Raw genomic sequence first — 143,382 nt, forward strand, 5'->3', positions numbered from 1 at the left:
CAGCACAGAATGGCCTTGATTATTGATTTTCAAAGAAGCTCCCAGTCAGTCTGGCTTGTTTTCAATCAGCTGCTTTCTCTTTCACAATGACAGTGCTCATCTGACTTTTTATGGCACACATCATATCAAGAAAAATAAATAAGTGGCTTACTTCCTTATAAGTGAGCCAGCATAAAAAGCATCATCATCGATAACAGTTTACCACACAGAACTAGAAAACTGCCCCACTGAAGCAGGCTGCAGGAATGCTCTGTGTCCAAGAAGAAAAACACCCACCAACAAGGATGGGGCCCAATGGGCACTTTATTTCTTTGTTATATATACATGACTGATTATCAAACTACATTAGAAGGAGATATAGCATTCACTCTCGGAACGTATGTTGTACAAAGCAACATTCATTGACCTGAGCTGAGGTTATACAGCACACTGAGACCGGATCAGTATTCAGTGCTGGCGGAGGCTGTGACCTCCCAGCAGTCTATGGTGAATGTAGTCATATCATTTTTACCCATAGACATCTCTGTGTTCACCTCTAGTTCAGAATCCATAGGCAGGTGGAAAGCATAGGTTGTTCACCTGCGTAGTAAAAATGAAAAACATCAGTCACTGCTGTTGTATGTTCCATGTGACTGAGACAAACCTTGTCGTGGCAAAAATAAAGATTCTGTAAAGACTCTGAAATGATCACTGAAAAGTTATATTTTATTTCAAGCAATTGCATGGAGAGAAGCACATAAACAGGTTTCACACAGCTCTCAGTGGACAAATGATAAAACCACAACTTCATGCAGGTTTTAGGATTGTTTGCTCTTTTTGTTGTCATACCATCCATTTTCTCCATCCTGTACATATACACTTATGATGACCCTTTTTTCTACCAGGCCATGAAATGTCAAAAAACATCTTTTACATGAAATCGCTATATGATATTTTTTGATTTCTCCATGAGCCTTTGCTTCCACCTTTTGGATGTAGGAGCCACAAACCCTATGAGCTTCAATGTTTGTGCTGGAAGAACAGCGCCCTCTTCCTGTTTGTTTTATATGACTATAACTACTATATTATGCGCTACCCTTTCACCCTCTGCATGACACACTGCTGTCGTATGGAATCACATTCAGTGGTAGACTGAGACTACCTAAGAGCAAAACAGAATGCCACAGGGGGTCCTTCCTGCCATCAGAGTGTATCACTCCTCCCCCATACTGTTTCTGAGAACCGCACTCAATAGTTGACACGATGTGCCATCATCCAGTTTATATCTTTATCATCATCTTGCCTCACAGTCATACAACATAAGATTTTCCGTATACATACTTTGTTAATCTGTTTTAATGTGTCCAGCTACAACAAACATACCAAAATATCATACTAATATTTTGTCAATAGACGACCAGATCAGAAGGATGGATGACCACAGGACCAGCTGGAGAGGAGTGGTGGTCTGTGTATCAGTGGGCTCTGTAAGTAACCCTCTCAATAAGACCAGAGACAAAGTGCTAAAAGCTAAAGCTAGCAGCTCTGACTGTATGCTGATGATGTTTCTACAGCACAGAGCAGTCCACTCACCGTCCTCTCCAGCCTCCAGCCACCAGGTGGATGAGGAGTGTCCCCACCCTGTCCACTCAGAGGAAGCTGTTTCTTTGTCTGCTTCTTCTGTGCTGGTGAAGCTCCTCACACACTTCACCTCAAGACACCAGCGGTCCATGAGGCCACATGTGGTGGGTTATCAGACTCTTCATGCTCCTCACATTCGTACCTTCTGTAACTGTTCAAACTAAATCCCTGTATTTGTGTCCATGCTCCATGGACAGATGCCGTCCAGTGAAAGATGTGTGTTCCTGTGGACAAAGTCAGCAGAAGATGCAGAAACTCTGGTTTTCTCTCACAGTCTCAAACATGTGCATGCTCCTGTGGCTTCCCAGTAAATTTCTTTATGAACAATAATTACATTTTTGAGAAATTCCAGTCAGGCTTCCAGAGCATGCATAGCACGGAGACAGCACTTATAAAAGTCTCAAATGACCCTCTGTTGGCAGCTGACTCTGGTCTGCACTCAATAAATCCTCCTAGACCTCAGCGCCGCATTCAACACTGTGGATCACAATGTTTTAATCAGCTGTTTGAAGTACACTGTTGGAGTCAGTGAAGTGGCACTAGAATGGTTCACCTCATACCTGGTACCATTTTCTGTGAGACTGGGTGACATCCTCAGTGTCCGCCCCCTTGTCCTGTGGTGTGCCCCAGGGGTCCATACTGGGTCCTCTTCTCTTCACTAGCTGCATGCTACCCCTCAGTGATATCCTGCGCAGACACAATATTAACTTCCACTGTTATGCCCATGACATTCAACTCTATATACCACTCACACCCAGCTCTAATGTCTCACATATCCTGTTCTGTTTAACAGAAATTAAGAACTATTTCTTACAGTTAAATGATGCTAAATCAGAAATTATCATCATTACACCTTCCACCCCCAACTCCAGGTAGCTTGCCCACCTCTCCACCTGTCTTGGCACCTGGTCTAACAATATATGCACTGAGGCCCGCAACCTGGGTATCATCTTTGACTCTAAACTTTCCTATGACACTCGAGTAACCAAGGTTGTTCAATCCTGTTTCGCACAGCTAAGGTTATACATGCATTCATTTCCTCCAGGCTAGACTACTGCAATGCCCTATACTCTGGTATCAGTAAACATAACATTCACAGACTACAACTAATACAAAATGCCGCTGCAAGACTTCTAACTCATACCAGGAGAAGTGACCACATAACATCAGTTCTAGCTGCCCTTCACTGGCTCCCTGTGAGGTTTAGAATTGATTTTAAGATTTTACTGATGGTTTTTAAAGCAATAAATGGCTTCGTCCCCTCTTATATGCAGGATCCTTTTAACCCCTCACTCTGCCTGAGATCCTCTGGAAAGTTCCTCCTATCAATTCCTGTCTTATTTTATGATGGTAGTTTAACCACTCACTGTTGTTCCTGTTTTGATTTTATTGTACAGCACTTTGAAACTGTGTGTTTAAAAAAGTGCTACATAAATAAAGTTATTATTATTATTATTAAGATTCCATCTTGAGCTCTGGGAAACAGATGAATAAATTAAAGTGTTTACTAAGCAACATGACTTTTTTTAATCATCTGTTCATGAAAACAGTGACAGCCATGAGTGTCCTCTCTCCACATGCCAAGTCAGATGGGGACAAGCTGTCACCTCCACCTCAGCAGCACCACCCAGCACTGATGCAGCAGCATCAAGCGGACCTTCTGTTGCTCCAGTAGTGGAAAGTGGAGCTGGCAGCCATGTACATTATCTTGGCAAAACAATCCAAAATGAACTGTCACCAGTTCTAAAATAACAGAAGACATTCTGACAGAGATCAAAAAATCCAAATATTTCTCCATCATTTTAGACTGCACCCCTGATCTGAGTCTTAAGGACCAGCTCTCTGAGCATCTCTTGTCAGCATTTCTTGTGGCAGAGCAGTCAACAGGAGAACATGTGTCATCTCTATATGGCATATCTGAGTCAGAAATACTTTATTAATTATTCAGTAAGTATTTTGATGTACAATTGCTTTATTTAAATAAAAGAATGTCTAAGACAAAACTTTTAAGTTTCTTATGAGTATATGTACACTAGCAAAGGAAGTTACTGCGATGCAACGGGGCCCCACCTGAAATCTTGCCTAGGGCGCCAAATTGGTTAGGGCCGGGCCTGTACAAAGGCTTCACATACAAAATGCAGGCTTTATGGTGCTCTACAAGATGTCTCAGACTTGTGACTGCAGTAACATCAGCAGTGCAGTGACTGTGTGAGTGGGGATTTCATTGTACTTTAACAATGGTTTCTTTAGAATAAGCTGAATTAAATGTGCCACCTGATGTGTTACTGTTTGGTATAAAAGCTGGGCTGGACAATCAGACACTTCTGGCTACCTGTCATTTACTGCTGAGTCACTAGCATGCTACTTCAATAGGCCCCTTTGTTACCACAGAGAGGCAAAATGGCTGGAGCCTAAGGTCTCTCTCTCTCTCTATCTCACACACACACACACACAATTCTAAAGCGCTTTGTTGCAATGTTGCAGCCATCCTGTCATTTGTCACAGCAATTTTAATGTGTGGATCTCATTAATCGATACCATTGCAGTGTGTTTTTCACTTTACATTTAAGTTAAGTTACTCTGTGGACTGACCAGACAAACTAGACTTTATAATCCGCATCACACCCACAGTCGTGAGTGTGGAGGAGATAAAACCTGTAGTGATGTGTTGTGATGTGGAGTTTTTCGTTTGCACATGCTCAGCTTCAGCTCAGGTTTGTTGCACACAGGTGTGTAACATCGATGCTTTGGCGCCCTCTAGTGACTGTTGAGGCTCTCTTTCCATTTTCACTCAAAAAACAAAACAAAACAAAAAACACACAAAACACGAACATTATTGACACGACTCGCTGTGATGCGCAGTAATTACGCACCACCATAAAACGACATTATTCAAACGCTGTGTTCGAGGACGCACCTCAAGAAAAACAAATAATTCACTGCTCTTTCAACTTCTACACTATCATAATGCAGTGATGACTGCCTATTGGGCTTAAGTTGCAAACTTAGCCCTCTTAGAAGTGTAGTGTGGGTTGATGACTTGGCAGAGTCTGTGTTTGGGCTGTTGTCCAGTCAGGCAGCGTGATCGTGAGGCGCCTCCTGTAGTGTTGGAACATGGCGAGGCTGCAGTCCCGTGGGTGGGTGGATTTGTGGGTGTCCTCTCCTTTGCAATGGGGCGTGGTCCTTCTCCTGCCTCCAGGATGGATCAGCACCAAGGCCAGAGACAGCTCTGCGCAGCACCTCAGCAACACTTTGCCATTTCAGTCACTGAAATAACTGACTGTTTACTAAATACAGGATAATGAAATATGAGTTTATTTGGTGCACTTATAACTTATAACAACACGACATAATGCTGCTGTACATTAAATTATATCAGTCTATTTGTCTGTATAACCACACACCACTACATTGGAGACAGATATTTCCATATTCCAGGACCATAGATGAGTCTGACGTTGCCTGAGTGTAAGAATCAGGCCACTATCATGAGTCTCATCCCGTATTCTGATATTGCGGAGGTCGGGCGGGATGGATGCAGACTGCAGCACCTAAACTCTGGCGCACAGCTCTTACACATTGATTTACCATTCTGCTGACGACCAAGAAAAAAACTGCAATGACAGTAGACAAAATGAGACAAGGTAACACGAGACAGTCCCCACACTCAATGAGATGTGTTGATTATATTTGCTGTCATTAGGTCTGAACAGGAAAATAAATTATGAGACAGTAACTTGGTGAAAAGTGAAGTTTGACTACGCGCAGTGTAAAGACCCTTAAGAAAACGTGATCCCCCCTTTGGCGTTCTCGTCTTTATAGCAGGGCAGAGAAAGAGGGGCTGCATGAGTGAGTTCGTGTCTCCCCAGAGGCTGCTTTCTGCAAAAGCTTGCAGGTTTCCCTCATCTCCTCTTGTCGCTGCGTCAAATGATGCGCCGGCGCCTTCACTATAAAAGCACCTGTCCTGGCCAGACATCACTCGCATCTCACTTTATCTCTCTCACACACACTCACCCTCACGCACTCCTGAACTCCACACTCACAGTTTCTCTCAGCAGAGGCATCCAGCCGGACTTCAAGTAAAGGAACCATGAGTTACTCCAGTGACATTTACAGCAGCAGCTCCTACCGGAAGATCTTCGGAGATGCCCCCCGGTCCGGTCGTGTGGGTATGGGTAGCAGCAGCCCGTCCCGCATGCATCCTGCGGGATACCGCAGCAGCCACCGCACCTATGGTCCCCCCTCCGTGATCACCTCCACCTCCTACCGCAGGACAGCGGCGCCCGGCCGCGGATTCTCCTCCATGCAGGACTCCGGGATGGACCTGACCCAGTCCACCGCGGTCACCAACGAGCTCAAGATCATCCGCACCAACGAGAAGGAGCAACTGCAGGGCCTCAACGACCGCTTCGTGTCATTCATCGAGAAAGTGCACAACTTGGAGCAGCATAACAAAGTCCTGGAAGCGGAGGTCACGCTGCTGCGGCAGCGCCACAACGAGCCCTCGCGTCTGCACGAGCTGTACGAGCAGGAGATCCGCGAGCTGCGGGCGCGGGTGGAGGAGCTGACGCACGAGAAGAGCCAGGTGCACCTGGATTGCGTGCAGATGAACGACACGCTGGAGCGCGTCAAGGAGAAGCTGGAGGAGGAGAGCAGGCTGCGGGAGGAGGCGGAGAACACCCTGAAGGGCTACCGGAAGGACGTGGACGACGCCACCCTGGCGCGTCTGGAGCTGGAGAAGAAAGTGGAGTCGCTGCTGGACGAGATTGCCTTCCTGAGGAAAGTTCATGAGGAGGAACTGCAGGAGCTGCAGGCGTCACTGCAGGCCACACAGGTACACATCCCACTGGGTGCTGACGACCTGCAGGCCCACGGTCTCACAGGTGGTCCCTGCGCCACTTGTCAGATTCTCAAAGTTAATATGCAGTCCCACGACCTTTAGTATCATGCCATACATAATTTCATATATCAGTCTACATGTCAGTAAGCACAGGGGGTAGAACGCCCCCTAATGGTTTCAATAGAATATGTAATGATCAGATAAGATCATTAGTGTAGTCAGATTACGCACACACACACTGCCCGTGTTTATATGATTTAAAGCAGCTGATTTGATATGATCAAGTTTATTTCACTCGTCCAGTCATTCAATAACCTTCCAAAGATTCAGAGTTACAAGTATAACATCAGTCTGTGGCCGACACTTCTGTGTGGGACTCGCTGCGTCCTCTTCAAACTGAACGTTGCGCACTGGAAAATTGATGGCACTGCAGTTCCGTTTCAGCACCGCGCGCTGTCCCGCCCCTCCTCCCCCTCATAAAAACCGGGGGTCTCGCGCGTACCTGCAGTGTTCCGCGCGTTCCCGCTCGCCCACGTGTAAACTTAAAGGTGTTTGTGTTAATGTTTGTTGTTAGTAGCCTGGTACTGGGAGTTGTTGTGTAGACTGTGTTGCATACGTGCATTTTTAATTATCATGTGAGTATCCTATCACTTCCTTTTAAAAGGCGTGTATGTCAGAGTGAGGAGCTGTGAGCTGCGATTAGGTGCCAATACTTGAGGGTGATGATGTTTTCACTAAAGGACGTAAGGAAGGAGGAGGGAGGGCAGAGGGGGGAGAAAATGCGGAGAAATAGCGCATAATCCAGGGGTGTGGTCGTCCCACGGGGCAGCAGGCAATTCTGAGGGGTGCTTACATTCAAGCTACAGCAAGCACAACACAGAAACTACAGTTTTACACAAACTGTTCTGTGTCTTGCCCTGATATGAACTCATGCATCAACAAAACCATCAATGGTATCGATTAGAAGCTTCTTGAATTACTGTGAGCTTTTATGGATGTGGTATTTATAGAGATCATCGTGTTACAGTTTGTCCCATTCCAAACTTTGAAAAGGATTTATGTAACTTTCATTGCAACTCCGAGCAGAAACTGAATATGGAGGAGTCAGTCATGCAGTGACAGTTGCTGGGTAGATTTCTCCAGGGTTTCTCATCTCCTCTGCAGGGAATATTATTGCCATGTAAGCTATTGACAGCACAGCTTTCTCCAGCAGAGAAGCTGCCTGAGTCAGCAGTCGATTCATCAGTCCTGCAGCAGTCCACCTCACTGGACTGCAACTCAGCTCATCAACACACTGTTCTCCTTATGCATTTATGTATGTGTCACCAGGAGAAATACGGCCTACAGCACAGGAGAGGAGGGTGCTTTGAAAGCAGCTGTGAAAGAAAACGTATCACCTGTGGGCGGCTCATACCTTTACTTACAAAACAATGAATTAAAAAAAATATTGGCAAAAATGATAAAAATCATTAATAGCCACTCAAAACAGAGGAATTCAGGCCTTCAGTTAAAAAAAATCTGGACGTAACATATTCAAAATTGTTTCCATCCAGGTATCAGTGGAGATGGACATGAGCAAACCTGACCTGGCTGCAGCCCTGAAGGACATCCGATCCCAGTATGAGAACCTGTCTGCCAGGAACCAGGCCCAGGCGGAGGATTGGTACCGCTCCAAGATTGTTACGGTGACCGAGGCTGCAGCCCGCAACCAGGACGCCATCAAGCACTCAAAAGAGGAGTTGAGCGAGTACCGTAGGCAGGTGCAGGCCCGCACCTTGGAGATTGAGGCCCTCAGGGGCCACAACGAAGCCCTGGAGAGGCAGATTGCAGAGATGGAGGATCGCCATAACAACGAAATTGGAGAGATGCAGGTATGTAATTTACACGATGGAGTTTAGTTTTCATTAACTAATAAAAGACAACAGTTAATAATAGAAGCTTAAACTGGTCAATATAAGCACATAAGAGAGCATAAAATATATGTGTGTGTGTGTGTGTGTAGGAGACCATTCAGCAGCTGGAGGCTGCCCTGCGCAGCACCAAAGGAGAAATGTCCCGTCACCTGCGTGAATACCAGGACCTGCTGAATGTCAAGATGGCACTGGACATTGAGATCGCTGCCTACAGGTCAGTAACATTACTATCAACACAGCAGTAATATGCTTTTTTATTGTGTTATTTGTTAATAATACTTCTGGATAAATAATAAAGCAGTATGATTCCTGTATGATCCAGGGACCTTTGCTGCATGTCCCACACCCAGTATGTAGTTTGAATGCACTCTTACAGAGAAATCAATCATTATCTGTAACATGATAGATTGAGGGGAGGCGATACACTGTAAACCCTTACAAATGTCTAATTCAGCAACTGTGATTACAAGGATTACTGCACACACACTGAAACAGACAGCAGAGGTGCTGCTGCAGACATCACAGTGATATTAGATCCCTCATGAGAGCTGCATCGAGACTAATCCGGGAGAGGACACTGATGTCCCCTCTGTCTCTCTCTCCTTCTGTACAGGAAGCTACTAGAGGGGGAGGAGTGCCGCCTCAGCTCCGTTGGTGGTGCCATGGTCCAGTCTGGCTATCCTGGCTTCTCCTACATGTCAGCCCGCACCTACACCCTAGGAGCCTACAGAAAGTCCGGAGCCAAGCCTGAGGAGGAAGAAGAGGAGGCAGAAGACGAGGAGAAGGAGGAGGAGGAGGAAGAGGGAGAGGAGGAGGGTGAGGAGGGAGAAGAGGGAGAGGAAGGAGAGGAGGGAGACGAGCAGGAGGAAGGTGAGGGAGAGGGTGAGGGAGAGGAGGAGGAAGAGGAGGAAGAGGAGGAGGAGAAGCCAAAAGAGAAGGAGGAGAAGGAGAAGAAGAAGGAGAGCCCTACTGGGAAGAACAGCAAGAAGTAATCTGCTTGTGTCATTTTCATCATCATCATCACCAATGTCATCATTATCAATAACGCATTCCACTTCCCACCTGGATCTGGTTCCTGTTCCCGTCATCTCTGTGTCACACACACACACACATATCTGCACACTCCAGATGCCTCACACATTCAGTGTTTTTCTGCCTCTGTTTGCTCTGTACTTCAGAAGTGATTGATTGAAACCTTAGCAGAGGGACAGGGAGCTTTAGGACAGAATAGATAGCATTTCCACACTGTGCTGAAGTCGTATTGATTTCACAGAGAGACGTGCAGACAGCTAGCATGATGCCACAAAGTTTCATGAAAAGGGAATGTTTCTTCCTCATACAAGCAACAATAAATGTGCCATCAATGATCAATAGTCACAATTTATGTCCAGCACACAGATAAAACGCACAGATTCTGGAGCATGACAAACAGCCAGTCCAACTTTTACGGTGCTATTTGATTTTTACATATAAAAGTTGGGTATAGTAAGTACAAGGGTTTATCATAGAACGAAGCCGCACCAGCTCGATTCTGAATGTCGGTTTGTTAACGCAGGAACATTTAGATGAAAAAAAACAATACTGCTTCTGCCTGAACTCAACCCCACAGCAGGTGAATGCTTCCACCTCACTCCATTAGTCTCCACTTGGTTCTACATTTCATCACTTAATTTACTGTGTTACAGCACGACAATGTCGGTGGGGCTCAGAAAAAAATCCTGTACATACGAGCACGTTGGGAGGGCGGGTGGAGAGGAGGGGAGGGAGCAGCTCCTCCAATAGGAAGCGCATCTTTGAGAATGAAAACTATAGAGTTTAAATCGCTGCTATATATATTTTGGGAATATAAATAATCCCCCCCTTTGACTGATTCATTTGTCGAGGAATTTATCCCACATGTCAGCGTGCTTTGGTTACTTCATTCCCGTCCTTTCTGTTTTCCTCCTCATGTTTCACGTGGTGGTGCTTTTAGTTTCATTTAGCTGGAAACAACAGGAAGGATGAGTGGAGCTGTCAGGCAGCTGATGGTGACACTGACAGCTCTCAAACTGAGACTGCAAGTGGCAGGTGCGGCAGATGCTGCTGGGTTCATGTTATATGGTACAGAAGCACATATAAGGGCTATTTCCACCGTAACTTCTTTGCCCTGATGTGTTTTTTTAATCACCGTTCTTCATCATTTCACCCCCTTAGCCTTGGTTTTATGACAAATGAATCAACCAACGGGCATGAATGCATGGCCTGATCCTTGGAGCTTGAATATCTGCTGGATGGGATAGATTTCTGCTTGTTGTGTGTTCAATTTAATAAAACTTGCCTTAACCATGAATGAAAGTTAAAATAAATGTTTTCACCTGCATCCCATTTGGAGGCCGAGGAGTGCTGACACTTTCCAGACCGTTCTGCTATACAACTGTGACTGTATGTGCTGCTATCTCATGCAGTGATTTTCCTCTCAAAGCCAAATAAAGACATTTATTAACCAAACATTTGCTACATCTCTTTGTCTTCTTTAGGGAAAAAAACATACATGTGCATGTATTTAAAAGGTTGAAGAGGACTTGTAGGGTTTTATTGGACACATTTATAATTAATTAGTTTTAATTAATTAATTAATTAATTTTATCATTTTAATTTTGAATTAATTTGAATTAAAGTACTGGAGTGTTGTGATGCTATTTGGCTGAAACTTGTATTTAAAAGGATTTATCAACAAAGCTAAAGTATAAAACCCCATGGGGAACCCATGTTTGTATCCAGAGTGTGTAACCGACAAAGATGCAGCTCTGAAAGTGATTAAACATGATGTTCACAGATAAAAGTCACTAACATGATGATTATTTCAAGTAAAGCCTGCATTTTGTTAGAGTATCAATATTATATATAAAATCTTTAATTGATGCTCTACATATTTTATTGTTACACTTTGTCACACACTCACTCACTTTCATTTCCACTGCTTTCAGTTTACTTCAGATGACACTGCAGCTGCTTACAGTGCCTACATTTGAATTATTTCCATACTCCTAAGCTGCCATGTTATTTGGTTAGTCTGCTTTAAGCACCAAATGACACTGCAGCTTGCTGTAGTCTTACATCTGCATGCTTTGCACGAGCTTCAAATACTACTGCAACTGCTTTCAGCTGCTTCCAACTGCTTCATGTCGTTTTCTATGTAATCCTAGTATAATTAGGTTGAACAACATATCAACTAAAATACAAATAAATAATATAAATAGTTTTTTCAGCACTGCAACTATAACAACCTGTCATATTTGTTCTCTGTAATGTGTGGTGTTTGTGTATGTTCGTTCCTCTATCTCTCTTCTTTCCCCAGGTTTCTTCCTGTTAAAAGGGGAAATTGCAACTGTCTGCTTGCTATGGGGTTCAGGCTCTGGGTTTCTGTAAAGCACCTAGAGACAATTTTGATTGTAAACAGTGCTATATAAATGCTTACACTGGTTACAGTTTAAGTTGCACTGCATCTGCTGGATTGATACATCAGTTTTAACCTTCACATCACACTGCATCACACTTTCAGTCATCACATTTGTCTGACTGTAAATGCTGTATTTAACTGAAAGCTCAGCTAATATTTTAACTGCTTACACTTCAGCTCACATGACAGCTGTTTTCATGAGGTGACACACTAACTCCTTTACACGACATCTCATTCAGGACATTTTGTTTATTTAAGCTCTGCATGTAAAACAATCATTTGAGCTGATGGGGTGCAGTTATGGGAAGATGTCCACTCATGTCTTATGCCCTCTATGCTTTTGGACTCACTAAGGGAAAGAGCTGGATAAAGTCTGCTGGGTGTTCCTGTCGACTCATCTCAGCCTCTGCCTGCCTGCTCCCAGAGGTGAAAGATGGGACCTGCAAAGATGGATGGCAGTTGCTAGTGCTGGCCCACCTGCACGGCTGTCAACAGCTACGACTTCATCACAGCCTGAGACTGTGTGTTTCCCCCTGTGTGTGTGTGTGTGGGAGGAAAATCAGCACAGTGGCAAGAACATTATCAGCACTAAGAGAGAGTCAATAAAATGGTTAGAAAAGCAGGATGTGTCTGTGTTGGATGTATAAGAGCTCGTGCTGGATCCAGGAGAAGAAAATGCAAGGTGATGCAGCTGGATTAGCACAGCTGATAGGAAGATAGATTAGGCAGGCTGAGACAGATCGCTATAGATCTACTGTTTGAGGAAAAGGCTGATATCACAGTCAGTGTTAGCTTAGCTGTCTGAAAAGAGAAGGAAACACAAACTGTACACTTTTGGTCATGTTAAGCCTCTACAAGCAAGCACAAAGACAAATCTCTCCTACTACTGATTTCCTTTAACCCATTCAAGTCCCAGAGCTTCATCTATAATTGAAAATCCATTCCCCCCTGCTGACCACCATTTGCTTAAGTTTCTGCATTGACATCCATGTTGGACAGGTGCTAAAGAAGAAGCACACCTCTGACCACACCCACACCAGAGAGAGAGAGAGCAGATACACAACCTTCCTCTCTGAACTCTGTAACGTCTTTGCTCATCTGTTCTCGGTGACAGTGGGAGAGTTATGACTCAGCATGCAGCTCTGTGGTGGAGCGTCAGACAGGGGAGCATGTCAGAGGGCAGATGTATTGAAAATTTAAGAGTCCAATCAATCCTGCAGCGGCTCCGCAGGCCTGCGGCCGGCCGACCCAGACGGTGGAGTTGTCCTTGATATGGCCGTGCCGCTGCTCTGTGCGTGCTGAGCTTCGCTGTCAGCACATTCTCTTGTTGTGGAGCTGCATACATAATTGAACCTCTCTCCTCTTCCTCCTCCTTCACTGCCCTCCTGAGACCATTGGAGATAAAGCAATAAATAACTAAACCTCAGCATTTAACAACTCGTCCCTGCTTAGAGTCCACAATTACATTTCCTCTTTTAAGTGAGTTAAGATACTATCTGTGCCCTTATCGTCACACATTCTGATATCCTGAGTGGACACCTGCTCATTAGAGCAAAATCAGTGCTTCACATGTAAAGTTAGTGAGAAAATAGAAGATTTCTCAACAGGTTTTTGTAAGTTCATTTTCAGTTCACTTGTTCAATTACTTTTATTCATTAATCCCCCCCATGTTATCCTTGGCCCCTTCTATCCGTCTTTATCCCTTTGTGTCTTCAGCTATGTCTCTCTCCCTCTCTCTCTCTCCCTGTAACTCCATTGCTATATATAGACTTCTGCATTGCAGATGTCCCAGAGCCCTGCAGTTCTGGAGGAGCTGCTGAGGAGTCCCAGCCAAAATTTTGGCTGTCTGACACACACACACACACACACGGAGACACACAGAGCCAAAACAACAGAAACTATGCAGCACAGGATGGGACAGTTACAGCATGACAGGACTGAACACAGAACATGTGCAGTCATCGCACTGCAGCAAGGGGAGGGCCACCGACCCACCCCCACTAACAGTCAACAACACTGCAGTCCTCACCTATGGGTGGGTGGATATGTGAGCATGTGGTGTTGTGCTAATTGTCTGAAAGATTAAAAAAAATGTCAAGGTCATGGCTTGATTATATAAAAAAAAATCTAAACCTGCACAGTGAAGTCAAACACTTTTTTATATAAACAATAGCCATGAAATTAGTAATTGCTTGCGTGCCAGTTGAGGGCACAGCTCTGCATTATTCATAAAGAGATCATGCATTTAGCAATGTAACAAAACTCAGCTATAACCTAACCAAAATATTAACATATGGCAACAGATGAAATTATTTGAGAGTGATTTGAAAACATAACATTGGCCAGTTTTTGAAGAACATATTTTAAAACACAAAAAGGAACATTAAGAATTCAAGCCAACCAGACAGTAACTAATAAATAATAAAAATGTTTTGTGTTTGGCAGCAGTCATTTTGGACAGCAGAAACAGAGGTTAGTTAAACTACTGGCAAACCATTTCCTGTGGGTTCATAAAGTTGTATTGTGGAATAAAAATATTGAAATGCAGACTTGAAATGACTTAGTTTGCTTGGTATCTGATTGGTTTGCAGACAAAATAAATTAACTAAGCTTTAACTATCCTTATTATTTGTTCAGTAATCTGTGATTCTGAATGCTTTACATCACTTGCATGTGGCTATTTCATCTTTTACCCCTGCAGTCTTAACACATGATGAGCCATGATCCATTCATAGAGAACAATGTTCAGTGTGAACATAATGTGAGGCTGAGTCTTTGCTAGATTGTTATTTGGATTATGGCACCAACATAAATTACCCCTCCTGTTTCATCCTGAATAATCCCGCTCTGTTCCACAGCCTCATTTGTGCCATTCATCACTGACTGAAGAGAAAGTGAACTCCTTACAGTCTGATGTCAGATCCTATTGAACTGTTGTATTTGGGCTGCAATGCTCCCTGCTTCCATTTCTGCTGCAACAGTGTAGGCCATTAAGTATTTATAAGTGCTGGCTGCTGTCAGGCCTCAGAGCTGACACACACACACACACACACACACACACACACACACTACTGTGAGCGTTTGCTGCCACTTGGTGTTAAAGGTGCAAATTACAGATCATTTTCAAATGCAGGGCTCTACCAAGTGTTCTGGTCTGTATGTGTGCATATTCACTGCAGCAATTAAAGTATTTACGGAGCATGCACAACATGAGAGAGAATATGTGTATTGAGAGCCATTGCAAAATAAAACTTTCAATGGGCCTAATTTATATGCCTGCATATAATGCTCAAGGTAACATCAATACATGACAGTGTGTAGTTCTTACTCATGCTTACTGGTTTAACAACAGCAGAACTCCAAACTCATTGCACAGAATGTTTCTTGAATATAGCCCACACCTCCTATGACGTCAGAGAACGCGGATGTGAAAGTCAAGTTAGTCAGAATACAACTGAAAATGAGGCGTCTGTACTTTAGGAATAAAAGCACAGGTTTGTTACAGAAAACTTGTCTGGTGATAGATTTATAATAACATGTAATAATGTTTCTTTTTACTCAATACAAAACAATAACAAGTTAAGCTAATTAAAAGACATTTAAAACACAGGATCAAGATATACCAAACACTCTTCCTGGCGTGGCACAGCAGGCACTTCCTGTTGTAAAGAACACATTAGGATTTAATGTGCTACTCTATTATGTTCATATTTCAAGCTGCCTAAATGTGTTTTGCGTTAACTGCAGTTGTTATTGTAGTCTGCTCCAGGTCTAATCTTTGTGTAAAACAGTCTAGTCTCCTTTAGACTTCAGTGACACGGACTTTATTTTGAACACCGGAAGTTGCATTTGTCTGTATTTGCCGAAAATTTGTCATCAATTGCGTTCTTCGATTAGAATTGTTGCTTGTAAAATTGTAGGTGGGAGATTAGAAGATTTGTCAATCCCAAAAACGAGTTTGTGTGTCAGAGCCACAGAACCTTCGCTGTTGTCGTTAGGCTACAAACCGCTAAGATGACGGAGCTGAGGCACCGTGGAGCCAAAGACAGCGACCCTACGTTACAGCAGCAACCGTCAGAGGACAAGGTAACGACCCAGCCTGCCATTAGGAGCGATGCTAACGCTAGCGGACTAGCTAGCTTTTGAATCGTCCCAGTGTATTATCTGTTGGCTCGTGTGGCTGGAGATAAAACATGCCAATGAAAAGCTGACTAACGCAGATTTTCTAGAAAGAGTCACAGCTCAGTAACATAAAAAGCTCTTAGAAGCCACCGAAACACAGTATACAAACCATCCGCCAAACTACCCACATTTTAGACATGATTGGCTGAGCCTGCCGAGGGGCTTCCTGTGCGTGCGATGGGTGCAAAACAACACCACTCCAAACAGAAAAGTTACAACTGTGTCGACATTAGCCTTGCATTTTGAACTTGGTGTACGCCGATGGATAGAACGGCTTTTATTGTATAAGAAAAAACAATTGACTTCACTTTGAGCTGGCTTTGTATTTAATCCTAATGAGTGCAACAATGAATTGAAGAATGTAAAATGGATGTTTGGTTCACTGTCTGACAGCATAATAGCTACACACATGTCCAAAGCGTCACGCAGAGCGCCCCACGTCACCTTCTCTAATAACTATTAAAAGCCGTTTCCCTGTTGAATGTTTGTTATTATTGCAGTGTTAGCTAGAGTTAGCTGTTTGCTGTCCGCTAGCCTGCAAGTGTAGCAACATTAGCTCGGCTAGCATGCCTGCTATCATGTAACAACTGCTTCATAACTCTTGTGTGACAAAATATGACAGTTTATCAGACTAAAGAGGAAGAGTACATCCATCGGGTGTTTTTCATACGAAGACGCGTTCTAGTAAATAGAGCAATGAAAGGGGCGTGGCGATGGTGTGATTGATGGGGGGGTCTATTTAGGACAAGATGATTACAGAAAATTGGAGAGCAGCTAGAAGCAGATGGGAGAACAGTGGAGGCAATATCTGCGCCTCTTCTGCAAATCACACAGGGCAAGTCTGTTTACAAGGGAATCCCACACAGTGCAGTGACTTTAATTTCTATCTGGTTGTGATGTGCTTTTGAATGGCCTACTTTAATAATCTGCTTTATGGCACTAATGTGTCAGGTTATGTAATCAGTTAATTACTTTTATGACAACAATTATAAATATTAACAGTGTTATTAAGGCAATATGCTAACAAATGTGCTAGAATAGAACAGAATGGAATAGAATAGAGAAATTACTGTTTTATTTATCTCATTTTTCCCCAACATGATTGTATAGAATAGAATAGAATATACTTTATTAATCCCTTTGGGAAGGTCCCTCGGGGAAATTTGGGATCTGCTGTATCTTGTATCTTTGTATATGCTTTGGTTTGTTAAATGTCTATATCTGCTATACCCAGAGCAGTTTTCTTGTAGTTGGTTGTTGTTTTTGACTGAAGTGGTTAATTTGCATGATCTTTGCATAGACAATATTCAAATTTAAAAGAACAACATGTTAGCCAGACAGACAAAACAAGGATCCATAAGACGAAGTCTGCTGAGGTTTATTACTGCAGGAAAAAATGGATCTTCATTAAGGAACGTAATGACCATAACTGTGTTAAATTCCTTCTGCCTTTGCTGTGACCTCTTCATGTGGATCAGTTTTATAAGAATTGTTCTAAGGTCAGTTAATGGGATGACATAACATATTCAATATGTTTAAAATGTTGTGCTTTCTGTTGTTTGTGTACACTTCTGTCTAAAGACATCATTTAGTCAATGTCCAAATTATTTGAACATGCTTATTTTCTCTGCTAAAGAGCTGCTGTACAACATTCACATGCTTTCCTCTCTGATTTGTCCTTCACTGTATATGTGAAACAATCACTGCCCACTGGGTCCACAAGCTTTAAATCCTCAGTTAAATTTGTTTTTCACAGCTCACAGCTTCTTCTAATGAAATAGGAATAACAATAACACTAAAAGCAGACACTGTTGCCGCTGGTGTGCAAGACAACATGGAAGGGGAGGAGTGTTTATGTGAAAGGAGCACCTATTTTTAACTCGAGCATTCTGAATGACGATATTGTTTCCATAGAAACCAGCAGACAGAGAATGAGTCTGTGTTTGTGTCCTAATAATTTCGTGTCCTGCTAGTGGGTTTTGACAGCTATGTGACACACTATTGCATAACAGTATATCATTTATTTAAAGGAAGGTAAATGAAATTACCCATTTTTGGAAATACCCAAAGGTCTCTTTTTGCTGAGGAATAGCTAATAAGTAAACACTGTTTTGCGGCTGGTAAAGTGTGATCAGGAGCCTCATCATGTAAAGCCTACTGAACCTGTGCAGTAGTTGGTAATTTCTAGTTTAGTCTAGTTTTTTTTTTTACAATAAAACGAGACCTTTAAGTAGAAACATTGTTATGTTAGTATTAATACATTGATTGATTGGTGTATGAGATATTATAGCAAGAAGATACAAGTTGAAAATGAGTCATTAGGTATGCAGTAATACGTCAAAAACAAAAAAAAAACAGACAATGGCACTTTTGTGTATTGCACTTTTAACCTGTTTAAGGGAGGGACAAACAGTCCTTAAAAAGCTGTATGGTAAAGGTTAAGTGACAAGGTGCAGGCAAATATCAACAAGGCTGTAGAAAGTATCCAGCTGCAGTACTGTGGTAGAGTTTGGTCGTCACAGCGTGAGACTGAGTAGGCATCACAAAACAGCAAGTAGACCATCTGCTGTGTGAATGTGAGGTGACAACTCCAAGCCTAATTTGGTCACCCACAGCAGAGAGGTCAGTACAGGGGTCATAGCATAGACAGCATAGAACTGCCACTGTCTGATGACATCCGTCCTCTACACTTCTGTTACCATGGAGTGGCGCAGCTCAGTGTGTTTTAAGCAGTCTCTCACCAGCGAACAGATGGTTTTGAGAAATCAACAATATGGATTGAGAGGATCTGGCACAGTGTTTTCCTCCCACCCACAACACTGCACTGGCAGTCCTGCTCCTATTGGCTTAATACAGTATGACCATGATACACTGGGGCAGCAGTGGCTCAGTGGTAGAGCAGCATGTCCAATGTTTGTTGGTGGTTCGATCCCAACTCCTCCCTAGTCATGTGTCCTGTGTAGCCTGTGTCCTTGGGCAAGGCACTTTACCCGGACTGCCTCCAGTGTACTCACAGGTGTGGCGCTCCTTGCTGGTCATTGTATGACACTGCTTGGCAGCAGCCTTAAGCAATTTATTAAAGTAAAGATTATTAAAATATCTAAAATAAAAAAAACGAGTAAGATGATGCTATATTTGTTCAACAACATCCATCCACTGTACTTTCTACTCCACTACAAATGTGTGCAATGTCTGTAGTTACAAGTAAATTTATGAATACAGTTGTGTTCATACAGCTGTGCTGGACAGACTCTGCATGGAGGTGGTGTCACGCTGCCAGCTGTGTTTCCATAATGAGCCTCAAATGAGTTAGCTAACTAGTTAGCTGCTGTCTGCTAACACAGGTCCATCCATTAATGTCTGATTAACAATTATCATAACATGAATCTAAAGCAGGAATCCTTACACAGTAAAAATGGTGAATGCCTGTTTTTTTTATTAGCAGCCTCTCTGTTCACTTGATGCCCACAGCCTGCCTCATGACACCCAGACCTGTCCATAGCTGCTTCTGGACTGAAAATGTAAATGGACTACACATTGTCCATTTTAATTTTAAGATGATTTCTTTGATTTTTTTAACCTGTTCATGTATCCTTTGCAATGGAAATTAATAATATATATTCAGTGTGTGAGTACTTTTACTTTTAATACTTTAGGTAATTTAAAAGTACTTAAGACTTTTACTTAAGTAGGATTGTTGATGTAGCACTTCTACTTTTACCTAAGTATATATTTTGCTGGTTATTTGTACCAAGCTTCAGTACTTCCTCCACCACTGGTTACAGGTGAATTAAAAAGAACACTTGTCCACATTCACTGTATGTGTGTGTTTATTTGTTAATGAAGGCAGGGTTAAGTAAATGGTAGTGTAATATCTCTATCTGCTGGTCTGTCTGCTACACTTGAATTGCTGTCTTTACACAGTATTAACATACTAAACTGATGGTTACAGGGTGTAGACCAAGTACTTTGTTAAAGGGCTTGTGTAAGCAGCAGTTGTCCATTTTTGGAAATAGGTTTCCTCTCTGCTTTTATAGATTAACTCATATGCTATGATGGAAATACTCCTCAAAGGTTCACATGACAGATTGTTCCAAATTGTATTAGCTAAGCTGACGTAGTGAAGAATCCGTTTACAGTCAATTTCTCAGTCACAGCTGCTGTTTTTTCCAAGAAACGCATTTGTGCAAGAACTGCTGGGGAAATGATGCAAGATGTTGAAGTTGTATGTGAGCTGTAAACGGCAAAAAATACCAAGAGCCCTCTAACCCATATCATGTGATTTAGTTTTGTTGTTCATGCACATACTAGAACTTATGGCTGGATTGATTTAAAATTGATTGTTTACACTTGTTGCATGCATAGTGTGAGACTCTTGAGCTGCTCTAACGAGAAGTAAAAAACTTCTTCATATACAACAACATAGACAAAACTCTGTTGTGTTAGCGTTCCTAATGCTAATGCTCCTCTGTATCCATGTGTCTGTGCCTTACACTGCCTCTCTTTGACAGTGTTCAGACAGCGAGCTGAAGGTGGAGAAAGATGGGCTGTCAGACACTGAGTCCAAGGTGGACTCAGGGGTCCCAGAGGTGCCAGTCCCACCGGATGACACCCCAGTGGTTCTAAACAAGGCCCTGTCTGGACTCTCCTCAAGGTACACTTCATGTAGAAAGAAAAAAAACATACACCAGGTTTAAAGTAGGACTATGAAGTAATAGCATTGCATGCCTAGTAATGTATAAAGATGGTCAACAATATTGATCTAACCAACCACTCTGTTCTACAGTCTGAGATGTTGAGTTACTGAGTTACAGGCTGTCTTTAGACCTTTAAACCACACACAGAGTACTTTGTTGACTACTACACATAAAGGGGTCCATGATTCATACAAAGTAATCTCTCTTCACACACTTCTTTTTTTAAACATCAGATATGAATCACTGAACAGTGGGATCTGTGTTCATGGTTTAATCTTGGTGGTTTGTACATGTGTTGTGTGAGAACACATTACACATCAGCAGAAGTCTTTATTTGATTAACTTGCTTTGTGCAGATGGAAGAACTGGTGGGTACGGGGCATCCTAACGTTAGCCATGATCTCCTTCTTCTTCTTCATCATCTACCTGGGCCCCATGGTGCTTATGATGATTGTGAGTACAAAACAAACTGATGATTTTTGTGTGTAAAATCAATGTATTGGTACATCCTCAATTATCCCAGGGATTTGTTCAGGTTCGCTATTATTCTCTGTGGTTGCATTCAAACAAACAAATGAAAAACCTGATCTGAATGAATGGGGATCCTGGCTCTGTAATGATGAGCAGGACAGCTTAACAGGTCATCTGGGAATTCGCTGAAAGTAGGCCTGTCAGCCATTTTGTGTCAGTGGGGCGCCCGTATTCTAGGACACACACACACTCACCAGAATTGTGTTGTTTCAGTATGTTTGTGCCCCAGTAACACAGTGATTCTCTGTGCAGGTCCTCTGTGTTCAGATCAAGTGCTTCCAAGAAATCATTACAATCGGTTACAGCGTGTACCACTCCTACCACCTGCCCTGGTTCAGGACGTTGAGCTGGTGAGGACGCACACAGAAACACAAGGAATCACATATTTTAAAAAGGTGTCATGAAGTTAGCAAGCATCCATCTTGGCTTCTGTCTGATTTTGTCATTTCATGTTTTATTTTGTTTGCAGACATCCTGAGGTTTGTTTTCTGGCCTCTTTCAGTTTGTGTAGCTTGTAGATCATTTAGTCAATCATCAAAAATGTCAAAAATTCTGTGACCCATCAGTGCTGTTTGATTTTTTTAGCTGTAGTAAAGTAGCAGAGTCCTGATATTCACTATGCCATGAGCCTGAAAAACCTAATAAAAATAGCAGCTGTATTCCATCTGCATTTCATGGAGTGCAGTGAGTCAGCAAGTTTAGTGTATCCACATTGTAGACCCCTCGTCGGTTTTTCTGCAGGCATAATGAATTCAGAACACAATTAGGTGCAGTCACAACACTGTGAGACATTTGCTCCAACTCTTCTGTCCTACAGGTACTTCCTGCTGTGTGTAAACTACTTCTTCTATGGTGAGACCGTGACAGATTACTTCTTTACGCTGGTGCAAAGAGAGGAGCCGCTTCGTATCCTCAGCAAATACCACCGCTTTATCTCCTTCGCTCTCTATCTCATAGGTACGACGCTTCTAAAGGTTCACCTACATACTAGTGTTTTTGAAAAGTAGCTGAGGTTGCACAGTTGGCACATCATCATGCCGGGGAGTGATGAATTATTCATTCAGGTTACTCAGTAGTGGCAAGGGAAACAGAGGGGAGGTGCTGTTACACCAGCAGAGTTAGCCTGCTGCTTATTGATTGAAGTGATTGCATCAAAATGAGCTCTTAGCAGATGACAGGGTTTGAGTACCAGTGTTCTCAAGCTGCATCAGGGTTGGTTATATCCGTCACCATGCAAAGTACGGTAAGTTGGGGAGAGGTCCCACTTCCTGTCAGTTAGTAGCACAGAGCTACTTTAGCTTCTGGCTGATGCCAAACAGGATGTGGGGAGGAAGGAAGCACCCTGACTCTGTCTGCCTTTTGCCTATTCAAGGTGAAACTGAATGAAACTGAATGTCTTTCTCACATGGCCTTAAGCAGGAAGCTTTGAGACTAATGGTATCACACCATGATGGTTTCATAGTGTAATATATAACCTTTAAAAAGACAATTGACAGTGTTCCTTCAGTATGTCTGCTCTAACTCACCCACCTAAAGCACATTCTGAGGTATTTTACATGTCTATTCTCAGCAATTCTCAGCTACTCGCTGCATATTAAACTGGGCTTTGTTTGAAGTAGGTCAGGCTAAATTTAATCAGTTTAATCAAATATGACCGGGATTCTGATTGAATCACCTCTGCCTTCTCACAGGCGCTATAGTTATCTATTTTATAACATTTCCTTCGTTGCAGGTTTCTGTATGTTTGTGCTGAGTTTGGTGAAGAAACACTACCGCCTTCAGTTCTACATGGTGAGTATACCCCCACCCCTTCCCCCTTTCCTGCTTCTCCTCCAGACCCCCTGCCTCAAGCCTAGTGGATTATTGAAAAGACTTGATAAAATACAGGCCATCAAGTAAATGGAGAAGTGGGACAGAGAATGCTCTAATAGAAATGTTAACTAGAAGCCAATCCTGCAGCATCACATCAGTGCACTGCACTTACACCACACAACCAGACGTGTGTCATTATAATGTAATCCCAGTGTAAACATGCATGGCTGATCCTGTCTCCACAGTTTGGTTGGACCCATGTGACTCTGCTGATTGTGGTGACTCAGTCTCACCTTATCATTCACAACCTGTTTGAGGGGATGATCTGGTAAGTTTATTTCCTTTAATTACTTTACAGTTAAAAGTCAGAAACATGGCGTCTTCCCTCCCATCATCTGTAGTCAAGAATCAAATTATGTTGTAATGAAATTATCTTTGTTTTATGACTGGGCCTTTAGCATGTGCAGACAGTCATAATAGAAGCTGTTCTTTGTCTAAATAGGTTCATTGTGCCCATTTCCTGTGTGATCTGTAATGACATTATGGCCTACATGTTTGGTTTCTTCTTTGGTCGAACACCACTAATTAAGGTTGGTCGCTACACACAAAGAATTTGTGTATGTTTCCACTACATCTTGTGATTATCCTCATCATGTGTTTTTGGGCTGTTACAGCTGTCACCTAAGAAGACATGGGAGGGATTTATTGGTGGATTATTTTCCACTATTGTGTTCGGCATCATGGTAGGTGTTTTTATTTTCTTTTTACCTCACACGTGTACATTTGCAGCCACCTGTTGTTATGTCTTTGGCGACATGTGTAAGCTGTCATTTGATTTAGCAATATATAAATGCTCTTTGTGATTATTTTCCAATATGTCCAAACAACATGGAAACGCACAGACGATGAAATATTTTAAAAATAATATTCATGTCGGTATAAATGAGGAGATTGTGACTGGAAACTGACAGAACCTTGCTCCCCTTTCAGCTCTCCTACGTCATGGCTGGCTACCGTTACTTTGTCTGCCCAGTGGAGTTCAACAATGACTCCAACAGCTTCCAGGTGGACTGTGAGCCATCAGAGCTTTTTCAGCTCCAGGACTACTCCCTGCCCGGCATCCTGGAGTCTGTCACTGGATGGGTAAGACTCTCTCTCTCTCTCTCTGTCATGCCAAAAAATATATGGCATGAACAGTGTTAAAACTGCTGCAAGTCTCTGTTGAGTGTGGCTGTGTTGGTGTAGCTCTTCCTCTTGTCTCCACAGACCACAGTGCGTCTATATCCGTTCCAGATTCACAGCATAGCTCTCTCCAGCTTTGCCTCCATTGTGGGACCCTTCGGTGGCTTCTTCGCCAGCGGCTTCAAGAGAGCTTTTAAGATCAAGGTGTGTGTGTGTGCTCATACCCCTCTCTATGGATGTTTTCCTCCTTACCTTACCTTTAATATCCGTAGTTTTTGTTTGGCTGTCATGTCATTTTCAGCTGCACAGTCTGAGCTTGTGTGTTGTTTTTCATTTCAGGATTTTGCCAACACCATCCCCGGTCACGGAGGCATAATGGACAGATTTGACTGCCAGTACCTCATGGCCACATTCGTCAATGTCTACATAGCCAGTTTCATCAGGTAAATATACCAACAGAGAATTTTAGTGTATTTAAACTTGTTTATTGGCAGATTTTGTTCTTTGGAAAACTGTGTTATTTTAAAGAGAGAATGCTTTAGACATAGCACCTGCAAAAACATGAGGCCGTCTTGAATTTTCAGTTTCTGGTGGTTTCATGGCTGTTTCAAGAGAAATCAACCATGTCTGTGCAGTGTAGCTGGGAAGTTAGCCACATGATTGATTCTCTCTCTGCCTTCTCTCAGGGGCCCCAACCCCAGCAAGGTGATCCAGCAGCTCCTGGCCCTCCGCGCCGATCAACAGCTCCACATTTTCAACGCTCTGAAGGCTCACCTGACAGAGAAAGGTCTGCTGCCAGCGTTGGAGGAGGCTGCTGCCTAAAGCCACCCAGCAGCTTGCCCTGAGGGAGGTGGGGGAGGGGAGGAGGACAGAGCACGGGCAGCATCTGGGGTTGCTCCGTGTTGCCCCAGCTCTCTGGGAGACCCACAGTGCTTTGTGAGAGCGGGAACACATTCACAAAAACATAAAGAAAACCACAAAAAAAATGACAACCTTGGGTCATTCCGTTTCGTTTTGGGTATGAGAGTCGTGCGTGTTTGCGTTCATGCAGTCTGTGACTTGTTTCTGACACCAGTGTTTTCAGGTTGAGTTTGTGAATTACTGTACTGTTACACCTCTCCAATATTGTCAGTTCTTCTATCTATTAACACTGAAATGTTGGTCGACTGTACATTTCTTCCTGTATACAGGATATCCACTATATACCTACACAAGTGTGTTAATATTTTATCGTACTTTTTTTAATGCACTGCATTAACCTGTTACTCTCTGTATTCTTACTTTGGCGGCATCCTCCCCTTCACGTTTCTATTTATACATAGATGGTTTTTATATTTGGTATGTTATCTTAATGTTGTATTAGTTTTATTAAGGCTGAATTCACCTCCACTGTGTGCTTTTGTGTTTCCTGTGTTTTTATTTTTTGTTGCCATGCTTCATTTCATTTCACAGCCTCTAAAGCTTAGCCAAATACCAATATTATAATGATCTGCTGAAATGTTCGACTGGACTAAATGACACTGAGATCATCTTAAACTCAATCCCGTCTTGAGTTTTCTGGGCATGTTTAACACACATTTGCCATGTTTGCGGCTTCAGAGCAGAACCCTGCATTGATCCTCTACATCAAACCTATACTGGCTAGATTTTTATGGATTTGTTCAAGTTGGACTTTGCCAATACTGTTTGCCACTGTGTATATACCAGTGTTCATTCCCAGTACGACTCTTTGTTATTTATGCTATTGGCAGACGTACATTTAATTTGGTGGGAAAATATATAAGTTAAAATTTGGCTACTGTTGAGTTTATTTTAGTCTGTCAAGCTTTCCTAAAGATTTACACTCTCTTTACTTGAAAGTATTTAAGGGTAAAACATGTATCTTGTTACACAGCAGTTTAACTGTCACTAAGAATATTATTCAGTATCTTCTTCTGTGGAGGTTTCTCTGTGAAAATGACCCCTGTGATGTCATAGGTATGGACCTTAAAGTGTGCAAATTTAAGTGGGAAAAATCTGGCCATTTATGAGTTGAGTATAATCATGAAGGCATGCATTGTGGGAAATGTAAATACCCACAGTTCCCCTTTCAACCTTCGTTATTGTAGTTTTAAATACATTTTTTATTGAAATATGTTTTTATTTTTCTAACTTCGAGTCATTACTTCTGTGTAAGCTCAAGTTTAATTTCAGTTACACTTAAAGAGTACATGCATCATAGGACAAACAGCAATATGAGCATTTATACAGTGGCTGGTGTAGCAGGGAGGTGGGTGTCTAATTATACACAACGTCATTGTGCTGTAATCTGTGAAGTTTTTTTGAAATTGCCTAGAGACATTCTGCCATCTTAAATGTCCTTTCATCTAAAACTATATATACATACATGTGTATTAGATGAACCACTGTATAAATCAAGCATGGTTCTATATGTGTTCCTAAATTTGAATGTCCCTCCATGCATTTTTTATTCTAATTTTTCCATTCTTTTTTTGTCTCATCCAACCAGTCTTAATTTTATCTTTCTTGAGGTATTTATTTTATTTGCTGTGAGCAAATCAGACCCTTTCAGAGTTGCTATATTGTACATTTATTAAAAAGATGTTAAGTGTTCTTTAGTATTTTTTTGTTTAGAGAAATATTTAAAGTATTATTTCAATTGAGGAAAGAATATTCTCTCTGTGTGACTTTAGTGCAGTTGGCTGTTTTCTAGGCTCCCCCCCCCCCCCCTGCTAGCCTTCATGTGTCGCCTTCTGCGTTGCAGAACGTAGATACCGTTTTCCAAAAATATAAGTAGTGTAAGGGCTGGCAGTGTAGATGTTTCTCAGGCTTTGCTGCCTCTGTGATGGTGTGATGTTTGAGGTTTTAACCCTGCTTAAAAGCTATGTACTGCCACTTCTCTGCCTGCTGTTACAAACGGCCACTAGAGAGAGCTGGAGCTCCTGTGCTCAGCCGGTAACACTGCATGGAGAGGTCTGACCCTTTGTTACTGCGGTTACTGTTACATTCCAGTGCCCCCTAACCTTCAGCTTTGTTTCAATAAGGCACACAGGATGCACCTCTGTGCCATTTATAATCTACACAGTGCCACTTTGCTGCCCAGCCTGGACCCTCAAACAAGAATGTATGGGAGTTGTGTGATTGTCCCACAAACTCTGTCGGCTCCCTTTTGTGGACATCTTATTTTGTGCTTAGAGATTCTCTTACAAAGCTGTATGATTTCAGTATATTAAACTGTGCAATGGTTTGTGTTGACATTGTCTCAAGAAAAGCTGTGCTCTGAGTTGTCCTTCGCCTTGGTTCAGAGAAAATTAAAGTTATTTAAAAGTCATGCGGTTGGTTGTCTGCTGTGTTCTTCCCTCTTCTTCTTCCCCATTTTTAAAGTATTTTCAGCACCCCCTTACACCCATGACATAATACCTTGGTTTCTTTAATACTGGAGAAACACTGCTGTCACCCAAACCGTACATCCCTTTTGATTGTGACTGCCCTGCTTCCCTCACTGCAGGCTGAGCTCTGAGGCAACATGCTCACTGACAAAACCAGGAGGTAAAAACCATTTCCTTTAGGTGAAGACACCAGTGGTTTTTTTCTTGTGACACCCTTAGTCACTTGAAGACTCCCCACTATATGAAGCTCTGGAGTATTATAGTGCATCAGTCCTGGAAGCCATTGATGCCGCATTTTTGGCAGAACAAGTATGAACATGGAAGTAAAAACAACATGAGGCAACATGAATTGAAGGGCTGAAAAAAAGAAGAAGAAAGATTAACACACAGGAAGTAGGAAGTGCGATCAGCGATATCTTCATTTTGTGTGTGTGTTTTAGTGTGTATGTATGTTTATGTGTGTATGTGTGTGTGTGTGCGTGCACTCTGGTGAGGTGCATGTGTGAACTGAAGCCCTGACCTGTGCTATGCCCTAAGGACAATGTCTCTGAGGCTACCTCGCAACTGGGACTTCAGCACCTTGAAGGCTGAGACAGCTCGGATAGGTAGGTGACTGTGCTGCGTTCACTGACAGCCAACGCTTTTACACTTCATCTTTTACAGACCTTTCCAGTTAGGGCATATAGCTGATGATGTCTAAATCTGTCAAAAGGGGATGTTAACTGGCTGACTGAGTTTCTATTAAATCGCTTATTAAACAAAGCTTAAAAGTGCTGGAAGAGGAAAAAACATCACATTTTTGAAATGATTCCTTTTTGTGCTCATGAAAGTGTGGCATAAAAGTACCCATGGTGTTTGTAAGGTGTTACATTTGAGTCTAATTTTGTGTTTCCGTGTGGCTTTTAGGCGGTTGTGTGGTGGTCACCATGGCTGGTTCTTAGACTAACACAAACCACTGTATCTAATATAGAAAAAAATATTTATAAATTCCAACATAGCTTCAAATTCAGTGTTTTTCATGTGTTTGTGTGTGTGTGTTGCATTTACACACACAGTCATGTGTTTTACAGCTAATGTGCTACCATGACTACCACTGTTTGCATAAGCTGGAATCAGTGCCATGTTTCTTCTCACACTTGCATGGCACAACAGCTGCAACACAAACATCATGAGAGATTTTCCTACAGCAGTGATAGGTGAATGCTTTACTGTGCAGTGCTGCTGCTGAACACCTTTTTTGGCTCCTTCTGCCGGGGAAGTGGGTGTTCAGCACCATTGAAGGAAGTGGCTGCCTACAGTGCATTTATTTCATCGTTTTATGTCGAGTGTATCAACCATTCTTATCATCATACTTTACCGCTCCAGTATGACAGAATAACTGCCTCAAAGCCATTGATCTCCCCTGGTCATTGATGTATTTCGTGGACTCAGACAGGTGGCTTTTTCTTTGGAACATGACATGATGCATGGTGTTTGGCAGGAAACTGATGCAAGAGCTCGAATTCTGCAGAGACTGTGGCTGCTGATATGCATAACTTATAAGCCAGTGTGACGAGATGCATGTCTGCAACATCGTATCGTAAAAATGTGAAAGGTCAACCACAAACCTTTCAGAGTGAATGTCATTTTTAAGAAATGAAGCACTTAACACAGATTCTTCCTGAACCTGCTACTTCAGGATCAAAAGAATCCAATGACCTTTTGGAACATGTGCTGTTTCAATCTGTTGAGTCAGATGAGAAGATTAAAATGACTTATGAAGCAGTCAGAAGTTTAGGGTTGGCATAAAGAGTAGAAAGTTCCGTTTGAAGGAAACTAGCAGCGGTAACGCTCTCTTTAATTTGATCTGTGCTATGATCAAATATACCAATGACAAGTTATGAGAGATTACAGGAAATTATGCAACTTTATTCTTACACATACTAATAAGAAAGTCATGATGTCCACTTAGTTTGATGTAACATTAATTGCAGTGACATCCTCTCAAAATATTTCCTTCAGAACATGCTAGGTTTATGGAAGTTCATGTCTGTTCCTCCACATTTCTATAGGTGAGTATTTAACTATTTTTAATCTGGTAAAATTCCACTTTGTTGGTAGTTCTACAACACCAACACAAAACAGGACACAGCACAACAACAGCAAATGGTTAAAGTGACAAATGCATTCCCACACAGGATGTTGAGCTAAGTGCTGATAAGCCAAATAGTCCCTCTCTTAACTCGCTCACTTTCTGAACCCACTTAGTCCTGTAGCTACTACAAGGTCAAGAGAGCTGGAGCATATTCCAGCTGTCAATGGGCGAGAGATGGAGTCTAAATCTAAGGACAGGTCAACAGAGAGACAGACAACCACTCATGTATGTGGGAGAAAAATGGAGCCAAAGCGACGCAGGCACGGGGGGGAGTGTACAAACTCTGTGTTCTTGTGATATGTTCTATTTTGGTTTGGGGTATTAAAAGCACACAGTCTGTAGGAAAACTGGACATCCTCCTCTCCTGCTCTCGACTGAAACGTCTGTTCGATGTTGGTTATTGAACGCGTCTTTGAGGTGCTGATGTGTGGCGGCTGATCACGAATCGAGGCCAGTTGAAAGGAACTATGTGTTTGTCAGCTGAGGGCGTGGTGTGACATCATCAGCCTCTGTGTGTGGGCTCAGGGTTCTTCAACAGCACTTTAACTTTCCACTAATCAAGGGAGGGTGGTGCTATTAAAATTAGATCAAGGGGCTCTTGAGTTTGTAGGTGGAGACCTTCAAAGTGTAGCAGGCCTCTGGGAAGGATGTGGCAGCTTCCTGTTTACCCCAGTCTGACCCTTCTTCTTCTCTTCTCTTCTGTCATCTTGCTTAACAAGGCACGGTGAATTTAAGAAGAACAGAGAAAGTGGACTCAATCAGGATCCAGCTATCTCTGCTGTCCTACCACCCTGCATGTTGCTCAGACCGCCCGCATCCTCCTCTGTCATCTCTGGGCCACGTACATCCCTGCTCTTGTCAAGGGCGTAGTTTTAGTATGGACGGAGGGGACGTGTCCCCACCAATAGTTTGATCCCCTCCTAAAATAAACAGATTCTCATTAGGTGCAGGAAGGGTTAAATTCTGTTGAACTCTTAGGTCCCCACCAATGTCAAAACAAATCTTTAGTGACCTTCTCAAAAGAATACGTTTCTGTGTCTGTTTCAGTTCAGCTAAATCTCAGACCGTATTGTTGCAGGTGTATGTGTTATGTAGTGCAATCTCAGCTGCATTCATGCACCTTCCACAGGAAGCTGGTCAGCTCAGACCGGCAGTTTCCTCTCAGCGTCGAACTAGATGAGGAACAAAAATAGGCTACAATGATCTGCTCTCTTAACTCTGATAGGCTGCTGCATATTCATGTCAAAAGGAGGAAATGCTCTGCTGTAGTTGAGCACGGCTGATGTTTTGGTAGCATGTCAAAGCTTCAACTGTGACACAGCAAGTCGCCTTCACTAACTTCTTTCTTGTGGTTCCTTTGGCAGCCCGATCCAAGAGTGTGATACCTGGAGAGGGAAGCCCCGGCCAGGGCTCGCCTCGCTCCTCCAGGTCCATGGAGAGGCCGCTGAAGGCCGGCTGGCTGAAGAAACAACAGAGGTCTTTAGTCAAAAACTGGCAGCAGCGCTACTTTGTGTTGAGAGGGAGCACACTGACCTACCACAAAGATGACAAAGAGACCACTGTGCAGGTGAGAGGCTGTGGAAGAGGCTTAATGGTGCTGTCTGTTCAATCAAGTTGTATTTTCCTGTTATTTTAACCCTGTGTACACTGCTTTATTGGTTCTAAAATTACTTGTATAATTTCCATGTCTCTGTCACATGAGTAAATAACGATAACTAAAATCATCTAACATTAACAGTTTAATCAAATATCTTGTACATCCACTGATTGACTTATAGCATAGTGTGCATGTGCCTTATCTATTCTAATCAACACCACAAGCACGTCTTCTGTAGCTGTGTGGCTAAATTTGCACACTTCCTGCACACAAAGCAACTGAAGCCTGAGGCCTCACATGAGAAACCTCCTGCCGCTGAGAGGACTTTTGATTTTGCTCTGATGTGATTAGCTCTTCTGCTGTTATGCCATGTCATCGTGTGTAGCTCCATCTGTGTGTGACAGGAAACTCCCAAATGGTTAAGGGGTCAATTATTGCTGACATTTAAGGGAAAGTACGTAGAAAACTACAATACCTGCACAGAGATCATAGTCATATGTTGTATTAACGGTGGTTCTGCTCTTTTTTCCTCATTACATGTGTTCCCTTTTCTCCTTATTTCTTCTTTTGACCTTTGTTTTTAAACAGAGATGAATTAGTTGGACTGTGGGTGGAGAGGATGGAAGATAGAGGAAGTGTAAATACTGCATATGCTGTAATGTAAACAATGCCCATGAGTACATCCTAAACCATGTCATAACAGACATGAATGATGGGAGCGTTTTCATGTATGGTAAAGTGAATCTTAGAGGTTGTTGTTGGTATGGAGGACACTAAATCTCTGTGTGTTTGTACTTTTGACCTACAGGGAGTCATCCAGCTGCGCTTCAGTAAAGTTAATGAACTTCCTCCAAATTCTGACGACCCAGGAAAATATCTCTTTGAGATCATACCATGTGAGTGTGCAGCTTTAGAGACTTTACACAGCACATTCATTTCAAGACATTAAGTTGTTTCGTTATGGTCCAATGAGACCATATTATATTATGTGTCTAATTCTTTTTTCTCATTAGGATGTTTACAAAATTTTATCATGTTTACAGATGTTTAAAATACTATATTAGCACAGGCCGTACAACTCTAGCCTGCTTCTCTTTTCCTCGTGTTTCATATTATGGGTTTTATTTCCTGTTTCAGTATGGGTCTGCCAAGAAATGACACTGTCCATTTGGGAAACATTATGCTGATTTTATGTTTCTCATTTCAGATTTGATGTTTCTCTTATTTGCAATAATCATTACCATCATTTCTCAGACACAACAGGAGACAGAGAAAGATGTCCATATGTGTTCATGGCAAACTCCCAGAGTGACATGGAGGAGTGGGTCCGCACGCTCCGCAGAGTCATCGGAGTGCCAACGAGTGGAGGTGGGGTAAAACCTTCTTATTGTTATAACAGCTGATGTCGTGCATGGCATTGCAACGGTTTGGTGAACACTCTAACATCTGTGGTACCAACCAGCCTCAGGTTAGCTTAGAAGAGGAAGAATGGAATGTTTTTCTAAAACTGGGCAAAGCTAGTATCATGTGGCAGCATCTACGCACCGGCCAGTCAAAGCATTTACTCCCTTAATGGAGTGCAGCAGGGATTTTTGTAGGCCACCACAGAAGTTGGTATCTCATGGGTTCCCATGACAAAAAGCTAACTGTGACATCAACAGCAAGTTCTTTCCTCTTTGACAGTGCAAAGGCCTTGATGACATTTGTAGTCTCATTTAGCTGCTTGTTAGCATCCATGTTGTCGCCTCGTCTTTACAGAAAATATTTAGTTTTGCAAGTGTATTTGTTTATTTTTTTTCTATCCCTGTCCTGTATGATTATGGTTATGATTGTGATTATGATGATATAAGGTTTGACATTTTTACACGGACGTCTATGGTAGTCAACCTCACATGGTCAGAGCTGCAGTTTTTGGCACTTTTGGCTCAACATTGTCCCCTCTGTAGGTTAGGGTTAGCTATTAATATTTTGGGTGTAGGATTCTATTTATAATAGACATGAAGTATTAATCTTCTTTCAAAATCTGTAACATGGACATGGCTCTTTATTCTTTAAAGTAACACCCATGATTACCCATGATACTTACCTTGCAGGGGAGAAACCATGATCAGGTGGTTCACCCAGGGCAAGGCTCAGCCATTGCACTCTAGGTTGGGCAATTCCCTGTGAATTCCCCAAATGTGGGAATCTCGACTGCATAATATCTGGTAGTAGGAGACTGCATTCACGCTGTCCCCCAACTTCCCCCCCACAGTCCTCGTTAGTATAGTGGACAGTATCTCCGCCTGTCACGCGGAAGACCGGGGTTCGATTCCCCGACGGGGAGGTTTGTTTTACTCAATTTCCCCATTGTGGGACTGATAAAGCTATTCTTAATTCTTACTGTGAAGCCAGTGTAAATGTGTTAATAAGGGTGTTAGTTCTAACTGTGGTCCTGTCTTCGCAGTGTTTGGAAAAAGTCTCATGGACATTGTAACATATGAGCAGCGCTTCGGCCCACACATGGTGCCCATCCTGGTGCAGAAGTGTGTGGAGTTCATTAAAGAGCACGGGCTGGATGAGGAGGGCATCTTCCGCCTCCCTGGTCAGGACAACGCCGTCAAACAATTCAGAGACGCCTTTGATGCAGGAGAGAGGCCGTCCTTCCCCAGGTAGGACACTCCTGTGTGTGTCTGCAGTATTAAGTGTGGGTTAAATGACATAGGTTATCAGCTCTTGCTTTTATCACATCACGAACTTGTATGTCATTCAAAGTCCTTTTTATAAACCTGGGTGGAGGCTGTATGAGCTTGAGTAGGCCTTAAAAGGAGATACACATTCTAATTTCAGTCGATAGGCAGCATCTTTTTTTTTTTTTGTTCTGAGAAACCATGAAGAGATGAGAGAGATAACTGAGAGGCTGGTAGACCTCTGTCTTCTCAGAGCTGAAAGCAATACCACATCCTGTTCTGGCAGGCACACAGGAGAACGCCTTCATTACTCAACATCACAAACTCCTCTGACAGAGCACTGTCGATTCAAACACCAGTTTATCCTGATCCTTTTGTTATTTAAAGGTAGCCGGCAAGAGACGGACCTAACACTGATGTAATAACGTCCAGGCCTCTCAGCAGCTTTTTGTATATTCAGCTGAGGGTTTATATACAAGTATGTTATGAAGCGTCTGTCTTAACTAGTGGATATTATAATGCAGAAAAGAACTTGGATGCTGTTTCTATGTTTACACAGATCTCTGTATGCTTGGAGTAAACACTTCTAATGAGTCTTTGCCTAGAATCCATCAAACTTACATACCAGGGTTTAAACATCTTTTGCTCATTGGATGATGAATAATGAGTCATTGCCCACAGTGACACAGATGTCCACACGGTGGCATCGCTGCTCAAACTCTACCTGCGGGAGCTGCCTGAACCTGTGGTGCCCTGGACTCAGTACCAAGACTTCCTTGATTGTACCATCCTGCTGGACTTCAACAACAAGGAGGTAAACTTAAGAAAAAACATATGTGTGTATGTATAATTGTATGTGTGTGTGTGTGTGTGTGTGTGTAATTTCTTGTTCACATGTCCTTACAGGGTTGGGGAAAGTTGGAGAAACAAATTGCTATTCTGCCCAGAGTAAACTACAACCTTCTCAGTTATGTCTGCCGGTAAGTAGACGTTGAAGTGCAAAGCATTATGGGACATTCCAGAGAATAATCCTAGTGCCTTTAGTGGTTAGAGACAGAGCTCAAAGATAATTGTTCACCAACATGTCCTTGAGCAAGACACATTAGTGTACACGTGCTACTCTGCCCTGCAGCTCTGCTCATCATGCTTCTGTCTTCAGCTTTTTGTTCGAGGTGCAGCAGCATTCCACGGTGAATAAGATGAACGTGGAGAACTTGGCCACTGTGATGGGGATCAACCTGCTCAAACCTCAGATCGAGGACCCCATTACAGTGATGAAGGGTGAGGGCAGGGAGACAATGCAATATTAAACCTGTGTTAATATTGCAAAAACACAGTCTGCATGCTGTGTGACTGCTAGCTGTATTAAGCAATGACATGTGCTAATATGACGACACAGCTTGATCCTTCTTTATTTTACATACTAGAATTGTACATCACAAAAAAAACTTGTGTATCTTCTTCACCTCTATAATTAATCTGTACTAGTGCACTAAGAAAAAAAGTAAGCTTGAACAAAAAGCATGTTGATCACAGTGTTTTCACATATGTGTTTGTTTTTCTTCACAGCGACTCCTCAGATCCAAAAGCTGATGACCGTGATGATCCGACAGCATGAGGCTCTGTTTCCTCTCTCCAAGGACGTGCTGCCCCCCTCTCCATCAAACAAGGCTGACAGCCAAAAGAACACTCCCCGAAGCTTTGTGGGCTGGGAGTCTGCAGAGGTATGAGCACATGACCACACATTAAACCTCGGACGAGACATTAAGCTTTTCAATATCCTGTTTTGACAGCATGCAGCTGTGGTGCTGGGGATGGAAAGGGTACACACATTAACACGCATTTTAAATATCTAATTATATTTGTTTTGATTCATCAATTGAGTGGGAATGAAGGAGTTTTGGATAATAAAATGGATGTAATTATTATCTGTATGGGAAATATGTAACTGTTCAATTTTGCATTAGCACAATTACCAAAAACTGCATGAAACAGTTTTTTTTTTTTATTTTACACAAATGTCTAACAGGGTGGCCATATTAAATGATTACAAAAGGTCAGAGATATATTACCTGTAATTAACACTGTGTTTGTGTCAGATGGCCGATGCATCTCTGTCTGAGTCACCAGAGGAGGAGGACATGGACAGTCCTGGTCCTACCAGAGAAACCTTCAGCCCCCAAACCCCGGCGCAGGAACCTTTCTCCCCCTCTCCAGATGAGTGGTCCAACAGCCCCCGGAAGCGCACTCAGACCCTCCCGACCTTCAACTGCCCCCTCACAGGGATGGCGGCCAAGGCCACTGCCCTCAACAGGTGGAGTCGAATCCAAGAGGGCGTGGAGGAAAAGAGTGGGACATTGTCAGAGGACATTTTTAAAATCCTGGATTTGCGGACCTCAGGGTCTTTTTTTGGTGGTTCTCATACAAATAACAAGGAGGAAGAGAATAAAACCACAGCCCGAAGAGGAAGTGACAATGCCGGTTCTACCGCTGGCACCCAAAAACCTGACAGTGACTCCCAGGTGCTGTCCCACCAAAAGAGTGCAGACAGCCTGACAGTGAGAACAAATCAGCAGGGCAACTGCAAGACAGAAGAGAAGAAAGACCCCCAGGAGCTTATGAACAGGTGAGTCCAGCTGAGGAGGCACGTGAAGACCACCACAAACTACAATCTCTTCATTTTGATCATTAATCCAATGTTCCTTATGTTCTTGTAGTTTACAGCAGGAGAACAAGGAGCTGAAGGCCTCAGTGGCAGAGCTGCAGTCTGCTTTAGAGACTGAGCGCCACCGTGTGGCCGCTCTGGAGATCTGCCTAAAAAATGCAGAGCGCAGCCGAGACGAGGCTCAGAGACGCAACGAGGAGCTGCAAAGAGACATTCAGAAGTTCCTCACCAGCGGAAAGAAAGCTCCTACCTAAGCGTCTGACTTGCTGATTGACTGATGTGAACCTCTTAGCTTCATCAGAGCTTCTTTTAACAAGTGCTGGTTCCGGAGAGTACTTCAGTCCTCATCTTGACGCCGGATTGTTTCCACTGGCAAACTGCTGGAGTCCTGTTACTGTGTATGAACTGTCTGGTGTGGGTGGGATGAATGAATTATTTAAACAAACAAACCCATCTCTCCTCCAACCATTTACATGTGGACTCTATAATATTGTTAGTGAATACAAATGCTGTGTGTCATCATTTCAGTGGTAAATTAATAAAGCTGCAAGTCTTAGTGTTTTTGATGAATAAATCTCACAACAAATATACAACTGCACATACAACACATGCCTTCTCATAGAAATGACCTGATTACATAAGAAGCGAAAAGCTAAGCTAGTGATATAATAATATTTAAAATATGTTAACAGTTTCTTATTATTAATAGTCCCGGAAACATCACTAGCTTTGCATGCACAAATATGCATGACTTGATGACTGGATGAACATGAGTTAAGTTAGTGATTAGCAGGTAAACAGAACATAAAATAGGCTCATATCCCCCATCAGGATATGAACCCAATCAGAAATAAGCAAAGACATAAACAGTGTCATACAAAACTGAATCTTTACCACCTTTATGACAAAGGTTGATTTTTTCAAATTATATATAAATATAAATGTGTAGCATGTTATACTTCAAGCAGGAACAAACATGATTTGCCTCTCACCCTATGAGTACTGTGCATATTTTCACTCAAGTAAGGTCCCAGGTCGTCTGCTAGAAGGGGTGCTCCTCTTTGTTTTGGCCCACCGTGAAATTTGAAAAGTTCGTACTAATTCTGCTTTTATTGTGTAGGTTAATTAAAAGTGAATTATTTTTTAGTGCTCTGGTGTTGTGTGTGAACCATACAGTGCTGGCTTCAGGTCAGCTAGAATGAAAAAAACTCAAGAGGTTGTTTTGAAACAAAAGAATCACAGCTATTATAACCATGAAAAAAACGTTTCTATGTTATTTCAGTTTTATTTTTTGGCCCTCAGCCCTGCAAACAGATTTATGATCCTACACAGGAAAAAGATTTGGCTGCCTCTGCTTCAAAGTGTTGAAATAGTGCCGTTGCACTTAACACAAACATACGTTAATGCCTGTAATTGGATATCTCTATCCATCACTGACTAACTTCAACCTATCACTTCCCATTGCCACCACGGCCATCACAGCTATGACACGTTCTTAGCTCTCTGATTGGTCAGTTCTATAAGCAGAACTTTTCATGTGAATCTCCTGCTAAATCCAATGAAACTTTGATTTCCCATAATACATCTTGACCTGATTTTAAAGGATATCTTCTGGTGGACAAAGCACATGGAAATCATACAATTCATAAACTGTATATCTGCACAAAAGATTGTCTGTCTGAACACTTAGTCTAAAAATAGCAACCACTGCCTGCATAAATCAACAATTGTTACACTCAGACGCCCATAATGGAGTCCATATGGAGGGGCCTGGTTGTATGTGTGTGTGCAAAAAAACATTGCCACTATCAAGCCTTCTTTAGGTCATCAGGAAGATGTGATAGTCTGTTGCAGCAGCAGTTTAACAAAGCGACAGATAACAGCATGTCTGTCAAATGTCAGCCTGGCAGCTGAGTGGCAGATGCAGGAAAAGCTCATTCTTTCCCATCTCTGTGACGCACCAAAATCAGGAGTGTATCTGCAGGTCACACAAAGAAGCTGAGGAATGAGGGACAGTTGTGTAGGGTGACCAGGGTTCAGGTGACGTTATTGAAAGCCACCGGGAGTACTGTCACTACTGTGTACAATCGGCATGTGAGGACTTCTCTGTGAGTCACTTGGTTTCCATAGCAATCACCTTTGACTTGTTGGTGTCTTAAAACACAGAGGAAGAGATGAGGCACGGGCACATACCCGTTTACGAGACATTCCTCTGTGTTTTGAGAGGCCTCTGCCTGCAGAGTGGAGGGAAAACACTGCAGCAAACATGGAGGAGGGTCGATTGATTGTTAATTTGTTGAATGATTATTTTGTATCACTTTGTTGTTCTCTCGAGCAACTGTATTTTGTCCTCTGTCATTAATACCTCACACCTCATTGCATTTCAATTTCATTTGAATGAGTCTTGTCTAATAGATGCATCCTGCTACGTTCAATGATATCAACAGACCGTTGTTGTTTTTTGTCAAAAACAAATGGTCAATGGAGCCTGGACGGCAGCTCGCAGAACTCCACCATTTACAAAGCAAATAAACAAATGAAGAATATCAAGCCCGGAGCACCCACCCAAACAAAATAGCTCTTCTACAAGGAAGAGGCTACAGGACAGTGTTTACAAAACCCTCATTAAGTTGTGAGATAACACACTCATGTGCATCACACAAAGTGGAAGGGAAGGCACGCACGCACACACACACACCAGCAAAGAGACCATAGGCACCGAGCAACGCAGAGACCACCATATCATAGATAAGGGCCAGAAAGAAAGAGCTGGGAATGAGAGAGCAGAGCACAGAGAGAGACTGACAGAGCGGACGACGCAACAGAAATGAGTCGGACAGATGCAAAAAAGCCTCGACCACCCTGTCACCGGAACTGCAGCCCTGCCACAAAGGACATCAAAAGGGGTGCATGAGAATAAATGCAGTAAGATCTGGAGAAGAGCAACAGGACCGCCTGCAGATAGGCTCACAGTGATCAGTGCAAGGGTCAGCTGCTGAACCAGAACTTTCTAAGGCTGCTACGACACTATTTACCTGTTGGATGAAAGCGTTCAGAGATTATAATCATTTTCTTTTACTGTTGCATGAGTTCATCTAGACTGTGCAGACTCCTTCTCCCATGGCGAGCATTTGGGTCTCTCAAGTGGGAACCATTTGCAGCTCCAAGACTTTGCTCTTGCTGTTTTCCATCCTGCTGCTCCAGGGGCCTCTTGATGGAGAGAGCAGCCCCATCTCCAGCGCTCACCAGAGGCATCGCCCCGCTCCAGGGCTGGGCGATGGGCATGGAGGGGTGGTGGATCTATCAATGCTGGAGCAGGACAGCAACACAGACATGCAAAGCCTGCTGGAGAGTTTGAAGGAGCAGTTTTTGAGGACTTTCAACCTGTCTGGCTTGGGTCCTCCTCCCTTGTCCCCTGGAAGTACCCGAGAGGAGCCACCAGAGTACATGATGGAATTGTACAACCGCTTTGCTAATGACCGCACCGCCATGCCCACTGCCAACATCATACGCAGCTTCAAAAATGAAGGTACAGCCCTGAGTGATGATTCCCTTGTTAAAACCTTGTTTTTTCTCTCAGAACAAGGATCTTTTTGTTCTCAAAGATAATGCACAGTTTTTAGCAGATTGTCCAAGCATGTCAAGGTTTCAAGACCCTGTTTATTCTGGCTTTCTAGCATGCTGTAGCTGGTAGTTAAATGTTTCTGTTTTGACAAAAAATGAAGCCAACTCAACCAAAAGTGTATTTTTAAAGTATATCTAAACTTGTTTGACTTCTCCATCTATTTTTGTTGCCCAGATTCATCTCCCAGTGTTGTGGGTGTTGGAGGAGTGAGGCGCCACCCACTCCTCTTCAATGTGTCAGTGCCACATCATGAACGCATCACAGCAGCTGAGCTTCGCCTCTACACCCTCGTCCAGAACGACCGCCACCTCTACGCTGGTGTGGACCGAAAGGTCACTATCTATGAACTGGAATCACATGACAGGGACGACAACATTACTGATGAGAGCGTGGCGAGAGGTGATGTATTCGGAGAGGGAGAGGAGAGGATAGAGCTGGTGGAGCTGGCTTCACGCCAGGTTTACGGCACGGATAATGGCTGGGAGGCTTTTGATCTGACTGCTGCTGTTCAGCGATGGCGCAAATCTGACCATGGCACCACACACCAGTTAGAAGTACACATCGCCAGCATTGCTAATGATGACAATGTTCAAAAAGATGTCCCGTCTGAAGGGGACATGAAGATTGACACAAGTCCTGAGGAGAAACACAAACCCCTGCTGATTGTTTTCTCTGACGATCAAAGTAGCGATCACCGTGGTGACAGACGAGAGCTGAACGAGATGATTGACCATGAAACTTCAAACATGGTGTTGCAGAATGACTTGGGGACAAGCCTGAATGGACTGTGGGGAGACCAGGGACAGGAAGGAAATGAGGAAGGTGAGCCAGATGAAGAAGACCTTTTACAAATGCGCTCCAACCTGATCTACGACACAGCATCCCGCATCCGTCGCAACGCCAAGGGAAACCACTGCAAGAAGCAGTCTCTTTATGTAGAGTTCAAGGACATTGGATGGGATAGTTGGATCCTGGCACCTACTGGTTATGATGCATTTGAGTGCAGTGGCATTTGTTCCTACCCACTGACGAAGCATGTGACGCCCACGAAGCATGCCATTGTACAAACACTGGTCAACATCAACAGTCCTCAGAAGGCAGCACGGGCGTGCTGCGTACCTACCAAGCTGGACCCCATCTCCCTGCTGTACCTGGATGACACAGGTGTGGTCACCTACAAGTACAAGTTTGAAGGCATGGTGGTGGCTGAGTGTGGCTGCAGATAGTGATAATCGAATGTCTTACAAGAGGAAGGACGCAAAACTGACAATAAGCTGGAAATAGAGATGAGCCGAAGACAGTGATGATTGTTGGATTCCCTGTAAGGGTTACTCAGTGAGACATGGCAGTTGGACACAAGTTACAAGAATGTACAAATTTATTCAAATAAGTACAATAGAATGTGTTGTGGCGTTTAGACCCTGAAGTGAAATCATCCGAGAAGGGGGAAGAAAGGGAAGTGAAGCTGACATAAAAGATTTCCCCCCAGGGTCTAGACTTGGTGGTGGTGGAGAGGAGCTGGATGAAGGGGAGGATCAGAAACTGACTTGGCCTGGGCTTCTGTCTGGAGGTGCCTGGGGTGGAGGAAGGCCGAGGGTTCGATCTGAAAAAGAACGCTGACAGCAGAGAGGACATGTTTGAATTTTTACGCTCGAATGTGATTGACTGCATGAGCAAGGACATGGTCACTGATAGGAGAAGGAGGTGCTTCTACTTATCAGCTGAATAGAGCGGTAAAAAGAGGAGAGTAAAAGAAAGTATGAAAAGGAAGGGAAGAGTGAGTGGCCCAGTAAGCTTGTGATAGAAGTGAGAAATATAGAAGGTCTTCCTGATTGAACTTTTGCTAAGCTCCATATCTACAGAAAGTCAATAATGATGCAAAAGCATGTCCTTGTACGCACAATGCTAAAATGGCAAGGCATTTTCCTGCCTGGTGGGAACTAGTGGGCCTCCCTCGTTCCCCTGACTTCTGTCTTCCTCTCCACTATCTCTGACCTCCTGACTTGATGCAAACACAAATCAGCACTTCTGTGCCTCGGAGCAGTGAATGACCTCCCCAGACCAACCTCCTGCCTCCTCCTGATATGTAGGCGCTGTGAAGGGGTCCTGGTGGCAGGGTTATCTGTCCAACCCTGTTTCCCACTTCACATGCCTCTTTTCCACTCCCACTACAGCCGCAGTGATAGCAAGGTGTTAGGGGTTGAGAAACATGTATGCCACCAGTCTTAAAGAACTTAAAGCCATTCTGGGCTACTTGAGATGGTGGGATAGGGGAGTGGGACACAGGGGGCAAGGGTTGTCCACATTCTTTGGCAACAACTTTAACTAACTCAACTCACTGACCTAGCCCAATGCCCCCCCAACATATCTCCAACTCTTCTGTGGAGCCATCCATCACTTTTATGGTAAAAGTGGCTTTTTTGGAACATTGTTATCTTTGAGTGGAAGAAGAGTCACGTTATGGATACCCAAACAGTTTTCTTTTTATTAGTAGCCCTTCTGATACCTCTGCTGCTTTTGTCAAATAAAAGACTATTTATTGCTCTAATTTATTGATTTTTAAACAGATAACTATATATGTACATTTGTAAGTTAGCAGGTTTTGTAACCACGACAATGCATCTGCAGCACAAATGGTTTTTGTTGGGAAGATAACAAGTTCTAAAACAATAAAGAAGAATTGCTTTGTACATTCTAAATGAACAGTCTGCTTAACTATGTCCTTTAATTTTGCACAGTTGTAATGAATTCATTGTGAATGATCTATATCCACACTGCAATCATCGGTCCAGGCATCTTGATTTTTTCAACTTTCCTTTGTGTTATTTTGGAGGAAGAAGCTCTGAGACCAATGACACAATGCTGTACTGTCAGCCAGTCCAACAGTATCAGCTCACAGGTCAGAGCTCATGCACGACACACAAACAAAGGACCATGGGAAAATAAGTGGAATAGCCGCTAATGAAGAAAATGGATGGCCTGCTGATCACGCTGACAGCCAGCACCCTGCTGATGGAAAACCTGTTTCTGGAGAAAGAATGTGAAACACAAAGGTCTGGACTTCACTGTCTCTCTCTGTTCTCACTAAATTTCCTTTGAATGTTAAAGCAGAACGCAGGATGTTGCATTTTATGTACCAACGCACACCGAAGATGTAAATAAAGGATACAGATCAGATGTATGCTCTGACATATGCAACTGTGTTGTAGTTTTTATGCTAGGTCTCTCTAACCAATGTTATGACAGACTCATTCATTCATTTTACAACAGTTATGAATGTGACAGCGTGTATACAAGTGAACTCGCAATTTGTTGTGTAACATGCAAGCTAAATGTTGAAGTGTGTGTACACTTCCTCCAAACAGACAAGAGTGTTATATAACATGAACATCTTTGCATCTACAGTCTAATTTTCCCATTTTATAAAATGACTGCAAAAGTATTTTATTTATTCTAGTGTGAGGCCTCCTTAAGACCCGTCTTTGGCAATGGCCCACTAATGACAAGTGCACTGAGATGTTTCAGACAGAAAAACAAGTCGGCCACTGACTCTCATGTAAGATGAGTGCAGAGGTCGTCTAAAAATGGTTACAGAGCGGAGAGCAAGAACCTCAGTTAGTGTGAAAAAAGCCGGCTGCGGCTAAGTAAAGCTCACTAATTGGATATTTACAGAAACAGGAAAGACATATGAATCTCGCCTTTGTCACCGAGTGGTAAACTTTCAAGAATTATGAGGAAATTGGAAGTTTGGTATCTGCTCTGTTTTAGAATATGACCATAGTTTATGAAAGATTTGGCCTACGTGATAAACTTAGGAATGCACCTAACAACAAATAAACAACCCGAACAGCTCCCAATGTACAGAGTGTTCACAAAGCTCCAGAACTGTCTGAGTGACATCATGACGGTTCTCGCTGTGAACGTGTGTTTTGGTGTGTCATCCATGACTCTCCCTGACTCTGACGTGGGGGTCTGTAATGGAGCCTTGATTGTTTCCGTTTTGGGTCACATGTTTATCATTCCATCTGCTGGCAAACCCACCACCCAGTGCTCATCCCTCCTCTGGCTCTGTGTCCTCCAATTTCCCAGAAAAAGCAGTTTGCTAGACTGCAGATTTGTTTTCACATGCAAAAGTCTCCTCCAAGTGTTCAGGCACCTTCTAACAACTTGCTTTTGGTGTTGTGAAATTTCAAAAAGTCTATTGAAAGAGCTGGTAATGTAAAACAGATGTTGAGTGTTGTTAAAGCCCGGTAAAACCCTAGGAATGATTCCTCAGCAAAATGAGCTTGGTGAGAGTCAGAACATGGGAAAGCATACAACTGTCAGTCTTCATTCTCAAATGAATGAGTTTCATTCCACAGACACCAGCGAAAATGACTTTTTATCACTGAGTCTCTTAAGCAACACTTAAATACTCTTTTACCGACAGCAGTACAAGACGTGCCTCTGTTCCTCATCCCAAATGTTTGACATCTAAAAAGTACTCTGTGCAAGTCAGGTTGTGTGATTGTACCTTTTCCACATTAAAATGTTGAATCATAATCTTCCAATGTGTTTACAAGATGTAAATCTGCTTTCAGTTGTTTGTGAGGTTTTGTTGCAGCCTCAAGAGACAAATTCATGATATCGGGCTGTAAAACTGGTCTAGCTCTGATGTATTGCAGGAAGATTGAGCAATTTCACGTTCTTTTTTCTCTCTCCAACGTGCACAGCGTGGTCGCTGCCGCAGCGCTATAGTTAAAAAGCTGCTTGAAGGCTCCCAGAAGGAGAATGCTGCTGTTTATGGTTGTTGATGTCAAATCAGTAAAAAGAATAGAAAGGTGTGTCATCTCAAGCATGTGGTTTTGATTGTTCTTTTGGGGAGCTAGACAGCTGAGAGACCCGGGGGCGTACAAATGACTAACAGCAGCAACACAACCGAAACCTGAACCAGAGTCTGTGCTCTGCTTTCATTCTCTACATCTCCTCATGTCAGTCAAATGCATCGATGACCAAATATTGCATATGCTATATAACAGGAAATGTCAAACATACTGCAAAGAAGAATCACTTTAATTATTCACATGTTCTGTACCCTGTAGATGATTCTATAAACATTTGAAACACATTTTTATGAGATTAAAACAATAGTGTGATATTCTTCATTTAGGTTAGCTGTCCCGCTGTCTCCTAAGAAAATGTACAGAACATTTACATTAAAAATAAATTTGTCACAAACACATATATCCACATATATACAACTGCCTGTAAATCCTTCCATGAGTGCACCAGCCACACATTAGCTCAGGCATTATGTTCATTGTTACAATGATAGTACCTAATGTTCCTAATAGAACAATCTGACCTCAGAGTGCAGGTCTACTTGTAGTTTGTATGAATTCATAAAAGTAGCTTAGCTTTCAGGCACCGCTACTATGGAACCAGTTACTAATCTGGGTCTGAGAGGCAGAAACCGCTTCCACCTTTAAGACCAGACCAAAAACCTTTCTGTTTAGTAAAGCATATAGCTAGCCTCAAACATGGTGCGTAGGGCTGTTAGTTACAGGCGCTTGTTGACATGGCCTCAGTCACAGGTATAACAGGTATCATAGGGCCCATAAATTCTTAACCTTTAGCACAGCTATGCTGCTATAAGGCTGTCGGGGGGCACAAACATGATCCACTGAGTTCTCTGTCCCCTCAAATCCCCCTCTACTCCTTCCTCCTTGTGCCTCTGTCTCTCTCTCTCTCTCTCTCTCTGCAGGTCTCTCTGCCTCCAGACCTGCAGTCCGGACCATGATCATTCCAATGCTTGACTACACCAGTCTCTGCTGCTCATCTTTGTCTTAATTAGTTTGGTTGCATGGGCCGATTCAAACCATTCAAACATCAAAAGATTCGGCTCATTCAGGACAAACCGTCAACAATATTCAAATGACCGGGGACTTTTGAGGTCTCTTCTTCTGTTACCATGGTGACAGACTGATGCTACTTGATGTTACATGATGTTGCCATGCATCCAAAATCTCCTCTGAGTAGACTGCTCAGCAGGTTGCCATGGATGCATGGCAACTTGAATGTTGTGGATGCATGACAGAGTTTGTTTTTTGGTAAAAACAGTTTGTTTTTTGGTAAAAACAAACTTGCTGTGGCAACCAAACTTGCATTTTCTTCAGGAAATGCAAGTTTATATTTGTATCTGAAATACTGCTTAATGTCTCTTGTTATTTAATATGTAATATGTGTAATTTTTATTATTAAATTACTAATACTATAATTAATATCAATTTCAACATCCTGTCATGTTTGTTCTCTGTAATGTATGATGTTTGTTCTCTCCATCCTCTCTGTCCTGTCTCCCTCTTCTTCTCCTTCTCTACCCGGCCGACCGTCAGCAGGAAGGTTCTCCTTATGAGCCAGGACCTGTTCAGTTAAAAGGGAGTTTTTCCTGACACTGTGGCTCTCCTGGTGGGGTTCAGGCTCTGGGTGAAGCGCTTTGAGACAATTCTGAAATAAAATTGAATTGACTTAAATTGCATTGAACCACTGATGCTGCATTCACTTGCGATGGGACAAATTATAGGTCCTTGTTCCCACATTTCATGTATCACAGTTCTCTTCATTGTACCTTATACAGACTTCAGTCATTTCTTTCTAATCTGTATGCATGACATGACTGACATTGCAGTTGCTGCAACAAACAAAACAAAAAAGAGCTGCAAAAAATATCCTTCATTCAATGATCCCCACTCTGCCGTGTACACCAGTCCTGTTACTCTTGGTGCGAATGCAGCACTGGTTCACGGTATGTGCCAAAGAGGTGGTCCCAGTGGGTGAAATAGGGGGCATAATTGCCACTCCGTAAAGTGTGGTGTGTTTGGTGGAAGGGAGCTCCTCCCATGCCAGGCAGCAATCTGTGCAGAGCCCAGGGTAAGTTGTAGCCACAGTGATCCTCCACCGCCATCCAGCTATTCAGGAGGTGAAATGTCCCCTCACTGAGTGGGTGACAGCCCACCACCCAGGTGCAGCACAGGGCCAGGAGCAGCAGGGACAGCAGCTCAGCGGAGCTGGCATCCTGGGCTGCCAGGGCAAAGGGAATGCGGTGCTGGTGGTGCAGCTGATGGATGCTGTGGTACAGCCAGGAAACCCTGGTGAAGAACACACACATACACACACAGCAGCCTTTGTTACTGTCATGGAAAATTACCAGCGTTTATTTTATTATGCCTGTGGCAACTCGCTCTAACTGCTGCACCGATACTTATTATAAGAGTCAGGACACATGTGGAGACCTGTATGAGAGAAATGACACTGATGTTATTCATGATGAGTGAACAGTTTATGCTCCTGCTGTTCCTGTTATAAATATATACACAGGCGTGTTGCATCATGGGAGCTGTAGTTTAGGGCCAGATTATTGCAGCTTTTGTTACTTTTTAAAAGTTTTATTTGGAAATAAATAAATCACTGTGATGGATGAGAGCCTTTTAATAAGTAATAACAAATATGTTTATGACTAATTAGTAGTCATAAAAGGTAGACAATGCAACCTGTAGAACAAATCATTTAGTTTTTATAAAAATGATATTTTTTTAAACAGAGATGTATCCTAATCATTTCTAATTTGGCAGATACAAAAAAACTCTCCAAGGAATCCCAGAATAATTTCATAGTCAGGCTGATAATGTGCGTCGTGCTCACCTGTGCACGGAGTAGTGCCACATAAAGTAGATCATGTCAAAAAGCAGAAAACATGCCACAACTTCCACAAAAACCTGCCAGCAGGACGGAGCCTGTTCCGGCAGCTTGGGGCTACGAATGGTCTGAAGCAGCGCCGTGGCAGGGAGGACGATGGTCACGTATTTGTACAACACTCTCCTAAAACAATCGAACCATCGGTGGAGAGACGGCGGGGGACCCGAACCTGCAGCGATCCTCCACGATCGGACCCGCTGACAGAAGCTCCCAATAACGTCCAGCGTGAAGAAAGGTGCGCAAAGGAGGATGTGCGTCAAGAAGGCGCAGGTCGCGGGCAGGTACAGGGAGAGCAAGACTTCCTGCTGTCCTGCTCTCACATACTCCCAAAGTCCCTGCAGGAGAGGTGGTTGTGCCTCACCTGGCACTGTGGAGTGTGGGTTCATCACGGCGTTCACCTCTTTACCGCGCTTTCAAACATCTCCTGCGGTCCAGAAAGATCTCTCCAGGATGCGGATCATACAATTTTTATAGGTGTCCTTCCTCCGCAGCTGCCCCGCTTCTTCTGAGCGAACCATTCTGCAGAATATTTCTCCCACTGTTTCGTAGGAGGGGCCCCAGACTCACTTTATGTGTAAACTGGTTCAGATCTGAATCTTAAGATAGGTGAAGTAGCTCACACACAGGACCCACCTGTAGGAGCCGACTCTTGGAAATGCAGGGGATTTCTGGGTGGGGGCTGTCACACTGGCACCATGACCATATAAAAATCTGATAGGAGATAAAAGGAGACAGCGCTGCTGACAGTAGGATGGAGATCACACCTCCCTGACATGTTGGATTTTCCAGTAATACCTCCTCAGAATGGCGCAATATCAATGAAGACGTCTGCATCTAAATGTGCGCCTGCTATAAACTCAGACGGGTCTTCTGGATTTGTAAGGAGCCTCAGGATAAAAACATAGAATTTTAATTTTATAAAATTTTAATCTCCCAAAATTGAGATTTCTATTGTTTTAACATTTAGGAGCAGATGATTGTTGTAGTAGTTACTCTCCTCCCTTTCCCTCTCTACATTTCACTATAGCCGTCATCAAGATCTGCCTGAGAGTGATTCAGAGCATCACTGGACATCTGCAGTGTTAACAGGGACACACAGGCTGTTCACTGTGGTGCTCCATGTTGCCTCAACTCCTCACAGTGGGGGGTGTCTGACAAGTCATTGCAGACTCAGCAGAAACACTGACCCCATCTACCACCTGGTGAGAGTGAGGGTAATGCAGCCACAATGACGGGGCTGAGGACAGGGTCTAAATGTGGTGTTACCGCTGGTCAAACCAGTTTCAGATCGTTCCTGATGTCTAAAATCAGATGAGGCAGCTGTCTCTAAAGACATTCACATTTAAATCTCTATTTTACTAATAAGCAGACACATCAAGTATTCTCACTGTGACTAATGTGGTCACATATATAGTCAGAGTCTTTTACCACATAATGAGACCTGATGACATCACAGACAGTAACTACCGGTAAGCCATTTGTCATCACTGAGTGAACAGTATTATGTGTCTCTTAGCGGCTGTAGAGTAGTCAGCATGTTGGTTCCCATGAAGTAACTGTGGCCCTTATCATCGGGCCTTAGCATTTGTAATGTATTGAGAAATCTATTACAGGCATTCCTAAGTCATTCCTCATCAGGATCAGTAGTCAGCTTTCCATGGATGGTTCCGGAAACACATTTAGAAAACCAGACCCTCATGTATCATGATCTTAATTTCCATGAAACCAGCTGTTAAATATAGAGATGTTATCAGGGTTCAAACACTTTTTACTGATAATCCCATACATCACATTTTAAACTTTATAATGCTGTTGACATCTCAGAGAATAAAACACAGTACTTTTTGAATTTACATTCACCACCGAGCTCAGCCAGCGTTGATCTCAGCTGGTCTGAGGCGCTGGAATAAAACAAACATAAGCAAACTGCTCCACCTTCAGAGACTGCAGCCAAAAACATTATAAAAAATATTTAAAGAAAAAGCAATGCAACATTTGATTGCTGAAATAAAAAGTGAAATTAAGACAAGGGCCAATGAGGTCCAGACTGAAGTTCCCAGAACTGGTGCCACAGCATGTCCCACACCACCTGTAGTGTTGCCAGAAGCTACAGACTAACATTTTCTGAGTGGTTCTTTGGAAAAAGCATCATTTAGCCTATGAATCAGCTGCTGATGTAAGACCACATAAATTACCAGACTTTTGTTTTTACAGAAGACGGATTAGAGAGAAAATAAGACATCCCACATTAAATAGACTGCTTTGATCCTCGTGTCATGCCTCCTACCAACTATTCCTATTTAACTTCTTCCTCCTTGACGTCTGTGGAGCCTAAACGCTGCCGAGAGCACAATACACATCCTGTAACGGTTCTCAGATGTTTGTCTGGATCAATTCAGGAGTTTTGCTGTTTTTTATAAACCTCTCACTGTGCAGATAAAATGACAGATAAAACGGCTTTTTAGGCAAATTGCTACACACATCAACAGAAGAAGAGCAAAACTCAGAACAGTTGCACAAATTCAGTGTTTGTTCAGTACATTCCCCTGTGAACAGGAGATGTTTTCCAAAACACGACAGTCAGTAGTCAGTAGCTACCACAGTACATTCATCATCACTGTGTTTTATCTACATTTATGGTCAGTTTCTATAATTTTTAAGCAGATCAGAAGGACTTCACAGCCGGCCGGCTGTCCTCAGAGAGACATTTGGTCCCAGGCAGAGAATCATATTTTTGTTACTGCAGAGCTGCCCTGCTCTGCCCTTGTGGTCATGTGGGGAATGTAATTAAAAGTAACATGGTTTCTTCACTACATTGAAAATGCCGAATGATTTTTTTTTTTTACTGGAAGTTTTTCCCTTGACCATTTGCTGAACCTGTCCATTAATAATCTATTGTGTTACAGTGGTGTGAATCACAGCCCGTACACAGTCTCTGACCTCATTGTTAGTGTGGAAATGTATCATAAATTTGTGTTAAGTGGTAAATCAGCCACTATTATCATTAAATGTGTGCCATGTGAGGACTGAAAACTTAAATATATATGATTTTGGTCATTAATGAATAAGTTCATTGCACCTAGAAGCTTAAGAAGATAAATTCTCAGTCACTCTTAAGAACATTTTTTGACATTTGTTCACATGCTTGCCTAAGACATGTCAAAATAACAGAGAACATCACATAAACACATCAACAGTGATTCTTCACTGTATGATTCTTGATGCTACGGCTAAACAGACACAGTGCACAGACCATCAGAGGTACAGCAGCAGGGCTGAGTCCTTTAAATAATTATTTTGGTTAAATGTCAGTTTAAAGGAGCTCATTACACGCCCACAGGTGATGCTATTTTCTTCTAACTTATAGTTTGTATTGAGACGATGCCGTTCTTCATCAGGACAGAGTCAAAGCAGCAGAGGCTGGCTCTCTGCTCTGAGGCAGGAGAACGTCCAACATGATTTCTAACTGATTGTGAGGTGTTTGAAAAATACAATTCCAGGTCAGCAGAGCTCCTCTGCTGCGTCTGGGAGAGAGCCTCCTGTTCTCCAGCATATAGTCCTCCACCCCTTTGGTGGTCCCTATGGGTCCCACTACTTTCCTTTCTAATCCAGGTCCAGCATCTGCTCAGCAACAATGTCCATGGCTGCAGAGGCTTTCATAGAGCTCCCTGCAGAGCCAGAGTCCACAAACATCTGTGGTATGTCGTTGCCAAAGTAGATTTTACTGTTTGCTGCGATGGCCTTGTACTTCATTAGCTGCAAGTACTCTGGTGTTAACTTGAGCTGTAAGAAAATTTAAATTAGGGCTTTTCTTTGCCTGTCAATGAGGATGTGTGTTTGTGTCATCTTTTTACCTTATTGGCTTCAGCCCCTCTCTGTGCTGTGTAGAATTCTGCATCTGCCTTGGCTTTCTGCCGAGCCAGGAAGGCACTGTCTGTTCATCACAAATAAACAAGAAGCAAGTCTCAAACTACTTTATCCCTTAGAGAGCAGGAAGCCTAGGGAAGTACTGAGAACTGAAAACAGAGGCCTGAGGCCTGTGACACACTCACTGCCATTTTCAAATCAACAGACTTTAAAAACACTGCATGCAGGGTTTGGACTGGCACACCAAGTGCAGCTGAGCCACGTCTGTCTTGATACACAGAGCTGCTCAGACCTGTTTTATAACCTCTCCATGATATTAAGGATTTTGAGGCCTTGTGCAGTGTTTCTGTCCCCATGCTGGATACCAACCTTCAATTGCAGAGATCCTTTTTTCCGTTTCCTTCTCCATGACCTTCTGTCCGAACTTGATTTCTGCCACTTGTGCCACTTTCTCAGCCTCTACAAAACAACGCACACGTACAGCCTTTAGTGTCAACGGTGCACCAGATGATCGGTTATCAGCAGTGTTTGCTCACCTATCACAGCTTTAATCCTTTCTGTCTCTGCCTCCTTCTCCACAACCTTCTGGGTCTGTTGAGAGATCAGCAGCTTGGTCTTCTCACTCTCCCTGCAAACACATACACACGTCACTGTTGTGGTAAAAACCTCCATCTTGAGACTTTGTCAGGCAAGACAAATGTATACTATTATTATTTACATTTTCCATGCATGCTTAGGAGTCTAATATGGATAGATGAAGAATACTGAGACCCTACACGAACAGAACTTCAACAGAGATCACAGGCATGATGTTTTGATGAGAATCAGAAACTGTCAGATAATGTTGCTAAATTCAGTTTTCTGCATCACTGCAATTTACGAGAAGTGTGATTTATAAAGAAAAGGCCCTAGGAGACTTGGGTCTTAGAGTCTGTAAGGACACACATTGGCCTCTAACCTTCTAGAAAGTCCCAGCTTCCAAACATTACAGTCCAGTGTCTGCACCATCATGGAAACATGGACCAAAATACTTAAACTTGGATTTTACCCTCAGCCTCAGTGTTAGGAATTCTATTACTAAAACTAATAAATCAGGCTTCAATAGTTTTTCATTATCCCACTGATCCCTTTATTTCAAGACTTCTGGTTGGAAATCTTCGTTTCTTTAACAGCCCGAGGCTTATTTGCACTTAGAACTGGGAACATCTTTTCTTACAGTTAAGATCCATTATAAAAACACACTTGCTTATATTGCTGTCGAGTCCAGGATAAGCAAGACCAGCGCCAAGACAGACAAACAAGCTAGTGTTTTAGAAAGTGAAACCAACAGTACAGCAGACTCACCCACACACTGACCACTGCACCACCTACATAATACAGGCTTTGTAGGAAACTAAAACAAAAGTAAAAGTAGATAATTGCAGGGTCAAAATAACACATGTAAAATAAAAACAAAGAAATATCAGTCGCCTCATACAGTAAAGGTTCACACAACCCACATGAATGGTGGCAAGATGTGTGAAAACTACTTGAGCACTGGTTGCTAGGAATCAGGCACATTTGTATTTGAAAGCGGTCCTCCAAAAAAAGTTACAATGTTGGGGGGGGAAGTAAAAACTAATTAACCCCAAAATCAGTGCTTGCTTATGCTTTGATTTTGTAGTTGAATATATTGTTGCAGTGAATCAAAAAGACTGCTACATGTATTATTTTGACATTCCTGATATCGTACCTCCTGCCACATCATACATGTGATGTTTAGTGAGTCTCAGGTGAACCGTATTAATAATTTCCATTCTGGATTTATTGTATTTGAGATATTTATTAAAGTGTGTGTGTGTGTGTGTGTGTACAGCTGGCCTGCCACAATTCTTTTATCCTGTGATTTATTCCAGGCCCCTCATTAAACCACTTTCCACACCCAGACACATGTGTCTTGCTGTCTAGTGAACAGTCAGTCCCAGATCAAATAGTGTTGCTCTGACCATTTTATCCATGGATGTATGAAGAAGAACTGAATCAGAAGCTGGCATCTGCTCACTCAAATGGAAAGATTTTTCATCTGTGAGGATAACTGAAGACAAACATGGTCATTTTCCAGCTTCCCACAGCTACATGTTCCCAATCCGCCCCTACTGTATCCACTGGGAAGTCCCACAAATAAAAAGACTTGAAAGGAACATCCTCAGCACAGCCATGTTCAAAAGTTAGTACCTCCTCTTCTTATTGCTTTTTAAATGTAAAACCACATTAAAACTCCTCTAGTTGTTTATTAAGGGGGAAAAACATGTCTGCAATGCTAAGTATTCAATAGCTTCAATAGATTCAGTAGCTTATGGATCCAGGAAGTAATGGTTTTCCTGTATGACTTTATCAGTCCCACATTATTGTGGAGGAATTTTGGTCAATTCTTCAAGATTCATCCAGGTCATTTTCTTTAGAAGGTGTAGCATCTGGACTTGTAGAGTTTACTTGAAGACATTATGCTAATGAAACAGAACATATGAAGCTGCTTGGGTGAGCAGCGAACTTCAGAGTGGCGGCGGACTTCAAGAAAAGTCCAGATGCCTTGCTTCAACCATCGGAATTGCTCATGTTTGTTTTTAGTCATTTACTTATGCACAGACCTCTTAAGGTCCCACCACAGCATTTCAATCGGGTCAGGGTCTGCACTTCTAGATCATTCTCAAACTTCCAAACAAACTGTACTTGTTCAGTCTTTTTCTCATTGTGCTGTCACATTAACACTGAGCATGCTCAGTGAGGTCTGTAGACCCTGACATGTAGCTCTTGGGTTTTTTTGTGTTTCTCTGATCTTGGGCTGAATTTGTTGGGACGTCCACTCCTGTGAAGACTGACAGCTGCTTTTAATGTTTGCACTTGTGGATAATCTTTCTTACTGTAGAACGCTGAACATTCTCACAGGTCCATCTATGTGAATGATTAGAATCTAATGCTAGAAGAGCTACAGGACTCCTTTCCACATCTGTAGCATCCTTGACTCTTCTGACTCCTTGTCATCCTATCAGTGACTATAACCAACACACACTGCTGATCTGTGAAGCTGAAGTTAAACTCACAGACGGACATGAAACAGCAGTTCACCTCCTCTGCAGGACTTGGCAGATGGAGTTGGATTCTCATCATGTCCATTCATTTAGGAGGGAAAATAAACACACAATAGAGGATTTGGGGTTTAGGGAACATTCTTTGCAGGACATGGAAAAAGAAGGGAAACTCACATCAGCTCATAGTTCCTGCGAATGCTCTCTGGGATGTTGGGTTTTGTGACACGGACCGCCTGTTGACCAGTGGGACAGAGAAAGAAACATTTAAACTCACTAAAGACAGATTAAAAACATCAGGAGTGTAACAACAAACATAACTATAAAAACAAGCTTTCCCCAGTAGTGGCGATGGCAACCAAGGAAAAAGGCTCTTTGAACTGTAAGGGTACAGTTTCTCAGGAAGTCATTTTAACGTGTTCTGAAGATTTACAGGACACATAAGGCCAGACTATTTAATCCAAATGAAGCATTTAAATCTCAGGAATGAATGTATTTGTGGGTACAGAAAGGGGGGTGGGGGATTCAGAGGGGGAGAAAAACCACTTGGGATTCTTATTATTACTCTGGAATCACTCAAATATTGCCTAATATTTAACTTCAGTGAAGAGTCTGGTGCTGTTAGAGGGCTTTAAGGAGGCTGGGGATATGCAGATTAACAAGGGCTGTGTTCCATTAGATCACATTTTATATCGTCCCATGGGTCTGTACTGCAGATCAGTGTCCCACTACAGATAACAAGCTAGAGAAAGGGATTTCACTTTCTCACTGGAACTGAATCTCATGCTACAATATTTATATTTTCTCACAAACAATCTTGAGTAATCAATCAATATGAATGCCATCATTTGCTCCTCGTGCTTAGATAACATGATGCACAGCTGGAGTAAGCTGCTGCAGTGGTTTTTCCTAGTCTTTGTGATACATAAGTACATTTTTTAAAGGAACTACACTTCGTGATGGAGGACACTGTCTGCTAATAGTAAGAGGTGTCAGCCTGATCTCACATGCGAAAGTGTCCTTAAGCAAGACACCTCAAGTTGCTCACGATGGAAGCCAGTGGTGTTTGTGAATGAGTAAATGAGAGGCACTGTAGCTCTGATTACCACTGAGGTACAGACTGCAGACCATTTCCTGGAGTCGCTCTGCTGTTCCTCTGGCAAGCTGCAGCAGCCCACACAGCTACACCTTTCTTTACAGATTAAACAAACACGCTAGGCTTTTCTTTGGGTGGTGCTGATAATGCGTTAAGTCCATTGACAACATTTGTAAGTACACTCCTTTAACCACAAAACCTTAACAACAGGACCTTCCCACAAAAACACCTTAGAAACACATCTAACAGTGAACCTGAGGATGAACTTTAACCTGTCCGCAGCCTCACTGTACCTGTATGATGAGTCCAGGCGCCATAGATGTTAGATCATCTTGTAGAGTAATCTTCAGGTTTTCATCAATCTGGTCTATGGGGGGAGGGGGGGGGGTACAAGAATGTGAGTAAAGTGACTAGAAATGGTACGTGAGTTAGAGAAATACAAAGAATGTGAGGCCTTATGCTTCAGTGGCTTCCAGTTCTCCATACATCAGCCACTAAAATGATGATCTATTGATGACATTTGAATGTGTTAACATTACACTGTGGTTATGTTTCCATTCTGCAACATCTACGTTACAGCCAATGAAACCACAGCCAACATGGCCACATGCACAGCAGCTGTTTACCATTAAGGAAGGCTATAACATGTGGAATTCGCAGTTGTAGGCTGACAACACGATTATAAAGGTGCAACATTAAGCACAGCCGGGATGAGGCGTTTCAAATTAGTAGTTGTAATCTGTAAGTAGTTTGTGTACACCCACTTTAAAGTCCAGTACACTCACCAAACAGGCCGATGTAGACCTCCTGGAGCGAGTGAACGCTGCAGAACTGATTGAGTTCATGGTGAACCTTATTAAATATCAGGGCTTTGTCGTAGTCAGCTGTGAAGTTCCTCACTATGTCGTACACTGGAAGGAGGAGGCAAAGACACAGATTATTATGAAGGAAGAACTGTCTGCATAATCTAATAAAGTCTGTGTGTCAGTGCTGTGTTGCCCATAAATGATCAGCTGGGGAGTTTAGGATAAACATAATGTTTGATGTTTTCGGCCTGCTTAACACTGGTGAGTTTACCTGCTGATGGAATGAGGTAGTTCACCACCTCTATGCGGTCAAAGTAAATCATCACCCCTCCACTGCAAGAAAGAAAACACCATCTTTATCCAAACATCTGAAGAGAGAAAGGGACTGTATCTTCAGACTTGGTAAAACGAGTGGTTTAGACATGTGCTGGCGACCGTCTGTCTCCTGCCGTGCTTGTGTAATACTCCACCTAATGTATGTGTAATGTATGTGTATGTGTGTACATGATGAATGCTAAGTGTAATAAGCCTTGAAACCATATCTGATGTTACTAAACCAGGAAAACCTACCTTGTTCCACATGGTACATTCTTCACCTCATCTGTCTGCAATGTCGTCTGAGAGACAGACACACACATTGAATATGTTGTTTCTTGTTGACATCATTATAAAATCATCACAGATAATCCATCATCTCATTCAATATGTTAACCAATATGTTTCGGTCATGAATACAGGATAAACTCAGCAGCAGGAAGTGCTGCACTGTGTCATGAAACGTGATACAACATGAGCTGAACCCAAACAAACTCAGCGTCACTCAACTCAACCTCTACAGAAGCAGTTACACATTATACTTGTAATGGGATTTTAGCTTTGTTGTAGATAATCTAATACATAAAAAAGTAGGTCTCTCTGAGCTGAAATACAACACATGAGGATGTGATGGGAATACAGACTGAATGGTCATTTCAAAAGATCTGTGGTCAGATCAGACCCGTTTCCAGATGTCACCAGCTTGTGTGCATAGATAGATGAGACAGCGACTCACCTGAACAGACTTGTAGGTGGTGATGAACGGAAGCATAAGATGGAAACCAGGGCCACTGGTGGCGGTCAGCAGAGCCCCTCCCCTGTGTGACGCACAGACAATCATTAGAAAGGATTCAATGAGTGTCTAAGTTGAGACTAAAAATGAATCCTAAGAATAATTAAGATCAGTTATACATCTGGATCTAATCCCAAGTAATCACAGGACAAAACATTAGTCATCAATGGTTAGGAGTCGGGATCTTTATTCTTGCTGATGGAAAGCTCAGATATTACAACACTTTTGATTAACTAGTGTCTTTGACAGGCAGATTAAAAGAATCAAACTTTAATCTTAGCCAACACCACCATGAATCATTAGAGTCGGTTAAACTGTGGGAGCTCAGTGTTTATGAACAAAGCCCCTCTAAAGCAGGGCAAAGCTGGTTTTTAGTTAAACCTTTGATTTCTATACTCTATGTCTGCACAAGTAAAAAGATTAAAATGTTAAACTAAGAAGCTGCAGGGCCGTAAAACTGCACACAGCTGGCATTTTAGCCTGGTTAATTCCTAGGTAATCACTGAGACTATTAAGATGTTTACAGCAAACACATTTCAAACAGGTGCACCATTCCTTGCAGGCTGTTCTGTAACATTCATCTTTTTCAGGTACAAAAACAAAATGGAAAAAAAGACGACCGGTGCTGCAGGCTCACCTGTAGTAAACTCCTGTGTGTCCTTCATCGATCTTGTGCACAGAGGCTAAGAGCGCTGCTCCTCCAAGAGCAGTTAATATTGAGAATATGGCACCCCACTGTGCCATCCTGGCAAGCAGACAGAGAAGAGAGCATGTGAAAGTGAACAGATGGCGTCTCTCTTTTGCTGTTTTCACGATGCCTGCCCTAATTAAAATCAAATGTTCCGACACCAGCTACAAGTGACTGAAAAGCTGCTCCAACCCACAGCCTGCAAAGTCCGGTAGTAACACTCTGGAGTTGGCTTCTTGCTCAGTGGTTTATCTTCTGTCAGCTCAGGCTTAGCCAGGCATCAGCTGGGACTCAGTGACCTTGTCACCCTTAAAGAGGATTGAGGCCAATGTGCAGACACATTGTAACTTCACTGATTGTTTATACAACAAATCTGATCATACTATTCACAACAGTGAGTACATTTATTTATCTGCGACGCTCAAATGTTATTTCAACTAGCTTGAGCTGGGGGAGTCAGATGAGGAGGTTTCCTGGCTTTGGTTAATAAGGATTTGAAGAGATCTGGTGACGCTGAAGGCTCCACACTGGGCATGTCTCCAAATCATAGTATTCATGAAGCAGACCGTTTTCCCCTCCATGTCTCATGGTTGTAACTACATTTGTCTGTGATTTGGATTTGTTCTGGGTTTTTTTTATGAGAGGTTGGACAAATTATCCTTGGAAGACAGCTGTCAACAGCAAACGGCAACAAACAGCGCTTAGTTTTGCTGGACGTGGGTGAAATATAGGAAAACAGCTGATTAAAACACTTTTGGTAATTCTACATCACGAGTGTTTTGATTTCTTTATATGATAACTGATGAAAATAAGCTCTGTCGCCTAAATGTAAGAACTGATGAGGGCAGATCCCTTTAGGAAGCGAAATCGAAACCATCGATGCAGCAGTTAAAGTAAGTACTACCTCAACACTAACCGGTGTTTAGGCAACACATGTACGCCGAATGGAGGAGATGAGTGTAGCACATTGTTTTAAAGCGTAAAATAATACAAATCAGAGGAAATAAGTGGCCCATCAGGAAGCCAAATTTAAAAACTCGTATGTGAACAGAGTTCGGTTTCCGGGACTTCCGGGATAGCAGCATTAGCAGTAGCCTATATAAGTTAATGAATATCTGTCTGAAAGTCAACAGCCTGTTCAACCGGCAAACATCTTTAGATATTATATCAACCATTCAAATGTCTCATCCTTCACTTAAGCCTCGGCGTTAAAGCGCAAAATAAGGCCACACATTTAGTCACCTTTTGCTAACACAAGTTAGCAAAACAACCTCTAAGCACGTCTCCCTCTATCGTAACGTGCTACTGTCACACAAACCAAGACCGGGAGAGAATGTGGTCTACAGGGGGAACACACGCTCCCGGTGCTCTGCGGGTCTTACCTGTAATTTTGTCTGAAAATGACACCAGCACAGACAAGAAGCAGGTACCTCAGGCACCTTCTTCTTCTTCTTTAGAGTGACTGCTCGGTGTAACAGTGTAACATTAGCGCCCTCTGGTGCATAGTACACATAATACACTGACAGGACGTGAGGACAGGACATTTTTATGGGCTGCAGGTTTGTGTATGTCCAAGAATTCAGACAAAGAAGCAAGAAATATCAGCATTGTGTTAGAGTTTGTATAATATATTTTGCAGAGTAGGTTTTATTTAATTAATGTTTATATAGTGCTTTTAAAGTAGCAATAGCAATAAAAAAGATCTATCACTATGCCTCATTATTACATACATGCTTTGCATTACAGATTATAGATAGATAAGAATCAAGAATCTTTATTGTCACTATGCAGGGCACAATGAAATTTTGTTCAGCAGCTCCTGGCTTAGGCACACTCTTGGAAACATAATGACACAATAAAAAAAGAGACATGCTTAAAATATACCTAGATAAATATAAAATAGAATAAAGAATAAAAAGAGTAAAACTATCAGTGCAAATTAAATGTTTAAAGTGACCAGTATGACTATATTGTACAAACTGCAGTGTATTAATGGTTTAAAGTGCACAGTGTCTGTGTACAGAGGTTTATTGCTCAGTCTTTGGGGGGGTGGGATGTGTATGGGAAAGTGGGCTGATGGATTTCACAGCTCTGGGGAAGAAGCTGTGTCTCAGTCTGTTGGTGTGCGTTCTGATGCTCTTCTACCTTTTTCCAGAGGGAAGAGGTATAAACCGTACATGTGTGGGTGGGTGGGGTCTGCAGCTATACGACCAGCCACCCAGGACACGTACTGTTTGTACCTCTTCCCTCTGGAAAGAGGTACAGCAGCATATATATTAGATTAGATTAGATTATAAGATTAGCATGCTGAGCCCTGAAGTACAGTGTTATCCATTAAAATCTTTGCTTACAGCAGTGCATCACCAAGCCCAGTGCTACATGTCTTTGCAGCAGTACTGTGCTCATGGGTGAATGAAAAAGTGTGACTAGTCACAGAGTTACATTATAAATTACTTAACACTTAAACAAACAACAAATAATATAATATAATGTAATTTATGAGCTGGAACTTGTAAAAACTGAGCCAAAAAGCATCACTGGTATGTTACCATGTCTTGGAATGTAAGTTATTTATTTATTTATGTATTTACATATTTATTTGTTTTAAATAGCTGCATTGTAATCAGAGAAGTATTCATATTGGTAGCACATGCCAACTTCATGGAAAATAAGACTGTTTCATTTATCTGTAATGTTGTGCAATGCAAACATTAATATTCTCCTCTGTGACCCTGTCACTGATTGTGTACAGCACTGTGATGGATCCTGCTGCTGGCTGGGGTTCCTCCTCATGTGTTGGTTCAATCATGACAAATGTGAGGTTTTTTTAACTAGTTTGATGTGGAGTGTGACAGTAATTTCATGAAATAAGCAACATGAAATTCACGATAGTGTGAAATTAAAATGGAAATTTGATGTTCTGAGAGAAAGGGTTGAATATGTATGAGGCTCTAACCACCAAGGCTCCTGATAGTGAGAGCGGTCTGAGGGTGGCTGCACATAGAAAGGAGGTTTTTCCCTTGTGTCTGAAATTAAAAGGACTTTTCTTTTTGTCTGTGGATGCTCTCATTCTTTTATTTTATTATTTTTTTTTTGTAAATAAAGCACCACCTTTTCTGACTCAACCCATCTTGATCTTCTTGTTGTTTTTTGTGACTGAATACTCAGACACTCCTAAAAGCCCTGCTGACAACTCCCTCAAAGTTGAGGAGTAAAATCTTCTTTGCACTTTTTTAAGTAACCAGCAGGTGGAGACAGAGACCACCAGAGTTTTGTTGCTGCTTTATTTTCAGGAGGAAACCATAAAAAGAGGGCTGCATTATCCTGCTAGCTCAGGCTGCCCGGGTTTTAACATGTAAGAGCCGTAAAGGTTACCTTACAGCTATTAATTTTCAGGGGAAAAGGTTAGCTATTGACAGAAGAAAAAAAAGCCTTGGAAATTTTAACAGGGCAAAAAAGTTAATTTATTTAATCTGCAGCCACCAATAAGCCACTAGATGTGATGCACACAACTAAGGGTCTTGACACTTAAATGGCTGTGGTGCCTTATTTTTAGAGCTGGCCTCTTGAGAAATTTACAAAGGACCAGAGCTAACCCCAAGGTGCTGCAGTGGCAGCTCTGTGTCGTGCATTTTAAACAGAGAGGGGAGGAGTGGTGGAGGGTAACGGGAACAACAGAGCAAGGGAAAAGAAGTTTGTCAGAGTTCATTAAGTATCAAGGGAACATCGCTGGAACTGGCAGCGTAAGCCGCGCCGGGGCCCTAGTGCCATTAATCACGACTGACAAGAAACCAGGGGCCGAGGGAGGGAGGGGGAGAGAGGGGAGGGGGAGGAGGGGGAGGGCGGCTCTGCCAGAGACTCTGGTAGTGATTATAGAACGGGGTCCAGGCAGCACGGGCCAGGGGTGTTGAAGGTAACACACAGCACAGCTGAGGCTGCAAAGTTCATCTTGCTTCATACAGATCCCACTCACATAATCACAGGTAGACTGAGAGGAGAGGCTCCAGGCTTTGAAAACATGACAGAGAAGTGGACTGTTTGGGTGTGAGAGGAGAAGTGGAGAGGCTGGAGCTCTGCCTTCTCTGTGTTTCGCCCTCTCCCCCTCATTTATATGAGCTGAGCCTCTGGCTTAATAGCATGCAGGAGGAACAGTGGAAGTGCGGCAGTAACAGAGTGTCGCCCATATATCTCTGTCTGCCTGCCTTATTTTCCTGTGGTAGCTCGCCACACTGCTGCCACCCTGGAAGATAAAATAAATGGGAGCGAGAAAGTGAGGGGAGAAAAGAAAGAGGAGAGCTCGTGACTCGTGAAGATGGAGGCCTCTGTTAAGTGCTGTGCTTGAAAGCCCGTCCGGCCTCATTAGCTGTCAGTTGTAACAATACTGAGCTGGCAGCGAAGACTGCTCCCAGTCTCGGTGCCATAAATCACAGGCTGACAGGGCCCTGACAGGGCTGGGAACCAACACACATGCAAGACTCGCTCGCTTTCTGTCTCTCTGCTGCTCCCCTTTCTCTCTCCTCTCTCTCTTTTTTTCCACTGCTCATTCTTCTTCCCTCTCCCACTCTCTTTCTGCTCTGCCTTTGTGTGCTACTCCTTTTCTTTCTTTCTATCTCCCTTTATCTCCCCCCCAGCTCTCTATCAAGCACACTTACAGCACATTGCAGAATGTCAGCACACAGGCCAGCACACATGTGCTCACACATTTACATTCTGCAACACTTTTTTTTTGGTGTCCCATGCATGAGTGTGTTTGACAGAAGGGGGTTTGGATAAGTCTGCAGCTCTTTGATAGATGAGCTGAGTTCACTGAGCCTCTGTCTGCATGTGCACATCATCATGCTCCTTATTCTTGTTGTCTCTAACACTTAAGAATGGCTTCAGACAGTATGTAACACCTGTTGTTGCACAGTCCACAGAGGCCATGTAGCTGCAATAGTAAAATGTATTCTTGGGTCAGTGTGTGACAGCACTGTAAAAGTCCATTTAAAGTTGGACCAACGGAGATTTTACTAAGTGTGTAAATATTGTTACAACATCAGCTAAAATTACAAACTGGTGAGAAATGGCCCTTGTTCATTGTTCTCCTCAGCGTTTTGGGAAATCTGTCACTCTCTTGCCAAGCGTAAGTCAAAAAGACTGATAACACTCTCATTCTGCCAAATATGTGGCTGCAGTCAGATGGCCATTAGCTTAGCCTAGCATAGACTAATATCATGACCATACCAAGAAATAAATCTATGTCATTATGCTTGAGTTGTGTGCACTACAAAATATGCATATTAAAGGTAGGGTAGCAGATTTCATTCTGATGCACTTTTTGTTAAATTAGTGTAACTTCTCTTTACAATCCGATAGCAACCGATTAGTTCGGCAGTTTAAAAACATCAGCCAATCCTCCGGGTTAGCACGGAGTATTGGCTGGTTGTCACTCTCTTCCTGCTCTGCGCACCAGAGAGGTACGTGCATGATGGCCGAAGTCGCAGGCTCGTCTTCAGGTGATGTGCGTCCATGTAATTGGGAGGCGTGGCTTCGGGGTGAGCTCCGGCGTGTGTTTACTTTTGAAATCTGGCTTACTCTCACTAAGTTTTCAAAATCCCCTACCCTACATTTAATGTAGACAACCCCCCATTGGACAGAGCCACATGAACAGTTTATCCTGTTCCCTAGCATTATGCTAAGCTAGTCGTAGCCAACCTGCTAAACCCCAGAGTCTAAAGCCTAAGGTTTAATGATAAGACTAAGTGTTGATGCTTCAGCTTGTCCTCAGAAAGTCTGTCTGTAACGGGTACATCTGGGAATGCTACCTCTACAGCTGCATGGAGCCCTGAGGAGATGCTACTTTTAAATCTTACTAACTTTCCAGAACTTTCAACCCTAGCTTTACCCATTAAAACACAAAAAGATGTTCATAGCCAAGCCATTAGAGAATTTTATATTTGACATGTACATATATTTGTATAAATGTATATGTAATTTAATGCTATATTGATATTGTCTGTTTTAATCCAAACCAGCATATTTACCAAAACACACATGATGTATCAGTCCACCTAAACTCCAGGCAAAGAGATGGCTCCAGAATGTAGCTGAGGTAGGTGGGCAGTTGCAGAAGCAGGAAGCACACATTTTCTGCACATCTGTTGCTCAAACAACCCATAACTATGTGAGATTTTATTACATTGAGGTAATTAAATGTATTTTAACCCCTTGTACAGTTGTCACAAAAAGAAACATCAATAGAGACCAAAACCTTTTTTGCAGGCTGTGAATGTGTTCAATTTAACATGGAGGTCTATCTGGATTGACTCACTTTGGAGCCAGCCCCTAGAGGCTACAGGGGGAATTGCTGGTTTTAAAAACATCCAAATAAGCTTCACTTCTTCGCCCCGGAGGTTGAAAAAAGTAACTGTGACTGAAAATAAGAGTGAAGTGTCGTTCACGCCATCCAGCAAAAACATGACTGTTGACCACCATACATATTTATCCTGAAATAATGTTCCTGCACCTTTCTGCAGAGCCCCTCGTGTAGCTGGAAAGAACGAATGACCCAGAGAAACCTGGCCCATCACAGCTTACTGCTGTCACATTATAGGGTAACTGACATGCAGAATTTCCAAGTGCAGCCAAAGCATGTGTGTGTTAGCATGTGAAGGATGTTATGGTTTGTTTGTATCCATGAAGCCAAACAGGAGCTGCTACAGCTCTCTGCCGGCATCACTTACGCTGACGTGTGATGATGTGTGTGACACGCCTGGAAAGGAAGGAAGCTGAAGAAAGCAGGGCCGCGGGTCATTAATCATTGCTCTGTGACACATGAACACATGCACATATATTCCTACACACACACACTTATGAAGCATGCGGGACACGGGTGCTGAGCTTGCAGCTGGAATAAACTCAGTTGAAAAATTATACACACTTTAAGTGAATATATATATATATATATATATATATATATATATATATATATATATATAGCATGTGTGTGTGTACATGTATATACAGAGAGAATGAGATCACAGCTGCAACTGATTTAGTCAGACTCCCACTCAAAGCTCCCACACTCCACTCTGAAGCTGGAAGCAGACAGACTCGGGGTCAGCTCAAGATGCATTTTGCAATTTAACATAAATATTATTATGATCATAATTATGATTCTATTTCTCTCTATTCAAATTCAGCCTACAGAGAGCTGGAATTTAAAGGCTCTCAAGCTAAAGTGTGGGCCAATTAATACCCCAAATCAGCATTGTAAACCAGTGCTGCTGTGAACACAACACCAGCAGATTATACCGTTCTAAGCTGATTTTGTAAACGTGTTAAACATGGCTGACACAGACCAGCTTTAGCATTGATAGGTGCAGCCTCTCATAGCTCTGTTTTTGGTCTCCACCAGCCCCCTGGGAAGAATATCTGGTTCTCAAATGCTCCACTACATTTACATTCATATTTTTTTTTAGGTTTCTTTGCAGACAGTGTGATGAAAGGGTGCTGAAACTGCACAGAAAACTAATAGCATGATGAAAAGAATCCCCAAAGCTGGAACTGGATATTAATTTTCTGTGTTTGTCACGAGTTCGCCCCTTGATGTTACATGGAGCCTGACAGTTTAAATCATTGCTATGATAAAACTTTGAATTGCATCTTTAAATAAAAAGAGGAAAAAGTCCATCCATCTGTTGTGGCCAGTTGGTTTTAGTAGGAGCCCTGCATGAATAACATGACACCATGATTTAACCTGTCCTCACCCCTCTCTCTCTCTCTCTCTCTTCTTTTCTCAGTCTCATCTGTAACCATTACTGTTTGTAAGTTCAGGATGTCCTGCTCTCTGTGGTGCTGCAGAATCCCAGAGGAGGTCCCAGCACAAAGTTACACAACTGGCCTCTCTCTGCGGGCTTACATTAATCTTCCCCTGGTTGCAGAAATCTCCTTTTAACATCTTCCTCATGGGTGTCCGCCTCTTTTTGCTTCATGGTGAAATTTATTAGGGGACGTGTGTGTGATTGTGAGCATGCATGCCTGTGTGGGTGGACAGGGTAATTGGTCCTGTGAATGAGTCCAGGTCTTCTCGGGGCAAACGATGCTGCAGTGTATGTACAGTGTGGTGCGGCGCTGAGCTGTGGGGGTGTGGGAAAGCGATCACAGTGGACTTCAGAGGGAACCGAGGAGGAATGAGGAAATTGCAGACAGATAGGCCTAATGGCTGTGCTGAGGGAAGAGGTTGCAGGGCCAACAGCTGCTAGCCATCCATCTGGACCAGCCTGGACGGGACTGCTAGGCAGTGACGTACGCACCTTCAGGGGATGAGTGCACAGGGACTTTCCATCAGAGCGGGGTCAGTAAGCATTTGTAATAAAATCATGGAGTTTGTTTTAAAATCCCTTGAAGGGATTTTATTCAAATACAATCAGTTGAAACTTCATTTATTGCTGTGCCGCAGCAAACAAACGAAACTTTTTCTTGTTATTACACTACATCATAAATGAATTGTTCCCAGATAAGAACTTGGCTGAGCAGACACCAGCCTGTGTCAGGAGCTGGAAACATTAACTCACACTTTTTTTTTTTGTTAAGATGAATCTCTGGTGCTCATTGCTCTCCATTTTTCAGCGATCATCTGTCAGGCATGAAGTATGGGAGATCCTGTAATGCATGTCTTTTTAAATGTAATCTAGGTGAAGCTCCAGTTTTTGTAGGTGACACATTGAGATAAATTACAAACATTTCTTTTCTTAAGAGTAAGGCTGATCATGCTCCAGTATGTCAACTATACCATGTCGCAACCTGTTTTAGTCTCCGAGTTGTTTTAGCCAAGTTTATGGACAAATAAACTACCGTACTGACAATGAAGACCCATGTGACTCAGGTACAAACGCTTAACCTCCACCAGTAACAACAGATACATCACTTTGACCTGTCACATGAAAAATGCTGGTGAACAGGTCTGTGCAAGTGACGGGATGTTGTTAGTCGTCAGTTATAAGGAACAAGACATTTAAGAATGTGCTGATCCGGTTTACTCACCTCAGCTGAAATCTAAACCCATGCACTGCTGTTTCTAAAGAAAACATCTGCATGTCAAAGTTGGAGAAACTGACATTTAAGGAATTGTATGACAGGTGTTAGCTAGCATGCTACGCTGCATTTCATGCTCAGTCCATGCAAAATTTCCAGATGCTCTGATATTCCGAGAATTGCGGCAGACGAGGCTGATCATCAGTGACATCATCAGTGAGCGTCATGGCAACGCTACTCATACATTTGATTATTACTAAGGATTCTGTGTTGTTGTATCAGTGAAGGACAGTCTGTTGTTATGATGTCATGTTGATTTTGACTCTTTAAAGTGAGGCTAATTCCCAGGCTAAGCTAAGTTATGCTAAGACAATCACTTCCTGGCTCTAGCTTAATATTTACATACAGATGTGGAAATGATATTGATGTTTTCATCCAGTCCTCACAAAGTTACATGGAAAGCATCCCTTCACATTGCAAATAGCTGGCAGCGGTTTCGCAATTAGCGCAAATACTTCGCAGCAAAAGAGCCAACATGTATTTCGCAAAAAAGCCAAACTATTCCTTGAAGACACTGTGCTCATTTGTCGAAACAGTGCACTCTTTAATTCTAACAGACTATCGCCTTACACTCTATAGAGGCATTGTTGGGTAATGTTATCTACAAGACGGGCCAGATCAGCATCAGATAAACATCAGTTACAGTTGAGCAATGGGAGAAATATTCCTGATTCTGTTCCAGTCTCATCTGTGAGGAGGGATATTGGCAAGTGACAGATGAAAGTGTAAGTAGCTCTGGACAGCTGTTTAATGTATTCTGGATGTAACATCGATCCTGCTGTTGATGTTCAATCATGGAGCCATAAAATAAATAAATAAAAATAGGCTCAGCTAAGCTTCTCTGTTGATTTGTCAGAGCAGAGAGCTGATGAGGTGACTTTACTGACTGCTCTCCTCTGTTCCCTGATCCCTCCTTTCTCCCTCTGCACAGCCACATGTATGCATACATGCGTGCACGCACAAATGCGCAGTTTGTACACACACATACACACACACACACTCTAACCTCACTATGGTCTCACACAGCAGGCCTGCCATAAATCAATGGGCAGGATCGTGTCTGCCAGTTAGACTAAACAAGAGCATTTGTGAGGATTTGCTCTCACCCATTAATCATCTTGACAGCTTGAAAAACACATTTCCCCTTTAATGACTGTATTTGGATAATCAGCTCTGTTTCCCTTCCCGCCCTCTCCCTGGCTCTCCCTCCTCTCCTATACCCTCCCCATCTCTCCATTTTCTTTCTTTCTTTCTTTTTTTGCCCCAAGCACACTCACAAGCATGTGGGTACCTCACTATTAGCCCGTAGAGGTGAGGGAGGGGTCTCTCTCTCGCTTTCTGAAAAAAAGGAAAAGTAATCACACTGCCTGTGGAAAAAAAGTTTTTTTCACCCTCACTTAACAAACCACAAGGCCCCTGCTAATATAAACATGTGTATGTGAGCTCACACTGTCACAGTGCAGGTAGATTAAACACAGAGCAGTCATGCTGCTGTAGCATGAACCATGAACGTCTTAATTTGTGAGGGTTTGCTGCAGATTTAAAAATATAGAGTGACCCATGTGATGTGAAAATGTGCCTCGAAATATGTGAAGAGCAACAGACCTACCTGTGTATGCAAAAACCACTGTGCTGGTTCCAAAAATATGTCAGAGTTTACTTTAAATTTCTGAAAATAGGAAGTGAAATTGCCAAACTGGTGGTGCCTTGTGTCTGTGAGATACTTACGGACAACATCCAAATCTGTCTGTCTGAGAGTGGAGCATATGACTGTGAAGGAACCAGGCCACCATCAGACTGGACCAGCATCCTGGGGCTGTTAGTGCAGCACCTAGACACAGGAAGTAAAGCTATTAACTGTAAGTCAGTATTGTACATGCATACATATACAGCAAGTATGAGCAACTATGGCTCTTACAGTGTGTCAACATTTGGAATAATGTATGCCTCTAAACAGTTGTCTAAACACCATGCTGCTGAGTGATGCAGCCAGACAGACTCACAGTTCGGCAGCTGAAGTCACACATGACTGACAGTCAGTCAGCAACATCTCAACATGTTGAGTGAACGAAGAGAGAGAGGGTTAGCCAGAACGACCGCCATTTTCAGAAAGGTACGTTCTGTCATTAAAGTGGCTGCATTGATAGTTAGCAGCTAATACAAAGAGGCCATACGCCTGCATGTAGAGAGTGTAATCATTATATTGGCACCCTGTGAGTCTGGATACCCATGCAGCAGGAGACATTAAATAGACATAAGACCCATGATGCTTACAGTGAGTGTGTTATGACCACAGGCCATCCATAAGTGGAAGAAACCAAGTTGTCAATCAGAGTGTGAATCACTATCTGCGTGTTTTCTGCCAAGGCACGCTCATTTCCGAACGCCTGTGACATCTTCGCCATGATCTCCCAGCGCGGAGGCAAATGGAATCCAGCTGGACGCGCGGTCCAAGAGCTATTAGCAGTGCACCGTGCTGTAATTGAAACGTTCATTTCTCCGCTGGTGGTTAGGGAGGGTATGTCTATTAACGGTGCTCACTCACACCACTGGAACTTTGGAGAGACCACAGCAGCTCCGGGCAGCTTTCCATGTCGAGGCCAAGGGAGGTTTGCCAAGGTCAGCGGTGCACGAAAATTAAATCAAAAGCACTATTTCTCTGTATACAGCTGAGCTGACAGTCCCTCTGTGTCATCAATCAATGAATCCTTCAACCAAAAAAGTCAAATCTGTATGTAACTAACAAAACAAGGAACCTCTGCAGGCCACAGCTGTGGATCAGATGTACTTCACACTTAATAAGTGAGTTACTGGGGATTCAAGTACCGGTAAGTGTTTAGTTTGAAATCTTTTGGACAGTGGTGTAATGTAACTATTTGTACTTCATTACTCTACTTAAGTAATTGTTTACATATTTATACATTACTTGAGTAAAAATAATAGCGCATACTTTAGACTTTTCTATGTTTGTTGGTACTTGTCAGATTTTATGAATACTGTTTCACCAAAATATCTACACAAAAATATGGATTGTGTTTCTATCTCTGAAGTTTAAACCAATCAGGTGGCTCCATCAGCTCCAACGATAGCAGAGCCTGTGTTTGGCAGCAGCACAGCAGTAAAGACTGTTACTGGCCTCCTGTCCTCTGCAGCTAACCTTACTATTGAACATGGATCCAGAGGCAGCCTCCACTGAACCGAGAGACCAGTGGGCATTTTTAAAAGATATGTTTGAATTTAAAGGGCCCAAAAACATTTGGTGGATATACTCATAGAAAAGAGTTGCTGGCAGGGATTTACTAGTAGTGGTATCAGTAGAGGCAGAAATATTACCAGGAGCTTTATCTGCATTCTTTATCAACATGGCACCACATAGATATTGAGAGACAACTCATTGTGTGAGTACTTTTACTTTTAATATTTTAAGTAAATGTAAAAGTAAGTACTGACTTTCACTTAAGGAGGAGGATTGTTGATGTGACACTTCTACTTTTACTTAAGTAGATGACTTGCCTTGTACTTCAGTACTTCCTCCACTACTGCTTTTGGATGAGTGGATGTCATATTTTGGCTTAAGTCATTTTCCTGCATCTGTGCTTCAAGCTGCAGGCCTAATGGTAGACCTCCACAGTTAGACCTGGCCTCAGAGTGTCTTGCAACTGATAACAAAGTGTTTCAGAATCCCTCTCAGTTACACAAATGGAGGCAGCTGGCATACAAGTTGCTTGCCAGCCATTGGCAGCACCTCAGCGTCTTGCCCAAGGACAACAGGCATGAGGACAACCTACACCAGCACCTGAGCCACAGCTGCTCAGGCTGCATGTGAAAAGTTTAGAAGTGCATTTGAGAAGAAAATATTGCTTTTTGAGCATACTATATATATACAGCCTTTTTACCACAGTACGGCTTAACCATAATATAATGTAATATATTATTAATTATAGTGAATTTAATAAAAGCAATTCCCACTTCACACCTCTATATTGAACCACCGCAATGCATTCAGGTCCTGCTGTTTATGGAGCTTTATTTATCTGTTCATACAGTATGAAATATCTGCTGCATGCACAGGGTCACTAATAATTCAACCCTACCAGCTCTGCTTATTGTCAAACATTTCATTTCCTCTCGTCATACAGACACTGACATGTGGGTGGAACTTGTCCCAACCTGCAAAACAACCTGGAAGTCTTTAATGTGGCTGTTATTTTTTTTCACAGAGAGCCTTCGGCATGCCTGGCTGCAGACGTGAATGAGAGAGGAGTTGAAACAGGCATGTAAAAGAGTCAGTCACAGGGTTTATGTGGAGAAATAAAGCAGAGATTGTGTGACAGGCCCTGATGAGGGATGTGTTCACGCCATCTGGGTCGCTTTAACACTGCGGTCACTGTTGGATGCCGAAGGCTCTGTATTGTGTCCTGATGTTAAACACAGAGGTGGTAGTCATGGAGTTGAGGTTAATGTTTTGTTCTGAAGACACAGAGAGTGAGGGAGAGAAAGACTGAGTGCCCTTCCTCTCTCTCTCTCTCTCTCCCTCTCTCTGTCCTAGCTGTCAGCAGCGATGGTGAGCCGGGTAGAGCTGGCGTCTAATTGAAGAGCAGCTCCACACCCTGTCGTCATTAATCACCAAGCCTGTCAGCCGCTGCTCAGGACCTCACAGTGGCACTCTGCACCGTCTCTGCACTGACGCACAGAGGGGAAAATATTAGTCCCCTCCATCACCACCTTCACTGATACTACTCTGATTACATCTGCATTCTCACTGTGTATATACCAGTATATATCTTTTACATTATAATTCTAGAAAACCATTTTTTTAATTAATGCTCTAATAAGTGTTTACAGGAATACTGGTAAATGTTAAAATATTTCTTCATCAGGCAGCAAACTTTATTCCCATAATAAAATCACTGTTTTTTCAAAGCAGCATAGAGAGCCTCCAATATATATATTTTTTTACTTCTAGAATAATAGTTTTATTTTTAAAAAGTAAAAAAATGTACAAGATTTTTTTTGTTTGTACCTAGAAAGCCAGAGTACCGTAGAAATTTGGGAATGCTAATTATATATCATCTCAAACTAATTTAAGGGTATATTTGACATTTATTTCCAAAAATATGTACAAAATATGGGTAAAAGGAGGAAGTGCTTTCTTATTTAAAACAGAGTATTTTTAAAAAACACATTTTTCAGTGAAAATGTATTTTCATCACCATTAAATTCAGCCCTTACATGTCACCCTCTGTGGACAAAGGACCGGGTTGTATACGCACACAGCCTCACACAGAAGACATAAATGGAGTGTGTGGGTGTTGACTCAGCTGCAAGAGTGCGGGGGGAAGAAGAAGAAGAAGATGGATGGGGGAGACTGATGAGTGCTGGGATAGGGAGAATAGTGAGGCATTTGATGAACGAGTGTAAACTGGCAACAGTGGAATTAATTCCACCTCCCGGACAAGATTGAAAGTTCTCCCCTCTGCATGACCTCCAGCGTGAATCATCTTCACATTCAAGCCAACGTAGCCAGCTCCCTGTCTACAGTTTGTAGAGCAGCCACATTCATTCATATCAAAAGCATGATAACGCTCTGAATGTGTAATTCATTCTACATGTAAGAGTAACCTTCTTCAACACAATTTTCACCTGTACTTCACTAACACAACTTTAGGGGGCAACATAATCCTGTACATATCCTGTACATATCTGTAAGTTACAAAGAAATATGTTGCACTAAATACATAATGTGCAATATGGCGCTAAAACCAGAATATCCTTGACCTATTTTGTCTAGACTGATGCATAAACTTCACGCAAAAAAGCAACAACAAGAAAGTAAGTCTGTCCTGTTCCAGACAAGGGCTTGGCTCCAGTTTCTAAAGAAGAAAAATAAGTGTAGTGTCCCAAAGAGCTACCCAGAGCAGTGATCAGGGCGCCGTGACCTTGCTGGTGTGGCAGGGGCTGGATGTGGTTTGGGAGGGTCATCCATTTTGTTAATGGTCCTGTCAAGTGACACCTGTGCTTGCCTCTCCCCTGTCTGGAGTGCTAATGAACCGCGAGAGTAGAGGAGTCTGGGAGTCGGGGTCAATAGCCGCCTCAGAGACCAGAGCCTCAGCGTTCTGCGCCACCAACACCCTGTCAGCCAAATAGAGTGGAGACACAGACACATTATCAGGACCGAAACGCTCTAACGGCAGCAGTGCAGCTTTAAGATAGACCGAGTCCATCCCTTCGAATTAGTCTCTAACAGCTCTGGCTCAAGAACGCTGACTGTAGAACCACAGCAGCAAAATAAAAAAAAAAATGGCTCTTCACATCGGGAATGGAGGCCTCCGTGTTTGTGGTTCCTGTAAGGGAGCCTGCACTCCTCAGGGGAGGTGTCAGCACTTTGATGAATATTTCTCTATTAACCGCCTCCCATTGTCAGCTCTGGCCTTTGTGTTGCAGGGCAATCCGTCAGACTGTGAGGAGATCCTAGGTCGACACCTCCCTCAGGTCATTATTGAAGTCCCAGTGACCCAGCAGCCACTCCACACTGCTGTATACTTTGCTGAGGAGGCTGTTTTTAAGGCCCCACAAACAAGAATCAGCAATTAAAAAGCTGCACTCACAACAACAAAGGCAATGTGGGTGATGGAAGGAGGAGGAGGGTTGAAAGTCCTCAGAGACTAGCTAACAGGCCCTAATGTGACCTGGTCTACCCTCCTTGGGACAGCCCTGTCAACTGATATGAGCCATGAAATATTACACATAGCCACATATAGCACTGCTGTAAGAGCCATAATGATAGATAGTCTTAGATAAGTGCAGTGCGGCAGTATGGCAAGATTTATGACATCCTCTGATGGTCATGACAAAAAGCTACTTCATGGTGCTATAAATAGAGTTCAAAGAGGAAAAAACAAGTTAAAATGCAATCATGTATCATTTATTTAACAAAATAAGACCTTTTCTTGTTGGTTGGATAGCACAGCCATCACTGTTTTATTTATCTTCTCATTGTTGCACCATTTGCATCGGTGACCCAAACTTGCTGACCCCTTTTAAGCTTGAAAAAATATTACATCTTTGCATATTTACAAATAAAAATAACAGCATTGTTCAAGATAATTCTCAGGGACATGCAATTCTCCAGAGTCTGGATGTGCAGTGGAGGATGGAGACAAAAAAAACAACAGCAAAGAGGAAAAGAGATTAAAAAAAAGAGGTCTCCAGAATAAAGCCTCACAGTCCATCTTCATCGTGGTGCAACATTTTTATTTTTAGAGTGTATGATAGGCATAATGGTACTATACTTAAATCATTCTTTTTTTCACTTAGAATACTTAAGAACAATTATTTGGACAGCAAAATTTCCCCCCAGAGTAGAATATCAAGCGCTTGAGTGAAAAATAAATACAGACTTTTAGTTCTGGGAGACAGATATAGAGAAAAACAAAACAAAAACCAAAATCAAAACTGTTGTAATAATCCCACAATGTCATTATTTTCAAGCTCTGCTTCGCATCGTCTTTATTCATTAAGTTTGTTGGTTCACTGCTGCAGACAATCCATCACAGTCTTTTGCCTTTGGAGCACCCGTCACAATCCTGAGGCTAACAGGTGGTATTCCTGGCAGGCTGGTCAGCAGGCGTGATGCCCTGTACTGGTGATGACCCCAATCACAAGAATCCATCTTGAGGGCTGCCCCGGAGAGTCCAAGCTGGTGCCTGCAGTCTGTGGACTCAATGCTATTTTGGATATCACTGGTATCCAAGGGCAGAGGCTGAGCCCAGTCTCTGGCTGTAGAGGGCATAAGGAGAGTAATAGGGTGAGGAGGAGGGAAGGGATGGCATTGGAAGTCCTGGGGCTCCGGGCAAATGGGACTTGCTGTAGGGGTGGTAGCGGGCCAGGCCCAAGCCTGGAGAGCCACGGAGGGAGAAGGAGCTGGGCAGGGTTCCCGGGCTGCTGGGTGGGGGCAGGTGGAGATGACAGGAAGCCGTTGATGACACTGATGAAGGGTAAGCTGATAACAGCTTGCTGTCCACCATACCTGGCAGCGCTGTGTGGGTACGCAAATGGGCTAGTAGCTCCTCTGATGTGGAAAAACGCTTGTCACAGGGACCACCGACTGACACCCAGTTACAAGCGTGGGGCAGCGGCTCATTGGGGAGCATGAAGCCATACGTGTATAGGGGGTGGGAAAGGGAGGGAGTGGTGCTAGAGGACAAGGAGCCGGAGTGAAGGGAGTGGAGATGGTGTGAGGGGTAAACAAGTGGGAAACCGGACTTGAGACTTGACGGGTCGTGGACACAGGTGGAGCAGTTACTGCCTCCTAGGTGGGGCGCATTGGGGTAGCTCAGACAGTAAGGGTCCCGACATAAACCCTGCATCAAAGATGGAGGTGAGGCTCCAGTGAGAGGGCTGGAGCTGGGGTGCTTCCCTGGAAGTCCTAGGCCCAAACTAGACTTGGAAGGGTCCAAGCCAGGAACAAACTGGGAGGGGTAGCCAGCATAGGCCCCGACAAAGGAGCCATGGTAGCCCATTGAAGCAGGAGGCAAAGGGAAGACAGAATGTCCTGGTTTGAATGGGGAGACCGGAGCAATGTGCCCAGAGCTCAAGCCAGACTGCGAAGAGGCCTGTGGATCAGTCTTGCTCTCCGGCCGTGGGCTGCTGGCAGAGCTGGCATTACTAGAGTTGGCACTAGCCCGTACATGGCTGGAGTTGGCTAACTGAGCCCCATCCATCCCTGACTTAGCTGCGTCTGAGTCTTTTTTGCCAGCATTGTTGTTGTTACTGTCCGAACTGGCCTGCTCTGAGCTCCCAGGTTTGTTGTCCATGTGTGATGCCTGAGAGTGTGCCGGGGGCTGTGTGGAAGGGGAATGGCTTTGTCTGTGAGGTTGGCTCTGAGTGTGCAGGGGAGGAGAGCTGGAGCTGGGTGACCGGGAATGAGGAGTAAAGGATGGACATGAAACGCTGCCACCACTGGAGCTTCCATTTGGCACCCTGAACGCTGCTTTATCTGAAGGCCCTTTTGTCACTAGAACGTCCTTACGACAATCGCCTGATGACTTAGCGTAAGGCTTGAAGCTGGATTTGTCCTCTAGGGACTGGTGCTGCTCTCCAGACTTAGATGACCGGCTGGAGGACTCCTTGTCGCCCAGACTACCAGAGGACAGGGAGGCCAACTTGGAGGAAGAAGGGGGATCTGGTTTGCCAATTTGAGAGCAGGTCTGGGCCAGCAGAGCTAGAGGACTCTTCTTGGCATCCAGCTGAGGAGACAACAGAGCAAAATGGTGAACAATCTGTTTTTTTTTGTTTTTATTTTCACTTTTTTTTTAATTAATTGAACGTTAGGATGAACATAGCAGCTCTAAAAAAAAATAAAAATGGACCCACAAATTATAATATTTTCATGGAAGAAAATGTCTAGAGATATATAACATTTAAACTACAAGAATGGAGAACTGAATTAACATGGATAAATGACATGTGGTGATACAAAGTATAAAAAAGAATGTATGATGTATGTAAAAATAAAGATGCAAAATACATTTTAAAGCACACTGCAATATTATTTAGAGTATTTTGAGATTTTTCTAAACTTTAGTGTTTCGCAAACTTGCCAAAATAACGTGCGTAAAATGGCGCATAGGGGATTTTTTTGTCATAAGTACATTTATGGAAACGTGTGTGTAGAGTTGTGAGGATGCTGGAAGAAGAAAAAAACAACGCCCTATAACTCAAAGCTATTTTGTAACATTTTAAAACATCGTGTATTTCTGTTGATTTACTTACTTCAATGCTGACAGGCGCGGATGTGAGGGGCTGGAGATACTCCGGGTGCAGCAAGTGGCCGCTGTGCGCAGTCAACATCTTTACGATCCTTATGGGAAGCCTTTTAGCCTGGCGTGAGGGGTCCGAGCGAGAAGGACAAGATGTGTGTGTGTAAAAGTACGATCTCTCGGCTCCTATGCGGTGTGGATCACCGCTGGCGTCTGCGGGTCTGCGCTCCGGGGACTGGCTGCGTAAAAGCGGTTCAGGTCCACCGGGAAAATCTTTCATCTGGATCGGGGCGCGAAGAGGGACGGAAACATGTAACTAGTGGGCGCTGGGTTGAATTTCATGCACATTTCATGATAATAAATTCACGAGAAGAGCGTGCAGTAATCCAAAAGCGCAGTGCGCAGTGCGCGTCCTCCTTGTTGGACCAAGCTGTCTCTATAGTGTGACAAATCGCCAAAATGTCATCCTTTATCGGGCTCTTCAGTATTACCCGTTAATTATTCCTAAATATTCCGTCATCCAGTGTTAAAATGGCAAAAAAACCACAAACACAATAAGTAGTCACTGCTCATCAAAATACGGGACAAGTTGAAGGAATATTTCCGCAGAGGATAGCGCGTGCGACAGTCCTCCCGTGTGCGTGTCTCTTTCTCTCTGCAGCAGCCTCTCAGTACCTCACTTCTTCCACATACTGAAGACGAGAGGGGAGGGATTTCAAAGCAAGGAGCCGCCGTCCAATCAGAGCGCACGCATTCATAAACAGGGGCGGGAGCAGGGAGGGGGCGCGGTTTGTCTGCGGGCCTCACCCTCCTACTCACAGCGTAATGTAGGTGGAAATCTGTGTCAGTGACCTCCATAAGCCACACGCAAACTAGACATAAAAGTAGTAATAAAATATGGCACCGCAGATCAGAGAGAAGCTTAAGAGGGGAATCAGTGATGGAATTATCTACACTGTGATATCACACAAGTGGCAGCTATGGGGAATAAACAAGTACAGTTTTCTATGGAATGTACAAACCCCTTTGTGTAAATAGATGCTTCAGTTCAAAATAATAATGTACTGTCCTTGCACATATCTGGTATGTTAATGGCTTTATTACATTATAGAAACTAAACTGCCATCATTGCTGGACTTAATTCAATTTTTCCAGCTTAAAGTAAATTCACATGATTCAAGTTTTATGAATTTCAGAGACGATTATATTTTTTTGTATTTGTCTTCTCCCCCTTCACTTCAATGTTAACAGGTTTCTGTATGTTACAGATGCATCCACACATAAAGTCTTTTGTATGAGCATTTAGTGGAAGATAATAGCGTCCCTTCTCACTATTAGCAAAGCCAGTAACTTAATTTCATTTTCCATAAAGAACAACAGGCTCAGCTTTGTGGGGATTTCCATCTTTTGTAATCAGATGGTTTGGCCTTCACTACTCAATCCATTATCCAAGATATTACAACACTGTTACATTCAGTCAGTTAATGTAGTTTCATGGATCACTGAATGCTGGCTAAAGAACATCAGAACAAGCCTTTATTCTGAAGTGTAATAGGTAAAATTGTTTGACATTTCACGGCTCACACTGGCCTTATCAAACTGCACTGCCATCAGCCTGCTACTTGATTATAATGGCTGGTGCCATTTATCTGCTGCTGAGTGGAAAGGCAGTGTGAGGAGGATGAAGTCACTTCTGCCTCACTCAACAGCATCACTGTTTGACCTGTCATCATTAGGCTGAGGTGTCACTCATCACCCCCACACACACACACACACTGCCACTCATGGTTCAATGACCTGCGGAGATCCGAGAATACGTGAACGCCAACGTGCGCGCCGCCAGGCTAAGTGCGGCACAATCTTCTGTTAAATCCGTCTGTTTGTTTAAAACTGTCTGTCGCCACCTTGAGCCGAGACACATAAACAGGTGACTTATAACAACTGCTTTCCCACAGTGAGATATAAAGGTAACGCCGAGAGCTTAAAGGGGGATTTCAAACAGTTTTTTTTTTTACAATTCAGACTTCATTGTAAAACACGCTTAAGTTCTGTGCCTTCTGATTGTGCTTGCAGTCATCCACTTGTTAAAAGGGTGAGTGGTTAAGTCGCTTCAGTGTAGGTGGGGTTGCATAAGGAAGGGGGCGTTTAAAAGGAGACCAAAGAGGAGGGCATTGGGAAAAGCCAGACAAAAGCAGCGAGAGAATGAAACAAGGGAGGGCTCAAACAACAGGGAGCAGCTCCTTTTATGTGTCCCCTTGATGTAGGCTGGTAACAGCTGTTTTGGCGTGTCGATGACTGATGGCTGTTTCCTGTTGTGGATATTTTAAGGGGACAGCTTTTCAGTTAAAGAGGCTTCTCAGCATGCCCAGGTCCCATTGGCCCTTGGGGCATTTCCATGCCTTTCCATGGTTGTATCAAAGCAGTGGGTTTGGCTGGAACAGAAGCCAAACAAAACCCCCAGGATGGGGCTGATAGGAGGTGAGGAGGAGCAGACCCCACATGCCCTTGTGATCCTATGATTTATAAAACCGCTGAGGCCTGTAATGGACGCCACAGCTCTGTGGCGGGGTCTAATTCATCCCCGTGTTGAAAAGCTGCCGTTTGCCTGACTCCAGAGTAAATATATAATGCTGACATTAGGCAGCTGAATTTTTCAAACCCGGCTCAAGCAAATCCTCGTCTGCTCGTTTGTCTTTGCTCTGTGTTTGGAAGTGCTGAGGCGTTTTGTGGCACACACACAAGGATTAGCATTGTGTAGATGCTCTGTGTGATTGTTTAATGAGTGGATGACATTGATGTGAGCTCATAAGAGTTGTGTTTTTGTTTAGTTTTTTTTTTCCTTTTGCAAGTTATTATACTTTTACAGACTTTTATTGGTGTCAGCCAGACATGGCATGTAGTACTGTACAAAGAGAAGGAGAGAGAAATGATAAAAGCGCCAGAGAGGCAGAGGAGGGAAAACGAGTGTAAATAACTCCTATTTAATTATCTGTGACTGACTTATGGGGTGTGTGGAATGGGAATAGAGGCCCGAGGCTGGGGCTCTGCTCTACCCCTAGTGTTTTCTCCAGCAGTAATAAAACCAAGGGAAAAAAGTGGATTAAGACAGTTTCATGGGGTGTAGCAGACATGGCATTTAGACCCAAACACTTAAAAAGAGCCTCGCAGGCAACATTCCAGCCAGGACAGAATGTTGAAACAAGGATTTCCTTGAGCTGAAAGGTCCACAAACAATATCTACACAGTGTACTTAATGTATTCACACTTCCTCGTTTATCTTTCTGTGGTTGCCTCTCCCTCTGTCTTTGACATACACGTACTAATCCTTTCACAGCTCTATGTGCGTGCGCTCAAACGTGAAAATGTAGCCTGTGCACACAAACATAAACAGACAGGCCGCACTGAACATGATACCATCTTAAAAGTGTGCGTTTTTGTAGTTCTTCTGCAGTGCCATCTTTCTGACTGTCTACATAACAAAACTGTGTGTGTGTGTGTCAGAGTCAGAGCGGTGGCTGACAACCTTATCTCTCCTGTTTAGGAGGGAGATTGTCTCCGTTGTCAGCTCATCACGTCTCGCAAGCTAACGCTCTTATCCACTCTGCCTACCTGTCGTCTATCTGTCTGCATTATAATCACACCAGCATAATAGGCTTCCCCCTGTGTTCTCAGATTGGCACTTTTATTTCCGAATCCTACACCATGCAGGGTTCCGCCTTGTCGTACTCTCTACACCTGAAACGCATTCACAGACAGGCACGTAGGCTGCACAACGCCCACACTCCTGCAACCTCAAGTCCTCGCTACACACTCAGGAAACAAAAGGCTCCATTGTCCTCCACACGGAGAAGTTATCAAGAGCACGGCAAGGGGAGGAGGAGGAGGAGGAGGAGATGGAGGGGAGAAGGGGCCTGCACTGCCAGACAGCGTCTGACTCAAATCAGATCATCCTGCATTGTTGTGTGAAATTTCATATGACATCAAAAGATGTTTTTTTTTTCCATTGGTCTGATGATGCAGGGAGGAAGGGGCGGTCATTTTGACAGAAGCACAATCAAGGTATTCACGAGCTGGACCCGTGACAGGTCTGGTAGAAGGAAACACAACAGGCCATGCAAAGAAAATCTCTCCATTCCTCCACATTCCTCATGCTTGTTAAAGTCAGTGCTGCTTCCTCAATTCCCTGAGTCGCCGCCTCGGTGTCTTCATCATCCAGCGCTTGTTGCTGGGAACACGCAGACTTTCAAACCACTCCTTTTTAGTCATAATACAAAACCACAACACATTTTCTCATCAGGAAAATTAAGCTGAGCTCTGAAAAGGAAAGTTGCCCCACTCGCCTGTTAAAGAGAACCACTTTTTGGCTTTGACCTGATGAGTAACTGAAATTATTGGAGTTTGCAGTAGCCACAAAGTTCCTTCCAAGAATGACTGGCAATGATGACAAGAGGAGGGGTTCAGCATGTCAATCATCACAACCGGCAGTCGGTCGGCCGCTTTGATGTGACAAGGGATGGCATCACTCAATTAAAAGCCTATCAAAGTGTAAGTAAATCAGTGTCTTTCAGGCTTGGCACATCAAACAAGCGTTTATTGTAGAGGCCCACCCATGCCATTAATCTCTCTGCATGTGCTTGCTAAACATGGGTCACTGCAGGAGCAGACAAACCTGCAACCATGAGAGTAAATATGACAAAGTTCATTTATGAGACCAATTTGAGGATTTTTCTTTTAAACTCTCCTACTTTATTAAATTAATGGTCAGGCAAAAAAATTGGACCTGCTGTTATAAATTCTGCTTAGAAAAACAGAAGTAACAGGCAGTAATGGAAAAGGCATTCCAGACGCAGCCACGGTGTGGCCAAAATATTTTTCTCAACTGGGTTCTTGTGGTGACAAAGCACCGTGCTTGTCCCTGGCAGTAATTCACCGGCTCGGATGAATACATGAAAGTGAAGCACTGCCATACATCAACCCCCACACCCCCCTCACCCCTCTCCTTCCCCCCGAAGTGCTCCATGTGAGCCACACAAAGTCACACACACAGCCGTTTGTTATGCGACTGTGCATTCTCATTTCCAACTCTGCGTTGAGGGCTATGGGCCAAGCTGACACTTATGAAATATTTCCCTTGCTGACCTTAGCTACTGCCTCAGCTGGGGAGATTAATCCTCTGTCGGCAGACACTGAGAACACACTGCAACTGTAGCACACACACACACACAGGCTGCTTCTTAGTGACTAAAAAACACAGCAGTAGCAACAACGGAGGCAACAACTCTGTTCTGGGTAGCAATAATTACAGCTTCTGTTGATTTATTTCTGCTTTATTTCTGATGCTTGAAACTGTGGCACTTACAGGGGAGGTAGGGAGAGATGTTAGATGGAATGCAGGTTATGAATCACAATCGTACAGCAAATATTGCACGCTAAGAGTCAGAGTGCAGAGAAAAGAACATTTTCTACCAAAAGTGATCCAAGGTAGTCAGAAGACAAATACAGGGCAAGACTTAAGATTTAAGAGGTCAAAAGGGGTCATGGATGGGCAAGCAGAAGCCAATGTGCAAAGTCAGCTTTAAATTAGAGAAAGGAAAGACAAAACAGGGGCTGGGATGCTTCTACACACAGACGTGTTGGACAGGAGGACGGATGTGGCCCACAAGGAACCGAAGTGATTGTGTTCTGGGGGGTCTGCCTCGCTGTGTAATCACAATGCTAGTTAGAGGCAGAGATTCTAAGCTGCTGTTCTTCATCCGGCGGCAACTGAAACTTTGCAGATCCTGTTAGTTTGTGAACTTGCTGCCATGGAAATAAGTGAGATGTGGTAGGAGACGGTGTGTACTAATATACTGAAGCAGAGGAAGGACCAGTTTTAAGTGCTTGTCTAGACACCGAGATTTTTATGTGTCAGCAGGTAGATTTGATATTTCATCATTTATTATAAGCTCCAATCTGCATGGTTCAGCAGCCGCAAATATAAAAGAGGAAGTGCGATGTTACCAAGTAGACCAAACACAGTGGTTGCAGTCTGCTTTGATGCAACATGTAGTTACAGCTTTACATCGGTATGGAAGCAAAGGAAGGTCAGAGAATGTAATGTAATGTAATTCAAAACATCACAGTCCTCATGGCTTCCACAGTTTGGCATTCTAAGTCTGAGGAGGACTATACCCACATTGTCCCTCCTCACCTTCTGAAGGTTGATCAAGTCCAGCTCCATCCTCTCTTAATGTACAGCAGCAGATGACTTGGCTGGATTTGGTCTTTTGTAAAAGGTTATTTAGTTGCCAGGAGAGAGAGCAAGCTGCTCTTGCAGTTCCTGCCAGAAGGTTGGACTACCGGTGTATCGTAAATTACTCAAGACAGTGTACAAGAACAGGGTGTGTGTGTGTGTGGAGGGGAGAGGGTGGGGGTTCGAGGTGAGGAGGGGAGGGAAAATGGGAGAGGAAGGAGAGGGGGTGAAAGAGTAAGTGCAGTTTTCTTTTTGGTCCATGGTGATGAACGAGTTTCTGAACAAGGCAGAAAATACATCATATCACCTTTAATGGGTACACATTTCTGAGGCCGTAACTCAGTGTTTAAAAATAGGGAGGGGAAGGTGAAATACGACATCATATATTCCTCCCAACGACACTTTTACGAGCCCTCCCTGCAGTATAAAGGCATTGATTGCTATTTCAAAGCTCCGTGTTAGAGTCAGTGAGTGCTGAGTACCTCCAGCTGCCAGCGACTTTAACACACACAGTCCCGAAAGTTTCTGCTTTCTGTTGAGTGAAAGTGTGGATTTTGACGTTCACAGACAGGATTTTACATCCAGAAAACAAAGAAATCGTGACTACTGTTTACATTCAATCCTAATGCCAAAAGACAGACATTAAGACAGACATTTAGGTGTTTTTTTTTTCTCACCATGGGTGGTCATCGAGGAATATTGAAAGAAGCTGTCCTCAGCCCTTAGAGGTCATGGTTAGCTAGTTAGCAGACAATTACAAAATGTCTGTCAGAAGGAAAGGAGCAAAACTCTTATGGAAATGGTTACCACTGTACAAATACATAGAAATACCCAACATTACAGACTCATTACTATGAATTGCACTGAAATAGCAATGAGTATTATCAACAGTTTCAGCCTCTTTTCAGTTATCTAAACAAAGCCTCTGCTGTCCTGGGAGTGTAAACACGGCTAATTTTAGTTTTTCATTTTTTTTAGGTTTGCTACGTTAAGGTGTTAGCATGCTAACAATACCACGGGTGGCCAGTTTTGACCTCATGACACCGCTGAATGCAGAGGACTCAGGACTGTAGGTGCCAAATGTCATGACAATCGTTAAAGAAAAAAATACAGTTTACAGTTTCCAACACTGTCACAAGCTGAAGGAGAAATCAGTCCGCTATAAGATTATAAGATTCATCCTTCAGAGAGCATGAATGTGTGCACAACATTTTTGGTCTGTGCTTCCTGATAATTGTTGCCCAATTGTTTGACAGAACATACTTCAAGCTGTGCTGCTAGCAAGACTAAAGAGTGCTCCTCATTGCTCCCTGCTAAGCACATGTGGATAGTTTGAATAATTTAAAGCCTAGTTTGGTGTGTACGGGCAGCTTGGACACTTTTGTGAACAAGAAACAGAATGAGAGTCACTTATCTCCTGGAGGAGTGTGAGAGAACAGGGCAGAGACACGGTTAAAGTGAAAGACTGCTGACTGGACTTATGGCTTTGGCAAATTTGAAGTTCTTTTCAGTGAGCAGTTCCCAGCTGTAAATTTACAGTGTTTGTGTGAGCTGCTATTAAAACCAAATCCACGGCCTGGCCAAGGTCGTTCATTTCAGCCAGCCTGCAGGGAGGAATTCTTCTCCTGACAGATCGCCTGTCCCTCGGTGAAGGGGAACATGACAGACAGGAGAAAATTAAAGTGTGTATGTGTGTATATCATCCTGTCCTCACATCTGATTTACAGCTCTGCCTCCATGAAAGTAATGTCGTGTCATTTTATATGATAAGCTACAAATGTAATGAAACAGGAGCATGGGAAGTTATGAGATATAGATATTTAAAACACACACACACAGCATGTTGACTGTATGTGTGTGTTTGTGTGAGTGGGACACTTTTATTTCTGTCAGCAGTCATGACCTTATGAGGTACATGATGAGAGTGTGTGCTCAGTTTTAGATGACCTCATCCTTAAACACAGCTGTAAATGTGTGAGTGTGTGTACAAGCGCACACCTGGAGAGCAGGCAGCAGCAATTTCATCACTGCTTATTACACACAACATAATGAGAAACACAGGCCTCCTTCTTCTCTCCCACACCCTTCTCTGGAAATGATTTAAAGCGTTTTGTAAGCTCGTTTTCTCAACAGAGGCTTCACATTATGTTTTCTCTGTATTTACTTTGTAAGTTGGTGTTTCGTATCTGTTTATCTGGAGTCGGTATGATGAAGAATCTTGCCCTTCAACAGTGGGATCCAAGGTCAAAGCCCAGGAGTCAGCCAACATACGCTATTCTAAAGTGCCCCTAAGCAAAGGCACAGAGTCCTTCTCAGGTCCTGAGGGACTGTGTAGCTGAAGATGACCTGTGACCCTCTGAGCCCAGGGGCCAAAGCAAATGCAAAAGTTCCTTTGCTGACAGGTTTTTCCATCTTTGTCAGTGACTGGTTGTTTGTGAATTCTGACGTTGTTTGGCTGAGCGTGTTGGTGTGTTTTATAGTTATGCACCGAAACAGTTCATTATCTCAAAAAGACATAAAAAAAGAAATACTATCTAGGAGACTGGATTTAAACAGAAAATCGAGCCTAATTCAGTCAGAACAAAGTTACAAGTAATGTCTAAATTTATGATTGCAAACGGTCTTTTGTTAAAAAATAGATGTTTTTATAGCTAGCAGCTTCGTTACAACATAACAAAGAGGAGAAGGCTAGGTAGTTTGCCAACATTAATTGTCAAATCTCATGGGAGTGATGTGCTGAGAATCAGACAAGCTGCCGAAAAGGGGTCCAACATTCTGTTTGGTGATTTTGGACAACAGGATCTGTGATGACATTCACTCCCATTGGGATCAATTGTGTACTGCATAAAACTATAACCATCACTCATAAGTTTCTGAGGAGTTATTTAGAGTTCCAGATGCTGATGCTGCCCCCAGAGGCTGACAATGAAACTGCAGTTGACACTTTGCATGGCCTTCATTACTCAGTCTCACTTACATACATATATTCAATACATAAACTCTAAACCCTTTGATATAACGTGAACCAGGTACAGGAAATGACTGCTCAGTGTACAAACTATCAGTGCCTTAAGCCAGTGGTCCCCAACCACCGGGCCGGGGACCGGTACCGGTCCGTGGGTCATTTGGTACCGGGCCGCACAGAACGACTGAGCAAAAAAATATATTATTCATTATCTGAGTCTGAAAGCTGTTTCATTTATAAATCAATCAGATTCATCCGCTTGTGCCTTTAAGCATCTGCAGACGCTGGTCTCGGTCACGGGATACGGCCCCAAAATTAAGCCTAAAAGCTAGCAAACATGAATAAAAAACAAACGTCTTTGGAGAGCTTCTTCGGAAAGGGGAAAGACCTAACGAGGGGACAGAAGAAGAGGAGCCTACCCCTTCAAAGAAAAAGAAACCCGCATTTAAAAGACTATATCAGGAGTCCTATTTAAAATACAGATTTATTACAACAGGTGATTCTCACACAAGTCCGCTCTGAGTGACATGTGGCGAAGCCTTCAAAACTGCTTTGGCACTTAAGACCAAGCACCCTGCATTAAAAGACAAGCCATGGAGTTTTTTGAAAGAAGAAAATGTGAACAAGAAGGACAGAAGCAATTAATGACGGCCAAAACAAAATTACGGAGTGGACTGGACATAAGAAACACGCTTCGGGTGTCATTGTCTCCCATTATCCCTAGATAGGACCACCTCATTGCTGAGAAAGCTCAAAGGCTCCCACTAATTAAGCATAAGAGTAAGTTGTCATTGTATGCACTTTGTTTTTATTTTATATATTTTTTTCTGTGCCGGTCCGTAAAAATATTGTTTTACATGATACCGGTCCGTGGTGCAAAAAAGGTTGGGGACCGCTGCCTTAAGCTAGCCCAGTCACAATGACATGACACTAGCTGCTCTCTACAGCTACCATAACAAAGGGGGCGGGGCTTGGTGAAGAGTCGGTGCCTACATTAAAGGATGATTTATTGTTATCCAGTCTTTTTGTGAAAGGAGTAGAACAGATGGACCCATAGTAGCTTTGTTAAGGTAGACTTTTATGGAGTTATCCTTATGCTGCTGTGCCTTCAGATGGAAGAGTGGAATCATATAGTCCCTGTGGTAATTGGTGCTAATGGATATCAAAACTATAAATTTAAAAGAATTTTATCAGCCTATCCTGATAAACAATCGCAAAACAGATGTTAGCGGGTCCGCAGAAGAAATACAGCTTCCTTTTATAGTCCTTGTTTTGACACAAAGTAACGTGATCCCATAACATCCCATCTTTGGATTCAGGTCTCTGATGTGTAGCCGCAGCCCCCCCCACCTCTGTGTCCAACAGCGATCGGTCTATTAAAACCTATTCTGGACACATGCCACAGGCAAATCATTTATTTAAGTCGAGGCCAAGGAGAATTATTGTTGGGTAAAATCCCAAAGCCTTTTAAAAGATCAAAGTTCCACAGCATAAATCACGTTTCCCCACAAATCCAAGAGAACACTCACTTTCACCCTCTCTAGCACAAACACACACACACACACACACAGAAAGACTAGGGATAATTTACTGTACTTACACAATGCCACATAGATCAAACAAATGTGTACACTAACACACCTCTGTCTTGGTGAGAAGGCCATAAGCGTATTGTTTAATGCATTTATGATGTTTAGTGTACAGAAGGTGCATCAGAAGTGTGTTCAAAGCAAGTCATTGGATCTTTTCCATCATGTTATTTACACATTGTGCAACCTCTTACCTTGTTCCAACATCACACCCAATCTAAATTCTTTCTTTATGGTTCTCAACTTTGCTTGAAACCTCCTCCGCCTTTTCATTTCTCTCACTGATCGTCTGTGCGCCTCCACTTTGCCTGCTTTATGCCTCGGTTATTGTTTTGTGCTTGCTGACATACAGACGGTCTCTGAAGACATCATGTATCTGTATAAGATGCATAGAAGTGGATTTGCTGTAAGGCCGCTGAAAGGAAGTTATTTTGCAAAGAGATTTACTGCCTGTTTGACCCTAAGGGAAAAAAAGATGGAGCCATTACACCCCTGTGCAGGTGTATGAATGATTTCTCAGGCTCACCCTCCTTTATATCAAGTGCTGAATAAAGGAGCAGCAGGATTTACCTCTTCATCAGATGAGGGTTTTAACATAGCAGGGTAAATGTTCTAAACAATGAAGAGGAATGGAGGCTCTCTACTGTCTTTATTCTCAGCCTCTCTCTCTCTCTCTCTCTCTCTCTCTGGTGGATCAGAGTCATCCCTCAGGCCAACCCATTTATTGGAGGCAGAGCTTTCCGGAGTAAATCATCTGGTTAATTCCTCGCCTTACTTTCTCACCGCCCGTGTTTGTTATCAGCTTCGCTTTGAGGCGTTTCTCACTTTGATGAGCAAGCCAGGCCGACTTGTCATGCTGTTTGCCGTGAGACTGACAACAATAAATTACAGTCGCTCATGATCAGTTATTATGTAGATATGCAACAAACCATCTTTCCCATTTTTAATAGAAATAATTGGCTTGCAACAGGTAAATTACAGGGGCAGTTCACATGCTGTCACGGCTGTCATGACTGTTTGCATTCATTTCACAGTTTTCATTGAAGCTTCTTTTGTGTTTGTGTTGTGAGTCATTTTAGTACCATCTTTTAGCAAATCCCTAAATCTTTTATTTGGACATTTAATAATCTAACTTTTGTTAAGATGAAAGAAAACTGCCAGTAGGCTGGGAAAAGAGTTCAAAAGACAGCTGAGGATACTTTAAGTAAAAGCAAAATCATTTTGTTGTTGTTGTTTTGTTTGTAGTATTACTGTTAATTTTCATTCATTATACATGAGTTTATCTGTTCCATGAATTTATGATGGTGCTAGAATACACTGCATTTACTGCATTTGCATGTGTGCTAAGCATGTATGTGTGAATAATGTACGTATATATCCAGAAGGCACCACCACCATTTACACCAGGAGTTGCTACTACAACACGTTGCTACTCAGATGATTAATGTTGGTGAGGACGCAGAGCCATATTGTTTTTATTAGCTTTGAAATGGCAACAGAAACTTTATCAAAGTTCCCAAAGATAAGAAAGAAAGCAACAAGGAAGAGATGCGTAACCTTGAGAGAAATCTAAAATTGAGATTATGGGTAAAGGCACAGTAACCTATTAGTATTGTACTATACCTTGCTGGACTATAGTAGAGTGGCTGTATTAGACTTGTATACTAGTGTTCAAGAACTACAACCTTTTTCACCAATTTCCATCCAAACAGGGCAAACACATGCACATCAACATGGATATATTTGTATATTAAAGAGACTTGGTGGTAGTAGAAGATGACTCATAATCTAACACTTTATACAAATTAAATATAAGGGCATGTAATCAGAAGTGGAATACATTTTGCTCATCCATAGGCCAATATGCTCACACATAAATACATTATCACACTCATGTACATACATGCTGTAGGTCATTACCATACCCTATGAATTGCCCATCAGCAATGCTAAATTAGCAGCTAACTTGATAGAATGAGGGAAACAGTTAAGAGTGCAATAGCAAATCATCATAATAAAGCTACAACACAATAGAAAACATTATATAGGCTATTAATTTATGGCCATGTCCTCTATCAGTCTATTAATGTAACTGTTTAATTTAAGCCGTGTCAGGAGGAAGAGGTGGGAGGTGGAATAAATGCAGAAAACTGGGAGACCGTGACTATCTGCTCCTAAATACATGTAAATGCGTCTTCTCTTCTAAATAAAAAAAAATAAGGAATATTAATATGATTTATGTGTGACTGCGGAGGCGAGCATCCTCCATTCTTCTGTGTGATCTGCCACGGCTCACGTTGGCTGGCAGATTGTATCAGGCAGTACACGGCAGCTGTACGCACTGTACATGCTGCGAGACAAAATAAGGAGAAGAGGGTTTAGTGATAAAACTGTGAAGGATTATCTGTCATTTGGCGGGCCCGTGGTGATTTGCTATCAAAACGGATTTTGTGGGGGGGGGGGGGGGGGGGAATGAATGACGGGAACAGAAAGATGATGGAAAAGGATGGAGAAGAGGAAGTGGAGGCAAGGATGGTGGGGGTGCGGGTGGGGCTGAAGATGGCAGAGGGAGGGGGGAGTTGTCATGCAGGGAAGGATTTTGTTTTCTGTTTAATTTCTTGCCCCATTCCCTCCCTTCCAGACGCCCCCTCCATCCAATGAGCTGAGTGTCAGTCACATTTTGAACTTGCCAAGCAAACACAGTAGAATGATTGGAGATGTCAGTCAAAGTAATGTGCTGTTTGCCACTGGAGGAACCGTGAGGAAGACGGATGTGGGGTGGGGGGGTTGAAGAGAGAGTTGTAACCGTGGAGAATACACTGTGTCTTCTAGAGACTCACATCTGAGATTGCAAACAATAACTTTGAAGGTGGCAAAATAGCTGCGCGGCTGCACAACTCTGAAACTTCACAGGTATGATCTATGCAGCTCAACTTTAACCTGCGTTACTTGCCTTCGGGGTTAAAATGCTCTTTGTTGTGACTTTCTATGACTTTGTGTGGTATGTTTTTGCGACATAGTTAGGGCCTGTGAAAACCAAACTGGAACTGAAAACAACCAATTATACGTGCGGACAAAGCGTGTCATCCCACTCACTAAATTGTTTCGTTTCAGATAGTGAGGCTGAAGTAGAACTGAGGACACTAACATGCTTTGAACCCACAAAAAAAAGTTTGCCTGTGTAAAATTAACCAGCATGAGCCTAATAGCATGTGACTGCTTCTCTCACCCTTTGACTCACCCGATATATTCACTTCACCAAACGGCCCCATTGTGCTGAACTTGTCACCCCACTGACAAGCTAATATCCTCATTCCTGGGAGCTGAGTGGTTGTCTCTGAAGTTTTAAAGGGAGGTGTGAGATGAGGCACCTTCGCTCATCAAAGTCAGCACAATCATTTCTTAAGCCATGACACTCAACACTGAAGGTTGGGTTGATTTTATGGAACCCAGCTGGCTGCCTATTCAGCAGGACTGACGGGTTGGGTGGGGGTCCACAAGAAACCCGCCTTACCTTATAAACCTAAAGAAAGAGGGGCGGGGCTCCATGCATTGGAGATGTATTCACACTAATGCTCATACATATGATTTATGCATAGACACTCTTCCATCCATTGCTCCCTTCAGACCGGCCTCAAGCCTTTCATATTCATTCTCCATAATGATAAAGTTGCGACTTTCAGCCTTGTCATTCCTAATTCCTAAGTGAGAGCTCATACATGGCCGCTTCATGAATTAGTTTCCTGATGGATGTTTCATTATTCATTGTAGTGTGTAGTGGGTGTGGTGAAACTGTTGATGTCTTTATGACAGGAAAACACTGGTATATGTTGTCAGACAGGTTGATTTGACTGACGCGTCTTCACCTCTTAACAGGTCGTGTTTACAAGCTGTCATTAAATCACTCTTTGATGCCTCTTCAGTTGTCTGACGCATGTTTATGGCAATCTCAAAGTCATACAATAGGAGTGGAAACAGAACTGGTGCACCTCCATCTGTAAAAACATTACTATCATATCATTTCTAGCCTGTGCTCTTTACTTATATTGGTTACACATATATAGGTGCAGGTTTGTAGAACATTTATGACATTGATTGTGGCACGACAGGAACAGAAAGGCTGACTCATGTGCTGACAAGGGGAAGGGGCGTGCACCAAAACGACATGGTAAAACGAGCATTCGCAGTAGTACGACTATGACTCAAATCTACCTGACAAAGAGCTGAAGCTTCTCTCTTATTGTAGTGACAAAGCAGGGCTGCACAGCCTTTGTTACATGCCCATCAAAAGAAAGGTCAAAACCACAAGTGACAGGTAAACCATAGGCAGCCGACTTAGCCAAAAGGCGTCCCAGATTACAGTGGAGATTCTTAATGTCAAGAGGAGGGCCTAAAAGAAAAGGCTCAGAGGTAGATTTGCGTAAGTTCAATAGGTTTCCACATGCAACATTTAACATTAAAAGAGATTGCTAATTACTGCTACAGAATATTGGCTACGAGCATCCTCTGGAAAAGCCTAGAGGAAAGAACAAAACATTAGAGTAATTCCTCAGGTTTCTGCCTTCACAAGAACAGATAAAGCTATTCACCTGCTTTGAGCTGCCCCAGCACCACCGAAATGAAGACAGATAGACAAGAGAAGATGATGGGTGGAGGTTGAAAAGGTGTAATTAATGTTTCACAAACTCAATCCCTTCCCTCAAGGCAAACTCTCTCCTCATCATCTCAGTGTTTCAGAAAATTAAATGATACTCCTGTTGCCTTCCTTTTTGCTCCTGCCCTTCTGTCACCTGGGCGTCTTTGTGCGAACTTTAAGGGATTAGGCTTGCAAGGGCTGGCTGGTAGTTATGGCTGCAGGCAGGACTCCTCAGGTTTCACTCAGGGCCGCGTGTCTCCCTGAGGCGACAGGAAGATGTCAGCGTCTGTCAGCCTCTGTCTGTCATCTAAGCCCTGTCAGCGCCGACTCTGCCAGCGCTCCATCACGGCTCTGTCGCTCCGAGTTTCCTTCTGGCTTATGATCTGAGACACACAGACAGCACAACTGGCTTCACATCCCAGCTCAGCGCCTCACTTTCCCTCCCAGCCCCCTTTCTCTTCAGCAATGGATTCCTTACGTGACACAACAAACACAAGGTCAAGGTGTCTGTCATGTTTCACTGTGTCGGTTTGAGTGTAAATGGCGTTGCATTGCTGCCGGTGCATGAAAGCCGGGCGTGTCACCTTGCCTGTGTGTGAATGCACGTGTGTGTGTGCTAGCGCGAGTCAGGCTGTTGTGAGTGACAGTGTGAGTGAGGTGCAGCCAGGCGGCGGCTCTTTGTAAGAGTGCACCTACCTTCTCTTCCCACAAGTCCCTCCCGGCAACAAACTGTCACGGCTGACAGCGCTCACAAAAGAAGGAGAGGAAAGGGAGGCAGGGGGTGCGGGGATTAAAAAAAAGTTTAAGAGATGAAATTAAAGCAAAGAAGGGAACCTGACAGCACCTTGAGAAGAGGCATTGTCTGTGAGGGGAAATATATCTGTGTGAGCGGGCTTTGATCAGTGGAGGATGAGAGCAGGGAAAAGCTCGTAAAGCTAGATCCTGAAGCCCATTGAAAAGAGTGGAGAGAAGACAAAACTCAGCCCAACAATTACTTTCCACTCAGGCTCAGAGGAGAAACAGTATTCTCATTAGTTGGGAGGACATGGACTCTCTTGGCCTTCGTGGTAAAGGTTCTTACTGACTCAGTGAAAAACACACCGAGGTGAACACACTGTGCATCTTTAGTAAAAAAAAAAAGTGTTTTCCCTAGAACAACACGAGTGTTTGAAGCATGAGAGAAGGAGGAGAAACAGGAGGAGAAAGGAAGTTTTCAGAGAGAAACCTTTGAAACACATGAAGGAGAACACAGAGAATGTGGAGCTGTATGCAGGAAAAGGGAAGGTGGAAGTGCTGGTGGGGGGTGGGAGGAGATAATCACCTTTATTTTGTGATTCAGTGTTGGGGGGGGGGGTGTTGCAGCAGGCCCCGCTTTCATATATGGGGAGGGAGGGAGGGAGGGAGGGAAGTGGCAAGGAGCAGTGCTCCAGTGCCCTCTCAATACTGTGGGAGCACTTTGATAGACAAAGCAGCGTGCCGAAGGGGAACCTCCTGCTGGCAGGATCTGAGGAGGCTGTTTACAGAAGAGCTTGTCTGATGTAAAGCTCTGCTCGCCCTCTAGTATGGAAAACACTTGGCCTTTGATGTCTCTCTCCCCCTTTCTCACTTTAAATTTCGTACTCTTATTTTCTCTGTCAGTGCTGCTGTTTCCTCTCACTGGTGGTTGACACGGTGAGAAACAAAAAGACACAATCTGTTGTGCTACAGCACACAACATTTCTGAAAAAAAAAATGTATCCACAAGCATGGGATTATTATGTGTGTGTGAGTTTGTGTTGAGGAGAAACACTGACAGGGTCAAACGGGGCTTGTCAACAGGCGGTCTACTTTAATATGACACATTGATGTGGCCTGCCAGTGCCAATAACTCTGCACAAGCAGCACATGTGTGCATATTTATTAGAGTCCATAACTTTTGCTCCCTCGTAAAATATTAAACCCTCACTTGTGCAGGGAACTGCTGAGAGTGTTCATAAAGCAGCAAGCATGTTGATTTTTCAGTCACCCCCCCCCCCCCCCCCACGCACAAAAAAAATGCTTGAATAAATATGTTTGTGAGTGGGCTTGTTTGTGTCTACACGTCTGTGTTTGCAATTAGTACAAGTACAACTGTTCTTCCATCTGTGTAGATTTTCAAGTGCTCATGTTAATATATGTGAACAGTGTACTGCACATCTGTGCACGCTGAGTCCGATGCTATTCCGCAGAACTTTACTTGCATTAGCTGTTTTTGTGTGTGTGCAGTGCAAGCAAATTGTAAGTTATACTGTTACTATCATCCAATGTATTGTTTTGTTTGGCAAAATTTAGGTTTGTTTGTAACCCAAACCTCTGTGGGTCCCTGGACTTTTGTTACTCTGGAGACTAATTTGGGCCGGTCTGCATCACTGGGTATGTTCCCACAGCCTGAACAAGTATACAGGGATACTTCAGGAGGTTATGTGTAAAGTAAATAGTGTGTCACATTGGATGGTAAAATAAAATGTAAACACAAAGCCGATTTCTCCAGTGAGAAATGCATAACTATTATTATCTGACCAATGAGCACCAATGTCCAGCTGCAACTTCTCCAAAGCCACACTTTTCTCCTCGGTGCCAGTATTTCCTATACTGCAACATCTACCTCTCCAGCTGTGCAGCCATTTTTAAGATATGAAAAAAAGAGGTAATCCATCCAGAACAGTCATGCCACACATGAAAAGAATCAACATGGAACGGTTCCATATGGGAGGCAGAGGTGTGAAAGCCAAAAACTCAACAAGCAATGTGCTCTATTTCATGTGTGAAAGAGTTACAGAGAGGAAAGGAGACTCAGAAAGACAAATAAAGTGTGTACGTGTGTGTCAGAGGTCTGCTTTTCAAACTAATGGTGCACATTATTGAAACAACAGATCACTCTGTTCTGAGATTGATTTATACTGCCTGTTATTTCTCTTTAATCTATGGACATTATCTACACAGGATTTATGGACCATTAGCCGTATGAGGAGCTGGAATGTAAATGAGGCATAATAAATCAAGTCAGATGAAACACTCAGAGCATGACCAGTTACTTGCGTTTATATGGATGCCTCGGTAACTGCATTTGGATAATCAGGTCCTTGTGCTGTATCATTTGTCCTTTGTAATTTGGCCAGCATCATACAGGAAATAAGCATGAATAATGTTGATGACTGAAGGATGTATTGCCCTTCAAAAGATTAGTCTTGCATTAACAACAAAGTGACAAAAATAAAATGTTCAAAGTGACTTACAGAACCATGAAACACACACGACCGGGAAGGAAACATGTGCTGCTCCATCCTTCCCAGTGAGAGCTCTGCCTCTGGCATTCCACTGTCCCTGATTATATACACATACACACTGATGCAGACATTACTCGGCTACGATGAAAGTAGGTAATGTGCAGAAAATGCTGGAAGCATTGATTTGACATGTTTGGGCCAGATCTTTGAGTGTTATAGATGTCCTACATGAGGCGGCGTCTTTATTTTAGTAGTTATCGGTGGTTTCTCCTTATTATGTTTCTACTGCTACACACGATTGGATGAACATCTGTCATTCACCTCCTATCATCAGACCATCAGAATCACTAAAGAGGGAAAACAACATGCCACAACAACATAAAGAGCTTTCTTAACATAGGCAATATAAAAAAGGAGTTACTTAACAGTCTATTTATGGTGAATATACTTCTTTTTAATGACTTATAAGTCACCTTCATGCATGAATCATACACCAATGAAATCTAATTTGACATGTGATGTAAAGATTAAGTTACACATAATCATAAAGGGTGGGCAAAAATAGCATATTGTCAAGACCTGGTTAAATTTCACAAATCCTGTTTTCAGGAGAGCTCATGTCTTATTAAGAGTGGCTAAGCTCCGCCAGTCTCCCCTGTAGCTCACACCCTGATCCACTGGCTGCAAACAGCCCTCTGATAGGGGGGATTGTTGGTATTTACAGAGAAGATTGAGATGAAATCCATTAGAAATGACATATACACAGCTGGGTGTCTCAGGATGTCAGTTCGGCCACCGAAGCTCAACTCTCTGCTTCCCTCTCCCTCCCTCCCCGCTGTCTATCGTCTCCACTTATTCTTGTTTCTTCTGCCGACTGAAAGTGCAGCTCGAAGACCTCAGCTTTGACGGGCTGCTTGAGCTTTATCACCGCACAGATGATCTATTGGCCAGAGGCAGATGGAGAGATGTAACAAGAGGTAGATGAATGCAGGGATGTAGAGAGAGAGAAATAAAGGGAGGACAGTGATTGCTAAGGGGAAGCTGAATCTGAATAGCTGTAAAAACAGACTCTATGGAGTAGAAAAACAGGGCGGATTTCAGCTCAATCGCTCAAATGTTTCAGCCGCCTGCACACAAAAGACTCAACTTCTACCAATTCCTCTGAGTCATTCCACTCAATTGGAGGACAATTGGCTTTGACTGAACTCACGCCCTGCTCCCCCCTTCATCCCATAACCCCTCCAACCCTCTCTTTCCCTCTTGTCAGTCTGTATCTCCTCAATTTACCCCGCTCTGAGAGTTGAGCGACTACACCGACTTTCCTGCACAAACCCATGCCCCCCCACCCCACCGCCACTCAGCATTTGACACAGTCTCCACGTCAACCAGTGTGACAGATTGGACGATGAGACACATGACATCAGTTCAAACGGGAGACAAGAATAAGATTAGACATGTGATTCAGTGTGAAGAGGTCAGCAGGGACGGTGGCCCAGCCCCCCACACGCACACAAAACCTTCCATCCACACCCCGACCAATACTAATTGTAAACATATGATCAATCTTCACTGCGGTGAAACAGTGTCTCCCCTGCCTGCACCCAGTTCTAGCCTAAGTCACTATCATGCCCCAATCAAAACAGAAATATGAAGAAAAGCCAGGGCCCGCCGCTGCAGTGCGGTGGCTCAAATTGAAAGTGACAGCTTGACACATAATATGGCACCCATAATGTGATTAGGCCAGCGTGGCACTCTCTTCTTAAACTCCCACATCCCAAAGACCGAGCCTCACGTCCAACTCCGCCAAACACACTCAGGCTCCTGGCTCTAAAAAAGGGAGGGGGGGTGGGGGGGGGCAGCAGAGAGGGCCTTGTCTCCCACTTTAGTTTCTCTTGCGATGCTTCATGCTTTGAGACGAATTGAGATGATGCCGCTGTTGAATCATAACCCCCTGGAGGGGAATTGCAAACACATGTAGGGGGTGAGAGAGAGAAGCTTTCTGGGTTTAAAGGCATCGATGCCAAGAACAGAGGAGATGAGTGGGAGAAAGTACACAGTGGTATGGATTAGATCAGCCATTATCAGAAGCAAAGCTGGCCCGGGTCCTCCTGTCAATCCGTGTGATGGAAATGAGCAGTGACATGACAATGATATCACCCACAGCTACTCTTGACAGGCTGAAGAGGTGAAACGCAGAGAAATATCAGGGAAAATAATGAGGAATCCAGATGATTGTGACTGATGCAGTAGGAGGGGAGCTTTAGAGAGGCTGGAAAGGCTTTTAGAGGTTGCAAAGGAGAGAGAAAAGTGAAACAGCAGTAAGCTGGGGCTAAAACGTTAAATGGACTCTCGATCTGGGTCCAGCAGGAAATTCAATAAAATACTTCAAAAGGCCACGGCTGACAGTGAAAAATCACAAAATTATAAAATTGAACTGGAGAAATGAAAAAGAATTATTATGTTTGGCAAAGGAGAGAGGGAACAAGAGCCCAGGGCCACATTTCCAAATGAGCCATCACAGATTGAGAGATCTTGGCTCTATTCACATTTAGCATGGAGGGGAGCTGGTACACACTACTCCCAGCCTTTCCCAATGAAGTTTCCCTTTCTCCTGAGGAATCCCCTATCATGTTAGTGATGACAGAATGAAAGATGTAGTGAAGGGCTTAGCAGGGACACAACTTAGGAAATGAATGGATGGCAGACCCAGCAGCTGACAGGCAATTGGGAATCCAAGCGAGCTGCGTTGGCTTGCCAAGCACAGTAAAATTGAAAGGCCTTAGGTTTCCAAAAATGAGGGTCATTTCTCAACTGTGTTTAAAAATGTGTCAACAACCAGCAAGATAGACTCAACCTGCCAGTTTTCTTGCCCCCTTGACCATTTATATTCATGTGCCTCCAACTGAAATGCAGAAATAATTTTTTAGGTATGGTAAGCCGTGCCAAAACCTGCCTCATCATAAAAGTAAATGAGTGCTCTACATCAGCCTCCAAACCTCTTGCTTGACTCCTTCAAGATGCATTTTCCTCTTTCTCTCAAAGCTCCCATCTCTCTAACTGCCCTCTCCAGCCTTTTAGTTTAAGAAAAGCCTGTCAGAGGAAATCAAGTCAAGCCGAAGACATAGTTGAGCGCCTGTGACAGGCTGAAAGCTACTCAAATGGCTCTATAATGAGGCTAATAATGGTGTGGGTAAGCATAATTTACCAGGGCTGGGGCCCCAGTGAGGCTGAGGGAGTGGAGGAGAATGATGACTGCAGTGCCGGTTGGCAGGCGATGATGAGCTCTCATTCCCAATGATACGACAAGGCAGAAGGTGGACAAGCTCCAAGCCCGCTAGTCTCTCCGCGGGCCGGGCCCTGGGGGCTGAGCCATGGCCAGACCTGCTCATCACGGAGCACTGGACTGGAAAATCACACATGACTGGTTGCTTCCACAGGGCCTCGGCTGGCTCAGCGGCGACCCTGTCTGCTTTGAAATAGAGAACTGGGTGACCTCACACTGCCTAGGGAGTACATGTTAACCATATCTCCCCTTCCCAGTGTGCACAATATGTGTGTGTGAAAAATCTGTATGTGATGTTTGTGTATGTCTGTGCAGTGATGTGGGGTGGGGGGGGCTGGTGACAGGCTATATCCGCAGGCTAATCACCCACGCTCCCTGGGGAGATGGCTCCCTTAGGACAGGATAATCAAAAGTCCCTTGGCATAAACCAGCAGAATGATGTAAACAAACACACATACACACAAGGGGGGAAACAGCAGCAGACATACGTGTCCTTGTTTGTACTCCTGGCAGTGTCCCTGTTGTAGACAGGGTAGTGGTGAAAGGTGGCTCTGGCCCCTGGTCTTTCCCACGAGGCTTCCGTGCAGCAGTGGGCTGACCTCCATTCTCCTTCAGCTGTTTACCCTTCAGCATGAATGTCACCAGCTACCACTTGCTCCTACCTTTTAAAAAACTTTGATGTGGTTAGAAAATGTCACCACAAAACATCACAAGTGTAGGAATCTGTCAGCTGCAGGACTCTTAAGTGGAAGGAGCCAAACTCAGTCTGGCATGGAGCATTGCTCTATGTTCTATGAAGCCAAAGACCTTCAGTCATTTTGATTATGGAGAGCCAGGAGAAATGCATTCATGGCTGTACGTGGAAACAAAATACAGTTACCAATCATTCTGCCAAAAAACTGGTGACACATGGGGGCTGTTTGCAATACAATGTAAACACCCCTCTCATCACAAACTTTGATGCCAAAGGTACCAATTTTTGCATCCCATATATCCCAAAGGTCATTGACACCTGAAGTTGCCTAAAGGCTGATACAAAGTTTCTTATTTTCATTTGCTGTTTACTTTGTTACTTTGTTGTTTTACAACACTTCTGTTGTTAAGTTTAGGCAGAAAAACCTTTGGTGCACCATTTTCCGCACCTTTTCCGCATTTTCCACTGCAAAAAGCATCAAGCCTTTTCTGCTGTGAAAAAAGCAAACTGAGTAATGCATTGTACTTTTGAACGAATGCTAGTGTAGTGCAACTATGCTAGCAGTTTTACTAAAATCCTCCACACCACAAATGTATTTTTAAGTGCTCAGTGATGTCATTTTTGACGCATCCTGTGGGACACAGTATCTGCCAGTATCTCCAGCTGATACCTGCCAATAATGATAAATTGCTCATAATATCCATTATATTGTTGAGGAAGAAAACTGACATCCTATACTACCTTCAGATTAATAAGATGACAATGTGTCCCAGTGTAACCACTGTGAAGCGACTGGAGACAACATGCACCTGTTGTTCAAAAAAAATCGTAGTAAGATTTAATATGACTTAAACTTCTTTTGGTTAAAACACAATTTGCTTTACAAAGAGGCATTTCAGTGCCAGGTATGTGGAGGACTTGTAGATTCACCATGTAAGTGGAGCGATAGCTTGAACTTCCATGGCCTTGCATGTCATCCAGGATACATGGCCTCTGTATTTATTTAAAATATGTGCAACCGCTCCTGTTGGTGTTTTTCCTCTTTATGCCAAGATAATTAGTTGGGCCGTTTGACATGAGGCTGTGCTAGCCCTAAGGTGCGCGGCAGAACAGCAGAGTGTCTGTTGCAGTTGTAGGATGGCGCACACAGCTGGGGACTACGTGTGTGTGTTTAGGGCAGCAGCAGCAGCAGAGCAGGGGGTTGTGGGAGACAGCCATCAGGACCAATGCAGCGCCTCCAGTGAAGCAGGTAGATGTGTGGGCCGCCTGCCTTGGCCAGCCGCCATCTCGTCAAAGTCACTTTCCCAAAGTCGTGGTGACGCACGGCGCCCCGAGCCCCGTGGTTTATGTTACAGTACCGGTAAAAGGGATAATGGCCTGGCATTTGACATTTCTGAGGAGGGGCGAGAGCATCAGGGGTAGAGTTGAATATATTTTTTTATTTTTCTCCTTTAACTGTGCTTCTCTTGCTGTCTTCCCTTCTACAGTTCAACATGTGTCAACTCTTCAACGTCTTTTTCAACCGTCTTGACAGACACATAGACACACTGGCAGACACACACACCTCTCTGTTGACATTTCCCTCTGTCTTCCCTCCTGTTTGAGGACAAGCATGTCCCAGTGTGTTTGGCACTCTGACTGTGTCTGATGGCTAAACTGAGGAGACAGGCTGCTGACAGGCCCTGTGCCAGAGCAGAGTCTGCCAACAGGGGAGATTTGTGAAAATATGCCCTGTGTCATTTCCTCTCCATTTCCCTGACAACTTCACTCTGTCAAAAAGCCTACATGTGAGCGTATGGCTAGGTAGGCGGGTGGGGATAGTGTGTGTGTGTGTCTGTGAGGGATAAGATGTCTCAGCCTGTACGTGGGTGGGAACATGATGCATGAGCTGCGTGTGTGCGACAGAGAATTATGCCCATGTCATCACAACAAAGTCTGCAGAAGTTGAAGCTGAATGATGAAATCTGTCTAACAGGCACATCTTGAATGCACCTCTACCTCAAAGTTCAGCTTGTTTTTTTTTTTTCTTTTTCCTTTTGGTGTGCCTGCTCTTCAAACGGCTCCCCATATCTACCCCAAATTTAATCTTTGATCCCTCCTCTTGGAATGCAGGCTGAAAGATAACATTTCATGCGAGGCAAAGCGGAAGAAAACAGCCTGCAGAAAGCCAGCGCGCCGAACATGCTCGCTGTCAGCCGCTTTCGCTTAATTTGATGCCTCTGTCTCTACCGCCGCCAGTTGAGTCTAATCTCGTTGAGCGCTAGAAATGAGTGTTGGTGACAGGGATGTCAACAGCGGTTTGTTTCGAGCTCAGCAGGAGAACAGTACCTGCCTGTGTGTCTATGTTACACAAATGCCCCCAGTCCTTCTCCCCCTTGTGTGCCCAAGTCAGCCGGCGTTACTGTCAATCCCACAGGCCAGCAGCGACATGCTTAATCACTCCACACCGCCACTCCACACAAACACACACATTTGCATGTCCCCCTGGCTGACAGCTTAAATAGAATCTCACCATGGAACACATTTCAAAACATCCCAGCTAAAACCTTATGTTTTCCTTTGGATAGAATCTGCACTGAGTGGCTTCCAACATGGCCGCCAACAGGTGAGAGTGTGGATGCTGGCAGAGGCCCTGGCAGTCTGTACAGAGGGTTGTGTCAGCTTACGCAACTTTACAGATGTTGGACTCTCTCTTCTGCTTGCTGTTACTTGACCCCAGAGCTTGGGGTCTCTCTCTCTCTACTCCTGTGGCTTGATAATTCCCCCACGGTTGTCAATCACCCAGTGGGGCCTGCTGTAGAGACATCCTGCAGAGAGACTGGTTATGTGGGAGGGTCACAAGTTCAGAGTAAACTGATGAGGAGAGTCATGCTTCTTCTTTAAGAAGAACATGTTCAGGTGAGAGGAAAACTTTCAGCACTGTTACCCTATAGGGTGTGTGTGAGAGACAGAGAGAGACAGAGTGAGACAGAGAAAGAGAGTAGAAATCCTCACAGAAGCAACAGAAGCGGTGCGGAGCAGATTCGGTGAGGCAGCTAGACAGTGAATCCGATTCATCCTGATCAAAGGCTGCTGTCAGTGACAAAGGACCGTTTGTTTAGCCTAAGCATGACATGTATCTGAGAGCCATAAATTACAGGGGGAATTAGAGGAGGTTTGGTGGATTTCATGCTCGTGTGGCTGTCTGTCTTTTTGGGTACAGCACGCGCGCACACACACATACATTCATTCAGAGTGACGCAGACCACACACACACAAGGGGGTGGGCAGAGAAAGTGAATATGTATGTGGCTCCAGAAGTGATGATGAGAGATGGGAGCTGGCATGTGTCAGGCCCTGGATGAGGGGTTTGGGAGGAGAGAAGATGTTATAACAAGGGCCGTGGGGACTGTGCATGTAGGCTGTTAAGATACGCATCACCTTGTCATTGGCTTTGTGGTAATGATGTATTAGGATAGTTTGATGTTTGGAGATTGCAGTCTTTTTTGTTTTTGTTTGGTTTATCCTGCTCTCATATCTGTCCATAAATATGAAGCTGAGAGAATTAGCTTAGCCTAGCCAAAAGACCAAAAAACAAAAAATCACGTTATAGTTTGAGACAACATGCGTCTCTCAGCACTTACTTACTTTGCTCAACACCTGGATTCTTGCAAGATCACAAGATCACAAACGGATACTTCTGTCTGTGCCATGTGATACCTCTCGGGGGAAGGATGTACTGACAGGTACAGTCATGTTTTACACTGTGAGGAGAGCGGCTAGATGTGACCACCAACCATCTACCTATGCAAACTGCTACTCACTAACTTTCAAAGACACAGAAATTGTAAAATCTACACAGCTTTCTTAAGGATTAAGAATTTCCAGATCACATAAACATAGATAAACAGTATTATTTGCTTTAAGTGTAAAGCCTTCGGTAAATGCAATCTGGCACTTACTATAGGATGCGTGTACAATGAAGAGTAAAAAGTGTTTGTTTATCATACATCCTGTCAAAGGGAATCAGTCGCAGGAAAGGTTACAGTGCATTCTGGGACTCGGCAGTACAGCCGTCATGCAGCAGCTTTTTCTCTCTGCCTGCCTCGCATGACATTTGTTTGTCTGGAGCTCTGAGCCAAAGGCATCATCTGTGTTTACTCTGCGCTGGCATGTTTGGCAAAAACTTGTCAATAGTAATTATTCCACTTTAGCAGAACACGGGTGCTGAATTAACAGAAATCAAGTTGTTGAGCTGATGAGCTATGAATGTTGATCTGATGCCTGGAGGTTTTTCATAGCCCAATCCCTTGACAGCAACCCGTGGAGATAAATTGTACTTGGGTGGGAATTAATTCAAGCCTATTTCTGTGCAGGGAAATTGATGGATTTTAGTTTCAACACATATGATGCACAGTTGAAGGCTTTTACTTTTCCAGAATTATCTTTTTTGGAGTACAATGAGGTACTGGGAAACACATTTCTGGAAGCCTTGTGGAAAGAAAGAAAAACTACTGTAATGAATTTAAACGCTGGAAAAAAGCAAGCAAGATTTGACAAATTAGTTTGAACACTTTTGACTGTCAAGCCGTTAATTTATGACTGAGCAAACTTCCAAGTGTTTAGCTTGGACGCCTAACACAGAGGCCCACAGCTCTCGGAGGTGACTGTTATATGAAATATGGAGGCAGGCGTGCTATTTATTTATTTCTTTCCCTGCCTGGCGCTTTCATGGCCCTATTTGTTTTAATCCTCACGAGTGTTGTAGGAGAAACCGATTCCTGTTCACATTAATAAAAATAATATTTTGTGGAGCAAGGTCTAATGGTCAAAATGTCACATCTATGACTCTCTCTTTTCCCTACCCACAGCCATAATTCAACAAGATGCTCTTCTATTTGCTTCATTCTGAGCCATCAAGGACAAATCTGTGTACAGCTGTATTTTCTTGGCCCTGTTTGCTCTCACATGGTGGTCCAAATTTGGGTTAATGGAGCTTCGATGACAATGACAGTATGTTTATTTATTTATTTGTTTTGCCTATTAACATTCTGTCACAGGTTTGGAGGTCTAAAAAAATCTGCTCTGAACCATCATGTGGTCTGGAGACCAAGTGCTAATTGAATCTTTTCAGTGGGTTAGCAGCTCCTTAAGGCATGGTGACACAAAGTTCACTGCCTGATTTTCAGACCTTCACCTCTGAAACCTGCTGGGCAAAATCCCCTATCACATAATCAGTGGAACCACTGAGTGAAAAGTGTTTAAATTTTGAAGGAAAAGTCACTATCTGCACAATGTATCACTCCGAACGTCTTTGGAAATGTCACTTTTTGTGCCTTTTGACATTCTAAAATAATTCTATTCTTTAGCTGTGGAAACGCTAGGAGCTCTTTATCCCTCTCCCTCCCTCCCTCCCTCCCTCTCCCTCTCTCTCTGGGATTGCTCCCCTCTGAGGCGTTTGACTGAAAACATGCGCTCTTTAATCACCGGGGTGACAGTCCCTGCCCTGTGTTTGCGCCTTTGCCCCGCTGCAACAATAAAGGCAGGGTCACGCTCAGTGTCAGCTCCAGGCTTGACGTTTGAAGGAGGGAGTGAGGGCAAAGAAAGTCAGAAAGAAAGAAAGAAATAGGGTGAGAGGAGGTGGGGGGTAGGGGGGTGCGAGGATGAAAGCAGGAACTGAAGGGGAAAGGAAAAAGCTCGGCGAGCATGTCAGCCACAGGAAGAGCCCCCACAGCAACAACAAAAATGGAGGGACTGACTCAAAGTCAACAGGATTTGGGGTGATGAAGAAAAGAAGTTGACAGAATTTTGTGGGATAGGTTGAGTGACTGCAGTGTATGTGAGTCAGTGTGTGTGTGTGTGTTGAGATATAGGGTAGCAGGGTCCCATGACCCTGTGACCTGGGGGACCTTGTGCTTCTGTTTGTCTGGCTGATTGACAAATGAAGGGGCAGACAGCAGGGGGGCTGGGCCTCTGCATGTGTGTGTTACAGCAGGTATTTCTGAATACTGCTCGTCAGTGTGAATGCAGGCTTATGTACATGTATAACCAGCATTTTGTAGACTACATGTTAAGGAGCGCAGTTGAAAATCACATAAACAGGTGTTAGACGCCATCTCACAAGCAACATACAAGCTCCAGAATGTGTGTGCTTTGTTGTGTGCGTACAACTTGGAGTGTGTGTTTGTCTCTGAATTCCTGTGGAGTTCACGGTGAGGCCAGGCCCCATGGCGCAGCGCCGGGAGAGCCCATTAATTACAGAGCAGTGACACTGGGACGGCCGGGGCCTGTAATTGATGCCTCCTGTGCGGCAGGAGAGGCGCTCAGTCACGCAGCAAAAGGAAAGGGTCACCCTGCAGACAGAGCAGGGTTGGTGGTGGCGGGTGGGAAGGGCTGAGGGATGGTGGCAAAGGTAAAGGAGCCGTCGGCTCTGTACACTGTGAAACCACCACGGTCATTTTTTAGTTCCTGTTGCTTTAGTGTTTTATGCGGCAATGGTGCATATGATCACGTTTAACACACCAGTCTTCATTATGCAATTAACAACAAAAGCAATCAACGCAATATTCAGGTAAGATGCATTTAAGGAAAGGAGTTCAGAACATTTTAATTGCATATTTCATTTTAAAGCCTATCAAGATTTTAGATGTAGTTTTAGTCAATGGGGTGCCACAGGAATGAGTACTAACCCTTTAAAAGCATTAGTAGCACTTCCCCTGTCCTAAAGACAATGGGTTTTTTCAATGGGTTTTTGGGTTAACATGCCCAACATAAGTTTGAGGTTAACGCTTGTCAGCTAAAAAATGTTCATGTTTTGCTCTGTAACAAAAGAATACACTAGCAAGTATATTACTGGATTTCTTTACATCTCTATGCATCTCAAAAAGCTTTGTGCTACAAGTGGCTTAATAGGACAATCAACACAATCAAGGTGTTACCATTTGAGAGGAAAAGGCATAGCCTGCCATACCCATTCACTCTCTGTAAAATGGGTCTAGAGTTCCCCCCTTCACAGCAAGTATACTCCATACACTTTTGTTAACAGTACTTGTTTGTCATGATTTGCAGAGATGCTAATAACACCTTGGATACTTATGTTAAAACTGTTGGGATGAAAAGCATACCAAGGGGCCTCCTATATGGCTATCCATATCTCAAGGCTTTTTTGCCTGCAGGCACCAACACATGTCTTTCACAGATGTACCTACAGCATTTTCAATGTCTTTACTACTGTTGTTGTCACTGCCTATATCACATGCTTCCTTTCTTTGATCATTTGTACATTTATGTAAATGCATTCAGATGTAGGATATTCTGCATCTGTTGGTACTGCCCACTAGAAATCCAATTCCAACAAAAATTTAGTGGTGATATCATAGCCATGCGGCCATTGGTTTAGAGCATAGCATTAGATGTTTACTAAACAATTATGTTTAGGCTTTAAAAAGTGTTAATTTGTGAAGATCATCCTGCTGAATTAAACATGTAGGTATCATAAATCTGCTTGCCACAAACCCTACTTGTAAAATCCCTTTGGCTTTTTGTTGAGATGCTTCTGTGTTATTGTTGTGTCACAACTGTTGATTCTGGTTGATTTTTCCAGAATCAACAGTTTTTTTATGTTTTTTTGTTGCTTTATTTGTAAACCCCGTGTTAAAACATTTGTTTTGTATGAGTAATTTTTAAGAAATTTCTATAAGTTTGATGAGACCCCTGTGTCTGTGTGTTCATTTTTGATTCAAGCTTAGCTTAGCATACTAACTGAAAGCAGCAAGTATCTGTGTATCTGTATCTGTGGACATACATTTAAAAATGTGTTGTATCACCTTTTCTATTTTTCCATTAATTTGGTGATGCTTTTGTAAAAGGTTTAATGGGTCATAAAGATTCTGAAGTTAGCCCTATTTCAGGCACAGGTCTGCAGTGGGACCAGCAGTCAGATGGAGAGTGCGCCTCCCTGTCAGCAGTTGAGGATGAGCAATGGCCTGCCAGCCGGATGGACTCCTCCTTGTCAGGGTCCTTTCACTTCCTGCGGTTGTGCTTTGATCTGCCTGATGACTAATGACTGCCTTGTGAAGAGCCAAGCAGGGAGACACAGGATCCCCTTGTATGTGTGTATGTGTGTATGTATGGGCAGAGGGCTTTTACATGCTGTGCAGGGGGTCCCTCTTTCACTGAGCAGGAGCCCCCACCCTCCGCTCACTTTGCTCTCCTGTTGCAGGAGAAGAAGAAGAGGAGGAGGAGGAGGAGGGGGGAGGAGGAAAGGTGTCTGAGGAGACAGGGGTGATTGAGAGAGGACAGAGAGGGAGGTCAGACACAGGGCATCAAGAGACAAGCGCAGTAACGCACACTGTGACAGGACCTCTTCTGGAGATACCTTATCTATTCTCTCTGGTCGGATCTTTCTTGTGAAATTCTCTGCTGCACAGTTGCCCTAAAATGACTCAAGAGTGATGTAAGGTATAATCTCAGCAGCTCTGACTATCATGTAAAAAAAAGGAAATCATATATACATTTTAAATCTGATTCCCCCTGTCCCCACACACACACACACACACAGAGAGACAGACAGACAGACAGATGGCGTCCCTGGATGGAAAGTGAAATGTGAGCAATGCGAACCAGGTGTGTGAATGATGGGGCTAAGATTGAGCAGACAAAGGGGAGGGGTGCTTGTGTTTTAAACTGACCTAAGCAAAGGTTAGCAGGTCAGCAAGGGGTCAGGGCATACATGGGAGGGGGAGAGTGGAGGTGAGAAGGTTAGGAGGTGAATCCAGAGGATGGAGGGGGGTCGGGTGCTCCAGGAGGGCTTCGATGTGTTAGTTTAAACAGGTCACCTCTCAGCTAGTTGCCAGGGGAAGTGACCTCGAACTGGCCCCTGTGATTGGTTACCGGTTAGCCGACAAGCATACTTTGCCTTCGGTTAACTGGTGTGGCGTGTTACATGTTGATTCATCTCTCTGGAACCAAATGAGTGACAGTGCTGCATTGGCGGGATGTCTTTATCTTGCCAATTACTGTAGCCGGGCCTTTTGTTGCCTTCCTGCCAGCCCTTGGGAGAGATCACACGGGCTGTCAGTCAGAGCTGGCTTCCCACAGAGACACAGAGTGATTGACAAGCACACAGATTGACAGATTGCTGCGGTGGCTATGTGTGTAGTGTAAATGACTGCTGCTGTTCCAGCATGGGGCTAATGAACAAAGATATTTCTATTGTCACTCTTTTATGTGATATGACTGATGAAAAATAGCTTAGGTAGGATCAAAGTGAATTAAAGTCATGGAATGCAATCTGATTTACAGTTATTTAAATTGACTGTGAAAGTAATGACTCATGCATGACAGGCACAAAATGGCTCATACATGTGAACCTTGGCTGTGTGACAGCCTCTCTAACCACTAAGACACCCTGTCTCCAACTCAGATTTCATTAATTCCACTTTCTGCCAGCAGCCTGTCCATAGGTAAGACCTAGATCTAGTATCTAGCTTACACTGTTACCCTAAATCATTTCAATGATAAAGCAGAGCACCTTCACAGGCTCTTTGACTCAGTTGTCAATGAATGATCACACTGCACCAGGAGGGTCCCGACCTCATGCAAAAGCCACACCTTTTGACATTTAAATCAATAAGCTCAGGCTGCCTTTCGTCCCCAGGACTCCAGTGAACTTTTAACACAGACGACAGCTCTTTGAAGAATGCAAATATGATCCACCCCTCTCGAAACGTTTACAGGAAAATCAGCGGCGGCAGCAAAGTATCTAAACACTCGCAGATGATTTATCACCCACAGGATACATCGGCTTGGGTTGAAAGGAGATGAGGAGCAAACCAGTCCAGGATCAAAGATAAACAGGAATAAATCCAGTAAAAAAAAAGGGAGGCAGTGAGCCTGGAAGGATGTGGAAATGGGAGGAGGTGGCAATGAGGGGAGTGCTGGCTAGTTGATTTATGGGCCTTTTGGTATTTAAATCACCCACAAACACCCCTTCTTGTGAAATCATGTGCCTTTTTCCTACCTTTCAGCCCGTTTAACCTCTTGCGTGACTTTGATACTCTGATGACAGGGCTACATTTTTTTTAGTAAGGCTGACCAGTGGGATTGCTTCGCCTTCTTCTTCTCAGCCATGGCTGAAAGCCAGAAGAGGATTGAGACCATGATAGCCTGCGAATCACACCAGTCACCCCTGACAACTTATTGTCTGTAAGCAAACTTTTTTTTATGGGTCGGGCCATTGATTAAAAAAAAAAAAAAATCTATGATGAAGTGTGTGTTGTACTGCTGGGTGTCAAAATGATGTAATGATGGTCACCAAAGCCATGAAAGGACGCCTATGTTTCATTATTCAAGCAGTGAGAAAGAGCAGGAGGAAGGAAAAGAGAGACGTCTGGAAGGGAGAGGCAGGGAGGGAGGGAGGGAGGCAGGGAGGGAGGGAGGACGTGAATGAGCAATATATGAGTGTTGAGAGAGTGGAGGGGAAAAAAGAAGGAACGCCAAGGCTTCAGGTTTGATGTGGGCGTTTTTCTGACAGCTGTAATTCTCCAGCCTACAGAATTTCATCAACACAAGTTGTGTTAAAGCTGTGCCGCAGGGCTGCGGCCCTTTCAAGTCCCAAGCTCTGACAGGTAGATTTATTAGTCCTGAAATTTGTACAGATCAGACGTCACTCATGGCAAACTGTCAAAGTGTCAGCGCTGCAATGTTCCTGCAGGGGCCCTTTGCTTTTTCTCAGCATTTCTGCAGGGACAGAAGATTTTTCACCACCGTTCCAACTCAAAACATTATCGCTGTGTGAGCCAGAATACGGAGGAACAGAATTCATATCCCACTTAAGTCTCCTGATCCAAACATTTTTGACATTAGGCGGAAATAAAGAGTGACATAAATCATGAAAAAGAACATTTGCCTAAGATTAGAATAAAAAAAAATAGGGGTATGAGTTTAAAAGTAGTATCTCGACTTTTTTGAGGGTCTGAGAGCATAAATTTACCAAGTTGGAGTCTGGTTACATTTCTGGGCAAAGACTCAATACTTCACTAAAAGCTGAATTTGGAGGTTGCGCGTGAAAAGTGAGCCAGTTGGTCAGGAGAGGAGGGAGGGAGGAGAATAAATTAGGTGGAGGTGCTGAGTGACATGGAGGGGAAAAGGAGGAGGAGGTAAACACAGGGCATGTGCAGGTTAACTTCACACTGCCAGATTTATGACCTGGTGCAACGTGTTGGTTCTCAACAGGATGGCTCCGACTTGTGAGGGAGATGTGTGTAATAACAGAAACTGGTTGAGGGCAGGAGCAGGTTGGAGGAAGACTGGCGTTGCTTAGGGGGAGGAGGGTTGGGTGAGGAAAAAGAGGGAGGGCTGTTACTGGAGGAGGGAGGCAGGAGGAGGTGAGCTGGCTCTCTTGGCTGCCTGTTAAGGACTTCCTTCAGCTCGACATCTGGTTCTGATATTTCAAAGTTAATTAGTCATATTGGGGTTGTCTGAAGATAAATTTATCATCCAGCAAAGAACACAAACATTTTGAAAAATGAAAGGAAGTGAGGTGACACATTGCCTGACGTTTAAATAAATCATTTCAACATGATTAAAAACTTACGGCCTGTTGATGGAAGCGAGTGGCTCGTCGGGGCGGGTGGGAGCGGAGGCAGGGAGCCCATCATACAGGGAAAGTCTTGTCTCAGCGTTTAATTACTGCGCCTGCTGCACGTGTGGCTCTTCTTCATGTAGCAGTAAGAAATAATTCGTTTTGAAAAAGGAACATCTGTGACACCTCTTACAGCAGCTCCCATGTGTTATTTTTATAACGTGGATCATTCATGTTCCCGTCATGCAGCCGAAAACACAAATGGTAGTGGTACTTTGTCTTCAATCTCCTTTTTAGCTGGGATAAACTAGGGGCTTGACATTTTCTAGACATCACCAAGTGGTGTTGTATGTGAGAACACAAGGGTCCAAATCAGGTGTAATGTCAATGACTTTACAGTGAGTGGATACAAAGGAGAAAAGTTCATTTACATAAGGACCCGAAGAATGGAGACACATATAAGAGCCCACATTTGAGACCAAATTATGACCTGCTGCTTTAAACAACACAGTATGATTTCTGAACTTTTCATATCTAGTCAGTGGCGAATTAAGAACCTGTTCAGGCCTAGGCACAAATTCATCCACCCTACCACTATGTTATAAATAATTTGACATCAACAAAAGTAAAAAGAGTGCTTGTATTTATCTATGTATACCTACATAGACAACACTGTAAATACAAACTTTGTGCATTGCTGTAGTTTAAAGTTTGTGAGCCTTTGGGGGCTCCTGACCGTCCTGGGGCCCCATGCAGCTGGCTGCCTTGCCTGCTGGCAAAACAATTTAGAACCTTTTTCTTTTCATTTTCTGATTCGCTAACACTGCCTTTGAATACTGACTTTGCTGATGAGATGATTGAAAAGGCATTACACAGAGAGTAACTCTGCGCTGCCGCACACACAATACGATGGATTAAGCCAGCCTTGCGGAAAGGCCTCAGTAAAAAAAAAATGACTGGCAACCAAAATGGTGTCTGTCAAGAAGAGAAAAGGCAAGATGAAAGAACATGTCAAGGGAGAGATGATATCTCTTCTGAGCCTGAGGCAGATGCATGCACATAATAACACACACACACACACACACACACACACACACACCATCTGACAGAGTTTTAATAAAACCTGTCCGACGCCCTCTCCTTGGGTAAAGTGTGAGTGATGGCCTGGATAGACTCCAGGCTGAGCTGCAAACAACCAGCCAGATACACACACACACACACACAGGTGAATAGACAGACAGGAGGATCTGCCCTGACTGACACTCATGCCTCTCAGTTGGCGTCACCCACATACCTGGCTGCCTTTGTTTTGAACTCACTTTCTGTTTGTTTGTGACGCATGTGTGTTTTTGTGTATGAAAATGTCCTTATCCATGGACATATTATACCTGCAGGCTTTTGTCTGTCTCACAGCAGGGGTGTTTTATTCATGGCTGTGCACGTATGAAATCAAACAAGGCAAACAACACTTTGATGGAGATACTTTTTTTTTTGCTTGGTTGATCTTGAATCACTGTGGACAGGCTCTTTATCAATATTTGCGGAGTCAAGAGGGTGAGTTTGTGTTTGATGGAAGGCCTCCAGCTTCTAATTACCTGCAGGACAAAGTGTGTATGTGTGTGTGTGTGTGTGTGTGTGTGTGTGAGAGAAAGGCCAGACCTCCATAGAAGAGGCCTGTCTGTTTGATGTAATCCCGCCTGGCGAGCCAACAAACTGCTTTGCACATCGGACTGACATACCCAAATACCTCAGTGATTTCAATCCCTTTCAATATGTGTGTGTGTGTGGTCATTAGTGAACCAGTGAAATGAGGCTGTGTAAATGTCATGTGAGCAGGGGGATGTTGACTAGCATGTCATCACGGTGAACATCAAATGGAGGCAAAGTGTGTGAAAGAGACCTTAATAGAGAGGGCAGTGAGGGGACAGTGAGAAAGGAAGGAAGGAATCAAGGAAGGAAGGAAGGAAGGTCAACCTTTCTGACCTTTGATTTCAGGAGTGGAAAGACAGCACGGACCCAGATATAATTTCTGCTGTCACAATCTGTTGTGTATTGTCTAACATCTATCCAGTGGGTCCCACTGACAGTGAGCAGTCTGAAACAGCACCGGGACTCCACTTGAGACCAGGCCAGTCAAACACAATCAGCATCAACTCCTCCCTGCTTCACAACTTTTAAGGGTCATTATGGGTCATGTATGGGAATAGAATTTTAAATCTATTATGGACCCAAAGAATTTTATTGGTCATTATATAAACATGATTACAGATGGTCAGGTGACAGCAATTCTGTCAATATTATCAGCTTTATAGTCATCAACTTAGTACTTATCTACTATTTGTGTAGAAAAACAGGTGAACACCAACATGAACATGACATGCACCAATGGGTCATAAGTCCTTATATTATTGTACAGTTCAGCTCTTTATTACTGATTATTGGCTGTCAGTCTGAAGTATTTGTGTGAGCTGACACTGTTAGAGGACAGAACTCTGACTATAGCTTGTGGCATCATTAGTGTGGAGGACGCGTGTAGAAGAAGTAACTATCACTTTCTATGAAGAACATTTTGTTATGCTTTAACTTTTCTTTGTCCTACGATCAATGATGTGACATCACAGACTAGAAATAACTGGGGCACAGGCTTGATTGCTGCTCCCACATGGAGCTAGCAGCTAGCAGCTAATGGAGACAGTCTGCACCAAACATTGCAGGCCAGTAAGAACTCCGGGTGGGCCGTGGCACCAAAGCCTCTGAGGTGAGCCCAACCACACAATATAACTCACATCAAGTCCACAGTTCCTTTGGTATTCTGCATCTATAGATGTGTATTTTCCTTAAGTGTGAGGTGAAGACGGAGCATTTCAAATCAATAGAATGTTCTATATCAGCAGCGACATAGATTTATGTTGTTTATAGTACACATCAGAAGGGAGAGGCAAAAATAAACATTTTTTTCTTTGTTTGCTTTAGGATGATAGCCAACTGGCCATCATGGTTTGGCCACCTGGTGCAAACTCAAACACAGAGGCACACTAGCTGTGTCAGCAGAGTGTAAAGAGGCAGCGGGCTGGCTGTCTCTGTGTGCTGGCTCTGGACAGTGGGAGGGTGGGTTGTTTTACCGCAGCCTAATAAACCTGCTACTTCATTTACAGGCTGATGAATGGGTGCAGGGTAAACGAGGCGACGGTGCTGACAGCAAAGAGATGGCTGTGGTGGCTAGTCTGTATGCCACAGCCAGGGCTAGTAAAAAATCTAAAAAACACTGACAGACAGTCTGGGACATAAGCATACACATGAAGCATAGACATTACATTATGAGACAAATTGCCATTTCGGGCTGACCCTGGTCATTAAAGTCATCATGTTTTCCCAATGTAACGGTCGAACAGGAAGCGGATGTAAGGATGATCACCAGGAGAGCACTGCTGGAGGTATTGACTGGTAATGATCCATGACTGAATTTCCTCCTTTTGACACTTCACAGCTTTGAGACACAGAAACTTTGTCTCTTTTTACTTCCCCTCCACACAAACCAGTGGATACATGTGGTCAAGATGACTTTGCTGGGATGCAATCTGGCTTTTCTAGAACACACTACTACCATCCTTCATTTTCTGGTATGCTTGGGTAACGGATGTATTATCTATCTCCATACACAGAAGGGTGTCTGCTGTTTTTTTCATGAGAAGTGGGAACATTTTTATCAGTTAAAGCATCTAAAGACAGTTGATGGTGAACACAGCTGCACTTGCAGCCAACGCCAGCTGTTCATTGTTTTTTTTCTATTCTGAGCACTGAAGGGTGAAGTGAGACAAATTTAGAGGGAAAAAGTACACCACCCAGTAATGTTTAGCTTTAGATGTTATCAGGAAATACTTGTTGCATCTGGCCAAAAATATCCCAAACTACAAGTTCCCTAACTTAAGGTTATTCTCTAGACCATTCTTAAATGCTAAATATGTCTACAAATACTTTTAGTCAAAAAGCTACAGTTATAGTTTTAGTGTCTCAAATTCTGTACTTCTGCATAGTAGCCAGCAGTACAGAGAACCCAGACTGAAGTACTCATAATGTTCAAATGTTGTGTGCCAGTTCTTGGCTGTTTGGCAGAAGAGGACCCATTTTTAGATGTTAAAATGTGAATATGGCAGCAGAGGAAGCAGCAGCTGTCGTGGTTAAAACAGTAAACACTGAGGCATATAAACATGAAGTTACACACGTGCAAAGTGTTTATTTTCATTAGATACCACGATACCACAAAACTACACAATTTTCTTTCACATTACCTTGTTTTTTTACAATGTGTGTTTAATATCCCTTAATTCTGTCTTTCTTTTGCATTGCATGCTTGATGTAAAGCACACTGTTGTATTGTTGCTGAAATGTGCTATATAAAGTTGCCAGGTAGATCCCATCAGTAGGGTTATGGGGTTTCTAACAGCTAGCATTAGCAATGACATTAAGTGTTTTAATAGCACAAGTAAACTATAACAATGATTTTAAAGTTTTTCTTGAACTATTAAGACATTTGATCACCAACATTTCATCAATCACTCACTGTAATTGGTCAGAACATTTCCATGCAAGTTTTTGAATCTGTTTAATAAAAGTTTTAAAAGGGATTCATTTATGTGTTTTGCTGTGAAAGACCCTATTTTCAGCATTTCTACCATGTGATTATGCACACCATAAATTTTATGTCATCAAGATTTATGTCAGTTTTACAAGGTGGTAAAAGCTTTTCTGCAATTTAAATGATGTGTAAACAGAAATCTGGGTGTTGGGTCTCCTCTCTACCACATTCCTGTGGTCCTCTTTCCAGCCCTCTCTGTGTGGATTCAAGCCCACGTGTGCTGGTATGCACCATCGGTGTCACAGCTGTTCTGCCTGTCACTCAAGAAAGGCCTCGACGAAAAGAGTTCCATTTCTCCTCCTCCTCCTCCTCCTCCCATCACCTCCTCTGTTCCCTCTCGGCCCTGACGGCACGGCTGACCCCTTTCCTCCTGTCAGCACCTTGGTATAATGTGACCTGTCACCAAGACCCATTCCACCTCCGGCAGGACCCTGCAGCTGGCTGCCCCGTGGTGAGAGGGGGTGATTCTGTTAGGCTGTGTGTTTCAGATGAAGGTTTAGTATGGAAAAACCACTATGAAGCCATCTTTTAAATGGACTTTCTGCACATATTGACCTAAAATGAAGCCAAGATGGTCAGACCTTTGAGCCTAAACATATGCATCTGAGCTGGAATATTTTTTCAAGGCTGAAGAGCACATTTCTTTAACAACAGCCTTCTCCCAGAAGGATGAAAAGAAACAGCAGAGACAAACATGTGGATGAAATGTCACGAGAAAGAAGACAAAGAGGTGGTTACAGTGGGAAGATTTCTCCTTTGGGCTTTTTTTTGTTGTTGCTGTTGTTAACTGCCAAAAGGGAGGACCTAGATTCCTATCAGTGCTGCAGGGTGAGACTGAGAGAGAACTGTCACACAAGAAGAACAAGCTTTACCTAGTGGGAACACAATGTTGCCTGACATTTTACTATTTGCATGTAATGATTTACGTGCACACACTTAGCATTTAACCATGCCACGGGGCAATGTCTCGGCCTATTTGATGGTTTACCAGCTGCCAACAACACTTGTGTCATGTGAACTGAATTTGACCCGACATACTGCTGATGTTTCTACAGTTACGCCCTCCAGCCTCACATCATTAGACCTGTCAGTGTGCGGCCCGTCGCACAGTTATTGTGCCTGTAATGTAACATAAGTCTGTTGTGCCCCGTCACCAGAGAGTAACCTATTTATTACAGAGCGCGTCTTTGTTGAACCCAATATATTCAGATGATAGGTTCAAGGACTTCTTCCCAGGTGCTTGATTCAACAAGCCCCCCCTTCAGTGACATATACACACACACACACACACGCTGTATATACACACAGGTGACAGTGCATGTTTAGGTATGGGGGTGTGTGATTCACTGTGGTGCTGGCTATGGATGGGCCGACCCCATTAGAAGAGAGGGGTGGAGGGGGGGTTTGTTGGCTCGGCTGTGGCCTGGGCTGCTCGCTTGCAGGATAATTTACGGCCCCTTCATCCTGGCGGAATGTGTTTGTAGCTAGGTGTAATGGAGGCCATCCATTCTCCCTGTCAGCATTGGGAAACACTTTTTTAGCTGGCTATGGGAGGAAATGTTTGACGGAGAGAGGGCAAAGCTGTTTCTATGCATGGAAGCTTGCAAGCAAAGAGGACTTGTGAGCTTCAGTGTTTGTGGGAATAGCTATGAAAGATCCTGTCTGTTGTAGGTATTTCTCATCTTATAAATGTGTCCATTTATGGCTCCATAATTGCACGGGCTGCCTTTTAAAGTCTGTTATTGTTTTGTCTTCAATGAGCTGCTATTTCTAGACAGCTAAAGCGGCTTGTCATCAGCATATCGCTGCATATTGAGCGTATTTTACATTGTACCACTATATTTTATTAAGATTGGGAGAATATTATAAACGTGAAAGGCTTTTTTGTTTTTTTGTTTTTCTTCACTGCAACAAAACCGTGTTGTGAGGACATGACTTCAGTGAGGATCAAACAGCTGTGCACTGAGAAAACCTTGGAACCAACCTGACAAATAACAGCTGCACGGGGAGCATGAAACAGGAAGGACAATTTTGGTAAAAGACAGTGTGAGGAACAGGATACAGTCCACCAAGGGTAATACTGACACTAAACCTCTCATCTTTGAATCATTCCAGGGCAGCTGTGGGAAGATCTGGCGTGATGGAAGTCAATGTATCAAACTTGACATTACTCACAGACCTCTGCATTGAGTTTGTCAACCCCCTGAGAATCTGCAGGCCTCAGGCACACATGGAAGGAGCTTAGCTCCAAAATGGCTAAGCAGCATCAACCTCTGTTCCTCAGCAGAGCTGTCGCATCGACCTTCACCGAGCGCCGCGGGGGGAGGGAGGGAGGGAGGGGAGTGTACAGGAGCAAGGGAAATAAATCAAACACATACCTGTAGTGTAGCTCTGTGTATGAATGCATCTGTTTATATGTGTATGCATGAATGTATCTGCTTGTGTGTGCGGTGTAGGTGGACTGCCACTTTAATTAATTCCCCTATCCTTTCCCACTGGAAGCTCCTCCTCTCCTTGTCGAGCTTTGGCGGGTGACTCTTGTTAGCTGCACGGCGAGCGGGGAAGTGACTGCGCCTGACAATATAATTTACATTGTCTGTAGAGAACGATCGGAGCACGGCAGCCTTATTTATGCCACATTAGGGGATTTGCCTGTGCTGCCGTCTCCAGGCCCAATCCATCAGATGGCTGTTTTCCAATGCCACTTTAATGGAACGTGCCCTTGAGAGAGTGCTGAGTAGCAGGGAGTGTGTTTATCTGTGTGCACGGCGGTGCGTCTTTATGTGAAGGCGTATGAGCATTGTGTGTCTGTGGGGGAGTGTAATACATCTTTGTGTGTGCGTGCCCCCGAACAAGTGTGTCGATTCAGTCGACTGACTGCGGCTAGCATTGTCAGACAAATGGACTCCATTCTCCGACAGACCAAATTACAGCTATAACTTTAGAAGAGGAACAATGATTACTTGGCCATTGTCATATCAGTGTGCCTGCACAGCAGAAAAGTGGCTACTTCCCTACAGTGCCAGGGCTTCTTATGCAGCGTGTCCTCTACAGCAATGCTGAAATCCTTCCTTCTGTGGCTGTCAGGTCTTCCTCTATTGACTTGTCTCTCTTTGTAATAGTTCCAAATTACAGTCAAATCATTTTCTTGGCATGCATTTCACTGGATAGCTGTCTCAATAAGTGAGTTAGATGCAAAGTGACGTGGACACCCACACACAGTACAAGCATGGCACAAGGCTTAGTGAGCAGGAATATGCATGGGAGAGTTCTGGCAGTGGAACAGTGTAATGAACAACACCACGGAGCTCATTTTTCACAGAGGATACAAAATGTCGGGTCCGGAAAGACATGTCGGAGCTGCGAGGTCGGCAACACATGCAGCTCCAAGTGCTGCTCATTAATCACAAGCCAGGGAGCGGCGGCGAGGGGACCCGTATCCATCTGTAGTGTACTTATGAGAGTATTACAAATGTGCAGTGCAGCTGGTTGACTGAGAGAGTAAACAGCCGAGCTGTGTACTGCACAGTGTGCCCTTACAAGGGCACCGAGCCTGAAGCACCTGTTAGGACACACCGAGGGCAGAATGGTCACCTGGTCAGCTATGCCACAATAGAACTAGTTAGTCCGTATTTAGGTTAAAAACAGTCTACCTGTGTTTTGCCTTTGTGGTTTTCTGTGCTAGGTTCAGTACTCTCATTTGGCATGTACACATTCTTAAAGGACTATTGTCGTCCCACTCTTTGCACCTCACCCTCACTTATTAAAGTCAAAACAGTTGGGCAATTCAACATCTTAATAAATCCTTTAACATTTTATATAAAAATTTAATAGCCTAATGATCCATAGTTAATTTTAATTTCAGCTGACATCTCCTCCCAAGACAATGGTTCTGAATCCTTACAAAATTATACAACTTCTTTCTAACACACCCAACTCCTGACACCACCCAATTCTAGACAGCCCCACCTTGCCCCCTTGCATATCCTGGGGACACAAGGCAATTTAGCTTTTAATTAATTGATGCTGCTTCCTTGCTGTAAAAAGACAATAAATGAGAGTCGGGTGTGGGCCGGAGTGCTGTGTCAGTGTGCTCAGCTAATGACTGTACAGGGCTGTGGAGGGAGGGTGGTTGATAAATTAGGCAGGAGTGAACTTTACACCCCACCCGCACCACTGGGAGGGGAGAAGAGGGAGAGGGAGAGTGCAAGAGCCTGAGAGAGAGAGAGAGAGAGAGAGAGAGAGAAAGAGAGATGACAAGGCCTATCACAGTGATGGAGTGGCTGTGCTACTCTTGGCTGCACACTGTTGTTTGCTCTCATTCTCATTCTCTGCCTGTTCAGACACAGACAGGGACAGAGACATGCTGCTTCTCAAACACACGTCTGCTGAAGCCGTCTCTCCCTTAACATTATACTGCACCCCCCAGATAACAAGAATAATATCCACTGTAAGCAGAATAAAGTGAAACCGTTCTATATACTGTAACCACACTGTACCCTGTAGGACAGAAAGATTCATCAAGCTTCAACACACACACACACATTTATGCACAGGTCAACTAAAAGACTGAAACATCAATGTGAATGAATGTAGAGGCTGTACTTGCATGCTTGTACATGTCTTTTCAAGTTAGTTAGTACAACTTTACCTGACACAGATCCAGGGTGGAAGAACAACCAAGTCCAGAACTTGTAGGAATTCGATGCCTGGAGCCATTAACCCTTTCAGACGTATACACAGATCTTGTATTGAAACATTTTGTTCTTGCTTCATTTTCTAGTCTAGTTCAGCGGCTGGCTACATGCAAGAGGATTTTCAAACCTGAACTATCTTTAAAAACATGGGAGACATCAACTGATTTCTGAACACCTCACTGGATGATTCAGGCAGACTGTGACACCACACACCTATCATCATGTGTGATGAGGACGATTGTTGGCGATGTTTGCTGCCATATTGCGATGTGTCTTGCATAAGACATTGTAAAGGCACTAGTGTTTTTGCCAACTCCACAAGTTGGCCTTCTTTATTTATGTTCCATCTGACCTAGATTTATGTGTGTTTTGGTTGTTGCCATGTTTGTGAGCTGTAGCATCTGGTAGTTGATACTTTAAGGTCTGCATGCTGTCATTTGCTATTGTAAGCAGCTGTGGTCTGACCATGAGTTGTAAATATCAAACATGTTTGATATTAACAGTCAGAGATTGGGGATGCTACAACTTGATCATTAACAGTAAAATAACCGTATTGACACCACACACTTGGACAAATAATTGGCTGCACTAAACCCCCACCCTCAACCAGTGGGATAGGTTTGGCACCTTTTTTTGTTTACCAAATCCTTGCCAGACTAAAAGACATGCAGTCATTTAAATGAGAATGATTCTTCCCTAAGAATGATGCTCATAATGGATCATGATCTATGTTCAGTGCCAACATCCCAAGCTTTAGCACTTTATGTCACAAAACAGACTTTGAGGGTGGTGGATGAGCTTCCAGTGTTTTAGGAGGGAGTTTGTTATAAACTCAACATTAGCAAAGTAGTATGTTAGGTACATATATTCTTTATTTTAAAGGTAGGAGATTTCATTCTGATGCACTTTTTGTTAAATTAGTGTAACTTCTCTTTACAATCTGACAGCAACCAATTAGTTCGGCAGTTTCACATTAAAATGAAGAATATGAATCATCTGTGGAAGCTATAAAATGCTAAAAACATCAGCCAATCCTCCGGGACGACCCTGCATGGAGTATTGCTGGTTGTCACTCTCTTCCTGCTCTGCGCGCACCAGAGAGGTATGTGCATGATGGCCGAAGTCACAGACCGCAGCTCGTCTTCAGGTAATGCGCGTCCATGTGATTGGGAGGCGTGGCTTCAGGGTGAGCTCCAAGAGAAAGGAGCGTGTGTTTACTTTCAAAATCTGGCTGACTCTCACTGAGTTTTCAAAATCTCCTACCCTACCTTTACTTTATATGTTGTGGGTTTCACAGTAATGCAATTTCCCATATATATGGCGGTATTGACAATAAAGCTGACTTTCATTGTTAAGTTTGTTATTGTAGCTTCTTAACCACCATCTTATAGAGGACGAAGGCTGATGTGTTCAAGTGCATTCAGATATACCCAGACAAATGATTCTGAACAATTGGAATCTATAACATCACAACAACTAATGTTCCCTTAAGCTCTTGTAGGTTATTTGAGGTAGCCAAATGTATACAAACACTCTCTGCAGTATATGTGGTTTATACACATATCTTCACATTGAACCCTTTGTTCCTTTCCCCCACTGTGGTGATAAGTGAGTGCCAGCACACTTGCTTGAAATGCCCCAGCGAAAAGAACAAGTCTTTGATAAATGAACTCGTCATCAGATATTAAAATTAATGAGGGCCACGCTATGTTCTAAAAAATATGGCCCTGGCCTATTATTTTAAAGGACAAAGCAGGCATTCTGTGCTGCTAGCTAGACTATTTCGCACTCTCTCTCTCTCTCTCTCTCTCTCTCTCTCTTTCTCTCAGCTTCTTCCCCGATGGAGTCTAGGGTGGAACATTGTCACGGCAGTTAATTTAGGGGGACAGAGATGAGGGTCGCACAGAGCTCAGAGTGGTTGTGGGTAGATGGAGATGCTGTGCCAGGGGTGGCACCTGTGGGGAAAAGGGCAAACGCAGCAGGATGATGTGTGTGTTTATGTGTGTGTACAGCATTAGGTTCTGTATAAGCACATTTAACAGTAGTGTGGGTTTTTCCTGAGGATAACCTGCTCCTGCATGTTTTACTGCTGCAAGTTTTGAGGTCTTGTAGTAATTTTCTCATGTCTGCACAGGTGTGAAGCATGAGAATTCATGTGCTCGGACTGCAGATCAGACAAGACTAATCGCTAGTCGGCTCTGTCCTTCTAATTAGGAATCCCGCCATGCCCTGAACCTGTCAGGCCCAAGGTAACAGGTTGAATTTACTGACATTATTACAGATTTTTTTTTTAAATTGATCCAACTGGTGGCAGGGATTTGTTTCACTCCTTCATATTGATTTAAATATATTGCTTGAAAAGCACTAATTAATAATGATAATAAAAGTGTCAGCGATCATTAACATCAGTGCCATGACTTCTTTTTTCCCTCCCTCCCTGTTTTAATTCTTCTCCTTCCAGAGCAGCCTTGAGCAACGGGACGCTCAGGTTTCCCACATGTGACTCTTAGTCGCACACTCGCACAGCACTGGAACAGCATTTTTTAATGACAGGAAATGTATATGTAACTCTGTTTCACATGATTTATGACTAGATTCTTTATAATAAGCAACCTAATTACAGCAGCTATTAAAATTACATGCAGCCAAACCAATTAAGTTGTCTGGCTCTCGGAGTGTGTTTCCTGTGGGGGCATTTAAGGTTCATCAGCAGTTAGGGAGCACAGCGATTTTATTGAGATATACATTAGACTATAACCACTGAGCATGCACAGTTCTGTAAATGTGTATGTATGAGTCTTTATGAATGCAGGAACAGCTGGAAGGACAGGAATACAGTGTGTTTACTGCCATGTTGTTGGTAGTTTTACAGCTTAGCATTTCAGACAAATGTGTAGCTTGCTAGACCACAAAGTGTAACTGAACTACAAATACACTGAAATATCAACAGCAAATGATGCAGCCTACACTGCGTGACCAAAAGTAAATGGACAGCATGTACATGTTTAGCTCATGCTGTTGTTTTAAGGGGAAAATCTTAGTGCTGCAGTCTGCTATAGATCTGTTTGCATTATTGATTGTCATGATTAACCATTTAACGTATTCTGACTTTATGCACAAGTGTGAGTGAAAAATGTGCTGAAAATGTTCCTGTTCCCAGACTAACAGTTTGAAATGTTGTGTACATTTAAGATCTTTATATAGGCGCCGTTCACACTGGAGAAAGTCAATCCAGCTAGTGTGATTGAATCCGGATAGCCTTTAAGCTGGATACGTTCAGACCTATTTTCAAATCTGGCTATCACATACGTGTGTCCGCACTCAATCCAGCTTAACCTGGCTTGTTTGCTGTCCACCAAACCACTAGGTGGCGCCTCGTAATACACAGAGTCCGCTCAGTCGCACGTGTCACTTGTTCTTTTGGGTTTTTTTCAGTTCAAAAAGCAGTTTATTCCTTTGTAGTCCTGTCGAAAATAAACTCAGGGCAAAGCTGTCGTAGTTCGACGGTTGTTTACATGTGGCTTTTGTATACGACACTGTCCCTGTGAACCAGAAGTATCACGTCGCTAGCCGGATTTGCTAGCGGGATTTGTGTTTAGACCTGAGCCACATTTGAGACCGAGAGGTGGATCGAGATCTACCTGGATATAGGCCTAACCAAATTCGCGTTGTTCAGACTCAGAAAAAATCTGGATACGGCCTGAATCCCGCTCTAGCCAGATTGATTTCCCCGGTGTGGACAGGGTTTATGAGACTTTGGCAAACAAAACAACTTGTAGTGAATGTGTGATATCAACAGTTTTAGCATATGTTAGCATTAGCAATTTTATCAGCTTAGACTGATGATGGTTAATAAAGTCGATACCAAATAAAGTTTTCAAAATTATAAAGACCTTTATAAAGCTTTGGAATTACTGTGCCCTTATACACACAGCCAATAACATTATAAAGCTGCTGTAAAATATCAGAGGTGGACACTCACTAAGCAGGTTGTTATGCTGTTAATATATGATATCCAGGACACAGCCTCTGAAAAAAGCCTTTCTGGCTATAATCTCTTCACTCTGTTTTGATTCTTTTGTTTTATTACTTCCTTGCTCATGCTGTCCCTCTCAGGTTTTACCCTTGTGTCTGTGTCTTTTGTTTTCTCCCGGCGAGAAGGACAGGAACAGGGAGGGTGTGAAAGAGCTGCGTGTGAAGATAAAGCTATTTGGTACTGTCACAAGTCTCCTATTGAGGAAGGATGGAGGGAGCTGAACAAGCGAGGGGAGAGACGGAGGAGTGGATCAGTCCATCCATCACAACTACGCAGGACTGACACAACAAAAGATGGAGTGCTGGGAGAGGCCTCTCAGCTGCGAGGGGCCGGGGAACTCGAAACAATATTTTTTGGCGCCTGTCAGGCTGTCCAATAAAGGAGGCCGATATATGAACTATCTAGCACTGATGTAATGCGCCTCATAAATCAGCTTTAATTACTCAGCGTGGGGACAGCCAGTGGGAGCCCGCGCCTGGATTTATGGCATCTCCGCTTGGCATCTTAACGACTCTGTGCTTTTAATATCATTACCCTGTAATTTATTATGCTGCCAGGGTGCACACCCAAACCTTCAGCATAACTCTTGTTTATTTATGCCAGTTTAAAGGCCACTTCAGTGACACAGGCATTTAGCACATTTCAGTTGGGCTTTAATCATTTGTCCTAATGAGGCCATTATGCAGCGGTGTCCTCTGGCTGGCTCCGAATGTGGCTTGATGGTTCGGGCCAAGCCCTGGGAAGCCAGTGAGGTGGCAAGACAGATTCTGCTGGGTCATGAGCCCGTGTGCACAGGTCTTGCTTCTGCACCAGATCCAATGCCACTCTCTAGGAGGCCGGAGTCTGAATGGCAGCATTTAGTTCTGGGTGTTCTTGTCCAGCAAAGCTCACATTAGCCATGCTAGCAGAAAATGTCCTTTCCTTTATCTTCCTTTTATGTGTAAAGTTCGTGAAAAGCCCTCGCCGTTCCCCTTCGTTGTCCCTTCCATTTCCTACTGTTCACTCTCATTACCTTTCCATGTTTCCCCTTCTCTATTCATCCACTTTGCGCCCTTCCTTCCCCCAATTTATCCTTCCCTGCTCCTCACTTGTCTGACTGCTGAGGAGAATGAACAGAAGAAGAGGGAGGCAGGGGTGGGGTGGATAAAAAATGAGTTTAGGGTGAAGACAGGCTCTGCGTTTCTGCTGCCATGTCATGCTAATGGTTTCCAGATCAGGCTCCATATTACACCCAGGCGATAGCCCGTCTCATGCGCCTCCTAATGCTAGCTGCTAAATGCCTGCGCAACTGCTGGTGACAGTGACATATTAGTTTTGCGTCCCTCTGCAATCTGATACCTCTGAGTTTGCCACCATACTAAAGATTTGATTAATGTTGTTCCATTTGGAGCCTGTAATTGGCTGCGACTGGAGCGCAGAATAATCAGGCGTTTCTATTCAGAGCAGCGAGCGAGTAGAGAGGGAGGGAGAGAAAAGGGGGCAGCAATGCTAACGAGCAAGCTAGTTAATTAAGCCTGCAGCACGGTGGCGACAGTTACTGATGACTCCTATGACAAACCGCCCCTACTCCTCTTCCTCCTCCTTCTGCTGCTGCTCCTCTAATTTCCTCTGAAACACCTACAGCCACAGAGAGCAGATACACAGACTACTTTTTGAGCTTCTCTCCTGGAGAAAGGTACAGTTTTTGTCATTGTACATAACACAAAAAAACATCAATTTGGCCTGTAAGAGAGGGGAGTTACTTGAATAATTCTTCTCTGTGATTATCATCCAGTCTGAGGTATTGACTTCTCTGACCCTGTAAACAACATGACAACAGCAAATGTTCAAAGACTTCAAGGTTCAATAGGAAAAAAAGAGTTCTTTGTCAGTGGTCTACATATCAAGTTTGATTTAAAGGTAGGGTGGGAGATTTCATTCTGATGCACTTTTTGTTAAATTAGTGTAACTTCTCTTTACAATCCGATAGCAACCGATTAGTTCGGCAGTTTCGCTTTAAAATGAAGAATATGAATCATCTGTGGAAGCTATAAAACGCTAAGAACATCAGCCAATTGGCTGGTTGTCACTCTCTTCCTGCTCTGCGCGCATCAGAGAGGTACGTGCATGATGGCCGAAGTCACAGACTGGTTTCTCCTACCCTACCTTTAAAAGAAAATATAACTGAATCTCTGTAAATGTCTGTCTCTCACTTTTCTTGAGAAGGGCTTTTCAATCTACTTTGCACTTGGTGTGTGTAGGAATTGTGACCAAAACTAAATGCATTGGTGAGATCTGAGCAATTCGGATTGTGAAGTGATTATCAGATTTTGGCTAGTGGTAGCTAGGACTTTAGCACCAATGCCACTGTGTGTCTTTGTTGTAGTTTTGTGTCTCAAAATATCACACACAGACACCCTGGAACATGTAAAGTTAAAGTTAAAGAGATGTTACAACACTACAAAATAGCGATATGTTTGTAATATTATTTTACTGCAGAATTTCTTTGATCTAACCCTGAAACCCTGTAATATGACCACTTTACCACGCTACATGCCTGCATTCAGATCAAGAGCACAAAAACCTGACACATGTTCGTCAGTGTGATGGCATGGTCTCAGCATAAACATGTTGGAGTGTGCATGTAGAGTCACAGGTTGCTGGATAAAATCCTACATTGTGCACCATTCAGACACTGTGTATGTGTGCTCAAACAGAAAATAAACACTAAAAGTTCCATTGTTGCGTTGGCAAAGGATTAATCTTTGAGTTTCAATCTTCAGACAGAGCTAGCAAGCTGAGGTTGCTAGGAAATAAGCCACATGTAACCTAGTAGCTGAGTTAGCTGCATGTAGTTTAAGGTCAGACGTGTCCGCAAAGCCACCATCATGCATTTCCAGGATGCACTGTTGCACCTGTAACAGTAACATGATTCTTTTGGCTGCAGTTATTACAAACAAAGCAAACATAAAGCTCACTCAGACTTTTCTGGAATGTAAAATGAGCCTTTCTGTCTCAGCTCTAGTAAGATAATTGGCAGTCAGTCATTATGTTGTACACATGACAGCTTATTTAGCTGATGGCTGTCACTGAACTGTAAAACAGCAATTAAATGAGTGTGGGATTCATCATGTTCATGTCGCGGCCTTGTCTCCTGGCATCGCTCTAAGACACTGAATACTTACCCTGACGTACAGTCAATCAGAGCTGTCTGACAGTAAACTACTACTTCTATTAAACAGTAACATTACAGGACGGCGAAGTAAGATTTGTTGTAGTTATTGTCTCATCACCGTGTGTCACCTTGTTGCTACTCTGAATTGCTCAAGGGTGTTCAGCATCAGAGTGGCACTGAAAGGTGAGAAGTTTATTTTCACAGTATCTCTGGATCTTGACAAATGAGGCTGAAGTCGTGGGAAATATTTCTGTGAACTGTTGTGCTGAATACAGTGGATCATAGATATAGATGTTGGACTTGTCGATTTGTTCCGTTTTAAATCCACAGGAGTCAACATGTCTGCACCAACAAACAATTACACAAAGCCACAATCAGATGGAGCTGAATAACCCTGTGTGTCTGGGTGAAGTGGATATCTATCCCCGTGAGATCAGGTGGATGCTAGGTGTAAATTTAAAATGGTAATGTCTTAAAATGGTTAAAAAAACACATGAGTTTTCCAGCTGTACACAGCTGTTCATGTGAGGAGCTGGTGGAGACCAACAACAGAGCTAATAGGAAGTCATAATGTGGCATTGTCTCAGTATTCGAATCAAACAGCATTGTTTTCTAAGTCTAAACTTCCCCCGTGCATATACTCACAGTATGTAGGAATAACTAGAGCACACACACTCACACACAGGGAGGTTTGCCACTGAAACCATCTGTGCAGGCCTTGCTTTAACTTTGTGCTGTTGTTTGACTCCATAATGAAGTTACAGTCCACAAAGGGCTGCCAACTGCAGCTCTTTAGTCCAAATATGGCTGCTTGCTCAAGTCTGTTGTTATTGGGACGCTGGATCTTTAAATTTGTGAGTGTGTGTGGGAGTGTTTGTGAGTGTGTTGAGAAAGCGGAGGTGTGAGAATAGAGGTGATGACAGCAGATGAGAGCTGTGTTTGGAAAGAGCTTTGGCCTTCCACAGAATAAGAGATCGCTGTTTTGTCTACATGCCAGCTCTCTTTCTCCCTCTCTCTGCATGTGTGTGTGTGTGTGTCCTGAGCTGCCACCCAATAGACTACTGACAAGACAAACAGCAGGTTAATTCTGTCTCTCTCACTACCTGTATGTTTATGTGTTGAAAGCAGCTCTCTCCCTCTCTGAGCTCCCTGACAGTTGTGACATTACTGAACAGCAGGGCCAACAGTTCTTCAGTGTGTGTGTGTGTGTGTGTGTGTGTGTGACTAATGACAGCAAACAGAGAAAAACAGCATGTGCAGCCTGGGACGGCCTGGGTGAGGCAGCCGGGGGAGGAGAGGAAAGATTCATGTGTCGGGAAGGAGCAGGAGGAGCAGGAGGAGGAGGAAGAAAGGCGGACTCAGTGGGTTCTCGGACTGACCTTTGAATAACCCCTCTGAGCTCTCTCTGACCCTGCAGCCCTCACTGGGGTCCCTGCAGATTAAAGACAGTCGGATCTTATTAAAAGGATCAAATGGTTATTACTCCTCAGCAGACACTTCAGATGAGGAGAAAGTTTTTGGATTGTTCTTTAAATATTTCAGTATCCACTGTGAGAATTTATCTCAGAATGGTGTAATAGAAACAGGCAGATGTTAGTAATTATTCAATGATGTTGACAAGTTTCGTGAGTTATTACACTGCAGTTCTAGAGAAAAAGAAAGAAGAACCAGCTCTATTCTAAGATGAGGAGGGAGTTCAGTAGTTGCCATTGTTGACATGGATGGTGGGTCATTGCTTCTGTGACATCAAGGATCCATATAGTTCCCAACTGCTAGACAATGTATGTAAATACTGGCAGGGATTATTAAAGTTGTTAAAGCATAAATGAATGAAGAGTTTGTTGTCACATGTACACTGCCAAAGCAATAAATACAACGTTATAAGCCCTATAAAGCCTGACTTTACTACTTTTGTGTGTTCTGTTTTTATGGGTTAGAGGTGCTGTTGACATTGCATCCATTCCCTTAACCCATCATTTTTGTACATCATTTAAATCATTTCAAATATTTTCTAGAAACTCTCTTGAGCATACAAATAGTTTAGAATGTGATTTAATTGTATAGAAAAGCAAATTGATTGAGTTGTATTCTTGTTGTAGTGGCAGCTCTGTGCTTCTGTGCCAGGGGCATTGATCATGTGGGCAGCCTCCTTAAGAACCAGCTCTTTGAAAGTGACACATATCCCATCACCCTGTTTAACATCTGCTGTGATGGCAGTGCACTTCAACAAGCCCCCTGACACACACAAACTCAGGGGGGTTCCTCCTTTTTAAAGCTACCAGGCAAATTAGGCACAGTTCAAAAGGTTCGGGCAGTCTCATCCATTTATAAAAGGATGATTTATTGTCCGAGTGGTCCCTCTTTAAGCAGAGGGATGGAGGAAAGAATGGTAAACATTGACATAAATCTCCAGGGACTTTTCCCCCCAATTGCAAATTGCAGAGCTCTCCCCTCAGCTCCCTCTCATTCGGCCTCTCCTCCTTCATTCCCCTGAGAATCAACACAAAATGAAACCCACGTGTCTCATACAGCAGCAAACATGCGAAGAGGCAAACTCCCAAGCTTTCCACGCCCGCTCTGGGACTTCAAAGAGATGTGATGACATTTGGGACGGGTTTTCTTCAGCAGTCGCTTCTCACTGCAGCGAGAAAGGCACTCCCTTTAGTGCTAATAAAACGCGTGTTTACTGTTATTTAGGACATGTGACTGAGACCAGGATGCAGCAAAGAGGGAGCAAAAGAGACCAACATCTTATAATATTGACTAACACCACAATAGAAACTTATAGTGCTTGTGGAAAGAAAGAAAATTCAAATTGTAGGATGGTCTTCTGCTCTCTGCTCCTGTCTCACCTTGTTTGTGAGACCTTTGTCAATCAAATGTAGTGTTCCCAATCACCTCATGTGAGAAGGCTCAGTTGTTCTAACACTAAAGCATGGACTTGTTGCCACAGATTTATGAGGCTGAGCTGCTGGGACAGCCAGAAAGAGAAAAGAGAGGAGACAAACGGAGAGACAGCGTGGATGAATAGGCCTTGATCACTTGTCTCTGTGCCTTCCTGCCAGTCTGCCTGCTGGGCTGTGGCTCTGTGGTGTGTCGACCCCCCTGTAATTACACTTTACGACTTGCTCCATAGTAAATGCTACATAAATCTTGTGACGCCCCCGATTACATCCCCCCGTCCTCTCCCCACACACACACACACATACCCCTTATCATGCAAACATCGTAATCCCTGCCCGCAATTTCCTCCCTTTATTGGCAGTCACTTCTGATTTAATGGTGCTTTGATGATTGCACAGTAAAATGCTACATGGGGTGAGATTGGTCCAGATTGTGCAGTGGCAGTGTGTGTGTGTGTGCGGATGTGTGTGTCCCTGTCAGCTCTCACTGTCAGTGTGTTTGCTGACAGAATCCAGGCCTTGCTAGTTTTGGGTTGGCATCCGTCAATAGAGGCCTGTGCAGCCCAGCCAAGCCTGTGTAGCCATGCTGTTTTCCTGTTTTAAATCACTGTAAACAGCCGTCCCCTGTTGCCTCTCTGGCACCAAAGAAACATAAAGGAATCTCGACTCTCAAAGACAAACAGTTTTATACGCCATCATCGTCTCACGGGCTCCACTGGCCTCTCACACTGCTCACATGTTACTAAACCGGGGTTGCACAAGATAAGGGGGCGTCTCAGCCAATTAGAATGTGTGGGCGGGGCAACTCAATAGTCAGTAATCAGTTCAAACACATTGTCAAACTGTTTACTTACAATTTAAGTGTAACATTTTTTTCTGCTGTTAAGAAACTACAAGGAGGTCTATGAGGAAAGACTCCCTTTTGGAGGTAGTGCCTCAAGTGGCTGCTCAAGGAACTGCAAGATGTTTTTGGGCAACTGTTGCATGGCTTTTTAAAAGCAGAATATATACAGCTTGTCTCTTTGTCTGTCAGTCACTCTGTATTTAACCATTCTACACTTGTCAAAGTATGGGTTAAAAGTCTACCCTCATGTCTGATCATTTACTGAGCTCTATTAATCCAAGCAGCAAGTTGAATAGCAGAGAATAATGTCGGGAATATCATTGTGTGAGCAGAGCACACAATAGGGTAGAGGAGAGGGTAGAACTATCTGTCAGTACCTGTGTGTGTGTGAGACTGATAGATGTGGGCCCCCCTCCAGTGTGTTGATCACTCTTTAGTGTGGCCTCTTCTGTCACACCTCTGTCATCATTCATCATGGGCTGCTGGGTCAGCGGGGTCACAGAAAGGAGTGTGTGTATTTGTGTGAGTGGGAGATGGGAGCTGAGCTTTGCTTTGGCTGTCCAGGTTCCAACAAACTAATAATTAACAAACCAAAGAATGAAGGTTTAGGAATAATACTCACATGGTGAGCTTATGCATGCGTGGAAGCAACATCAGTAAACTCAAAGGAAGCAGAATGACACTTTTCTGGGAAGCAGACAGCTATAAAAACATAAAAATGTTTTTAGACTTTAACTAGATCCCACTAAAACATCCATAAATACAGCCTATTATTGTGAAATAATAAACACTGTTTAAACTATGTAGTCATACAGAGGGCAATATAATTTCAAAGTAGGACATTTTAGCATGTTTAAATGAAAAGTTGTGACAAGGTACTTTTGTCACTTTTACTAAAGTGCATATAGAGTGTTACCCATAAATCAAAGCATGCTGGCAGTGTTCTAATGCAGTGTTTACAGCCTGGGCCACAAGATGTGTTCAGTGTGATTGACGAGACTCTAAAATACAATACTGCAACAAACCCAAACTTTCATTATAAATTCATTAAAGCTGCACTAATCACTGTCATTATCAGTTAACAATTGTCGCTCTCTGTGTTTAAAGCACATGGAATTATGAACTTCAGTTTATTAACAAATCTACACAGTATTTTAGTGTCTTTCAATTGGATGTTTTGGTTCGTTTCATCAGTATCAGCAGCTTTCAGATCTGCTTGGCAGTCACCATCTAGTTTATTTAATGGTTTTTTAAAGCTTCCTGAGTCCATTGTTCATGGTAAAACTCCCTGCAGGTCAGTCACACATTGAACTTCATGTTTGTAAAGCTAGCATATGCCATTAGAAAATGTTAAATGGTATATTGTCTGCTCTATGACATCATAATATTTTTTTTAATCCAGAACTTCAGCATAAGAATTTTGACTGTAAGCACAAGAGCAATGTTTGGTATATTTTTTGTATAACACATTGTCATTCCATTCAGATATGATGAGAAAAGCCAGTCTGTTCTGAAGCTGCTCTGTTGTCCCAGGGTGTAATGTGTGTGTTGTAAACACCAGCGTGCCACCATATTGTCTGGCAGCAGATCATATTTTACCATGTTAACACACCATCTGTTTACCCTCATAAGCATTCATTACACATAAATGAGTACACACAGCAGGCTGCCACATCAGAGAGCCGTACAGACACACACTCACACCAACGCAGACTGACAAACATATAGCCATATGGACACACGCAGGTGCATGCTTGATGTACAGATATGTAGATAGAACACTAAAATAACACATCCTAGATCTCAATGAATGAAATATTCCATCTGAAAATCTTCATTCATTACATGATGGAATATGTTGAGAACAAAATAATATAAAACTGATCAATATAAATCTAAATTATTAACCCATGGAGGTCTGGATTTGGAACCATACTCAAAATAAACATAATCATAACATTAATCACAGCACTCTGGCAGTGCACTACCTGAGCAGCTTCTGTGGGTTGTAGACACCACCTCATGCTACCTCTAGGGGTGAGAGAAGTGATCAAACATCAGGCAGAAAGGATGAGAGCAGAGAAATGTTCTGTGGTCCGCTCCTGCAGAACCTCTCCTTTATAGGGCTGTCTTGATAACTGCCTCATTTCCAACTGTTGTCTGTTCCATTTGCACAAAGTGGTGTTAGCGTTTGCTTAAAGGTAGGATAGGAGATTACATTCTGATGCACTTTTTGTTAAATTAGTGTAACTTCTCTTTACAATCCGATAGCAACCAATTAGTTCGGCAGTTTCACTTTAAAACGAAGAATATTAATCATCTGTGGAAGCTATAAAACGCTAAAAACATCAGCCAATCCTACGAGGCGCCCCTGCGCATATAGTTGGCTGGTTGTCACTCTCTTGCTGCTCTGCGTGCATCAGAGAGGTACGTGCATGATGGCCGAGGTCACAGACTGGTTGGGAGGTGTGGCTTCGGGGTGAACTCCGAGAGAAAGGGGCGTGTGTTTACTTTCAAAATCTGGCTCACTCACAAAATCTCCTATCCTACCTTTAAGCAACACTTGTATATTCATGGTGATGCATTGTGTGACACAATGTTTGGCTGCTACAACCATGCCAGGCCATACCGCTCATTAAAATGTCTCTAAGGTTCTTCCAGTGTATTAGATGCCATTTAATTACTTGCTTAGACTATACTGTGCTCAAGGTAAAATTCTTTTTCATAACATTGTATACCCCCTAATATGAAAGCCCACCACAACAATGACAACAAGACATGATTACCACCACTACTATGGCTGTAGGCACCATAGCGTGCCCTAATGTATCTTAATCCCTCCCTAATACTAAATCTGTATCTCGTCCAATTCAGCCAGTGTGTGAACACAGCAGGTGATGTGAATAGCACTTTAACAGCAAGCAGCTGCACGTGTTTATGACATTGATGGTGAAGTATGCAGTTTGTGCTGGCCTGTATATTTGTGCCCTTTTGTTAACATTGGTAAAATACTAGTTTCACTATTAACACGAAAATGAGTCATTATTTCCAACGAGCTCCCCTCACCTGCAGCAGCCACAGCATGTCTCACATAATAAGCTGCCCACTATGTGTGAACCATTTGTGTGTAGAGGCCTATTAAAGTGGATATTTCAATGTTAAACTACAGTCATAATTTTTACTGTACAGCCAGCTAACAAAAGGAAAACTAACATGAAAACTGTTCAATTATGAATTTAAGTATTTGTATCTTAGACATGAGGATTTGTTTGTGGCCTGTCAGCTGATATTATATCATAATTATTACTTCTAAATACGTCTGGCTAAGATGCAAGGTGGTTTAACTAATAATGTTTCATTCTAACTGATGTGATTTTTACAGGTTAACAAAAGAATCTGAAGCAGATTGTTCTAAGTTTTCCTCTAAAAGCCTGAACATATTTTGCCATTCACATCCCAGATCTTGAACAGGCTGAGCTGCTGACAGGCTTTTTCTAATGGGCATGAGTCACTTAGGCCCTGCTAAGTGTGAGGTTATTTATTCATATCAGTTATGTTTCCAGCTGTCACAGAGAACATTTATAGAAACAAGTAAACAGTTGCTCTGAGTTTGTTTGTGGATAATTGCAAAATCATATTGGGAGGGAAGGGAGAGAAGGAGGGTGTGGCAGTGGGTTGCGTGGGGGGAGAGGAAGGTGAGCGAGGAGTGGTGGGTTCTGGCCGGGCTGACAGAGGTCCATTCATCCTCCATGCTAGAGCAGACAGAGAGCTGGCACTGAGGGACACAGCCCATAAATCAGAGCCCATCACACCCTGCTGTCACACACACAAAAACACAGCTGAGCACCTACACATACACATTCCTCTATACACACACACTACCAGTGCACGTCTGCACGCACAGCAGGACACACTTTCACACACTTTCAAACTCATTATTCTATCTGCACAGTTGCAGTGACAAAGATTTCACTTTCCATTAGCCCATTCTGCTGCCACGTTACTATACATTCTTTACTGCATTCTGTAGTCTTTTAAATGACACGTGTGAATATAAATTACAATTCTTTTATTACACTCTCACAGTTCAGAGAAATGTTGTCTTATCTTACAAAACCTACCCTGCCTCCCCCCCTCCTCCATCTTTCACTTGCTGTATCTTATCTTGTTCCTTTGTTTTGGTCCATGGGTCTAATATAGGATGCACTCTAGCAGGCTAATGATCGCCTTGGCTGGAGGTTATTGATTACAGCCATGATTGATCTGAGGATCCCTCTGATTATTGGGTCATTAATCAGTCCTGGATTACCCTATCAATGGAGCCGCCACCGACTGGCCCAGTCTGGAGATGGATGACTAGAAAGCGGGGGCAGAAGGGGGAGGAGAGGGGAGGAGAGGAGAGGAGAGGAGAGTAGAGGAGAGGAGAGGAGAGGAGAGGAGAGGAGAGGAGAGGAGAGGAGAGGAGAGGAGAGGAGAGGAGAGGAGAGGAGAGGAGAGGAGAGGAGAGGAGAGGAGAGGAGAGGCAAAGGGAGGTGTTGGAAAAGATCAGAGGGGAGAGGTGTAATTTAGATTCTGTGGCAGCCTCTACACCAGTGATAAAGTACAGGGGACTAGGTCAGAATACCTAAAACCTGACACTGTAGACATTTATGCCCATTGAAGTTGACTGTGAATCTGCTCACGATATTCTTTAGGCTCAATATGCTTTATGCATTAACCAGCACACTGATTTACTGAGATTTTGATATAATGATGGTGAAATCTAACAAGATCAGTAAAAAAAAACACTTTACTTACACTTACACTTTACTGATTTTCTATTTCCTGACTGCACTGTTTGCTGTATTACATTCATGCCATCTGTTTATCTCCTTAGTTCTTCTTACAGTAAGCCCCATTGTTGTCTGTCCATCCACATGCTTGGTTGATTGACTGTGTGATAGGCAGACTTAAAAGCGGTCACATACCATAGAAGCAGACAAATTCACAAACATACAGTGAGACCCTCAGACATTGACTTCTTTGCTCCCCCATGAGGATTCCACCCCAGCAGAGTTTACCATGGGAAAGTGTGTGTCTGGGGCTAGTTGTGGTGAACCAAGTGAATGTTAGACTGTGTGATTATGCACAGTCCGCATATCTGTGGTGGCCTATAGATCATCATCTGTGTGACAGTCTGCTTCTTTCTGTATTATTGCTGTCTGGATCTGTCTGTCCCTGTAGATCACAAAAATGGACTGATACACAAGTTCAGAGGATAAAACTTGGTTAGTGTCTCATGTTGACAGGCATAATTAAAATCATCCATGTTCCCTTGATAAATCATTGTCCTGTTCTATTCTAGCTGGTTAGCATCCAGCTCAACACCAAATGTTGAAGATGTAAGTTTAGGGCATGTACCAGCGGTGAGCTCATGATAATGTAGGAGTGGGAAGTCTGTGTGACGGCTTCAGAAAATGATGCTGTTGCGGTTGCAGAGTTGGAGAAAATGTTTTTTTTTATCATTAAACAGGTCAGCTCCAAAGAGTGAAGAGCAAAAAAAGAGTAACTTCAGAAGCCCTGTACACTTTGGAACACTACACTAACACACTAGCCAGCCAGAAACAGGGTGCCACAGCACTTGTTGGAGTCTGTGTGGCCTCCTTATATGCAGTATGAAGGATTGTGGGAAAACAAGCAGTCAGGTAAAGTAAGGAGGCACACATTAATGCGGTCCTTCAAAAAGTGATGATGTTATCCTCCAAGAGCCAAATATGAATATGGCCAGTGAACACAGAGAATATTAGGTATATAAAAGACATATCATATCTGCCGACTGCTTGATAGACTTGGCTTAAATCAAACAGGGATGATCACTGGAAAGTGTACCACAAAAAAATCACAAAGAAAATATCGGTACTACCGATATTGTTGTTTAAGGTTTATTATGACCTATGATGGTTGATTTAACACCTTAAAAAGTATCTTAGAAAGCAGAGGAAGCAAAAAGTTCCATATCCTAAATTATAGTACAAGCAGCATTATTTGGGTGAAAGCAAATTCTGTTGCCCTCTATCAATAGCTCAAGCTGTTAGTGATTGGGCAGCCAGCAAAATCTGTCCCTTGAGAAAGGAAGGAAAGCAGTTTCTCAGGAGAGAGTATTGATAAGGTTGTATGTAATAGTCTCTTTTGTGTTTGATCCATGTATGTCTCTTTGTGGTGTTGTCCCCTGCTGGGAAACAGACAGATATACGGCCCATTACGGATGAATGCCTGTCTGCAATCAATGACCTACGGGACTAAACACGGGTCAGCCATCGACACACGGGTCAGCCGTCGACACACGTTACAGTGCACACACACACAAACACACACTGCTCTATCATTTTATTTATCACTTATCAAAGCAGAGACTGATCCTGTGTTGTGGAGGAGGACAATGGCACATAAAATATAATGACAGGAATTTTGCAGGAAGGATGCTTCTGTCTCCCTGCCTCCTGATTATTCTGAGTGTGTTTACATACACAATCTCTGAAATTAGTTCATATCCAGATTAATTTCAGTCATGGATGAGCTGTTTCCATCCATTGTTATATCCAGTCTGCACAAGTGCACAGGATATTCTAAACATCCCATTTGGATAGACCATTAAGGCACTTAAAACCTTTGTGCTAGTGTAAACAATAGGAGCAGCAGCGATAGCACACACAGCTCAAGTAGGCGCCCACGAGGAGCAAAGTTTACTGTTAAATCTTTGGCTATGTTTTTCTTTACCATGGTATTTGTATCGTTTGCCACTGACCTCAAAGACTTCTCCTAATTTAATAAAGCTTTCGCTCGCACTAGGACCAGGGAGTATAAAGGAGAGCATGAGCAGTTCTACTTTGTTTTCAAAGGCAATATTTGTGTGTGACATGCAAAACATGTGTGTCATGGGTTGTGTGGTGGGGAGGGTGTATCTGCGGGCAGGTGTTCAATTTACAAAAAAAAAAGGGAGTCAGACTGGTTACAGAAACTAGAAGAACACGCGGTTTCTTTACAATGACCATTTCTGCAAAATAAACACATAAACACTAGAGAAAGGAAAAACAGAAGAAGAGGCCATATGTCATGTGTTCCAGTTGTTTCAGTGTTTCTCTTGAAAACTGCAACCAACAGTGTTATGCATCACCAAACCAGGGTTAAAAGGGCACTGCACACATAATGACCATTACTAATCTACCAATGTAAACATGCTAGCAAACTGGTAAATGTGGTAAACACACAGTATAGGCAGTACACAGTAGGGCAGCAGTGGCTCAGTGGTATAGCAGGGTTGTCCAGTTACCGGAAGGTTGGCAGTCTGGTTTGTGTCCTTGGGCAAGACACTTTACCTGCATAGCCTCCAGTGTACTCACTGGTGTATGGCGCTCTTTGCTTTGCAAGCAATTCCCCATTGTGGGACTAATAAAGGTTTCAAATATGCCAAAATCATTACATCATTATATATTAAAATCATTGTGAGCATACAGGGCTGTCAGACGATACGTCCATATATGTAGCTTGTAACAAATGCAATAGAACTAAATAATGCAACCTAATGCATTGTTAAGTGTCTGTGCATGTTACAGCATCTCCTAAAGATTCTGATCACATTATTATCAGTCAGGAGTCCTCTGTCCTGTCTCAGGTTTAGCTTGCCTTGAAACTATATACTCAACTAAGCCCTGTACTGTGCAAGTTCTGTTCCTATTTTACTCTCTAACTTTTGATTAAGTTGTTTTTATATACAACATGAAATATGGTGCCAAAGAGCCACTGCACTTTTTGCTTGCATAGCCGTTCCAAAACTTTGTCCTTACCTCCAGTTTGTGTGTGTGTGTTTGCGTGTGCACACATGTGACGAGACACTCCCTGCACTGCTCACGGAGATTAAATTTCAAAAGGATCAAAAATACACCAGACAGTCCTGCTAGGATAATCAATCACCACACCAAAGATGTGTGTCTGTGTGTGCGATGTGTGTGCAAGAAGGAGTCACAGAAAGAGAGAGAGTGCAGCAAGAGAAACTGATAGAGACAGAGCCAAAGACAGGGAGAGGGGAAGTGTAGCCAAGGAGAGGGGAGGGCTGTGGGGACTAAAATACATACATATAGTTGGGAGTGTGGCCTGCGTCTATGTGTCTGCGCTGGGGAATTGGAGTCATAAATCAAACAGCCTGTCAGAAGTGGTGGTAGGGTTTGTTGGAGAACATGAAGGGGGGGGGGGGGCGGAGAGATGGAAGGAGAGAAGAAGAGGGGGAGAGCCTCAGAGTCATTCACATACTGCATCACACACTGAGCCCGAATGCAATTTCCCCTGAATGTCAGGCAGAGATGTGAGGTGGGGCAGATAAGAGAACCGTGTGTGTGTGTGTGTATGTGGCCCTGTCCCCGTCCCTGTCCTCGACCCCAGGACGCTAGACAGAGGCCCAATTCTCATTATGTCGACATGATAGAATTTGCTCTCTGTGTAACCTCATTATCCTCACTGTTAGATAAGGTGCTGTAATTGCTCACAGCAACAACAGTCACACTGAGAGGCCTGTTTCAGTGTGTTTGTCAGCATAGTGTGTTGTATATACATACATACATGCATATATATATATATATATATATATACTGTAATTTGTATATATATGTAATCATGGTTCTAAACCAGGCCTATATATATATATATATATACAAACAATTTCCCCCCGGGGATCAATAAAGTATTTCTGATTCTGATTCTGATTCTGATATATATATATATATATATATATATATATATATATATATATATATATATATATATATATATATATATATATATATATATATATATAGTTCTTACCCATTGTGACATGGACTCTGGATATTTGGGGATTTTCTGTAGTGTCTGGCTCCAGGATGTTTGTAGTGGATCCTTTGGGTCCTGTGGGTTGTGGGATGCAGCCAACGGGGTTCTGGCTTGTTCCTGTGATTGGGATCTTAAAGATTGGGATTTTAAAGACTAGTGTCTTGAATGTTTTCTCAGGGCATTCCTGACCAGTTGTAGTTGTGTGGCACGGTGCCATCGCAGGGCAGCCTCACTCCAACCTCCTCCCACTGGTATGCATGTCAGGGTCTGGAAGTGTCACAGATAAAAACTTTAGTATCAGTTTTAGACATGAACGTAAGTCTAATAATTTTGCCCGCACCTTTACCTTTGATGCCCAAAGTGCCCTTTTGTCAAAGTGAATTTTTATTTTATTTTGTTTTATTTTATTGTATTTATATTGTTATTGCGTGTGACAGTCAGTCTGTGTGGTCCAAAATAATAGTAAATGCAACAATATAATAATAACTTAGATCTACGTGGGTCGGTCACATGATCCACTAAGTTGGGAGACGGTCGGCCACTGCTGGTGGCGACACCGAGGGAGTAAACTGCTGGTCCGGTGAGCAGGTTCTGCAGCTCCGGTATGTTTGTGCACGGTGTAGTTTTCCATGATGACTGACGAAGTGAAGTGAGCCATGAGCGTCCAGTGTGACATCTGACTGCACACACCTCTAACAAGATGAATCCTAATCCTTACTGTGTTCTAATAAATTGTATTTATCAATATTCAATCATTGTTACAAAGGATGTGTGACGGTCCTGGAGTATTTCTTTTTTAAAATACGTTACAATTAAATCTTAAAAAGCAGCTCCAAAAATCTCTTATCAGGATCCCCACAACTGGGAGGATGAACCTTTTATGCCACCAAGCCTTAGTAAAACAGAGTGTGGTCTGGCAATAACAGGTTTTATTGTAGCAGCCTTTTTTATGTGACTGGACCATATAGATCTGACAGTATACTTACAAAGTTTGTAATAATAGTTTAGTGCCATTTGGTGTGATTCGATTCTAAAAGTTAAAAGCACTGGAAAAATACTTAACACTCACTAGGGAGGGGTTTGTCTTCTGACAGATAATCAATTATAGCAAAAAGAATCTGTGGATTTTTTTCCCTCATGTGTGACCTTAGAAAAATGTGTTTCGGATGTGTGAGTCTTTTCCTGTTGCTCAGCATGTCCAAAAGATGCCTTGGCGAATTTTGAAGCCGTCTTTTGGCAGTTCCTTTTTATGGATTCGCCATCAAGCAAGGAGCTTTTCATTTCCTAGCCAGTGTTTGTGTTTTTACTGGGAGCAGTTATATTAGGTCCATTTTAAACTGCAGTTAAATTTTCCACAAGATCATCACATGGTGTGCAATATTAAATGTTAGTAGCAGTTCTGACAGCCCTGCTGAGTCACACTGGGCTTCATTGAAAATATACAACCTTTAGAACTACAACTGGCTGTGACCTGTGACCCCACCCACACTGAGGTCCAGGGACATGCTGTGAGAACATCCAGCAGCCAGATAGGTTGTTTTGCATTTGAATTAGTGCAGTAGTCAATGTGAGTGTTGAAGAACAAACAATTCAGTGTGCCTAGAATGGTAAGCAGGGAAGCAGGATGAATTAAAAGTAGCAGTGAAGAGAAGCCCGGTCCGTGTTTTCAGGGGCTCTACCTTATTTCATCATCACATCTTCAGCTTTGTCTGGTTGCTAAGATTTCTCAGCTTGCATCAAGTTTACCGCATTAAAAACCAAACCACCATAACTGTCTACTTAAGTGAGCCCATTAATCCATGACAGAGACAGGCTGAAATGTGCAGGACAAGCACAAACACTCTCCACTGACCCCCACAACCAGAAAGGAGGACTCATGGGAAGGACAGACATCCCAGATGCATGTTTTTCCCTCAGCGGCATTTATTCAGCTGAAATCTGCTGCACATGTATCATCCTGGTAAGAATAGCAAGTTTTGCGGCAGACCCAGTCGAAACTGAATAGCATGCAGTACATGTGTGTGTCTGTATGCACTGGTTCGACCACCCACAATACACCTCTCTGGATGTCTCTCTCGCTGTTTTTTGCCAAGAGCAGCATGGAAAAGCTAGCTTTATGAGCTTGTGGGCAGCAGAGGAGAAGAGGGGAAATGTAGATGATTTGTAGGGAGACCATAATGGAGACAGATGATCCTGCTCTGGGCCTGTCTGCTGTTGAATCAGCGCTACCACCCAGTAGGGGAGTGTGCGTCCTCTGGCCCGGCACTCTTTCCCTGTTATTTCTGTTTTCATGCTGCTGCTCTTATAGACCTCCACTGCAGTCCATTTCACTCCCATGTCAGACTATACTGAGCATGCTCTGCCTGCATATATTGAATTAGCCATTTAGCTGACATCCTGGAAATGTTTTACAAAGAGCATAACAGAAAGACAGCGCAGGCTGCAATGCATTCTAATAGTGAACATACTGACCCTTTCATCTAGGTATATTGCTCTCAAGTGCAATTCCAACTCCAAGTTAACTACTGCAACAAAATAAAAGCTCTTGGCCCAATGACATGTAAAGAGA

General features: G+C 43.2%; 7 protein-coding genes and 2 non-coding genes across 10 annotated transcripts; 6 read left to right on the forward strand and 3 right to left on the reverse strand.

Annotated features, from left to right (window-relative positions):
* The first annotated feature begins 5,614 nt into the window (after positions 1 to 5,614).
* On the forward strand, positions 5,615 to 10,860 carry neff1 (neuronal intermediate filament family member 1). Its single transcript, XM_028413769.1, has 4 exons — positions 5,615 to 6,454; positions 8,014 to 8,331; positions 8,463 to 8,587; positions 8,987 to 10,860. The coding sequence occupies exons 1-4, from the start codon at positions 5,711 to 5,713 to the stop codon at positions 9,363 to 9,365; spliced, it is 1,566 nt and encodes a 521-aa protein (XP_028269570.1). The 5' UTR covers positions 5,615 to 5,710; the 3' UTR covers positions 9,366 to 10,860.
* A 4,827-nt stretch (positions 10,861 to 15,687) lies between these two features.
* cds2 (CDP-diacylglycerol synthase (phosphatidate cytidylyltransferase) 2) lies at positions 15,688 to 27,547 on the forward strand. Its single transcript, XM_028414914.1, has 13 exons — positions 15,688 to 15,898; positions 20,506 to 20,648; positions 21,048 to 21,144; positions 21,475 to 21,572; positions 22,040 to 22,179; positions 22,955 to 23,013; positions 23,280 to 23,362; positions 23,537 to 23,624; positions 23,709 to 23,777; positions 24,025 to 24,177; positions 24,301 to 24,420; positions 24,556 to 24,659; positions 24,903 to 27,547. The coding sequence occupies exons 1-13, from the start codon at positions 15,827 to 15,829 to the stop codon at positions 25,036 to 25,038; spliced, it is 1,362 nt and encodes a 453-aa protein (XP_028270715.1). The 5' UTR covers positions 15,688 to 15,826; the 3' UTR covers positions 25,039 to 27,547.
* A 191-nt stretch (positions 27,548 to 27,738) lies between these two features.
* Positions 27,739 to 37,363, forward strand: arhgap25 (Rho GTPase activating protein 25). Of its 2 annotated transcripts, XM_028415021.1 has the most exons (12): positions 27,739 to 27,998; positions 28,143 to 28,210; positions 31,104 to 31,306; positions 32,145 to 32,232; positions 32,591 to 32,704; positions 33,783 to 33,987; positions 34,687 to 34,819; positions 34,912 to 34,985; positions 35,165 to 35,286; positions 35,575 to 35,729; positions 36,105 to 36,631; positions 36,723 to 36,924. In XM_028415021.1, the coding sequence occupies exons 2-12, from the start codon at positions 28,147 to 28,149 to the stop codon at positions 36,922 to 36,924; spliced, it is 1,887 nt and encodes a 628-aa protein (XP_028270822.1). In that variant the 5' UTR covers positions 27,739 to 27,998; positions 28,143 to 28,146. The 2 variants fall into 2 exon arrangements, with proteins under 2 accessions (XP_028270822.1, XP_028270823.1); XM_028415022.1 differs by lacking the exon at positions 27,739 to 27,998 and having other exon boundaries at positions 28,147 to 28,210; positions 36,723 to 37,363.
* LOC114442097 (U1 spliceosomal RNA) lies at positions 33,415 to 33,575 on the forward strand. The gene has a single exon (XR_003671312.1). It is a non-coding gene; the product is annotated as a U1 spliceosomal RNA (small nuclear RNA).
* Positions 33,591 to 33,662, forward strand: trnad-guc (transfer RNA aspartic acid (anticodon GUC)). The gene has a single exon. It is a non-coding gene; the product is annotated as a tRNA-Asp (tRNA).
* Positions 37,364 to 39,419: 2,056 nt separating the features above from the next.
* Positions 39,420 to 43,434, forward strand: bmp10 (bone morphogenetic protein 10). Its single transcript, XM_028415344.1, has 2 exons — positions 39,420 to 40,199; positions 40,470 to 43,434. Exons 1-2 carry the CDS (start codon positions 39,791 to 39,793, stop codon positions 41,519 to 41,521), a joined length of 1,461 nt encoding a protein of 486 aa, XP_028271145.1. The 5' UTR covers positions 39,420 to 39,790; the 3' UTR covers positions 41,522 to 43,434.
* A 2,636-nt stretch (positions 43,435 to 46,070) lies between these two features.
* Positions 46,071 to 48,726, reverse strand: ch25hl3 (cholesterol 25-hydroxylase like 3). The gene is made up of 2 exons (XM_028414590.1): positions 47,976 to 48,726; positions 46,071 to 47,422 (listed from the first exon to the last, which is right to left on the reverse strand). Exons 1-2 carry the CDS (start codon positions 48,413 to 48,415, stop codon positions 47,047 to 47,049), a joined length of 816 nt encoding a protein of 271 aa, XP_028270391.1. The 5' UTR covers positions 48,416 to 48,726; the 3' UTR covers positions 46,071 to 47,046.
* Positions 48,727 to 49,779: 1,053 nt separating this feature from the next.
* erlin2 (ER lipid raft associated 2) lies at positions 49,780 to 60,131 on the reverse strand. The gene is made up of 12 exons (XM_028414832.1): positions 60,042 to 60,131; positions 58,609 to 58,716; positions 57,915 to 57,996; positions 57,434 to 57,480; positions 57,135 to 57,196; positions 56,843 to 56,968; positions 56,351 to 56,424; positions 55,139 to 55,197; positions 52,433 to 52,524; positions 52,266 to 52,355; positions 51,884 to 51,963; positions 49,780 to 51,812 (listed from the first exon to the last, which is right to left on the reverse strand). Exons 2-12 carry the CDS (start codon positions 58,713 to 58,715, stop codon positions 51,633 to 51,635), a joined length of 999 nt encoding a protein of 332 aa, XP_028270633.1. The 5' UTR covers position 58,716; positions 60,042 to 60,131; the 3' UTR covers positions 49,780 to 51,632.
* Positions 60,132 to 75,255: 15,124 nt separating this feature from the next.
* znf703 (zinc finger protein 703) lies at positions 75,256 to 78,169 on the reverse strand. Its single transcript, XM_028415169.1, has 2 exons — positions 77,509 to 78,169; positions 75,256 to 76,982 (listed from the first exon to the last, which is right to left on the reverse strand). The coding sequence occupies exons 1-2, from the start codon at positions 77,773 to 77,775 to the stop codon at positions 75,474 to 75,476; spliced, it is 1,776 nt and encodes a 591-aa protein (XP_028270970.1). The 5' UTR covers positions 77,776 to 78,169; the 3' UTR covers positions 75,256 to 75,473.
* Between the last annotated feature and the right edge of the window lie 65,213 nt (positions 78,170 to 143,382).

Source organism: Parambassis ranga, chromosome 9 (genome assembly GCF_900634625.1).
Source record: "Parambassis ranga chromosome 9, fParRan2.1, whole genome shotgun sequence".
Taxonomy (NCBI): domain Eukaryota; kingdom Metazoa; phylum Chordata; class Actinopteri; family Ambassidae; genus Parambassis; species Parambassis ranga.

What these genes read in the sequence shown, in the direction of transcription:
- neff1 (XM_028413769.1), top strand. Translation starts at nt 5,711, where the DNA reads ATGAGTTACTCCAGTGACATTTACAGCAGCAGCTCCTACCGGAAGATC. An exon ending in CGTCACTGCAGGCCACACAG is followed by an intron (nt 6,455 to 8,013) that starts GTACACATCCCA and finishes GTTTCCATCCAG; the next exon opens with GTATCAGTGGAGATGGACAT. An exon ending in ACGAAATTGGAGAGATGCAG is followed by an intron (nt 8,332 to 8,462) that starts GTATGTAATTTA and finishes GTGTGTGTGTAG; the next exon opens with GAGACCATTCAGCAGCTGGA.
- cds2 (XM_028414914.1), top strand. Translation starts at nt 15,827, where the DNA reads ATGACGGAGCTGAGGCACCGTGGAGCCAAAGACAGCGACCCTACGTTA. An exon ending in ACCGCCTTCAGTTCTACATG is followed by an intron (nt 23,014 to 23,279) that starts GTGAGTATACCC and finishes CTGTCTCCACAG; the next exon opens with TTTGGTTGGACCCATGTGAC. An exon ending in CTGTTTGAGGGGATGATCTG is followed by an intron (nt 23,363 to 23,536) that starts GTAAGTTTATTT and finishes TTGTCTAAATAG; the next exon opens with GTTCATTGTGCCCATTTCCT.
- arhgap25 (XM_028415021.1), top strand. Translation starts at nt 28,147, where the DNA reads ATGTCTCTGAGGCTACCTCGCAACTGGGACTTCAGCACCTTGAAGGCT. An exon ending in TGGACTTCAACAACAAGGAG is followed by an intron (nt 34,820 to 34,911) that starts GTAAACTTAAGA and finishes ATGTCCTTACAG; the next exon opens with GGTTGGGGAAAGTTGGAGAA. An exon ending in CCCCATTACAGTGATGAAGG is followed by an intron (nt 35,287 to 35,574) that starts GTGAGGGCAGGG and finishes TTTTCTTCACAG; the next exon opens with CGACTCCTCAGATCCAAAAG.
- bmp10 (XM_028415344.1), top strand. Translation starts at nt 39,791, where the DNA reads ATGGCGAGCATTTGGGTCTCTCAAGTGGGAACCATTTGCAGCTCCAAG. An exon ending in ACGCAGCTTCAAAAATGAAG is followed by an intron (nt 40,200 to 40,469) that starts GTACAGCCCTGA and finishes TTTGTTGCCCAG; the next exon opens with ATTCATCTCCCAGTGTTGTG.
- ch25hl3 (XM_028414590.1), bottom strand. Translation starts at nt 48,415, where the DNA reads ATGAACCCACACTCCACAGTGCCAGGTGAGGCACAACCACCTCTCCTG. An exon ending in TGGCACTACTCCGTGCACAG is followed by an intron (nt 47,423 to 47,975) that starts GTGAGCACGACG and finishes GTTCTTCACCAG; the next exon opens with GGTTTCCTGGCTGTACCACA.
- erlin2 (XM_028414832.1), bottom strand. Translation starts at nt 58,715, where the DNA reads ATGGCACAGTGGGGTGCCATATTCTCAATATTAACTGCTCTTGGAGGA. An exon ending in CGCAGGAACTATGAGCTGAT is followed by an intron (nt 52,525 to 55,138) that starts GTGAGTTTCCCT and finishes ATGTGTTTGCAG; the next exon opens with GGAGAGTGAGAAGACCAAGC. An exon ending in AAGGATCTCTGCAATTGAAG is followed by an intron (nt 51,964 to 52,265) that starts GTTGGTATCCAG and finishes TGTGATGAACAG; the next exon opens with ACAGTGCCTTCCTGGCTCGG.
- znf703 (XM_028415169.1), bottom strand. Translation starts at nt 77,775, where the DNA reads ATGAAAGATTTTCCCGGTGGACCTGAACCGCTTTTACGCAGCCAGTCC. An exon ending in CCGCGCCTGTCAGCATTGAA is followed by an intron (nt 76,983 to 77,508) that starts GTAAGTAAATCA and finishes TTGTCTCCTCAG; the next exon opens with CTGGATGCCAAGAAGAGTCC.